At 45.4% G+C, this 138018-nt stretch overlaps 3 protein-coding genes, 5 non-coding genes and 1 pseudogene across 10 annotated transcripts; 6 read left to right on the forward strand and 3 right to left on the reverse strand.

Annotated features, from left to right (window-relative positions):
- Positions 1–22067: 22067 nt before the first annotated feature.
- BRI3BP (BRI3 binding protein) lies at positions 22068–41950 on the reverse strand. Its single transcript, XM_063083722.1, has 3 exons — positions 41747–41950; positions 28861–28963; positions 22068–22498 (listed from the first exon to the last, which is right to left on the reverse strand). The coding sequence occupies exons 1-3, from the start codon at positions 41948–41950 to the stop codon at positions 22068–22070; spliced, it is 738 nt and encodes a 245-aa protein (XP_062939792.1).
- A 2946-nt stretch (positions 41951–44896) lies between these two features.
- On the forward strand, positions 44897–82085 carry DHX37 (DEAH-box helicase 37). Of its 3 annotated transcripts, XM_063086002.1 has the most exons (27): positions 44897–45064; positions 48313–48482; positions 50567–50679; positions 51677–52025; positions 54430–54578; positions 55841–55933; positions 57768–57864; positions 59144–59257; positions 61537–61638; positions 61851–61965; positions 64763–64858; positions 65084–65166; positions 65890–66034; positions 66801–66877; positions 67241–67473; positions 69149–69260; positions 71063–71169; positions 71266–71454; positions 72835–72959; positions 73049–73165; positions 74604–74776; positions 75584–75698; positions 75830–75967; positions 76178–76272; positions 76368–76441; positions 77815–77912; positions 78108–82085. In XM_063086002.1, exons 1-27 carry the CDS (start codon positions 44959–44961, stop codon positions 78191–78193), a joined length of 3471 nt encoding a protein of 1156 aa, XP_062942072.1. In that variant the 5' UTR covers positions 44897–44958; the 3' UTR covers positions 78194–82085. The 3 variants fall into 3 exon arrangements, with proteins under 3 accessions (XP_062942072.1, XP_062942074.1, XP_062942073.1); XM_063086003.1 differs by lacking the exon at positions 48313–48482 and having other exon boundaries at positions 44998–45064; XM_063086004.1 differs by lacking the exons at positions 75830–75967; positions 76178–76272; positions 76368–76441; positions 77815–77912; positions 78108–82085 and having other exon boundaries at positions 74648–74776; positions 75584–75675.
- A 3570-nt stretch (positions 82086–85655) lies between these two features.
- Positions 85656–85727, reverse strand: TRNAA-UGC (transfer RNA alanine (anticodon UGC)). The gene has a single exon. It is a non-coding gene; the product is annotated as a tRNA-Ala (tRNA).
- Positions 85728–86003: 276 nt separating this feature from the next.
- On the forward strand, positions 86004–86075 carry TRNAD-GUC (transfer RNA aspartic acid (anticodon GUC)). Its single transcript has one exon. It is a non-coding gene; the product is annotated as a tRNA-Asp (tRNA).
- An 8703-nt stretch (positions 86076–94778) lies between these two features.
- On the forward strand, positions 94779–94851 carry TRNAF-GAA (transfer RNA phenylalanine (anticodon GAA)). Its single transcript has one exon. It is a non-coding gene; the product is annotated as a tRNA-Phe (tRNA).
- A 433-nt stretch (positions 94852–95284) lies between these two features.
- Positions 95285–95356, forward strand: TRNAD-GUC (transfer RNA aspartic acid (anticodon GUC)). Its single transcript has one exon. It is a non-coding gene; the product is annotated as a tRNA-Asp (tRNA).
- Positions 95357–98422: 3066 nt separating this feature from the next.
- TRNAA-UGC (transfer RNA alanine (anticodon UGC)) lies at positions 98423–98494 on the forward strand. The gene has a single exon. It is a non-coding gene; the product is annotated as a tRNA-Ala (tRNA).
- Positions 98495–103349: 4855 nt separating this feature from the next.
- UBC (ubiquitin C) lies at positions 103350–106453 on the forward strand. Its single transcript, XM_063085446.1, has 2 exons — positions 103350–103457; positions 104321–106453. The coding sequence occupies exon 2, from the start codon at positions 104324–104326 to the stop codon at positions 106379–106381; it is 2058 nt and encodes a 685-aa protein (XP_062941516.1). The 5' UTR covers positions 103350–103457; positions 104321–104323; the 3' UTR covers positions 106382–106453.
- A 7446-nt stretch (positions 106454–113899) lies between these two features.
- LOC134370720 (activated RNA polymerase II transcriptional coactivator p15-like) lies at positions 113900–114295 on the reverse strand (annotated as a pseudogene).
- Positions 114296–138018: the final 23723 nt, after the last annotated feature.

The following is a 138018-nucleotide window of genomic DNA, read 5'->3' on the forward strand; positions in this document are numbered from 1 at the left end:
CCTTTGCCAGTGATTGGCCTGGGAGTGGGCATGTGACTAAGTTCTGTCCAATGAGACCATTGGTATTAAAGGAAGGTATAAAAGGGGCCTCTGGAAAATAGTCTTCCCCCCCCATTCTAAGAGCCAGGTCATTTGGTATGGAGCTGCAACAAATATTTTGTGACCCTGAGAAACAAGGTTGAAGAAAGCCTATAAACACAGGATGGTGGAGCAGAAGGGGGAAAAGCCTATATATCCCCCCCAGCCCCACCCCAGCTGCCAGAGCAAACCCATGTCAGCCTAGCCCTGGACTTCTGGTTGAATAATAGGTAACTGTCACTGTGGCTTAAGCCCCTAGGAGCTGAGTGTCATAACTTGCTGCCAAACATTCTAACTGAAACGATCGCCAAAGTCATTTCACTTGTACTTTCTCTTGGAAGGGCCTTCTGCTCACTTGGAGACATTCATCACCCACAGGTGATGGCCTAGGACACCTCGTCTCAAGATATGGAGCCACCGGCAATAACTAGGGAAAGTCAGGTCCCAATTCCAGGACACCTCCAGCGCAGCTCCTGTGTCACATGCCAAGCTGGAAGAAAGGTAAGGGGGAAATTCCAACTGGAGACTCAGCCAGGTCCCCTGAGTTTATCAGGACAAAGGGTTATTTGAAGATTTATTTCTCTGACCTCTGTGGTGTGGTTGCGTCAACCCTCTCCATATGCCCAAGGGGTTACCAAGGGGTGGGTGTCGGTTACCAAGCACCAGATGTGCCTGAGGTCATGTGTCAAAATTCAACCTCTCCACCTCCCCTCTAGCCCCAAGGGGAGAGCAGAGGAGAAAATGTGCCCACCCAACCTGACCTCCTCAACAGGAACAGAGAGAAGTAAACGGTGGGATAGTCATCTAATGGAGTCCTCTGCAGCAGCGAAAATGAATGTTCTACAGAAGCAACAGCACAGAGGATCTCATCATATTGAACAACAAAAAAACGCAAGTCACACACTTGTATGTTTCCTTTAACAGAAAGGTCAAATTCAAGCAAACCCAAAAAACTTCTGGGAATACACACGTGTTAGAAAAACATAAAGAAAAGCAAAGAAATACTTAACATTCAAGACACGGGTTTCTTCTAAGGGAAATGAAGGCGGTGAATTTAGGGAGGAATGTCCAAGATTCTGGTCCTGCTCTATTAAGCTGGGTGGTGAGTATACGGTGTGCATTTATTAGTCTGAAAACTATACATATACACCATATTCAGTCTTTTGTATGTCTCATGCATCTCATAATTTTTAAAAATAAATAAAAGCAGGACCCCAAAACTCTGATTGTCTTAATTAATGCTTTAATTCACCAAGCCTGGGGTGAAAAATTGGAAACAAACTAAAAAGTCTATCAATAGGAGAATGGCTAGTAAAGTATAGTGTAATCCGTGCTGTGCAATATGATATATATCAGTTAAAAATAATAAGATTGACTTATAAACATCATAGGTCACAAAGAAATTGTTGAGGGAGATAAAGCAATTTGCAGAATGATAGGTTCAGTTGTAGAATAATACATACAAGACACGATTTGCATTTAAAAAATTCTTCATTGGCATATATAATATATGTTTTCTATACATAAACATATATGTGTAGAAAAAGAACTGGAAGGATATTGTAGTGGGTTGTTATGCCCCCCACCACCAAGTATATGTCCTCCCAGAATATGTGAATGTGACCTTATTTGGAAAAAGGGCTTTGCAGTTGTAATTCAGGTAAAACTCTTGAGATGAGGAGATTTAGGCAGGCCTAAATCTAATAACAAGTATCTTCATAAGAGACACATGGAGGAAAGACACAGAGCAGAAGGCCATGTGACACAGGGGCAGAGATTGGAGTGATGCGGCCACAAGCCAAGAAACCCAGGAGCCACCAGAGCTGGAAGAGACAAGGAAGGATCCTCCCCTAGAGCCTGTGTAGGGAGCAGGGCCCTGCTGACACCTTGATTTCAGATCTTGGGCCTCCAGAACCGTGAGAGAACACATTTTTGTTGTTGTAAGCTAACAAGTTTGTGGTACCTTGTTACAGCAGCCCTGGGAAACTAAAACAGATATCCATTAACCTGCTAACAGTGGTTATCTCTGGGAAGGGAGGCTGGGACCAGGATGGAGGGGTTGTCAAAAGACACTGTCACCTTGTCTGCCACATTCCCATTTCTATAGCGAGAATGTATTCAGTTATTTCTCGAAGTGTTAAAACTTACTATCTTGGGCTGGTTTGTTACTCAGTTGGTTAGAGTGCAGCCTTGTAATACCAAGACATGAGTTCAGATCCCTGTACTGGCCAGAGCCAAAAAAAACCTTACTGTCTTTGTTTACCCATGTATGATCTGGCTCCCCCTCAGAATGTTGGCTTCATGAGAGCAGGGGTCTTGGTCAGTTTTGTTATACATCATAGCTCATGCCCTGGCACAGAGCGTGGGGGGGTGGGGCCATAAAGATCTGTAGAATTAACACATAAAGGGGGCCGGCCCGTGGCTCACTCGGGAGAGTGCGGTGCTGATAACACCAAGGCCCCGGGTTCGGATCCCATATATGGATGGCCGGTTCACTCACTGGCTGAGCGTGGTGCTGACAACACCAAGTCAAGGGTTGAGATCCCCTTACCGGTCATCTTTTAAAAAAAAAAAAAAAAAAGAACACATAAAGAAGCATGGTTTATGTAAATACTTCCAATTGACCCTCCGTGCACAGATCTCCCCACCCTAAGCCTTCTTTCCTGAAACTAGGAAGGAAGGGTTCCCATGGCCACAGTCTGGACATGAGACTCAAATCACTCAGCAAATTGCTTTTGACTGATACAAAAGCCTGGAATGGGTCTGGGACTACAACAGTGCATCCCTTCTCCCAGAACACACACACACTAGAGCGTACAAGTCCAGAACCGAGAATAGTGAGATAAGGACGGTGTAACACTTAAGTTTGTCTGACTGAGTATTCCTGAATACACTGAATAAGAATATATTCATAAGGTCTATTTTCTTATATTCAAGAAAAAAGTCAGAAGACTATATTCTTATTCATTGAATCTAAATCAAGGAGATTAAGCCATAAAACACCGTTTTGGGTAAATTGGTAAGTGTGGATAATTCTGCAAAATCAGTGAATCGATTATTAGGCAAATTGGCTTTCAACAAGTTGATTTTTGATGAATGGGCCCACTTCTGCTGGGATCACCTAACACAGACATTTGTCATTAATTCAAAGAGACCTTCAGGGGCCAGCCAACAATTGTTAAACATGTTTTCCACCCCCTCCCCAGGCAGTGTACACATGATCCTGTTTTGCTTCCTTCAGGTGCAAGGCAAAATCATCCTGGTTATTAATTTGTCTACTTTTTAATCTTCTGTCTCCCCCCATTACAAAGAAATTCCAGCAGGGACACAAGGCAGGCACGCAATAAAGATTTGTTACATGAATGCATTGTGCCCTACAGCTCACAGATACCTGCACTATAGACTTTTGGCAAATACTCAGATGGCACGGGCTACATTTCTGCTATTCTCCGTATGACACCCTGCAATTCATCATCACCAGGGTTTGGGGCAGTACTAACCCTTATTAGCCTATTGCTAATAGTGACACAGAGGTATTCCCACAAGCAGAGAGACCTATTTAATCCTAAGGATACTGAAACCCACCAGACAAGCCATCTGAAGTTTGCCCTCTTGCTTGTTTGTAACTGGGCAAGAAGAGGTGAGCACATGAGGTGACTCTGCACCTTCTGGCTTGACTTGGCATCTTTCTCGTCTTTCGTAAGTTTAAAGTTCTTTCTTCAGAGGTCAGGCTTCCAGAGAAAAGGATCATGAAAAATACAAAGTCTCTAGTGTATTCGGCGGGCACACATGGTAGAGGAAGAGGATAGATGGTGTAATGAGACGCAAAAAAATCATGTTTACACACATTTTCCTTTTCTTTTCTACACTACCTCCTATGCAGATAGCAAAAGGCCTCCAGAAGGCAGCACCTCGTTTGGAAACCTTCCCTGCCGCATTGATTCTCCATCCTGTCACCCCGTTTTTACCCGTGGCACTTTTCATCTTCTGAAATTAGGTCCTTCCTGTGCCTCCAGCGCAAGCTCCACGACAGCAGGTTCCCGCCATGACATTTGCATGCTGAATTTGCGTGTCTCGTTTGTCTATATTGAGCATTTATTTTGGACATTTTGGGCAATTTAAGCTTTTCTTATGTTTTCATGATTCGTTTGGCGGTATTTTTGTTTTTAATTTTTTGTTTTGGGGGGTTTGTTTGGTTTTTGGTTTTTTGGCAGCTGAGCCCTTGTTTTTTTTTTTTTAATTTGTATTTATTGATTTATTTAAACGTATTCTTTAGGCTGTCACACGAGAGTTTGAATTTGCGGGAGGGATCATTGCAGTGGGGAAAGCCCGTTCTGGGCAAAGCTGTCCGGCTCTGTACGGTTCTCCTCCACCGCCACAAGCGACCTCTCGGCCTCCCCCAGGTCAGCTCTGCCACCCCGGCCCTCGGCCCTTCCGGGACCCCAAGGGTTCTGGCAGCGGGAGTAGGGGCGGTGACAGCAGCGGCGGAGGGATCCAGACCACACGCACGCGCCACACTCGGCTCACGCGCTGATTGGCTGGCAGAGGGCTGGCCCCACATCAGCCAGCCGCCGCGCTTCCGTAGACCTGCCTTAGCGCCAGCCAATCGCAAGGCGTTCCGGCTTACGGACCGCGCCTCTCAGCCAATCCTAAAAGGGATCCAGAAAAAGGCGTGCCCAATTGGAGCTGGGCAATGGGGCGGAGTCACCGCCTTCACCGCAGAGGCTGCGCGCTGGCACCTTGACGACCCGACTGTCCCGGAGGCCTGTCTCTGGGAACCCCGAAACGTTCCTCTTGACCCTACTGAGTCGCGACCTTGAGCTTGACTCCTGTGGTGCCGAAGGAGGGCTTTGCGTGTGACGTGTCTTCCATTTGTGTGTTCAAATGTGCTTATTGAGCTAGGCTCAGTGCGCTGGGGAATCGAGGGAACCTCTCAAAGTCCAGTGGGAAGAAAAGGAACAAATTCATAAGATAAGGTGGCGTTAAGTGCCCCGGAGACAATAAACAGGGCCACAGAATAGAATGTGGCTGGGGTGGAGGTCAGGAGGGGGCAGCTTTTGATAAGCTGGTCTCATTTGAGCTCTTTGGGATTGTACATCGGGACAGGTGCCAGGAGGCATTTTCCCACCGTCCCCTCTACTTGGCTATGGGATGAGCAGAGGCTCAGGACCGCCACAAACGCAGGTCCCTATAAGACAGATATTGTGGTAGGGCAGGGACTGAATGCCATGTCTTTCTCCCTCCTCCCATCCCAATTGGTCCAAACTTATCCCTCTAAACACAAAATGGATATGAGTGTTAAATAAAAAGTATAGGAGATCATTATTTTGGACTAAGATCCTGCATTAGGCCCCAACAGACCAGACTAAAAACCAGAGTCACCCCGCTGAGTTGCATGTCACTTAGGTTGTGGGCTGACCGTCCAAGACAGGAGAAAAAGGTAACAACTAATTTCTCAAATGTGCCAGTTTAAATCTTCAATAGACATGATAATGAAGTTCTCCCTGGTTTAATCCTTACACAAAAGAGGCAACCTGAAGTAACTAGCTTCTTGTCTGCACTTTACAAGGAAAGTAACTTTTTTTTTTTTGGCAGCTGGCTGGTAGGGGATCCTGTGGAATATACTGTAAAGTGTATGTACTTCACAGGGCCTGATTTTCCAAAGTCTTGCAGTTTCAAATATTGACCTTGCTGAGGACTGGAAATTTTCCTCAGGCGATAAGTCTCTGGTGTAAGATAAAGATTTGTGGCACAGCATTGAGATACCATCTAACCCCAGTTAGGATGGCTAAAATCCAAAAGACTATGAACGATAAATGCTGGCGAGGCTGCGGAGAAAAAGGAACTCTCATACATTGTTGGTGGGACTGCAAAATGGTGCAGCCTCTATGGAAAATGGTATGGAGGTTCCTTAAACAATTGCAAATAGATCTACCATACGACCCAGCCATCCCACTGTTGGGAATATACCCAGAGGAATGGAAATCATCAAGTCGAAGGTATACCTGTTCCCCAATGTTCATCGCAGCACTCTTTACAATAGCCAAGAGTTGGAACCAGCCCAAATGCCCATCATCAGATGAGTGGATACGGAAAATGTGGTACATCTACACAATGGAATACTACTCAGCTATAAAAACGAATGAAATACTGCCATTTGCAACAACATGGATGGACCTCGAGAGAATTATATTAAGTGAAACAAGTCAGGCACAGAAAGAGAAATACCACATGTTCTCACTTATTGGAGGGAGCTAAAAATTAATATATAAATTCACACACACATACACACATACACACACAAACCGGGGGGGGGGGAAGAAGATATAACAACCACAATTATTTGAAGTTGATACAACAAACAAACAGAAAGGACATGGTTGGGGGGAGGGGGGGAGGGAGAAGGGAGGGAGGTTTTGGTGATGGGGAGCATTAATCAGCTACAATGTATATCGACAAAATAAAATTTTTTTAAATAAATAAATAAATAAATAAAAATAAAAAATAAAAAATAAAAAATAAAAAAGATTTGTGGCACAGAAGGGTTGCTGGCTCAAGGACAGACTAGTTACTGATTGTTATGTATAGATACTGAGAAACTTCTGTAAGATCACTTAATTGTCTAATGGAATGTCATCTGGCTTGTTTCACTGAAAGTTACCGGCCTGTATTGTTTAACTATAACCGCACCTATGTTCTCTTCCTGTAACTTACTGGTCTGGAAAGTAAATGCAGGAAGAGAGCCCCAAATCGGTGTTAATTTCCCGAGAAAGAGATCCCTCCCGCTGGAGAGTCCCAGGGAAGTTAACCGCTTTGGGTCCTCTCACTGCTCAGAAGAGATGGGCTTTGAGTAATCCTTTGCGTCTCCGTCACCCAGGGAAAGTGGGGTGACAAATCTGTGGGGGGCAAAGCAACACAAAGCAACAGTATCCGAACCCCCTTGATCCTGGTGTTAAACCACCATACTTTAACTGACTGAATAATGGGCTAGCCAGGAAAATAATTGGTCAGAAATGACCAATCCGCTTTTTGTTCTCTGTTTCCGCTTTCTTCAGCTTTTTCTGTCTATAAAGCTTTTGTTATTTGTAGTAGACTTCGGAGCACTTCTCTTATTCTGTCAGATGGTGTTTCCATGCTCAATGCTCACATTTGGCTCTTAATAAACTTTACAAAATTATTTCTGCCTCTACAGCAGTAATTTCAGTTGACATGAGGAACTAACCACTTTGCCTCTTTGGGCAGGGCTGGCATATGTCCATTGTGGTTTGCCTATTGCTTAGGTTAGGTTGCCTTCAGGTGAGGTCCGATGAGCTGAGGGACCTTAGGAACCAACGTCGTAATTGTGGTCAGAATCCATGACACGAAAATGTCTGTTGGAGTGAGTAGGACTGAAGCCATGTTGGGACATTTTTTTTTTTGGCAACTGGCCAGTATTGACTTTGGTGTTAGAACACCACACTCTAACCAACTGAGCTAACTAGCCAGCCCCCTCATGTTGGTACCTAAAACCACAGGGGCTGTAGGCAAATTTTAAAAGGACGTAGTTTTTTCCTTGGCATGCATTTCTCTGAGTTCCCTCTTTTCCCATGGTTGTTTGATATTTTGAACCTTGACTATGGGGCAAGATGACGTTATTTACATAAATGTAAAGTTGTTTTCCAGCCAGCTTGAAGCTGCAGACTTGCCAGGAAGCGTGTACTATTCAGCAGGACCCTGAGATAACAGCAAAGATGGGAACAGAAATCAGACAGTGTCTTGGCAAGACCTTGCACTTGGTCCTGTGCAGAGTCCCCACAGCTCATGTCTCCCTCCCTCCTGCTTTTCATTTCCCATGTCCTGTTCCCTCAACCCCCTCTTTAAAACCCCCTCAGTAAATCTGAGTCTTTGAGATGTCTTTACTCTGGCCATTCTCCTTCAGGTTTACTGGCGAGATGGGTTACCCTCACATCTCTCCTCAAGTCGTCAGTATTCCTGAACAAAAGCTGACTTCCATCTTCACCAACATTTGACTTTTCAGTGGTTTGCTTTTTTTTTTTTTTTTATAAGATGACCGGTAAGGGGATCTTAACCCTTGACCTGGTGTGGTCAGCACCACGCTCACCCAGTGAGCGAACCGGCCATCCGTATATGGGATCCGAACCCGGGGCCTTGGTGTTATCAGCACTGCACTCTCCCGAGTGAGCCACGGGCCGGCCCGAGTGGTTTGCTTTTGAAAGGGGGCTGGCAGCCGTACCTGTGCCCTTTAACATGTCTACTTTTCCTTGTAGGAATTGTCTTTCAACATTTCCAGAGCATTTCTTCTCTAAATAGTAATATACTACCCATCCAAACTCATAGGTTGAAAGAGAGGGCCAGGCCACTTAAATTTTTTTGAGTATAAGAAAAAAGTTAAGACATGCTGAAATTGGGTTACATTTTAAATGCCTGTATTAAATGTTCACATTTAATAAAGTAATGCTTTTAATTAATGCTGTGTTTAAATACATGCAGTGTTAGAATATATAAACAGCACATTGATTTGTGCTATTCTGAGGAAAATTTCAGGATTTATTAAAGCTTATCCATGACTGATGATGTAAATGCACATCTTTATTCAATTTCTATAAAATTGGTTTGAAGTTTTCTGAATTATTAGAAAGATGGATAAGATGAAATTTGCCTAGTTCCTAGAAGACTAGAGGCAAAACTGAACATTTGATGTTTTACAGTTTGAACTAAGTCATGATACAAGGGGTCTTCAAAAAAGTTCATGGAAAATGGGTATCATTAAAAAACTATGCATGGAGTGCAAAATTTTTTGCACCAAAATAAACTCGTACTAATTTATTATAACATGTCTGAATAGAATCTAGTTTGTTTTTGGGGTTTTTTTGTGTTTTTTTAAGAGATGACTGGTAAGGGGATCTTAACCCTTGACTTGGTGTTGTCAGCACCATGCGCACCCAGTGAGCAAACCGGCCATCCCTATGTGGGATCCGAACCCGTGGCCTTGGCGTTATCAGCACCGCACTCTCCCGAGTGAGCCACAGGCCGGCCCCCAGAATCTAGTTTGAGGCATAAGGAAGATAAGACTGGTTTGAAAATAGCCCCTATTAGAGCAACATGAATTCTGTTAAAATTGAAGCAAGAACAAACATCAAATTTATGGTGAAGCTTGGGTGGAAAAATGGTGAGATCATTGATGCTTTTATGAAAAGTTTTTGGGGACAATGCCTCAAAGAAATCAGCAAGTTACAAATGGGTAACTTTTTTAAAGAAGGGACCAAGGCTGGCCAGTTAGCTCAGTTGGTTAGAGAGTGGTGCTGATAACACCAAGGTCAAGGGTTTGGATCTCTGTACTGGCCAGTTGCCAAAAAAAAAAGAAAAGAAGAAGAAGGGATCGGACAATGTTGGAGATGAAGCCCACAGCAGCAGACCATCTCCATCAGTCTGTGAGGGAAAAATTAATCTTGTTCCTGCCCTAATTGAACAGGACCAATGATTAACAGCAGAAACAATAGCCAGCACCACAGACATCTCACTTGGTTGAGCTCACACAATTCTGACTGAAAAGGCTGAGCAAAATTTCTGCTTGATGGGTGCCAAAATTGTTGCGCTCAGATCAGCTGCCGACAAGAGCAGAGCTTTGAAAGGAAATTAAATAAATGGGATCAAGATCCTGAAGGATTTCTTTGGAGAAGATGCAAGCTGGCTTTACTAGTAGGATCCTGAGGACAAAGTACAATTGAAGCTGTGGCTACCAAGAGGTGGAAGTGGCCCAGTCAAAGCAAAAATGGCAAGAGCAGAGGTCATGGCAATAGTTTTTTGGACTCTCGAGGCATTTTACTTGTTGACTTTCTGGAGGGCCAAAGAATGATAACATCTGCCTATTAGGAAAGTTTTTGGGGAAAGTTAGTTGAAGCTTTAGCAGAAAAACACCTGGGAAAACCTCACCAGAAAGTCTTTCTCCACCGTGTCAAGGCTCCTGCTCTTTCTTCTCATCAAACAAGGACAATTTTGTGAGAGTTTCAATAGGAAATCATTAGGCATCCACCTTACAGTCTTGATTTGGCTCCTGACTTCTTTTTTTCCCCCAATCTTAAAATATCTTTAAAAAGCATCCATTTTTCTTCATTTAATAATGTAAAAAGAATGTATTGACATGGCTAAGTTTCCAGGACCCCAAACAAAAAAAACTTGCTGAGGACCTCAAAAGCTTTTGTTCCTGTGGTTTATGTCTATTGATTAGAATTAACAATAAAGTTAGAAACAATTACCAAATTATAAATAAAAACTCAGAAACTCGAAGATATATATGTGTTAATTCACTTTAAAGTAACAATGATAAACTCATTGCATGTTACCATAAACAATATATTCTTTTTTATTAGCATATTCATTGTTATAAATCATAGTTATTCTTTAAGCCCCTTATCCAATCCCTCTCTCCCCTTTCCCCTCCCCCCTTTTCCTTTCCCTTTCCCCTCTCCCCTAACAACATATTCTTATGAAAAATAACTATACTTAGTAAAAAAAAAAAAAAAATTAGAAGAGTGGCGTTGTTTTACATTTTTTCAAAACTCCAATATCTAGCTTGATCAAAGACAGCCAGGTCTTCATCTCTGCTTCAGTATTCATTCCATTGCAATACCACATGTCTCATAGCCTCTGGAAAACTCCATTGTACATTCGTGAGAGAACAAGAGTAAAAAATGCAAATCACTTATTATTAATAGTATTTTATGTAACTAGGGAAACCCACACCACCCTTTGAAAATGTGCATGTCTATGCAAATAGGTGAATGAAAGGATAAATGAGCAAATGAACTTTTTAAGCCTCCAATTCTTTGCTTTTTCCCTACACTTAAAAAATAAAACCATGAGAATAACATTCAAATTATTTCATACAGTTCACACAGTATTCTAGGCAATATGAAGAAAGGATCTAAAAACTGAGGGGAGCAATTTTGCAGTCTTCCGAAATCTAAGTTGATGAGAGTATAATTTGCACCGTTGCTTTGTCTGATTCCTGAGGTGTCCAGCAAGTACAATTTCACCCTACCTGCTACAAGATCCTTAATCCTAATCAAACACAGCCTCTCTGAATAGGACCCCTGATGGCCAAAAAGTGTCCAGAAAATACCAATGCAAGCTAAGGTTCTCCTGAGTGTCTAATACATTATAAATGTACATGAAACTCCTATTTTCTCATCCCAGCTGGAGAAGGCTTAACTGAGAATGACTAAATTCATGCATTTGAAAATACCAAACCATTGGGCCGGCCTGTACCTCACTCGGGAGAGTGCGGTGCTGATAACACCAAGGCCCCAGGTTCGGATCCCATATAGGGATGGCCGGTTCGCTCACTGGCTGACCGTGGTGCTGACAGCACCAAGTCAAGGGTTAAGATCCCCTTACCGGTCATCTTTAAAAAAAAAAAAGAAAATGCCAAACCATTAAGAGAAGAGATAACTATAAGTAAATTTTGACAGTACAGAGGCAGCCTCCCGACTTTGCATTCTCCAAACCTCAGCAAGCAGTGGAAACTGGATTTGGAGTCAGAGCTGCTGGATTTCAGTCCTGACTCCCTACATTCCCTTATTAGCTGTGCCATTTTACACAGGTCATTTCACCTCTCTGAGCCCCTTACAAAACAGGAATTTGTTGTAAGGCTTCAATTAAAAAAAAATTAGTAAGCTCTAAAACATACCATTTATCGTTACTCCTAGCACCCACGCTGCAACATAGAAAAGAATGTGGTTATTTGAGCTTTTTGATTGTCATGATTTATAGTCATTGTTTCATCAGGGCCACCAATTAATATCCCCATATCTTTTTTTTTTTTATTATTATTAAAAAGATGACCGGTAAGGGGATCTCAACCCTTGGCTTGGTGTTGTCAGCACCACGCTCAGCCAGTGAGCAAACCGGCCATCCCTATATAGGATCCGAACCCGTGGCCTTGGTGTTATCAGCACCGCACTCTACCGAGTGAGCCACGGGCCGGCCCAGTATCCCCATTTCTATAAGTTCAAAAGAACCCTCTAAAGGAGGGAGCTACTGAAGGGTGTAGTTTTGTTCTGCCTTTAGGGAGGTGGCATGGAAGACTGGGCACAAACCCAGCTTCCCTGAGGACCAGCCAGTTGACCTTGGGCGTGTTTCTCAACCTCTCTGAGCCTGGGTTTCCTCTTTTGTATTCAGAGATTATCCCTTCTTAGCACAGCGATTGTGCAATTTCAGCAAGCTGGGGCAGGTAGACACACAGAGGCCCTTAGTCTATGAGAATTACCACTGTCACTTACAGGGGCATACAGTCACCATCCCTTTCCTGCTACCTTTAATGTCAACCTGTGGTCCTGAAAACTCATCACTCTATAGCGTCTTCCCCCTTCGCCAACCTGCACATCTCTAATTGCAGCTAGAAAACTGGAAATTCTCCTCCTTCACCCAACAACGGATTGCAGGGCAGTGCCAATGTCAAGCCTGAATTGATTAACCTGAGGGGTGAGTTCGACTCTTGTGATTAGTGGATTATCCCAGGATGAAGACATTTCTGGGCACAGACGCAAGTACAGTTTGTATTGTGCAAATGAATGACTGTTCTGAGTTTTCGGCCTCAGGCCACTGAAAGTCATTTGTTTCCCAAGGATCCATTGAAACAACTGTGTCCAACACAAGGATACTGAGCCCATGCTCCCCTCCCCAAGACCATTAAAGCAGCAGAGTAAGGAATTACTATCATCATACTTCAATTAATAAATAGTTGAGTGACTGAGGTTGAAGCTATGATGTGTGGCCTGGTCCTGGTACTGTGCAGTCCAGTGCAGCCTGATAGAAATTCAATGAGGATTATACAGTTAGCAGTCTCAATTTGGACTAGCCACATTTCACATGTTCTATAGCCACACGGGGCTAGTGGCTACCATATTGGACAGCAAAGGTCTAGACTGGGGAGTCATTAAAGTTTTCTTGTAAAGGGTCACATAGTAAGTATTTTCGGGTTTGGGGCCCTGTTGTAACTACCTGACTCTGTCTTGTAGTGTGATAGTAGTCGAATATGATCCATTAATGAATGAGTGTGGCTGTGTTCCAGTAAAACTTTATTTACAAAGACAGGCAGCTGACTGTCATTTGCTGGCCTCTGCAATAAACCATTATTCTATTCTATCCAAAAAATAGGAGAAACAAAGGTACACGTGTGCCTTAGGCCCTGGGAGAAAACTCGTACTGTGCCCATTTGTACAAGTTTTGATTTCTCCTTATCTTTTGCTGCCAGATCTTTTTTTTTTTTTTTTTTTTTTTGTCTTTTTGTGACCGGCCGCACCTCGCTCAGCCAGCGAGCGAACCAGCCATCCCTATATAGGATCCGAACCCGCGGCGGGAGCACTACCGCGCTCCCAGCGCCGCACTCTCCCGAGTGCGCCACGGGTCGGCCTTGCTGCCAGATCTTTATCACTGGTCAAAAGAGGCCAATTGGACATATTACTAACTTATCCCAGAAACGAAGGCCCAGACTTTCTAAAGCTCAAAAGAAGAAAAAGGAAGAACTCTCCTGATATTCTTGAATTCATATTTTTGTGTGTTTAGATGCCTTGGTCCTGCGGATAATTTTTTTTTTTTTTTTTTTTTTTTTTTTGCTAATACACTCAGTACTACCATAAGTTCCTTCATATACCATACTGAAGATGTTTGCTTCTTTGTCCTGGGATTGAGATTCAGAAGTAGGGTTATTTGTTGGGTCAAAGGGTACTCCCATTTTAATAGTTATTACCGTTGCCCCACTCCGAAAGTAGAAATATGGACCTGCACAAAGGAAGAATGGAAGATCACTGGAAATGGACAGGACCCTGAGGTACTAAATGCCATTGGAAGATGTGGTGTGACAATAGAGACCACAGACACTGGATGGTGTAAAGAAGTTACAGACCAAGGAGCTGCATGGATTGCACAGAGTGGCAGGTTGCTGAGATATTTGGGGCTGATGAGATATGACAAGGTCCAGGCAGTGACAGCTGGTATAGCCACACCCCACATGCCCCTCAGCATTGTCCAGCAGGATTGCAGTGGCAGAGCCCAGGAGAAGGCCAGCAGATGAGTGAACCCACCATGCCTGCTGCCTGCTCCTAATCCTCCTGCCCTTCTGTTAGGTTGACTTGGTACTTCAGCAGGTCCTAAAGAAAGTGTAGGTTTGGCATGGGCACTCTCTTAGAAATGGCTTAACTGTCATCTGTCTGTGTGTGTACGTGAGGATATATATTTGTCCATTTGATATTTTGGGGGGGTTTGTTCTTAATTTTTATTGAATCAAAATTGATTATACATATTTTGGGGGTTCAATATTGAGATATGTTGATCAAATCAATATTACTAGCATATATTGTTACAAATCGTATTTATTCTTTATGCCCCTTGTCCAATCCCTCCCATTCCCCTTTCCCTCCCCCCTCACCTCTCTAATCACCCTAGATTTCTTCTCTCCCTCTGAAAGAATAATGGTTACTCTGTTGATTTGATGCCCAAATGATCTCTCCAATGCTGAGAGACGTGACCAGGTCCCCCAATAATATCATAGAGCAGATGTCTCTTCCGTCACTATGTAATGGGCTCTGTGGAGACAGACATGCTCCTCCTTTCTGTATCTGCTGGTGACTCTCCTTGTGTCAACTCACTCCAGTGGCTGGCGGACCATCTGCGCAGTGGTTGTGGCATCTAGCTACCTTTGTGGCAGCCACAGTTATCATGGTGGCTGTGGTAGGCCACCCACATGGAGGAAATGTTTTTGGTCTGCTCCGTGGTGCTGGCAGTGTGCCTGGTTGTGGAGAGTTTCCCATCCCCGGTTCCATGCCCCGGATCCCTGAATAGGTCCCGAGGCGCTGGCACGATGTGCCTGGTTGTGAGAGGGGGGGTCCAGTCCCCCTCTCCCTGCCCCGGGTCCCAAGGCGGGCCCTAAGGTGCTGGCGCAGTGTGCCTGGTTGTGGTAGCGGGGTCCAGTCCCCTTCTCCATACCCCAGGTCCCCAGGTGGGCCCCAGGGTGCTGGCGCAGTATGCCTGGTTGTGGGAGAGGAGTCAGTTCCCTGGCTCCATACCTCAGATCCCGGGGCAGGCCCTGAGGCACTGGCTTATGTGCCTAGTTGTGAGAGGAGGGTCCAGTCCCCGGCTCCATACCCCAGGTCCTGGAGTGGGCCCCAAGGTGCTGGCATGGGGTGCCTGGTTGTGGGAGGGGGTTTCCGGTCCCCAGCTGCATACCCTGGGTCCCTAGGTGGGCCCCAAGGTGCTGGTGTGGGGTGCCTGGCTATGGGAGGGGGGTCCAATCTTCTCTATTCCCCAGGTCCCCGGGCAGGACCTGAGGTGCTGGCAAGGTGTACCTCAGGGAGGTACACCTTGTGGGAGGGAGGTTTGGTCCCCTTCTCCATGCCCCATGTCCCAGGGAAGGCCCCAAGGGGTGCCTGGTTGTGGGAGGGGGGTCTGGTCCCCAGCTCCATATCCCAGATCCCGAGGTGGGCCCCGGGGCACTAGCACAGGGTGCCTGGTTGTGGGAGGGGGGTCCGGGCCCCTTCTCCATGCCTCGGGCCCCTGGGCAGGGGCCTGATATGCTGTCCCAGCATGCCTGGTTGTGGGAGGGGGGTGTCCAGTCCCCAGCTCCTTACCACATGTTCCTAGGCAGGCTCCAAGGTGCTGGTGCAGTGTGCCTGGTTGTGGGTGGGGGTTCTGGTCCCCTTCTCCATGCTCCAGGTCCCTGGGCAGGCCTCAAGGTGCTGGTGAGGTGTGCTTAGACGTGGGAGGGAGGTCCTATCCCCTTCTCCGTGCCTCGAGCCCTTAGGCAGGGCCCTGATGCTCTGTCACAGTGTGCCTGGTTGTGGGAAGGGGGTCCAGTCCCTGGCAGCTAGCCCTGGGTCCCTGGGTGAGCCCCTAGGCATTGATGGTGTGCCTGTATGTGGAAGTGGGGTCCCATCCCCGGCTCCAATCCTTGGGTTTCTGGGTGGGGCCCTGAAGTGCTGGGGTGTGAGTGGTTTTTGGTGGGGGTACTGCCCCTGGCTCCATGCCTCATGTCCCCTGGTGGGCCCCAAGGCATTCATGGTGTGCCTGGGCTGGAACTAAGTTTTTGTCCTTTGCTTGCTTCTAACCTGGGGGAACTAACTGTGGGAACCAGTACTTGAGCTGTGTGGTTGAGCTAAATTTTTTTTTTTTTTTTTGTCTTTTTCGTGACTGGCACTCAGCCAGTGAGTGCACTGGCCAGTCCTATATAGGATCCGAACCCGCGGTGGGAGCATCGCCGTGCTCCCAGCGCTGCACTCTCCCAAGTGCGCCACGGGCTCGGCCCTAAATTGCTGCTTTGCTGCTGTTTCCCTAGGGAAGGCTTTTTGTGCAGCTCAGGGTTTAATGGTTGACCTTATAGGTACTTCTGGCTCTCCAGATACTCAGTGCACCTGGGTTGTGTAGAAACTGTGATCTGGGCCTGAGTTTTTTCACTGAACTGCACCCCTTGCGATTCTGCATTCCTGACCAGTTTCCTCTGAGTGGTCCTGTGCTGACTGGGGGGGGGGGGGGGGGTGCAGATTGGCTGTCTTTGCTGTGTCCCAGTGTTCCCCTGGTGGGCCTGTCCCCCCACCCCCATGCTCCAAACACTTCCCATGGGACAGGCCCTGTGCTGGTCCCTTGCAATGACTCACCAGCCTCTGAATGGCTCCCCTTTTTCAGCTGTTCTGGCTGCTCGCTCCTGCGTGGGTCCACGGGAACCCTATTAGTGGTCTTGCTGTCCTGGGGGCCACCAAAGTCCTCTCCTCCCCTTCCGACTCCAAGTAACTCCATCTAAAGGGCACAGCTGTGGCTTCTGCCAGCTCCTGCTCCATGTGCTCCAGGATTAAAGCAGCTGTGGCCCGGAACGCTGAGAGCAGTTTTTTCTTTCTCTCATCATGGTTTCTCCCGCCTTAATGAGTTCCATGGGTCTCTCCTCCTCTTCACCTGAGCTCTAGCGGCCCCAGCTTGGCTGATGTTACATTTTTATAGTTGTAAATAGGTTAATTTGTGAGAGAGAGTGATGCTGGGGACCATCTATTCCACCATCTTGACCAGAAGTCCCATTAGATATTTTTGGTTTTGTTTGTTTGGTGGCTGGTAAGGGGTATGCAAAGGCTTGACCTTGGTGTTACCAACACCACACTCTAACCAACTGAGCTAACCAGCCAGATGCCATGCAATATTTGGGACATACTTACACTGTACTTAGTTGTTTATATGAAATTCAAATTTAACTGGGCATCTTGTATTTGATCTGGCAACTCCACCTCCAAATGAACACTTAAATTCAAGGTTATATGACTCTTTTCAGATTGGGGTATAGAATCATAGACTCACCATTATATGTCAAAACTGGGGAAACTCCACAAAAGCTTGGCTGGAAGTGATGAAATATATTTAAGAAGTCCAAACAACAAAATTACAATAAACATTTATTAGGCTGTTAATTTCACAATATTTTAATTCTGTTCTGAAGTCAATCTACAAATACCTCTACATAACACCAAAGCCAGTGATTTAATAAATAAGAGGAATGTATATATCGCTCTGCAAAAAAAATAAGCCTGACACATTTAGGTCTATATATTTGTAGAATCAGTTTCCCAAGGCTCGTGGAACCAAAGTGTACACACACACACATCATAAACACACACACCACTATATTCAAATTAAATTCATATTCAAATCAAATATTAAGTGTCAAATAAATGCTATAGAAAATTTATAACTAGATATACAAAATATGAATTGAATCATGAATACACTGTTTATAATGGGTACCATACCTCACAAATGTGATTTCCAGTTAAGAGGGAAATAATTGCTTCACTGGATTTTAAGTGTGTGCTAATCACCATCACCATCACAAGAAATCAATTTAATTACACGGTTTTTCAGAGATTTAACACACATGCAGATATTAAGTTGACAGTACAATAAAACCTTTAAATCTGCAAAAAGACATTAGGACATATGGTCAATAATGCCATTAGCTGCCACAGGTTTTTAGTAGACAATGAAAATGACAATCAGCTTTTTTACACCACAAGAGAACAACTGGTACTGGTGTATCTCCTATATATCAAGGAAGAGCAAAATACAGAATTCCATATGCTGAATAAAGTTTGTTTATACCAGATACTATACATCACATTGATGGTTGTCCAAAACGAATTTTAAGAGTACTGTGTTGAATCCTGCAAAAAATATATAATTCTGTTATTCACTAGTGAGGAGAAAAAGTCCAACTTCTCAAATAGCTATAAACGAAAATTCTGGAGAATGACATATCATTAAAAAAAACAAGTTGGGAGGGGGGAAGTTCATACTTAGGAGCCTTAGGAATTCCTTTTAATGCTGGCTGGCTGGCAAGAGCTGGCTTCCGGTTAAGTCAGACAATTCAAGACCCATCGAGGAGAGGTCATCAGCTGTCAACCCGTAAGGCGGAGTTCATTCATCAAAAGAAGTAGCAGAGACTGCAGAAGTGAAGCAGTTCAGGATTCCCACCAGCAACAAGGCATGTTAACCATGTCTTTAGATTCTGTGTTATCTATTTGACATCTGCTGTTCTCAACCGCTCCGTAAATCTGAATCACAGGACCCAATAAGCGACTGAAATTGTTTACATCTTCCCTGCAGAAAGTCATAGCATAATCCTCCCCACCACCAACCCTGATCTGCATGTTCTCACTTAGTCACCAACAGGGGACATCTCCACCTGGTTACTTCCCACCACCACAGTCCCAGTCGTAGTCCCAGGTCCTGATCTCTCTGATCCTGTGGTTCTATGTGGCCTGCCTGCCTCTCATTTCCAGGGGAACTGTATTAAAAACCTTTCAGAGGCATTCACCTCTCCTTTATGAATTAAGACCCAGGCACAATTCACAAGGCCAGCTTTCAAGAAATTCTGTTGCTGCACTTTGTTAACAGAAATGATATGGGCGATGAAACATGAAGCAAAAAAAAAAATCCAAAAGGAAGATCATGCTAATGGGTATTGGAAAGTTTATTTATGAAAGGCTTATGCCCCACAAAAGCATTGTTGCTAGCATGTAAAGGAAGAGATCATTCTAAACACCCATCCCAACACATCCACACTAATCCAGAAATTAGAGATGGTTGGTCCTTTTTCCTTCTCTAGACTATTTTCTGTTCTTGGGAAAGCGAGTATTTATTATGATACTGAAGCTTTGGGAAGTTAACACTGATTAACTTTAAAATATTTTAAAAACTGAGTCTTAGTTATAACAGATCCACAGTAGATTTTATCAGAATGTTTTTATGTCACATTCCAGGGAAGTGTTGCACTGATATATTCTAAGCCCCGAAGATATAAAAAAGGTTTCTTCTTCAAGGTATGAGATATGGTACAAAAATACACTTTCCCACATAAAAAAGAGAGAGAAAAGAAAGAGATGGGGGGCGGTGTTGGTGCGGGGTGGTGTTGGCGGGGGAGGCCAAATTCTCTATAAGCTTCCATGGAATGGAGAATGAAGTCTACGGCCATAGCAACCTGAACACGCCTGATCCCGTCTGATCTTGAAAGCTAAGCAGGGTCGGAATGGAGAAAGAAATAAACAATCCTAAACTATTTGGGGTTAAGAACATGTCCAAACGAAAGTGAAATTTATGCATTAAAAACCAAGACTTTTTCAGACCTAGCATCTAGGATTTCTATCAGAATTTCAAATATTGTTCTACCCTGAAGTGACACTTTAATTAGCTGTTGGTTCTTTCATTAACAAAGAGGACATCTTTCACTTTAGTGTAGCAAACTGTAAAACTGGCTTCAAGGCCTAGATTTAGCCAAATTGAAAAAAAGGGTACATATATTTAACAGCAATTTTCAATGGATGCTTGTGGTCTCAATCCGCCAGCACCCAGATACACGTACCTCCCTCAATTTTCTAGAAGTTAAAATGATTAGCCCACCTAGATCTCAGTAGTGTGCAGTGCCCTTCCTGTTTCAGGTATGACAGTGGGGAGGAACGGAGTAGATATTATACCTAGTCCAGTGACAGTTTAACACTTAACACTGGGCATTCTGCAATGACCACAAACAAGGAAAGAGCCAAAACAAGGGCAGGAATCATTGGCTTTGTGTACAGAAGGCCAATTTTCTCCTGGCCAACTTAAACAAAGCAATGTTTTGGTACCTAAACATGGTATAGCCAAATGCACAAAAAGAAAGGACAAAGTATACCAGCCAGCTACAAAAAAACGAAAAGGATAACAATGACCTCCCCCAAGTTACTTATACCTGTGCTAAAATAGATTTGCCAATAAGTGTCTAAATGACGAAACTGGAATGGCTTCAATACAGACATCATGTGTTTCAAATGCTCATGGATAAAAGATTTGCTCAAGCAAATCCTAGAGAACAGGGATGCATTTTAGGAAGTGAACAAAATGCAGGAGAGTTTGGGTCCCATTATGTGCACCTTAAAAATAGAAGTTTCATAAACATCCTCTAAAACATCTGCTTGCAACCAAAAATAAAACTTCACCGAAACCCTGCACAAGAGTTGGTAGACAGCTAAGTTTTCTCTAAACTGATACCTGGCCCAAAGGTCTTGTTTCTACCACATCTGACAGTCTCCAAAAATCTGCACACAGGGCTGCCGGGGCATGCCGGTGGCAAGGAAGGACTATGGAGACCCTTGGGATCCCTGGCAGCCTACAAAGCTGCATTCTGGAGAAGATGGGCTTCCTTTCCTAACATCCTAGCAAAGGGGCATTGCCACCAGCCCCTGCCCAGGGCCCTAACAGCTGTCCCCGCTGCGTCACTCTCTGCCCCCACAGACACCTAAATTGAGGACACAACAGACTTCACAAAAAACACCTAACACAAGTATTGTAAAAATTTCAGGAAAAAAAAAATTTAGAGCTTTTCCAAGGCTTGTTTACTGCTGCTTATTATTCCTGAGAATGCTTTATAAGCAGTAATAGACTTGAAATCGTGATTAGCAGCTACTGTTTGTTTTCTTCTAAGGTCCTGAGTCAACCAAGAACAAAATGAAAATAAACAAAAAACCCTCAAGGGTACTGCTTTCCTATATAGGCCTAGTTGGCAAACAGTGAAATCAAGACATCAAATAGATTGAGTGATCTTCAATGCTTAACCAAATAGCTCTTGGTATCCAAGCCCAAAGACTTTTCTTTGCCCTCTCCTTGAATTTTTCTTTTTGAAATGTTGAGGTTAAAACATATCCAAGTATAGAGGGACAAAAATCTCAGGTCTTCTAGAAATAATAGAAATATACAAGGGTACTTCAACAAATTTGTAGAAAAATGGACTTAAATGATACGAATCTTTCCATGAACTGTTTGAAGATCCCTCCTCGCTGACAGGAACTTGGCAGGGGTTGCTAGGATCCAAAAGAGGTTGAGTTTCATGTTCAAGCCCAACTGTCCACATTTAGAAGTGACAACATTTACTAAGTCAACATCAACCAAAAAAAAAAAACAAAATAAAGCTCACAGTTTTGGAACATGAAAACAATGCACACAGACCTTACCCACCAATTCCTAAGCTGCAAAAACAAACACTTGCATTTAAACTTTTCTAAAATGTCAAATTAGCATACTCTTGCCCTCAATGCAAAGTTTTAATAAACTTGATACACTCTGCCTTTATTAAAAAACCTTACAAAAGATGTATTTAAATGTTTGAAAAAATTAACTTTATGCTCTATGCATAGATAAATTTCTCTTACTGTACAGCCAATACGGTTATATCCTTCGTTTAAAAAATATTTTTTCCACTCATGACACTTTGTGTGTAGTTCTACACAAGTGATCTTTTCATTCTTCTTGGAATACGTCCTGAGAGCTGACATACACGTGCAAATACCCCCACAAAGCGCCACTTTCTTGCTCAGTAATGTTTATTAAGATTGTTTGGAGTTTGATGGGTTTTTTCTTTTTTTTCTTCTTTTTTGTTGGCCGAGAGAGCGTGCTGGTAAAAGTGGACCCAGCCGGCCAGCTAACCTTCATTTGTCCTTGGAGCGATCGAGGGTTTCTAGCACCCTGTTGAGGCGGATGTTGAGCAGTCTGACCTGGTTTTCCAGGTGTTCCAGCTTCTCCTCCACGCTGGGGTTGCCAGGGCTGCTGGGGCTGCTGCGCCAGTGGAACCCCATGGGCCCGGTCATGAAGTAGATGGCCACCACGAAGCACAGCGGCAGGACGGCGTTCTCAGGCTCCCCCTCATACTTGTGCAGGATGTACACGCAGGACATGGAGAACAGGATGACCCGCACGATCCAGAAGAAGCGGCCAAACACCATGTGCAGGATGCTGAAGGTGAAGCCCAGAGTCAGGGACAGGAACCAGTAGGCCAGGAGGACAACCCCAACCAGCAGGAGGGCACGGGCAGGGCTGTTGGCCACTGAGGCTGGACTAAAGTACTGGGACAAGTTGGAGACTGCAGGACAGAAAAGAGGAAGAGGGCTGGTTACATGGGATCACCGGTTTCTCTGCAAGCTGGAGTTGGGTAGGCAGCTCACTTGCTGGGCTTACTAAAAGGCCTTTGCAACAACCTGAGGACCTACAGTAAGCTACTCCCTTAACCTTCGTACTAAGCTGTGTGGGAAGACATAGGACAATCTTTCAAGACTGCCTGCCATATCATGAGTTTGTTTGTTTGTTTGTTTGTTTGTTTGTTTGTTAATTAATTAATTAATTAATTAATTAATTATTGTCTTTTTTGTGACCGGCCGCACCACGCTCAGCCAGTGAGCGCACCGGCCATTCCTATATAGGATCCGAACCCGTGGCAGGAGTGCTGCTGCGCTCCCAGCGCCGCACTCTCCCGAGTGCGCCATGGGGTCGGCCCCATATCATGAGTTTAAAAAACCTTTCACAGTGGGGCAGAGCCTGCCAATTACCCTTCCATTTCCACAGTAATAAATGCTCAGTTTTAGGGTGGGCACACAGCTGCCTAAAATGAAGGCATTTCCCAGCCTCCCTTGCAGCTATATGACTAAGCTTTGACCAAGGAGAGGTAAGTAAGCATAAGTGTTTGGCAGCAGTTCCAAGGGGTTGTCCTTAAAAGTAGCAGAAATGTACCCTTTACCTCTTCTTCTTCTGTCTGCTAGAATGTGGCTACCATGGCTGGGGCTGAAGCAGCCACCTTGGGCCATGAGGACAGGGAGGTTATTCATGGGGGAGCAATAAAACGGAAGGTGCTTCGGTCCTGAAAACAACGTGCATCAGAGCTATCATACCTGCCTAACCACCTCCCTGTGAACTTTCACATAAGAGGAAAATAATAAGCTACCATCTTGTTTAAGGCACTGTTATTTTGGGTCTCTGTTACTCACAGCTAAACCTAACCTTAACTGGTACACACATGGAGTTCCATCTTAAGAATGCAGTGAAATGGAGGTGTACCATTTTCTGTGTGCCCAACTTAAAAAAATTTCAAACAGAAAAGGTGTGAGAGAGCAGTAAAGTAAAATATTCCTTTCAAAACCATCTAGGCTTAACAATTATTAGAATTTGCCATATTTTGCTTTATCTATTTACATTTATTGGGGGTTAAACTACTTGAAAGATGCACATATCATATTTCGTCATGCATCTTTTAAGAATAAAGACATCATTCTCCTCAAAACCATGCTGCTATAATCACACCCAAGAATATTAATTCTATAACATCATCTGATTTCCTAGTCATGCTGTTTCCTCCCCACCCCGACCAGGACCCGGTGAAGGTTCACACTCTTCATGTGCCATCGCTTCATCTCCTTAATCGAGAAGAGTCCCATGACACGGACATTCTGTTTTGTTTTTTGTTTTTTTTTGTCTTTTTCGTGACCGGAACTCAGCCAGTGAGTGCACCGGCCATTCCTATATAGGATCCGAACCCGCGGCAGGAGCGTCGCCGCGCTCCCAGAGCCGCAGTCTCCCAAGTGCGCCACGGGCTCGGCCCGACACGGACATTCTGAAGTCTAGTTTTTCCAGGCTAGATTTCTTGCAGAATGTCCCACATTGATTATTTCCTCATGGAGTTTAACAAGTCCAAGGGGAGCTACCTCTTAAATGCATTTAACTTATATACCAGTGGTTCTCAAATCTGAGTGAGTCAGAATCCCCTGGAAGGCTTGGGAAAACAGGTCGTGGGGCCCTGCCCCCAGGAAGTCTGGTTCAGTAGGTTCTGGGTGGGTAAAAGAATCTGCAACTTTTACAAGTTCTTGCGTGATGCTGCTGATGTGAGGGTTATGCTTCGAGATCCACTGGCTGATGCACAATCAACTTTTGCATTTGGGAAAAGAGGGGGTGGGACAAAGTGTGACTCAATGATGTGCAGTGCATTTATCCAGAGCAAGCATGAGACAGGAGCACTTGAATCTGGGGCTCCTCAAGGCTCTAAATACATCCACAGTGAGAACATTTCACAGTCCCACAAAATGATCAGATTGTCATGCACAGCTGGCCACTGTGTCTGGGGCTCCACCTCATAAACAGCAGCCTCCTCCAGGACTAAAGGCACGCGGTCACCAGGACTCCCCGAAAGCCAGGGTGCCAGTCTCCTTCATGGTGCCTTCCTGAGGCATTGTGAGCATTTTGACTCAATGTGGTCCTGACTTTGGAGCTGACTTTCACACCTAACCCTGCAGAAGAAGAGGCTAAACCAGCAGTTCCCAAACCTTTTGGTCTCAGGACCGTTTTATACTCTTAAATATTGTTGAAGACCCCCAATAGCTTTTGCTGGGTTTTTTTTAGAGTCATTTCAATGTAGGCCACATATGCAATTTAAAATTTTCAAGTACCACATGAAAAGGCAAAATGAAACAGGTAGAATTAATTTTAATAAGATTTTATACAACATATTCAAAATATCATCATTTCAACATGTCATCGATAAAAAAAAATCTTGAAGTATATGTGTTAAACCCCTGGTCTCAGAGATATGTTGCTGGAAAAGGGAGCAACTCACAGTCCTTCCCGCCCCCGGCCATGAAAGGTCGCAGAACTCCAGGGTTCTTCAGAGCATACTTTGAGAACAGCTGGACCAGACTATGTGTCCAAAGCCACATAACACATCCTATCATGTTATCAAGGGGCTAAGAAAGGTGACCAGTGGGTACAAAGATGCCTTTCTTTGCTTCTTTGGTTTGCCAGCAATCCTTGGCATTCCTTGACTTGCAGAGGCATCACCCGATCTCTGCCCTCACTGTCAAACAGTGTTCTGGCCAGGTGCATGATTGTGTCTACATCTCCCCTCCTTATGAGGGCACCAGTCATGCTGCATTAGGGCCCACTCTAGTCCAAGATAACCTCATCTTAACTAATTACATTGGCAACAACACTATTTCCAAATAAAGTCATATTCTGAGGTACTATTGGGGGTTAGGACCTTGACATGTGAATTTGGGGGGGACACCATTCAACCCATAAAAGACACTGCTCAAAGAGAAGTGAATGTTTTGGTAGCAGACATGTTTCTAAGCTTGGGCTGGGTATAAGCATATCAGTAAAGTTCTCACAGGTTCAATAGGGAAAGCTGGCTCTGGGTGTCACTAACCACAGATGGCCCTCAGCATGCATAATCACATTGGGTAGGTCCCAGAACTGCATGATGATGTATTTTTGGAGCAGAGCCCTTTTGTAAACTGTTGAGTGTTTCTCAAGTACTGATTGTGGGCCAGGTGTGGTTCTGGCCACACTACATGTCATTCAGTGCTCACGAAGTGCTAATGAGGTCAGTAGAATTTCCCACAAGAGGACTCCCTGCCCAGGGTCACCCAGCCAGGACAGGGCACAGCTGGGATTTGGATCCAGGGAGTCTGGTTTCCAGAGCCATACAGTCCCTGCTCTACCCTGGCGCATCATCGCAGCAGGACTAATATTTTCCTCATTTTGTTGGGTGGCCTCAGAGGAAGTACGCAACTCAGTGAAGACTCAGGACTTAAATTCATCCTTCTAACTCCTGGACAAGTGCTCTATTCCCCAAAAAAGTCTTTCAAGACAGCAGATTTGGAGTGGGTACTAAGGCTGTGCCGTCCACCGTGGTACTGAGCATGTGAAATGTGACAAGTCTGAATTGAGATGTGCTTTAAGAGTCAAATATAGACTGGATTTCAAACATCTAGTTCCCCCCAAAATGTAAGACACCTCATTAATAACCTTTTATATTGATGATAAATATGATAATATATATTATCATTAAGATGATAATGTTTTGAATATATCAGGCTAATTAAAATACCTTATTAAAATTCATTTTACTGGTTTCTTTTTACTTTTTAATGTGGTTACTAGAAAATTTAATATTAACTCTGTGGCTTGCACTCTATTTGTATTGGACTGCTCTGAGCTAAGGAGTCACCACTTTCTAACCAGTATTTTGAAAAATTCTGAAGAAAAAAATTAGAGGACTGTGCTTCCAGAAACATTTTGTACTAGAGTAGCCAATGTTGGTATACAGTTTCCTGTAAAGCATTTTTCACATTCAAATTTCTAAGCAAAAGACACAAATTCCAAAGGCCTTTGGATGCCTAGAAGCTTATGTATCAAATAAAAGGGGAAAAACTGCGACATGGAAGTGAGTCCTTTCTACCTCTGGAATGTGCCAGCTGCTCTCATCCTGAATGCGAGTGTTTACAGCTCACGGCTCTGCTGCAAACAATCCTATTCTGATCTTCTCCCATGTGATTAGGAGGCTGTTCCTACTTTGCAATTTTTCATTCCAAGCTGCATGCAATTTCCTGCAATCAGGTTTGCTTCTCCAATGTTCTTTGGTCACAGATGGAAATACCTAGTCTAACAATCTGGGCAGATGGTGGATATGGATGCGAAGTGGGATTGCACACAATTGCCATACTTGGGTGGTGTGTTGACTCAGCCAAGTCCCAGGAGGGGCCATTAGCAGCCCCAGGGGCCTGCGGGCTGCACAGCATCCTCTCAGATATCCATGTTGCATCCTGATTCTTTGCCTGAGTAGTGGAGTGCCCTAAGTTGGTTTAAAACGTCCCAAAGGTTGAACTCAATAAATCCAGGCTGGAGATGGTTCCAAGTAGCTGGGGGGTGATGGCAGTAAACATCAACCAGTGTGCCTTAGATGGTCAGCAGCTGAACCTCAAGCCCTGGTCTCCAACTGGTAGAGTGGGAGTGTCAAGGATCAAAGGGGGATTCTGAGATTGAGGACTATATTAGCTACCTGGGGCTGCCATAACCAACAATCACAAACTGGGTGGCTTACAACAGAAATTCATCCTCTCGCAGTTCTGGAGACCAGAAGTCTGAAATCAAGGTATGGCAGGGCTGTGCTTCCTCTGAAGGCTCTAGGGGAGGACCCTTTTCTGCCTTCTGGTGGCTCCAGGCATTCCTTGGCTTGTGGCTGCATCACTCCAGTCTCTGTCTCTGTCCTCACATGGTCATCTTCTCCCTGTGTGTTACTTTGTATCTCTGTGTTCAAATTTCCTACATCTTATAAGGCCATTGGTCATTAGATTAGGGTCCACCCTAATCCAGGATGACCTCCTCTAACTTGACGACATCTGCACAGATCCTATTCCCAATCAAGGGCTCATTCACAGGCCCCAGGGGTTAGGAGTTGAACACATCTTCTTGTGGGGCACAATTCAACCCAAATGATTGGCTGAGCTGTGGGATTACAGTCGACCCGCTCTTATCAACACAGGGCCTCTTGGTGCCAGCTGTAGAGCTGGGGCAAGGATGTAGCCTGGAGAAGACAGGCCTAGGCTGTCTACACAAATAGTGTAGTTTATGACCAACATCTGCTCTCCTTCTGGGAGTCTGGATTTTGGACATGTGTCAGGCAGAGGGTGCCTACATGATCAGACCCCAGTAAAAACCCTGGGTACTGTGTCACTAATGGCTGTCCCTAGTAGACAAAACTTCACATGGTTGCCACAACTCATTGCTGGAGGAATTAAGTGCATCCTGTGTGATTCCACCAGGAGAAGACTCCAGAACCTTGAGGTCCTCTTCATGTCACATTGCACTATCAAACTGCACTACGCTTCTCCTGGAGCCAACAACACCAGTTTGGTTTGCTCTCCTGGCGATTCTCCGCCCGTGTGGTAGACAGGGTGTACCCGGCAGACTGGCTCATGTGGTGTCTGCTGCCACCCCTTCCAGCCTGCCTTCCAGGACTGCAGACGTTAGAGAACAGTTAGGGACTGGAGAGAAATTAGGCTCTGCCCTGTGGATGTCCCCTCACCTGTGGGCTTTGAATTGTGAGTGAGGCAGAGGCTGTTTTTCTCCTGCTGCTGGCATGCATGCTTCCAGAAATGTCAGCTGCTGCCACAGCAATGTGTAAAGTCTAGTCGGGCAGCTGTGACTTCCCAGTCCTGAAGTCATAGCTACAGTTGTGTGACCTTGAACTCAACAGTTCCAGCAGCGGCCACCCTGGCAGCCAGTTTGACAGTGTCTGGGGGCTGTGCAGGGCTCCCTCAGCCCTTCTGTTGATTCTGTGAGCACCTCATTCTCCATGAAATCCCCTTCTGCCTAAACGACTAGAGAAGTTTCTTTTACAGATCTCAATAAACCAGAGTATATACTCTGGTCCATGTGGTTTGCCCAGGGGCAGACAGGTGAGCACTATCCACTTGCACCTTATCCTAAATAGTATCTGGGAAATTGCAGCTTTGATGGGCCATTTACATATGCAATTATTAAAATAAAGAATGTTCACTCGTATCCTCACTGCCCTGTCCCCACCACCTTCCCATGTACCACCCACCATAGGTACCAAGTCCACATGTTTGAGAACTGCCAGAATAAATGGTACCTTACATGAACACCCCCCACACCTACCGTCAAGTCCAAGAACATCCAAGACTTCTGTCCAAACTTTCCACAATGTCTCCACGAACATATCCACTCCCAACACAAACCTCTCGGTCAGCCTGGTCAAGAACTGCAGAAAGAAGAAAACAGTTACTACCAAGTCAGCCAAACTCCAGTGTCTTCCTAATGTAGTCCAGTCAAGAGTGAACCGTGAGCTCCTGAGTTTACACCACAAGGGGAAAAAATAGCTGATAACACCGTTGGCATGTTCTACCAGCCCAGGGGATGAACCCGAGCTTGCTAATGACTGATGGCTGGCCAACAACTGAATGAAATTTTATAACACAACCCCTCCCTCCTGCAGGCCAAGCAATGTATCTTGGACTTGGGACTCTGCAAAGTGGCTTCACTCCAGCTGCCATTTGTCTGCAGTCCTACTTGCTCTTTGCACAGGGTCTCTGCTTTTCTTATCTTTTTTTTTTTTTTGGTGGCTGGCCGGTGTGGGGACCCAAACCTTTGACCTTGGTGTTCTCACACAGTGCTCTAACCAAGTGAGCTAACCGGCCAACCCCCTTTTTGTTCATTTCTATTTATTTGAAAAAAAATTTTTAGCAGCTGGCCAGTACGTGGATCGAATCCTGCACCTTGGCGTTATCAGCACCGTGCTCTAACCAATTGAGCTAACCGGCCAGCTCTGCTTATTTTTAAAGAGTGGGAGTTTCTACCCTCAACCTATTTCACCTGGACGTTAGGCTCTACAAGGGAGCTACTCTGAAGTGTGAGAACATGGTTTGCAAACTGGAGCAGTGCCAGAGTCTCCTGGGAAATGGTAATGATACAGCCCCACGCCCTATCCAATCCTAGGCCTCTGAGGTTTTTATTAGCTCTCCAGGTGATTTTGGAGAACCAAGGGCTACAGAAATATGAATATGAAGTACAGTTTCATTTAACCTTTTCTTTTTAAAATAACACATTATATACACATCTCAAAACTACAAGCAGGTATTCAGTGAAGAGTAAACCTTCCATTTCATTCCCCAGCAACCTGAATCCCCTTCCGGAGGCACTGCCATTAGCACTCATGTATCCTCTCTTAGATGTGCCAGGTAAATAATGGTATAGACATACCTTTTCCACAGATGGCAGCGTATGTGTACAGTCCTGCAGCTTTTCTCATGTAATATTCTATCTGGAAGATCACTCAGCCTCAGACCACAAAGAGCTGCCTCACTCCTTTCAAAAGACAGTACACCCGCAGCTATCTAACCAATCCCCTATGGATGGACACCTAGGTTGTTTCCAATCCACGCTATTAGACAGGATGCTGCAACAGAACCTGCGTACATGTGCCACTGGGCTCATGTGTGGAGGCTGAAAGCCTCAAAGTGAACTGGCTACAGCACTTTAAATTTGGATATCCTGGCTTGGTCGTTCCTCCAGGACAGGGGAAGAAGGGTGCAGTGAATCAACTACCAGAAAAGAACAGGCCACTGATAACCTCTGAGCTAGCACCGTGGGTGGAAGGCATCGCCTGCCTGGGTTCAAATCCCAGCTCTGCCTCTTACTAGCTGGGTGGCTATGGGCATATTGTATATATTTGTAAGCTCTCTGGGGCTTCAGCTAACAAATAGAAATAACGGTACCCACCACCTCTTGTTACTGTGAGCATTAAATGGGATATTCATGTAAAATGCTTTAAGCACGTGATAAATGTTCAAAATTCCCATTGACACCCAATATTCTAACATTAACCCTGAGAGTCCTGCGAAGACATGAAACTTTAGCCTTAAGAAATTGCCTAGCTGCAAGCACTCAAGAGGATTTGTGTATCCAAAGGCCATGTGGACATCAGCTGATGAATGGATAAACAAAACGTGGTCTATCCACAATGGGATATTATTTGGCCACAAAATGGAATGAAGCACTGACACATGCTACATGGATGAACATTGAAAACATGATGCTAAGAAAAAGAAGCCAGACACAAAAGAACAACTATTGTATGATTCATTTATGTGAAGTATCCAGAATAGGCAAATGCATGGAGATAGAAAGTAGATTAGTGGTTGCCAGGGACTGGGGATGCAGGGAGTGATAGCTAAAGGGTCCAGGGGACGAAAATGTCCTGAAATTGTGGTGATGCCTGCACATATCTGTGAATATACTAAAAACCATTAAATTGCACATTTTAAATGGGTGAACTCTATGGTATATAATTGTATCTCAATAAAGCTGCCATTAAAAATAGAAGGGTTTACATAAAACAAAAACGAAACACCACCAAAAGATAAAACAGAAAAAGACCACGTGGAGAACGTCAGAAGAAAGCATATGCTGAGAGAAGAGAGGGGTGATTGCCCTTCTCTTTGGTGGGGGTAGGAGGGCGGGGGCATCTGGGAGAAGCAGGGCTATAGAACATCAGTGTGAATGAGAATTGTAACCAGAAATTCAACTTTGCAGTACATACCCCAGATTAGTGGTTCTCAGAGTGAAGTCCCCAGACCAGCAGCAATAGCATCAACTGGGAGCACGTTAGAAATGCAGATTCTCGGGCCCCGCCTCAGATGCACTGCATCAGACACTCAGGGGCTGGGGCCCAGCAATCTGTGTTTCCACAGCCCTCCCAGACTCTGATGCACACTTGAGGTGGAGGACCCAAGAGGAACACTTGTACACGTGCATTCAGAGCGCAATTGTATACAGCACACTAAAAGAACTAGAAACAACCCAAGCACACATTGGCAATGGAAGAGACACATGAGATAGTAGTCTACTCATAGAATGCAATGCTATTTCACAGCAAGGAAAGAAACCAACCATGTTAATGTCCAGCAACATAAAAAATAACATTGGGATCACAGAATGCATTCAGTGTTAAGCCTTTAATATAAAGTTCAAAAACTGACAAAACGAATCAGGGATGGACAACACTGAGGTGATAAATGGGAGAGCAGAACAGGCCACGGCCACCACACACATGGGGGTAGGTGGGGCCACAGTCTACAGGAAACATAGAGAGCGTATCTTCACCAGGGGAAGGCACCTTGGTGGTGGTTTAATTATAATTCTTTTTCTAAAAGAGCTTAATTGACATAATTTACATGCCATAAAGTTCACGTCTTTAAAGCGTACAATGCAGTGGTTTTAGATTATTGGTATGGTTGCGCCATCATCACCACAATCTAAGTTTAGAACATTTTTATTGCCCCAAAAGAAACCCTGCACACCCATTAGCAGTCGCTTCCCATTCCCTCCTCCACCCAACCTAGGCAACTGCTAATCTGATTTCAGTCTCCATGGATTTGACTGTTCTGAACATTTCATATAAATGGAATCCTACAACACATGACCTTTCAAGACTGGCATCTTTCACTCAAAATAACATTTTCAAGGTTCACCCATGTTGCAGCACAAATCAGTGCTTCTTTCCTTTTTATTGCCAAATAGCATTCCATTTTATGGATATACCGCATTTTGGTTATCCTGTTATCATTCTCTATTGTTATTTGTTTGTTTGTTTTGGCAGCTGGCTGGTACAGGGATCTGAACCCTTGGAACCCTTGACCTTGGTGCTCTAACCAACTGAGCTAACCAGCCAGCCCCTTTTATCATTTTTTAAAGTATGTGTGAGTTGTACATGTTTGTCAATCTATAGCAATTTTTATAATTTGTTCAAATGGAGGGAAAAAGCAAGGCTTTTGTAAGAAAAGAACAACAGACCTTTAAATGGGACCAATAGGCCTAGAAAGGCATGTGTGTGGAAGCAGTTATTTTGGGAGGAAGAGACATTACTGCTCATACTTGCTGAGCCTTTCTGTGCCTCAGTTTTCTCTGCTGTAAAATGGGACTAAGAGAGGATTCAACGTTAGAACCTGAAAAGACCTCAGCACAGGGCCCAGCACACAGCAAGTGGCCCACCACACACTGCAGCGGCTGAGGCTGTTTTTGTAAGATTCGTGAGTGGCAGGGCAGCAACCTGGAGCTCCCAGCAAAGACAGAGGCCTGGTCCTCATGACAATCCCGCAATCACCTCCCACATAGCACAAGTCTACACACGGGTGTTGAAACCTGCTGCACCTGAGAAACCAGCATGCCCCAAAAGCAGCAGGCAGTGCTGAGAGGAAAGGGCCAGGCCAGAGGCTCTTCCTCACAGTGGGAAGGACAGGCTCTCCCCACCCTCCACCCCAAAAACTAGCCGAGGGCAGCAGAGGATGAGTTCAGGTAAGGTCCCACTATCTGCCTTTCTAAACATCAAGTTGGAGAACTCCCTCTGTTCCCTGTGGGGCTGGCACTGCTGCTCTGGCAGCATGACACCTTGTCCACTTTGTCCGGATGAAGACACAGGAACCCTAAGGGGAATGATATTGGCCAAACTGAGTTCCCACAAATTCATACTTTGAAGCCCTAACCCCCAGTACCTCAGAATGGGACTGTCTTTGGAGTGGAGTCTTTACAGGGTGATTCAATTGAAATGAGGCTGTTATGGTGGCCCTAATCCAATAAGACTGGTGTCTTTAGAAGAACAGATCAGGACACAGACACACGCAGAGGGATGACCACGTGAGGACAGAGAAGATAGCCACTGGCAGCCAAGATGATGGGGCTCAGAAGAAATCAACCTTGCCAACACCTTGATCTCAGACTCCTAGCCTCCAGAATTGTGAGAAAATACACGTCTGTTGTTTAAACCGCCCAGTCTGTCGTCCTGTTACCGGCCAAGCAGGGGGTTACAGTGAGGCACAGAGTCTGGAAGCAGTTCCATCTCTGGAAGCAGTTCCATCTCTGGAAGCAGTTCCATCTCTGGAAGCAGTTCCATCTCTGGAAGCAGTTCCATCAGAAGTTGGGTGAAAGGGAGCCCAAACTGCATCAGGCCTCTAGAGCCAACTCCCAGTTCATGGAGACACAGGGGATGGAGGAGTGGGGACAGGCCATCATGAAGACACAGCCAGCCAAATGCGGGCTGCAGGAGACGCTGCAGGATGAGAGACCAGCAGCCTAGATTGTGCTGATTGCACATCCCCCCCACACGATGGGATGCAAATGGCGGCTCAACTCTGCTCTTCTTCCCAAACACTCATCACCCCAGTCTAATTGGGAGAAAAACATCGGACAAGTTCCAACAGAGGGGCATCCTACAAAAGCCCTGACCAGTGCTCCTCCAAACTGTCAAGGTCACCAAAACAAGGAGAGTCTGAGAAACTGTCACAGCTGACAGGCACCTAAGGAGACATGAGGACTAAATGTAACATAATGTCCTGGATGGGATCCTGGTGTAGAAAAAAGATTGTAGGGGAAGACTAAGGAAAACTAAATAAAGTATGGACTTTAGCTAACAATAAGAGAAAGTGGGTGCAGACTGTATGGGAACTCTGTACTATCTGTGCGATTTTTCTGTAAATCTAAAACTGTTTTAAAAAGATAAAGTTTACTCTTTAAAATAAAGACTTAAAAGACATATCAATTAAATGCCTTTAAATGCAATGTATAGACTTTGTATGAATCCCAATTCAAACAGAAATGGACTCAGGTTAGATATTAAGGAATTGAGCTGTGACAATGGTATTGTGGTTATGACTTTTACGAAATTTTTATTTCTTAAAGATGCAGACTTAAATATGCAAGGGTGAACTGATATATCTTAGATTAGTTTTAAAATATTATTCCAGGCCACAAAAAGAAAAAAAAAAAAAATTTAATGAGATAGAGGTAACCAGCATGGCAGAAAGTCGACACACGGAAGAGCTGGGTGATAGGCACAGGGTCGACTCTTCACCCTACTTTTGTGTGTGTTGGACAATTTTCAGAACAGAAAGTTAAAATCAGGGGGTCAGGTGAGCAAACGCTGGACGCCTGTGGCATTAGAGAAACTAGGCCCAGCCACCATCGTGGGAGGGGCAAGATCACACAAGAGATTTCATCAGCCCTCCTCTTGCAGCAGCAGGCCCGGTCATCCAATGCCTTAGGTGACAACAGTGTCCTAATTTCTCTTCACCCCCATCAGCTCCAAGCATATGCAAACTGGCTCTAAGGAAAAGCAGGCTAATAAAGGCAGAGGTGCCTTGATAAGCAAGCCAAAGAGGGGGTGAGAGATCAGGCAGCTCAGAGGTTTCCCAAGCATCTAAAGAATACATAGAAATGCAAAAGGCAGATGAACCAAAAATGCTGCAACATACATACAAATCAGGTATGAATTATTAAGGGCACCACTAGGGCGCAGGGTCTGCCCAGCCTCAATCAAGGGACCGAACTCAACATCAACTAAGCAACAAGCAATGGCACAAATGGACACCATGCGCCCCTGATGTGCTTGTGCAGCAAGGACAAAAGCCCCCTCTGCAGCATTCGGGCCATAAATGTCTACTCAGAGTCTACCCCCGAGGAAACAGACAATAGACACACACTGACATCTCAGAGACAAGTGGTCTGTCAAAGCCACAGCAATACCACTTCGCCCCAAACACTCATCGCCCCAATCTAATTCATTTTTGAGTCTTTTTTTTAGACTCAAAAAGGCGAACAATAACAAATGTTGGTGAGGATGTGGAGAAACCAGAACCCTCACACATTGCTGGTGGGAATGTGAAACAGAGTATCCACCCTGGAAAACAACCCAGCGGTACCTCCCAAGGTTAAACGAAAAGTTACCATATGACCCAGCAATTGCACTCCTAGGTACATACCCCCAAATATTGAAAACGTATGTCCACACAAAAATCTGTACATGGATGTTCATAGCAGCACTATTCATAAGAGACAAAAAGGGGAAACAACCCAAATGTCCGTCAACTGATGAGTGGATTAATAAAAGCTATAAAAAGGAATGCAGCACTAACACACTCTACAACATATATGAACCTGGGCCGGCCTGTGGCTCACTCGGGAGAGTGCGGTGCTGATACAACATATATGAACCTGAAAACATCATAATAAGTGAAAGAAGCCAGTCACAGAGGACCACATGTTGTATGATTCCATTTATATGAAATATGAAATATCCAGAAGAAGCAAATCCATAGACACAGAAAGTAGATTAGGGGCTGCCTGGGGCTGGGGTCTGAGGGGAAATCGGGAATCAATGCCAGGTGTATGGGGTTTCTTTTCTGGGTGATGAAAACATTCTAAAATTGATGGTGGTGACAGTTGTACAACGCTGTGAATATTCTAAAAACCACTGAATTTTCAAGGAATGAATTCTATGACATCTGAATCATAGCTCAATAAAGCTATTACATGCACACACACACACACAAAAAATAATTGGTCTGTTCTCTTCAAAAATGTCAGTCATAAAACTCCCCTCTTCCCCAAAACGTTAGAGAACTCTGACAGACTAAAGAGACATGAAAACAAATACAACGGGCAATTCTTGATTGGGTGTTGGATTTTTTAAAAAGTTATAAAAGAAATTCAAATATGGACTATATATTACAAAATAATATTGTTAAGTTTCTTGAGTGGGACAATGGTATTGTGGTTCTGCAGGAGAAAGTATTAAGAAGTCTGAAACTTACCTTCAAATGGTTTAGGCAAAAAAAGAGTGTCTGTGTATAATATGTTCATAGAGAAAAAGAAAAACAAGTTTGGGGGGAAATGTGAATAACTGGTGAATCTAGGTAAGAAGTTTACAGCTTTTCCTTTTTCTATTCTTTCAACGTTTCATAGTTTGAAAACTTTCAAAATGAAAAGTTAAAGAAGCAGGAAAAACAAACAAACAAAAAAAGGAACCTCTATCTTGACTGTGGTGATGTTTACAAAGGTATACACATGTCAGAATTTATCAACTTGTACACTTCTAATATGTGCAGTCTGTTGAGGTGTAATGTCAATTACACCTACTAAAGCTGTTAAAATGTTGGTGGGAAAAAAAGGACTGGAAAGTGTCAAAGTTATTTTGCTCAAAATACTTTCTTGCAAACAGCAAAACATGCAATCTTAAAAAACAAACAGAAAGACCAAGAGCTCAATAGAAGAACAGCAAAGAAAACAAAAGGTATTCCCAGAAAAGACAACACCAATGGATTCTGAATAAATGAAAGACTGCCTGTCTCATCATAATAATAATGGCACACTTCATTGGAAAGGGTTTCAGAACCAGTGGAGTGGAAACTGGTATCACTCCTTCGAGGATAATTTAGTAATATCTCTCAATATGGAGCTGTGTATAAAGGCTGCAAGCAGACAAAACTAATCTATGTTGCTAGACATAGCGACTGTGGTGACCTTGGGGGGTTAGTGACCACATGGGAGCACCAAGGGACTTCTGGGAGGCTGACAATCCATTTCTAGATCTGCATACTGGTCACATAAGTGTGCTCAGTGTGTGGCAATTCATTATACTACAGACTTACACATGCAGAAAAGTGCACCAATTACTTTTCAATTAAAAATGTAAAAAACGCACAACTCTGACTCAGCAATTCCACTTCTAACAATTTACAGATAAACTTGTCTATGTTCACACAAAATAATATGTACAGAAACATCCTCATTGCTGCCACATTTGGGGTGGCGAAAGACAGGATCAAACCATTTCATTAGCAGTGGGTTCAGTTATGACAAGTCCTTACAATTTGCTCTCTGCAGCCCTTCAAAAAGAAGGAAGTAAAGCTTTCTGTACCGATAAGGTCTAATCTCCACAATCTATTCATTCAAAAAGAAAAAAAAAAAAAAAAAAAGGAAAGCGCAAAACAGTATCCATAACGCAAAATAAACAAAAACCAACAATGAGGGGGGAAAGGTCTTTATGTCTATGTGTTTATATATGCTCAGAATATCTGGCTGCTTCTGGGAAGGAGGGTGGGAGATGAGATCAGAGATACGAAACAAACGTATTTTTTAACCTTCTGAATCATTTGAAATTGGATTCCATGCAACTATGACCAAGTAACAAGGGAAAAAAGCACCAGTTTCTCAGCTTGGCGCTCAGGACACGCCACCTCCTCGATCCAGCTATATTTCTTCCCTGAGTTCCATTGCAAATGTAGCCACCTGTGAACCTTGCCCCAATGCCCCAGGTCTGTCCTGCCAACTCATCTTCCTGGACCCAGCTGGTGCCCCTTGCTCCACGCCCCTACTGTGACTCTTCCAGTCAGGACACCTAGACCTCTGCCTCTTCTTCCTTCTTGGGTCCCAGTCTTTTTGGCTCCTTATAACGCCTTTCTAGCATCACCACCTAGTCTGTTTTGTCAAACCCTAGGTCCTTCATGATCTGGCTGTCTCTCCCTCCCTTGCTCACTCTGCTCTAACCATACACCATACACCTCACATACACCATACCCACTCCCACCACAGGGCCTGTGCTCTCGCTGTTCCCTCTGCCTGTGATACTCTTCCCCTGGTCCTCTCCTCACTCAGGACCATCTCGCTTCACTGGCCACTCTATTCTAGTTACTTTCATTTCTGCAGAGGTCATGAGTGTGGGCCCTGCCACCTCTCTATCAATAATCAGCAGAACTGTGGGCAAGAGATTCAACCTTTCCATGCCTCAGTTTCCTCATCTGTAAAATAAGAGATGATGATAACAGAACCTCTCTCTCAAAACAGTGCCAGGTGGGCTGGCCAGTTAGCTCACTTGGGAGAGCATGGAACTGGTAATGCCAAGGTCAAGGGTTCATGATCCCCATACCTGCCAGCTGCCAAGAAAAAAAAAAAAAAAAAACAGTGCAAGAGACATACTAAGCTTAAACTAAAATTATCCACCAATATTCTTACATCACCCTATTCTACTTCCTTAATGGCACTATCACTCTGAAATAATCTTGTTTCATCTATTTTCGATTTATTTATTGCCCGTTCCCCCTGCTGCCACCCCACCATGAAAGCTTGCTCAGAGAGATCATTTGGTCTGGCTTGCGATGCACATATAGTAGGTGCTTAACAATTTTTTTAAATTGTGGTAAAGTAAACATAATATGAAATTGACCATTTAAACCATTTTCAAGTGTACAACTAGGTGGCAATAAGTACAATTCACAATATTGTGCAACCATCACCTCTATGTACTTCTAGATTTTTTCATCACTCCCAAAGAAAACCCCATATCAATTAAGCAAAAACCAACCAATGTCCCCTACCTCCAGCCCCTGGCAACTACTAGTCTGCTTTGTCTCTATGGATTTCTCTATTCTGAATATTTTATATAAATGGAATCATACAATATGTGGCCTTTTGTGTCTGTCTTCTTTCATTTTTTTTTCCCGAGGTTCATCCACTTTGCCGCATGTATCAGTGCTTAATTCCTTTTGAAGGCTGAATGACATTCCATTACACAGGTAGACCACATTTTGTTTATCCCTTCATCAGCTGACAGACATTTGGGATATTTACTCTTTTTGGCTATTGTAAAAAGTGTTGCTAAAAATACTCATGTACAAGTTGCTTAATAATTTTTTAATGAATGAATGAGTATATCACGGTCCTACGAGACAAATCCCTTTCATATCTGAGTATCTCCTGCCATTTACTAAACACTTATTTAGTGCCTGCTATTGTATAACGCAACTAATCACATTCAATTCCCCAATTTATCTCCCTCTGTACCAGAGAGAGGCACAGAGAATTAAAGCAACTGGCCAAAGGTCACAGAACTAGTGAGAAGCAGAGCTGGGTTTCAAACCCATGTCTGCTAGACAGCAGGCTCATGCTCCAAACAGGAAGGTCATGGGTTTTATTTTAGACAAGTCCTAGATTAGAATACGGTTGGGGGTTTTTTTGTTTGTTTTGTTTTGTTTTTTTAATACCATCAAACTACACAACCCACAAAGCAGGTCTGGTTCTAATTAGTAATTGCAGGCACTCTGAAAATTACAATCGTTAGCAGACCCAGTTTTCCTTTACTTAAAATTAACAATACCCACAAACCTGGCCAGTCTGGGCCACACTAGGTGGCAGGAAATAAGTCAGTTTCATTCGAGATGCTGCATTGACTGGGGGAACAAGGAAGGGGGTCATGAGGCAGGCAACCCTGTGAGGGGGATGAATGTGGGCTCCACACCCACTCTTCCAAGGTTCAAGTCCCAGCGCTGCCACTCAGACCTGAAGCCAGGCACTTTAACATTCTGTGCATCAGTTTCCTCATCTGTAAAACGGAAGCAGTATCAACACCTAATTCATAGGGTTGTTCTAAGGATTAAATACTTTATAAAAGCACTTCGCACATTTTAAGCAAATAACAGAAGTTAGTATTATCATTTCAACTGAAGGCACAAGCCCTGGTTTTCCCCAGGAAGAGCTCTGACCCCCAGATTATCAGATTCTTTGCCTGAATACAGCTGTTTCATTGATACCTACCATTTAAGGAGGTAAATTTCCTTAAACACCCATTTTTTATTTCATGTTTGTTGACCTTAGATTCTCACATGGAACCATCAGTTGAGAAAAGAGGTTCCTCCTGCTTATCCTACAGGACTTTTTGCTCTAAAACAAATGATTTCTGCTTTGCAATGGCTCAGGTACAGTGACAAAAAAGTAAGTAATGAGGAAAGTAAGTTCACACTCACGTCGCTTTGACATCAGGTGTTCAGCCATGTCCCTTTCTCCCTCCTTGGCCACCTACAAAGATTTCTCTGCCCCAGACTGTATTTTCCTACAGTATGATGACACAGACCCACAACCTCTGCAAAAGGCATCCACACACCTATACGAGAGGGTGGTCAGAAGTTACAGTTTTCCTAACACAAGTTAAAGTTTTCCTAGTGTGTTAGGAAATCCTACCTGATTTGAGTTTTAATATTCTTTGTTTTCCCCTCCGTCTCAAGAACCAGAAAACTTTTTCTTTTTAAACCCTGAAAGTCCTCCAGTAAGACTAAGCAATGTTGATTTGACCCTGGCCATGAAGTAACAAGAACTGACACTAACTTAGTCATGATTCTGGGCCAAGAAGGTACCGACTATTCATAATCATAACCTCATAACGAAGGCGGTATTATCATTACTATTCCCACTTAACAGATAAAAAAAACGGAGGCTTAAAGAAATAAAGCCACTTGCCTAAAGCCAGCCAGCTTGTAAGCGGTAGAGCCCTACCTGGAACCCAAACTTCTTTGACTCCAAAATCCCAGGGCAAGCTGCCGGCAAAAGAATTAACAGGAGGAAAGGCAAGGGAACCGCATTACCACATGTAACTAACTATCCCCTTTAACTTCCCCTTTCTGGGGAGCTATTCTGGGCCCACCTATGGCACCCAGCTCCAGAGGACCGAAAGTGGAGTTGGGGAGAACTCCCTCCTACTCCCCGCCCCGTTCTTCCTGAGGCTCGACACCATTCTCAGGGGGCTGCCTGAGATTCTTAGACAGCCCCAAAGTAAAGAAAAGGCTCCAAGTGAAAAGCCTCGCACACAGTAGGTGCTTAGGTTGCCAAAGCAATAGAGAAGACCGCATTGCTCTTTTTCTTTTTCTGTAAAGTAAAAATAAGCCCAAATATCTTGCAAGCAGGAGAAGGAGGCGCTAAGGAGCTCAGAGGAAGTGGGTCCGGGTGCGAGGATAAGACAAATCCGGGGTTGCTGGGGAGAGCGCAGCAGCGTGGGGATGGGGGCGCGAGCGACGGCGGGCGGGGCGCCTGGGCGGCGGGGACGGCGCCTGGCTCACAGCAGGTGCCCATTCAAACGTCGTGAATGAATGAATGAGGGGCGCGGCGGGCGTCAGAGGAGCCCGGAGTGGCCGCGACCGCGCGGCCACGGGGCGACAAGGTCCAAGGAGAAGTGAGGCGCGGAGGAGAGGGGAGGCCCTGCGCCCGAACCGGCCGCCCAGAGCCGACATGCACCGGCCCCGGGGCGCAGGCCGGGTGCCCCCTCCCCCGTCCCGGACCCCAGACTTCCCGCGCAGTCCCGGAGGCCCCGCGCGGCCCAGACCGGCCCTGGGCGCCAGGTGCGCGGCGGCCCGGGCAAGGTGACCGCGGGCGCGGGTCCGGCGCCCACCTTCTGAGCGGCGCGCACGTTGTCCTCGCCGAACAGGCTGCTGACGCTCTGCGAGACGGTGTTGACCGTGCGGCGGTAACTGTTCTTCTCGGTGCCGCCGCGGCCCCGAGCCCCCTGCGCGCCGGGGGCCAGCAGCCCAAGCAGCAGCAGCAGAAGCAGGAGCCCGGCCTGGGCCCGGGGCCCGTCCGAGGCGCGCGCGTCCATGCTCGGCCGGCTGGATGCGGGATCGCGGTGCAGGGTGTAGGCTGCGCGCAGGGACGCTGCGGGCTCCAGCGAGGACAGCGTTGGCGCCTCTGCCAGCAGCTGCCGCCGCCACCGCCACCGCTGCGCCACCTGCCCCGCCCCGCGCGCAAAGGCGCGACGGCCCTGCCCACGTCGCGCCCCGCCCCCGCCTGGCCAGAGCCGCCCGCCCGCGAGGCCGCCGTGTCTCCCCACCTTCGGTCCCCCGGGAGCCCTCCCTGACCTGGTGGTGGGGCTTTTTCATCGCTTTCTTAAAAAATAATTTTTGATTTTAACTTTACCGTTACAACCAACTCGTGCCTGTAAAACTTGCAACAGGCCCCAAAGGATGATGACTGCAACTGATTGGAAAATGTGGAAAAAAATTATGTGTATATAATCTCCGTGAATTTGTTACAATGGTACCCAAAAACCGGCCACCGTGTGCATTAGCTCATTCATTCTGAAAATTCTAGAGGGAAACCATCAAGCATCCATCCTGTGTTTCAGAGTCACAAAATAGTTGAGGAGGGAGAGTTCTTTTAGAGTCCCGCTAATACATGAGAAGGGAATGGGAGAGTTAGAAAATTATTTTACACCCCTTAATGAAATCATGGATTCAGGCGATGATCATGAAAAGATACCAAACCCAAGAAATGAAAGGTTGGCAGGGAACTTGGAAATGGAGGGGCCAAGTTATGAAGACGCGACCCGCCAATCAATTTTTGTGTCCGGAAGTACGAGCGCCACCTCCGGTGGATCGTTGCCAAAACACAGGGAGCCCGGACCTCGTCTGGCCTCTAGATCTAACCAACAGTTTGCAGGAAATAAAGGGGGATGGAGGAAAAACTTAGAAGCAGCAGAGCAATCAGGCAAATCCAGAATGTGGGGCATTTTACAGGACAAACGACTCAGTTTCTTCAACAAATACGTGGCATAAAAGGTGAACACAGGAGGGGAGAATTATTGGTTTTAAAAACTTAACAGTCATAATAACCAAATTCCATACACGGACCTTGTTTGCATCCTAAATCAAACAAACTAGGTCTAACCAGAAAGTTTTTGAGACAACCAGGAAAATAAAACTTAATATTTGCCAATCCAAAGAGTGAAAAATTGTATCCTATTCTTGAACTTACATTTTCTGGATTCCTGGAGAGGTTTTCATGTTTTTATTGGCCATTTGACTTACTCCTGTGAATTGCCTGTTCAATTCCTTTTGACCATTTTTTATTTGTGGTGTTTATCTTTTTGTAAAGTAAACTTTTTCACTGAGATATAACATAACATACAGAAAAATACACAAATCTTTTTATGAATTTTCACGAACTGAACAAACAAGGTAAGCAGCACACAGATCAAGAAATAGAACATTACCGGTTCCCCAGAAAGCCTCCTTTGTTCCCTCCCATTCACTATGTTCCTTCCAGAATTTAGGGGATTAATTTTGCCTGTGTTTGAACTTTTCTTTTTTTGGCAGCTGGCAGGTACGATGTGTTTGAACTTTATGCAAGTGGACTCACAGTATGATTCGTGGTTGGCTTCTTTTCAACTTTATATTTATGAGATCCCTCCATTTTTATATATATCTTTTTATTCTTGATTTACAAGATGTTCTTTATTTCTTCTGGAAGCTAATCCTTTGGTATATAATATTTTGGAAGAAGATGTGGGAGAATGTACTCCTACTTGCTTAATTAATATTGTTTTTTGTTCACTTATTTTTGTTTGCTTTTCTTTTTTGGTGGCTGGCGGTTAAGAGGATCAGAATCATTGATCGAGGTGGCAACCTAACCCACTAAGCTAACCAGCCAGCCCTACTTAGTGTGTGTTAAATGAACACTTTTAATTTGCTGAAGTAAACCTATTTAAAGAAAAAACTTAAGATCACTATCATTCTGAGCAAAAAAATCCGTGAAAACATAGATTTGAAATTCTAATTACTTTTTAAAAATCCATTGAGATTAATATATAACTTTTAAAAAAATGTTCATATGTGTGCTACCTAAATTCTGTCCTGCACCACCTGTGAGTTCGTGTTTTATTTTTTTGTTTTGTTTTGGCGGCGGGCGGGTACAGGGATTAAATCCTGAACCTTGGTGTTAAAAGCACCTCAGTCTGACCAACTGAGCTAACTGGCCAGCCTCTTGTTTATTTGGGGGGGGGAGGGTTTTACATATTCATTCAACAACTATTGCTTACCAAGTCTGCACTTATTCTAGGTTCTGTATATGTTTTTCATTTGGCACTCTCTAAAAGTAACTTTATCCTTTCTAAAATACTAAAATAACTTCTAGTTCACCCTTTTGCGATATAATTTAACTTCACCTTTTTCTGTGTTATAATTTAAATGTTTGCTTTTAACGAGTTAATGCTTTTAACAGAAAAAATGTGGTACAATATAACTGTTCTATTCACAAGATAATTATAGCATTCAGAAAATGCATTATTTCCGAGTGCACTACAGTGTGATGCGGTAATGAGAGTTTAAAGTTGTGTAATAGATGCTTTCTCCTTTTAGATTTATCTATCCCTGTGATGGAAATGTTTCGTGCCTTTTTACTACACAAGTAATACATATATTCCTTGTGGGAATGTCAGAAAATGCAGATGAGCAAAATAGGGTAGGGGAAGAAGTTTGTATTGGGGATGGAGTTATTATTTACAAGGTGACAAAACACTCCCACTCCCAGTAGCCAAATTAGTATTAGTAGATAATTCAGACACTCAAAACTACATCCGGGGCAGGAAGGGGCTAAAAAAAACCCCATCAAATGAAAAGAGCCCTGGGCCCCGCACTCCGGCTCGGCTCTGCCTTTCCATGCCGTCCCGCCTCCAGCCCCACCCCTCAGATTCCCTGTCAGTCCCAGCTCTCGCGAGAGAGCAGCCCGGAAGTCTCATGGCCTGAGCTGGTAGTCTGGGAGCCCACGTGGTCTGGGCTTGGAGTTGCGCCGCTGGTCCAGCCCGTGGGAGCCGCGAGGGGCAGAGGCGCCATGGGGAAGCTGCGTCGGCGGTATAACATCAAGGGGCGCCAGCAGGCCGTCCCCGGCTCTTCGAAGTCCCCCCCCGAGCCGCCCCCCGTGCGGTTGGAACTAGAAGGTGAGACGTCCCGGGACGGGCGATGGGTTTCGGGGGAGGGGCCGCCCAGGGCTTCGCCGCCAGGGCTGGCCACCGGGAACCAGGGGTTCGCCGGCCTGTGCCCTGCCTTCGTGACTCTAGGGCGGGAGTCCCAGAGAAGAACGCCCATTACAGGTGATCCAAAAGAGGGGGGACAGTGACAGCCTAGTTTTAACAATGAATATGGGACGGTACCCAGGGTGTCTCTCACCCTAAAATAGTAGCATGGAAAATTGCACAAGAAAATGAAGTAGTTCGATCCTTTCCCATGACTTTTATTATAATCTCCTTGCCAGAGGCCCCTCAATTTGTATTTTTTAGCCCAGTCCTGTCTGCTGAGCTCCGGGCTGCATAACATTTCTGCCCAGACTCCTTTGTAGTAAAAGTGCCAGGCACTATTCGGGTCCTGGAGACATAGCACAAAAGGAGATTTTAAAAAGCCCTGCCACCGCGAGCTTACGTGCTTATGGGAGGAGACAGGCAAAGGAGACACGTTGTTGACACAATCAATATAGAGTGTTGTGTGGGTACAGGTACTAAGGAGAAAGAGCCTAAGAGGTGATTAGGTGGGTGGTGATGTTCTACGGGGTGGCCAGGGAAGGCCTCACTGAGAAAGTGTTATTGGTGTGTTATTGAAGTCCTGCAGGTAGGACCTCATGAGTCACCGCAAGGCTGACTCAAAGTGAGGGGGAGCCATGGGAGGGTTTGGAGCAGAGGAGGGACAGGACCTGGGCTTATGTTTTAACAGCATCACTTAGGCTTCTGTGTTGAGGAAAAACAAAGGTAAGCCAAGATGATCAGTTAGGAAGCTGGAGTTGATGTTTGGACCAGGGAGGCAGCAGTACAGGTGGTGAGAAGCTATCGGATTCAGGATGTGGATTTGAAGGTGGAGCTGGCAGGATTTGCTGGCGTGTGCACAAGAACAAAGGAGTTGACAAGAATGACTCTCAGGCATTGGGCCCGGCCACTGGAGAAGGCAGGAGTGAGCAGCTTGGGAGAACCAGGAGCTCAGCTTTGGATATGAGTGGTTTGCGGGCCCTGGTAGATATCCAAGGAGAGAGGGTGGACAGGCAGCTGTTGACTCGGATGCTCAGGAGAGGCAAGTGCAGTTGGAGATATCAATTTTGGAATCATCTGTGTGTAGATGATATTTATGTAAAGTCTGAAGGCTGGATTGGCTTACCAAGGGAATGAGTCCAGCCCTGGAGGAGAGGGAAATGAGCAGGAGCCTGCAAGGGAGATGGAGTGGTCTGTGAGGTGAAGGAGAGCTGGGAAGGAGGGCTTCCCATCTGCGTCAGATGCTGCTTTGGCGTCAGGGAGGGAGAGAAGGACCAATGGATTCAACACCAAGAGGGCATCAATCACCTTGATTGGGCCAGTTTCAGAGAAAAGGTGGGATGAAGTGATTGAGTGGGTTCAAGGATGTCTTGCAGGCCCCTGAAACTCAATGTGTTCCAAAATCGAGCTCATCCAACTTCTTGTGTAAGCCTCCCGAGGGCCGGGCTGATTTAGCGTTAGGAAAGATTCCAGAGTCCAGAAGTGGATGGATGGGGAGCTGGGGCCGCTGGAGAAGCCTGCTTCTCTCTACCCACCAGTCTGCATTCTCTTCCACACTCTTGTTGGACCTGGAAGACAGTGAGGTTCCAGGAAAGAATGTCAGGATGGGAATCTGGAAGGCTGAATTCCCTCTTCACATTGCATAGAGAGGCTGGGAGTTGAGGTAAATTGCTTAACATTTCTGTTCCTCGATTTTCTCATCTGTAAAATGGGACCAGTAGTAGTGGCCATCCTACCTGCTATCAGAGTTTTGGAGGTGGCATATTGTGAAAATGTGTTTGTGACCAAAACAAGAATGCTTTGAAAAGTAAAGAAAAGCTATGGAGGCATGAGGCATCTGGTGCCAACCAGAGTAATAGCAGTGACAGCACAGGACAGCACCTCCTAAAAGGCTAAAGACCCCTGGACTGACAGCTGACACCGGGCCATTAGAGCCAAGGGGCTGGAGTCTCTTGGACCCAGAGATTTGGGGGAAGTTGTTTCTCACATCAGCACAGGACATCTCCATTTATCCCCACCTGTCTCAGGAGCCAGAGAGATCTTACGAGAACTTAACTCAGATCATCTCCCTCGAAGAGCCTTCCCGACCATCTGTTTCATATTGCCACCCACTTCTTTATTTTTATTTTCATCACATCCCCTCCCCTTTTTTTTCCTACAGCACTGTGGTTCTCAGACTTTTTGATCTCAGAACCCTTTACATTCTTAAAAAATGAGGACCCCAAACAGTTTTTGTTAGTGTGGATTATATCAATCAATATTTACTATATTAGAAATTAAATTTTTGAAACACAAGAATATATATACAAGTACATGCTCAATTAGCCATCAGCGCAACAATGATTTGGAGCCTATGGAAAACACCACTGTCCACTCTATGCTCTTTTTTGGGGGAGGGGGGCTTTTAATTCTATTTATTTGAGAACTGCAGAACGAGGACAGGTAAAGGGTAGGTAGCATTGCTTAAAATTGTCTCATTCTTAATTAAGGTCACAGAACCTCTCCTGCTCTTTGTAACATAAATAAAGACATACAAACTGAACAGTGAATAAAGAATCAGATACTTGCCATACAAGAACACTAGAGAGGAAACCCCAGCTTCAGATGTAAGGCAGAAGTAGGTACTCTCCAAGGTTTCTCCTCCCTAAGATTCTGCAGTAGGTGGAGTTGAAGAGTAATATGATAACTGAATTTTTCTAAAGTGGTATAGATTGTATACTTTCAAAGTATTATGTTTAAAAGTAGATCTAGGCCGGCCCGTGGCTCACTTGGTAGAGTGCGGTGCTGATAACACCAAGGCCACGGGTTCGGATCCTATATAGGGATGGCCGGTTTGCTCACTGGCTGAGCGTGGTGCTGACAACACCAAGCCAAGGGTTGAGATCCCCTTACTGGTCATCTTTTAAAGAAAAAAAAAAAAAAAAAGTAGATCTGATACCAACTGAGCAGCATAGTCTACTGGGCACTCTTAGAGAATGTCATAGCATCATTATGAAAACAGTTTTGACCTCACAGATGCGCTTATTATATCTGCAAGCTCAGTGGGCTCATGGCGGGGCAGGAGCCTGCAAGAGGCAGGAACAGAGCTGCCCTGGAGGGGAAGAGGCCGCATTGGTGAGGGTCTGCACCCTTTGGCTTCCTGGGCTGTGGGTGAGGCAAGCATGTCTTTTCAGACCAGGGCACGTTGAAAGGAGTTGATGCAAGCAATGCGCTTGTCCTGCCGGGGAAGAAGAAGAAGAAGCCCAAAGCCCCACCCCTGTCGAAGAGGGAAAAGAAGCCTCTGACCAAGAAAGAGAGGAAAGTGCTGCAGAAAATCTTAGAGCAGAAGGAGAAAAAGAGCCAGGTATGCACCACTCTGGCGCACGGCTCTGCCAGCATGGTCTCTGAGCAGACTGTCCCTTGGAACTTTCTGAGATGACAGAAATGTTCTATGTCTGCATGGTCTGATGCAGTAGCCACTAGCCGCAGGTGGCTGTTGAGCCCTTGAAATATGGCTAGTGTGGCTGAAGAACTAAATTTGTAATGTGATTTACTTTTAATTAATTTAAATTCAAATAGCCTCGTATGGCTTGTGGCCTCCATACTGTACACACGACTCCAGAGCCTTCACACCCTCCCAGGAACCTGCTGCTTGGGACTCTGTCAGTCTGCATCACTTCCAAATTTGTTGGGGCCAAACATTTGCTACCTGGGCAGTCATTTGGTCAACATGCTCAATTTTTTTTAAAAGATCACTTTTGTGTTATTTTTTAACTGTATTCTAGAGAACTTCAAACTTTTTTCATTACTTTTTTTTTTTTAAGGGAAAAACTTTGTAATGGGAAATTTATTCATTTATTTATTTATTTTGGCAGCTGGTCTGTATGGGAATACAGACCCTTGACCTCGGTGTTACAAGGTGGCACTCTAACTGACTGAGCTAACCTGCCAACCCTTGTAATGGGAAATTTAAACATACACAAAAGAATATTATAATAAACTCTCATGTGCCTATCACCAGCTCCAACAGTTACCCAGCCCTGGTCAGTCATGGGTCATCTCAACTGTGGTCATTCTTCTATCTCCTGAGTCATTTTAAAACAAATCCCAGGCAGAATAAACCTGTATTAGTTTCCCATAGCTGTTTATAACAAATGACCACAAACTGGGTGGCTTAAAACAACAGAAATTTATTCTGTCATGGTTCTGGAGGCTGGAAGTCCAAAGTTAAGGTGTCATTAGGTCTGCGCTCCCTCACTAGGCTCTGGGGAGGATCCTTCCATGCCTGTTCCAGCCTCTTGGGCTCCAGGCTTCCTTGGCTTGTGGCTACATCACTCCAGTCTCTACCTCTGTCTTTTCATCCCCTTCTCTGTGTGTCTCTGATAAGGACACTTGTCTGCAGATTTGGGAGCCACTTGGATAAGCCAGGTTGCTCTCAAGATTCTTAACTTAATTACGTCTGCAAAGATCCTTTTACCAAATAAGATCATGCTCCCTGGCTCCCGGGTATGAACATATCTTTCTGTGGGCCACCATTCAACCCACTATACATAGTATTTTATCCATAAATATTTTAATTTGTGTCTCTAAACCACAATACCATTAACGCACCTATATTTTTTAAAATATCACATATCCAGTAAATGGTCAAATTTCCAATTGTCAAAGATGTTCCCCCACCCCATCTCTTTTTTTTTTCTCCTTCTCTCCAGTAATGTACTTGAAGAAATTGTGTTATCTCATAGAATTTCCTACAGAATGGATTTTTAAAATTTTATTCTCTTTGATGTAGTTAAACCTGCTCCTCTGCCTTCCAAATTTCCTGTAAACTAGTATTTGGATCTAGAACAATGGTTCTCAACCAGGATATTTTTGCACCCAGTTTTGTGGGTTGTAACAACTTGGGGGAATGCTGCTGGCATCTAGTGGACAGAGGCCTGGGCTGCTGCTAAATGGCTTGTGGTACGCAGAACAGCAAAAAATGATCCAGCCCAAAATGTCAATAGTGCTGAGATTGAGGAACCCTGCTGTGGAGGTTTCATGAGATTCAAGTTTGACTTCCTGGCGAGGCCACCGCACATGAGTGCAGTGTATTTCCATCAGAAGCACGTGGGTCTCTCGTTAGCGGCCGTGGACATACAGTCCCTGGAGCCACTAATAGAGATAAGACTCACACTTCTGTGAGTGTAGCCTTTCTCATCCTGTTTAGTATTTTTTTCCCTACCATCCTGTACCTTGCCTTTTTTTAAAATAGTGCAATATATATATGGAAGTGTGTATAAGACGTATATGTACAATTTGCAGCTTGACCTTTAAAAAGATTTAAAAAGAGCCTTGCTAGGCTCTGGGGAGGTGTTATCACTGCTGAAATTTTATTTAGAGTCCCACTTCCCTTCTGAGGAGAGGGCCATTGTGCCAAAGGCATGACGTATTTGTTTCCTTTCCCAGCGAGCAGAGATGCTGCAGAAATTGAGTGAAGTCCAGGTTTCAGAGGTCGAGATGAGACTTTTTTATACCACGTCGAAGCTGGGCACTGGGGAGCGCATGTACTACACCAAAGAGTGAGTCGGCCAGCCCCTCCCTCCTGCCAGGGCTCCCAGGGGTAGTTGACAGGTTATGGCATCTTCTGGGGGTGGAGCGTTATGAGAAAATACATTTGTGGTGGCCCGAGTGGCTGACGATCTTCTGTGCTAAATGCCCCTAATGGGTAAAGGCCATCAATGCTGCTAAACATCCTATAATGCACAGGACAGCAAAGTTTCTTGCTCTGCTAAAGGGGGTATGACCTCATCTAGACTTAATGATATCTGCAAAGAACCTATCTCCAAATAAGATCACATTCTGAGGTTCTGGGTGGACTTGGATTTGGGGGAGATAACTGTTCAATCTAGTGGAGCCAACATTTAAGAATTAGGAGATTTCACATTAAAATCCAGGTTCCCACTTGGTCTTGACCAGTTGGGCAATCTGGCCACACCAGATTGGCATTTCTGCCGGGCTGCTGACCTCACACAAGCCTGCATGCCCCTCCCACCCCGCCTCCCATGCTCTGCTGTCTCATATGCAGTCGCTGTGGTCATTTGCCTGTACTGGCCTGTCTCTGCAAGCTCATGTTCATTAGTGACTGTTCACTGAGTGCAGACCCTGTCCCGGGCTCTCCTCTAGGCCCTGGGGATAGAGCAGTGCACAAAAATTAAATCCTTTACCTTAGGGAGCTTACAATCTAATGGTGGGGAGATGGGCAGTCATCAAACAAATACGTATATATCAAGTACCAAGCAAAAAATAAAGCAGGGAAAAGTGCATGGAAGGAGAAGGGGAGGTGTTTTGGATTGTATGATCAGGCAAAATCTTAGGGGACATTCGAACAGAGACTTGAGTTTAGTGAGGGAGAAGTTATCTGCAGGAAGGGTGTTTCTGGGGGTGGGAACAGCAAGCGGGCCCTGTGGTGGAAAGGGGCATGGCCTTTGAGTCCTGACCTCTGGTGAGTGTTCAGCAACCCGTAGCTGCCTTGGGTGTCCTAGGCCTCTGTGCCTGAAGCCTCTGCTCCCCCTGCAGGAAACCCAGTGAGATTGCAGCCCAGGGTCAGGAGAAGATCAGCAGCCTGAGTGGGGCCCACCGGAAGCGGCACTGGCCGTCAGCAGAGGAGGAATCCGAGTCCTCGGAGGAGGAGTCTGAGCCTGACGAGGCCCCAGCCCCTGAGCAGGCTGGGGCTGGTGCAGGGACAGCAACAGCACATATGCCGCCAGCTCCACTGGGGACCAGGGATGAGAGCACAGTGCCCAGCAGTCAGCTCTCCCCAGCTGGGACTTCTGCCCCCACCCCTCCAGCAGTAGCCTCCACCCTGGACAGGCCCCCAGCCAAGCCCGCCATATTCATCCCTTTGAACCGCTCCCCAGAAATGCAGGTTTGCCGCTCCAACGTTTGTGACTAAGAATGTAGGTTAGCCTGGTGAGGGCTAGGGTGCAGGAAGAGGGCCTGTTGGTGAAGTGGGACAGGCTTCATCCCTCTCTGTGCTTCAGTGGCCTCATCTGGGAAAGGGGAGGATGACAGTGCCTGCCTTGTGGGTAGAGAGTGATGAGCATTGATGCTCCACAATGCAGGTGAGGGGCGATGCAGGTGAGGGGCGGGCAGCAGGCCTGGCTCACAGTCGGGGCAATCGAGGGCATGTCTGCAGGCTTTATCACCATATCCTCTGACTGCGTGTCCTATCCAGGTGGCCACTAATCCAGAGAAGAGTCTGGGCAGTAGAATCAGTTGACCTGAAATCGAGTGCTGGGTCCACCACATTCTAGCTCACATCCTGAGCCTCATTTTCTTCATCTGTAAAATGGGGGTATTCCATCTACTTAAGATGCTCTACTTCTCTGTGCCTCAGTTTCCTTAACTGGTACAACGAGGTTCCCACTGGGTTGTCATACAATGAAAGGATTTAGGGTATGTAAAGCCCACAGCCCACAGTAGAAACCCTGAACCCTTAGAGGTGTCATTTTTGACTGTCTTGTCTGAGGGGGTGTGAGGTTTTGGTGACATCATAGATGCCAGGTCACTTAGCCCAGGGCCTGACCCAATACAGATGGTGGTTATTCCGTTTGTCCATCAGTGGACACATTTCTGCTGAGTGTATGCAGACCAGACCCTGCACTGGGCACAGGAAATGGGATGATCTGGACCATGGTGTTATCAGCTGGACAGCTGATATGATTCAGTTCTCAACTGAATCGTTTGATCCCTGTACTGACTGGCCAGTACCAAAAAAAATTTTTTTTAAATGCTTTTCATTTCATGACCCAAAGATGGTTGTGACTTCCAGTTTGCAAAGACTGCCTGAGAGAAACATTTGCACGTGTGTGCATAAGAGAAGGACAAAAATGTTTAAAACAGCAGTTAAGATAATAGCAAAAAGCTAAAACAACCCAAATGGCCAGCAGCAGAATACTTATACTGTGGTATACTCACATGATGGAACACTCAATAGCAGTGGGGAAATATTGGAATAGACCTCAGCTACATGCATGGACATGGATAAAGCTCAAAATATGTTTAATTACAAAAAAAACCAAAATGTAGATAAATATAAATGACACAATGTCATTTATAAAGACAGGCAAACCTAAGCAATATCTTGCTTAGGAATACACATATGGAAAAATCACAAAGAAAAGCAAGGACTGATGTCCTAAGGGATGGCAGGGGGAGGACGTGGAGGAGCCTGGGTCTCTGAATGACTGGGTGGAGCAGAATCCCACACCAACACTCACCACCAGATGGCACTGGGCTATGACATCACTTGAAGGCAAACCTTTGTAATGTGAAGCCACATTTGTTAGAGCAGTCAGCAAACCCTAATTAATACTTTATATATAAGCAAACAAATCTACCTATAACTGAAATTATAGTCTCATTAAACAGTACTTATTCTCATTTAGAACAATGCACTAGAATTTTCTATCCTTTTTCACTTGAAAAAAAAGGACCTAGTCACATGCCACCTAACTTTCTATAACATGCTTTATGGTTTGAAATAGTTGCTGGAGGAACCCAGCCACCTTCCTGCCTCGGTGCCTTTGCTCACACAGTTCTCAGTGTGGGATGGTGCCCCTCTTCTTGGCTCCTGCTGGTCTTTTAGCTCTTGCTCTGGACAATTTCCCTGATGAAATGGAATAAAGTAAAAATAGAGCAGAACAAAAAATATTAGCTTATTAGCATGCTTGACACATTAGGGTAAGCGATGTTTTATGAAACTTTCTTTCAGTATATAATGTGTGTGTGTGCGCATGCGTGTATGTGTGTACTGAGTCATGATGTAAAATGTGTTTCTTTCTGTGGGTCATAGGAAAAAAGTATCTGAAAGCCACTGCTCTAGAGAGCGTACCTAGGAGAGAAATTGCCAGATCCAACATCCTCAGCTTTGATAAAATTAGTATCAGATTGTTTATTGAAGTGATCATACCATACATTGAGATTGCCACCAGCTGCAGCTGGGAGTTCCCATGTCTCAGAGAGGTTTCTCTGCACCAGCCAAGCTGCACCTGAGGACATTGGGCCTGTGGTTCCAAAGGACACAGTCCATGTCTCTGTCTCCAGGAGCCATGGCTCTTTGTCCCCTATATGCCTGTCTCATAGCTATCAAGGCTTTTATTCACCAACAGGCATATCTGTGCACTGCCTACATGCTGGCTGCCACCTTTGTAGAGGCCGTGTCACCTTATGTAGTCTTGTTGTGAGTGAGTGGGGTCACCTTGTCTCCTCTGTCATCCTGCGGCCCTCCACTCCCCCATTCCCTGAGCGCTGGCTTCCTCTCCCCCCAGGAAGAACGGCTAAAGCTCCCCATTCTCTCTGAAGAACAAGCAATCATGGAGGCTGTGGCCGAGCACCCCATTGTCATCGTGTGTGGCGAGACTGGCAGCGGGAAGACCACGCAGGTGCCTCAGTTTCTCTATGAAGCTGGTTACAGCAGGTAGGAGCTAGGCACAGGGTTCTCTGCAGGTTTCTCTGGTTACACTGGAGATGTCCCTGAGCCTGGGCTCCCAGGGATCCAGTCCTGACTCTGCCATTTATATGCTATGTGACTTCAGACAGGGTACGTTACCTCTCTGGGCCTCGGTTTCCTTGGCTGTGAGATGGGGGTAATAATAGCACCTATTTCACAGGGTTGTTATGTGGATTACGTGAGTAGATTTGCCTAAAATGCTTATATCAGCCCTTGGCATATAGAGTGATATATTTACTGTTATCACTGTGTAGCTCCTGTTGGCACCTTTGACCCATGTGTGTCGGGTTCCCCAAGACCACCCCCTGGTTCACTGATTCGCTAAGAGAACTCCTGGGACTTAGTATACAGTTGTACCCATGGCTGTGATTTGTTACAGCAAATGGATGCAAAGCACAACCAGCAGAGCGAAAAGTCATATGGGGTAAAGTCTGGGGGACTCCAGGCCCAAGCTTCTGCAGCCCTCCCCTGTGGAATCCCATAGGACACACTTAATTCCCCCAGTAATCAGTTGTGAAACACGTGTGAAATGTCTTCTACGAGGAAAGCTTGATAGAGACTTAAGGCCTGTGGTTTTTACTGGGGTCACCAAAGCCCACTCTGACAGGAACCCAAATCCCAGATGCCCAAAAGGAAAGTAGGTGTTATCCATAAACCACATCACTTGTACAAACAGGTTAGGGGCAGTGAGCCTTTCTTATCAGGAAGTGGAGGGAATCCTCCCAAAGTCCTCCAGATGCCAGCCGAGGGCCAGCCTCGCCAGCAGCCTTTCTAGGGAGAGCAGCCTTGGCCCATGTTGCTTACTCGTCCCTACAGAGTCTGGAAACAGTCACCTGTCCCCTTGCAGGTTTTTCTTTCTTTCTTTTTTTTTTTTTTTTTCTGGGCAGCTGGCTGGTACAGGGATCGAATCCTGGACCTTGGTGTTTTCAGCACCACGCTCTAACCAAGTGAGCTCACCAGCCAGCCCAGCAGGCTCTTGTATCTGGAGGAGTGTGCACTCAACGGGCTGCCAAGCTGCTGGCCAGCTGGAGCCAGGCCCTGTTCCTTCTAGCAGCTGCCTGGCATCTGCTGTGCCATGACTGTCTGACCATCTCCTGCGTGTTGACACGTGGGCTGCTCCTCTCTGCCACCTAGACAAGGACTGAGTCTATACAGTGCATTTTGATGTAGAGCTGTGTGTAGCTTTTGGGGCCGAGCACTGTTCATGTGTTGTGTTTTCCCTCCCCTAGAGACGACAGCATCATCGGTATCACAGAGCCCCGCCGTGTGGCCGCTATGGCCATGTCCCAGCGAGTGGCCAAGGAGATGAATCTTTCCCAGCGGTGAGGGCTCTGCTTCCTGGGAGAGGGATCATGGGGTGGTCCTGTGGTCCTGCCTGGCTTTCAGCTGCCCAAGAGTTGATGAGCAGTGTCATGGGCACCCATGCCAAGGGTGCTGGGTGGGAGTGTCACTGGGAATCCTCATATGAGAGGGCTTCCTACAGGACCTGCCTGGGCAGGGGGGCCACAGAGCAAGGACAAAGCCAGCCAGGCCTTTAGATGTACATGACACAGTGCATGGGGGGACAATATGGCCCGTATGGGAGCGTGAGGACAGAGCAGGTGGCCACACACAGGCAGTTACATAATTAGTGCTTAGCATTGCCAAGTTAATTTAAAAGTCTAGGTTCCCAGGACAGCCCGTGGCTCACTCGGTAGAGTGTGGTGCTGATAACACCAAGGCCACGGGTTCGGATCCTATATAGGGATGGCCAGTTTGCTCACTGGCTGAGCGTGGTGCTGACAACACCAAGCCAAGGGTTGAGATCCCCTTACCGGTCATCTTTAAAAAAAAAAAAAAAAAAAAGTCTAGGTTCCCAAATGCAGAATCCTCCTGGCAGTAAGTCTGTAGGACTTGGTTTGGAAAGCAGTTTGAACATGGCAAGCATCTCATTTGCTGTAGAATGGCTCAGGAGCAGGTGTTTGCAGTGCAGATACCTGGGCCTCAGCCCACACTCTTGAATGTGGGTTTGAAGAGGTAATACATCCATTGTGGTCTAAAACCCAACAAGCACAAAAGAGGACAGAGCAAGAGTCTCCTGCGTCCATCCACTCATCAGATAGTTACTTACTGAGTGGCTCCTACTGTTCGCAGGCCCAGCCAGGGCTCTTGGAACATGGTGATGAACCAGACAGAGACACCTGCCTCCCTGGGGCTGGCATGAAAGTCACGGGGGTTTGTTGTGTTTGTGCATTAGGTGGCCAACGTGCTGGGAAGCACACTAAAGCAGGGATGGGGTAGTGGGGGAGTCCCTTTCCCACCCAGTCCCAGCTTCCCTTCCCAGAGACAGCCACTGCCCACTTCCAGTGTTTCCTTCTACACAGTTCTGTGCACAGACAAGCAACTGAGTCTCTGTGTCTCTCATCTGTTTTTGACACAATGTTGCGTGGTACACACTATCCTGTATCTCATCTCTTTTGTTTAATAGTATATCTTGAAAATAACAATACATAAAAAACTACCTCATCTTCTCTTTAACTTTTTAACTCTTTTTAACTTTTTATGTAAACTTTTAGCTTTTTTATTGTAAAACTCAAGCATATACAAAAGTAGAAAGAAGAGTATCACGAGTCCCCAAGTACCCGAGACCCAGTTTCAGTAGTTATCACCTCATAACCGGCCCTGTCCCCCCACCCACACACCATCCCTGATTTTTTAAAATCAAGTCTCAGATGTCTTATTTTATCCCCAATATTTCACTGCGTAAGTCTGAAAGATAAGGAGTTTTTATAGCGTAGCTACAGTAGCCCTGTCATAACTAAAAAGTACATATATAATAACTTCTGAGTATCCTCCAGCCCGTGTTCAGATTTCCCTGGTGTCTCCTGACAAGCTCCTGAGCACTTGGGCTCCAGCCCTGGTCGCACGTGCGTTTGGTTGATGGGGCTCCCCGGCTGGTGGTAATTACTCCCTCCCCCTTCTCTCTGAAGACCAGGCATTGGAAGGGGCCAACAGGTTGGGGAGGTGTCTAGGTCTTGTTCTGGTGGCTGGTGGGCCCTGCCCTTGGCTCGCCTGCTCAGTTGGACTAGGCCTCCTCCACTTCCCCCTTGCAATGGCCACAGGCCACATGGCTACAGCCCCAGCAAGCTTCTCCTGAGCTGAAGCCTGTTCCCACAGGGCCGTCTCCTACCAGATCCGGTATGAAGGAAACGTGACCGAAGAGACCAGAATCAAGTTCATGACAGATGGCGTGTTACTCAAGGAAATCCAGAAGGTGAGTTGCTCGTCTTGGCTGACAAAGCAAGGCCAGGGAGCCTGGGAGCGGGGAGTTAGATGTCACGCATGATATGAGCAGCCAGCATGCCTACTATTGGCAGATCATTACATACCTCTGTGCTGCTCTGTGACTTGGGTGAGTTACTTAACCTCTCTGAGCTTCAGTTTCTCCATCTGTTCACTGGAGCCTTCCTTACAGAATTGTTGTGAAATAGAAATTGTACAAAGCATGAGAGTGGCTAAGCACAATGCCTGGTACCTAGTAGGTGTTCATTAAATATGAGCTCATATTTTTATTATGATTTGGTTCACAGAGTTTGTGCATTCCCTGAATGTGTACTGAACAACCGTGATGTGCTGGGCACTGCCTGGTATGTTGAAGACCCAGTCATGGACCAAGGCATAATCTCGTATTGGAGACTTCCTGGTCCAATTCATGATAAGGAATAGAGGAGGGGGCTGCTGATTCTTGCCCATGAGCAGTGGTGTGTTTTCACATCCCCAGCCATGGAGGCCTGTGTTACAAGGACATTCAGTATGTAAATCAGGGCACATAGCCGCTGCCTCTCCAGCCAACTCACTCAGGAAGCTTCCTAGGGAGTTGGAATGTTCTGGGAACTTGGCCAGACAGTCAGTCATGCAGGGTGGCATGCATGTCACCAGGGAGTGTGCAGGGCCCAGACTGAGGTTTGCAGTCTGATGAGGGCTGATCTGTTCCTGGCAGGCTGTGTGATGTCCCCCAGACAGGCGGAATCTTAGAGGATGATCAAGGTGACTTCAACCTTCTCGGCCCCAAGGCCACCTAGGGGTCTCTGTTTTGGGTCTAGGTGGCCCCTTTCTGTGTGGTGCATGCTGTCCGATTGCCCACAGTACCCTCCACATATCTCATCATTTCCATTTCCTGCCACATTCCATCCTGTGGGCATCTGTACTTGGTAGCTCAGCTCTGATAAATAGTAGCTGCCCCTTGTCTAGCACTTTCTGTCCCAGGCCCCAGCCCCATGCTATGTCCTTTATAGGTATTAGCTGTCATCCAAACCTCCCCACGACCCAGGAGCTAGATCCTGTTGTTCCCATTTACTGATGAGGAAACTGAGGCACAGGCAGGTAAAGTAACTTGCCCTAGGTCACAGAGCTGGGATTCCCCCCTGAGACCAAGTGCTCAGGGTCCTTTTGGCTATCAGGGGGCTCTTTGAATGGGAGTTCTGGGATATGAAGTGACTGGTGGCTCCGGCCTGGGGGGGAGGCCAGCCTCACTCTCCCGACCTCCTCCCCAGGACTTCCTGCTGCTGAAGTACAAGGTGGTGATCATTGACGAAGCTCATGAGAGGAGTGTATACACGGACATCCTCATCGGCCTTCTGTCCCGCATCGTGTCTCTCCGGGCAAAGGTAGCATAGGAGGTGGGATGACAGGGAGTCCCCATGGCCAAGCCCCCTACCACACCCACACACACGCACACATACACACACCCACACCCCCACACACACCCCACCTCTGTCAGGAACTCAAGATCCCTTGGCCCATGCCCATCTGTACCCGAGGCTGCTGCTGTGAGAAGGCCCCATGGGCCTGAGTCCAGGCCTAGCACCAGAGCTGTGAGTCTCAGTGTGACCCCACCCCTCTGCTCTTCCTACCACAGGGGTCCTGGGTGCAGCCTCATTAGCCCATGAGAGGCTGCCAGGCCTCACTGGAATCAGCTTTAAGGTGCCACCAAGTCTTTAGAATATGCAGAGTGGGCAGGGCTGCCTGGCCAAGCCCTTGTGCCCCCACACCCTGAGATGGGTTCCCCAGCACTGGCCTCTTTTGCCAGTGTGCTGACAACAGGGAGGGCCATGACCTCCCCTCCGTCTCCCTGCCCCACCTAGAGATCAGGCAGAAGTGATGCCCAAGGCCTGCTGGGTGGAAGGATGCTGCCCTAGTGTGGGTGTGGGGGAGTGTCCATGGAGCAGTTTGATCCCAGCCTTCTCGGGCACCAGCTTGATGCAGAGAGAGGCCGGCGCCCTGGGCGTGCCATGTACCTGGCCACGTTTAAGGCACTGGAATCGAGTGAACAGGACACTGTCTTGTTCTTTTAAAAGTTTCTGCCCTCGTGGGGCTTCCCCTATAGTGAGGGTGACAGGCAGTAAACAAGCTCCAAAAGTCTGAGCTGGTGACTGACGAGCAAGGAAGCTGAGGGGCGGGGAGTAGCAGGGAGAGAGTGGAGGGTTGGGGAAGACCTCCCCGAAAAGAAGACTCAGGTGGAGGGCTGAGGGAGGTGCGGGAGCAGGCAGTGTGGATGGAGGGGCGAGGAGAGTTCCAAGCAGCAGGAGGAGCAGGTGCAAAGGCTCTGAGGCAGGAGTCTGCCTGGGATCTTTTTCTGTTTTTCTAACAAACTTTTTTGACCTGTTATTCACATACCATGTAACTGACCCAGGAAAGCATACACTGGTCTTCAGTACATTCAGAGTTGCGCAGCCATCACCACAACCAATTTTATAGAGCATTTTCATCACTCAGCACTCTAGAAAGCATGTACCCATTAGCTGTCATACCCTTCCCCCAAACCCCCTCCCCATCCCTAGATAACCATTAGTCTACTTTCCGTCCCTATGGATTTGTCCATTCTAGGTATTTCATGTAAATGGAGTCATACACTATATGGCCTTTCGTGCCTGGCTTCTTTCACTCAGCAGCATGTTTTTGAGCTTCATCAATGTTGTAGCCCGTATCAGTAATTCACTCCTTTTCATGGTTGGACAATATTCCATTTTGAGGGTAGGCCACATTTTCTTTATCCATTCATCAGTTGGTTGTCATCGGGTTATTTCCACTTTTTGGCTGCTTACAAACATTTGTGTACAAGTTGCTGTATACACATGTTGTATTTCTCAGGTATAAACATAGCAGTGGAATTGCTGGGTCATCAGTGTTTAGCCATCTGAGCCATTTGCCAGACTTTTCCACAGTGGTTGTAAAATTCCATTTTACATTCCCATCAGCAGTGAAGGAAGGTTCCAGTTTCTCCACATCCTGGCCAATACTTGTTATTTTCCATTTTTTAAAAATCCAAGCCATCCTTGTAGGTGTGCAGTGGTGTCTTATTGTGGTCTTGGTTTGTCTTTTGTGGAATATCAGGGAGCCTTGAGCAGCCTAGCAGAGTGAGTGAGGTGGGAGAACGAGGTGGGGGCGGACAGGTACACGGAGTAGGTCCACATTGGGAATGTCACTGCGGGGTGTGAGAAGGTCGATCTGTGCTGTTCCTCTAACCTTGGCCTGCAGTCACCAAAGACACTCTGGTGGTTACTAGCAGAAAAAGATGGCATCCAAGGGCTCGAGAGTGGAGCCCACCATGAGGTTTGTCACTTGCTACAGGGTGGGCTGGGAACCAGGGAGCATCAGGCAGCTCCTCCCTGAACCTCGGGAACAGGCAGACAGACAGTTTGGGTTGAGGGGAGCCCGATCCCAGCCCTCCTGCCTCACATTCCACCATCAGGGACTAACTTATGGGGACTGGAGAGACCCCCTTTAACAAACCACTGCCCTGGGAGAGGCAGATGCTGCTGTCAGCCCACAATTTCCAGGAGGTCTTTGGCAACCAGAAGGGGCTTAGGGTGGGGGCTGGGGGAAGCTGGGAGGACAGAAGTCTCTCCCCGCCCGTACCCTGGGTCACTGAGCTGATCTCCCACAGAGGCACCTGCCACTGAAGCTGCTTATCATGTCGGCCACACTGCGGGTAGAGGACTTCACCCAGAACCAGCGGCTCTTTGCCAAGCCACCCCCAGTCATCAAGGTAACACTAGGGCCACAGTCCTAGGCCCTCTCTGTGAGCTTTGCTGGAGCCAGGATGCCCTGGTGTCAAGGAGCTCCCGGGAGACCTCTCCTGGTGACATGGGGACTGACAATTGTTGGGGGGCTTTAAAGACCTGGACTCCGAAAGATCAAGAGGACAGAAGGAGGGCCCTAGGCAAGGGTCACTCCCCGTGCCTTCTTGGCATCTTGTAGGTGGAATCCAGGCAGTTCCCAGTGACGGTGCATTTTAACAAGCGGACACCAATGGAAGACTACAGTGGCGAGTGCTTCCGGAAGGTCTGCAAGATCCACCGGATGCTGCCTGCAGGTGAACCTGGCGAGGGGAATGGCTGCTTCTCCCTTTCTGAACCCAGAGTGAAGGCAGTGTGGGTAGAGGGAGGTCCCAGGCTCTTTGTCTTTCCCCAAGTGGCTTGGAATAGACTCTTGTCCTTGCTGTGCCTTAGTTTCCTCATGGGTTCCAGAGTGTCCACAGCACCTGCCCTGCCTTATTCTGCCCAAAATATTGTGAGTCTTCAGTGATTAAGTGAAGAGTGGGAGTTGAGGGCTGGAGTTTGCCTTATGTCCGTGTGTGTGATCAGCAGAGGAATCCACAAGGCACAGGCAGGTGCCAGTTGGCACAGGTGCCCACCCACATACACGGAGCAGGTGTATCCCACCTGAGATTCACCCCTCCTGAAGCCCCTCCACAGTCTTAACATGTCCCATAGCACTTGCTTAATTAGTTGCCTAATGTTATTATTTAAACTGACTTGACCTCTTCTGGATGAGTAGGTTTATGTAAAAAGAAAACAATGTTAACAGGAATCAGCTTCACTTACCAGGAATAGGTAATAACTGCACAAAATAATCCAGTAGCTCAGACAGTTGTAATAACTTCTAGCCGGAGACTTGTATGCTGAAGTGGTCCCCAGGCTGGCTTTCTCCATGTTAAAAATCTAGAGAGCAGTTGAGATGCTCCCTGTGAGCTTAATTCTGTCCTGCAAGGAAGCCAAGATTCGCTGTCCCATGATGCACTGTCTTTGTTCTGCTTAAGGCATCTCAGTGTTCAGGGGCTCACGGGGCTTCATGTCCACTGTCTTGGAGACTGAGTGGTGGGTGAGGGATGTCAGGAGGCTGCAGTGGGCGCTTGGGCAGTGGGTGTTTTTGCGGCCTTGTGTCTCAAGTCAGGGAGCACCTGGGGTGGCTGGCCACCCCTTTCAGCAGGAACTCCTGCCCATACAACGACATTGCCACTCCCTGCCACGACATCCTAATTTCCCAACCCCTGTGCTATGGCCTCATCTCATCCTTGGCTGCCATCCACCCCATCTTGTGAATTTTGCCAGTGTTCCTGCCTGCCTTGTTCCCAGGTCCCCTACCATACCTGCCCGTGTGGCCTGGTGTCTGCAGACTGAAGGTTGCATGCTTGCCTTTGTGGCATGGTGTTTGCAGACTCAAGGTTGCATGCCTGCCTTTGTGGCCTGGTGTCTGCAGACTCAAGGTCGCACACCTGTCCGTGTTGCCTGGTGTCTGCAGACTCAAGGTCACCTCCCTTGGGCCAGAGCTCATTCTGCTTCCTTGCTTGCTCTCCCATTCTCTTGGTTGCTCTTTTTTTTTGTCCCTGCAGACCTCTTCCTTCACAGACAACATACAAGACATCGGATGGGAGTGCCTTCCTCTTACCACCATCAAACCTGCCAGTGACATGCCCCTGTGCCCAACCTGTCCTCCTTCCCTCTTAGCGAGGGAGGCATATCTCATCCCTTGCCTTGCCTCCCAGTTCCCTCTGGCCTCTTTAGGGATCTTGTTCTCTCAGTTTCTCTTCTGCGTTCTGGTTCCTCAACCACTTTCCCTCCACCTACTGCTCACAGTCCCATAAGTGTGCTCAGGTGTGACCTCTAGAGAAACCCTCCATTGATCTCCCAGCTCCCGCCCTGGGCCTGGCCCTGGCGCCCAGCCTCCTCAACAGCTTGTCTGTGTCCCAGCCGCTGCGTCTCAGTCGCCCTTGCAGCTCCTAGTGTGGCTGCCGCCCCTTTGTACCCCTGAGGTTGCCCTCCTGAGGTCACCATCACCTCTCTTTACACTTGTACAAATGTCTTGCTTGGTATTTTGGCAGCATTTGACAGTGAAGACCATGCCTACCCCTCTCTGCTGGCTGTCACCCCACCTCTCTGACCTTCTGTCTCCTCATCTGTCACTGCTGCTGCCTTGTTTTCTGCACACGTCACTGTTCCTTGTGGGTCTGCCCTGGACCCTTCTCTCTTCCTAAAAGATGACCTCTTCTCAGGAAGCCTCAGCCACCCTAGGGCTCGAGCTTCTCATTGCTAGCTTTGGGGATGGTAGTAATATATATATAATCATATTTTATGTTATTAGTATGCAAGTACTTTAAAAAGTTCATGGAGAAATAGAATTTGAAGATAATACAAAGTTTTCCACAAAGTTTTTGAAGTCCCCTTGTATATTTAAGTGCACCATTGAGTGGCATTTAGTACATTCACAATGTTGTGTGAGCACCACTTCTATTTTCAAAACTTTTCCATCACCCCAAACAGACACTGTCCCCAGTGAACACTAACTCCTCATTCCCTGCTCCCTACCCTGGCAGCCACTAATCTACTTTCTGTTTCTGTGGTAGATGCTTCACAGAGATAGAGTCACAATGTGTGGCCTCTTGTGTCTGGCTTCTGTCACTCAGCACTATGTCTTCCAGGCTAATCATGTTGTAGCATGTGTCAGTACCTCATTCCTTTTTATGGCTGGATCATATTCCATTGCGTGGATAGGCCACATTTTGTTGATCCATTTACCCGCTGATGGACCTTGGGTCACCTCCACCCTTTGGCTGCTGTGAATAGAGCTGTTATGGGGACGTGTGTACAGTTTTCGGGTCTGTGCCCAGGAGTGGCACTGCTGGGTCACTTAGTCACTCTGTGCTGAGTACCCCTGGCAGCACTGTCAGTCTGGGGCTAGCTGCTTCTTGCTCATCTGTCTGCAGTCCTGATGTTACTTGTTGCTCATCCCTCCAGCCCTGCCCCTCAGAGCAGCACTTGGCAGGTGCTTGATGCTGAGGAAGTGTTTGTTGAGTGGCTGACAGACAATGAGGGGCCCTGTTCTTTCTGCAGGCGGCATCCTGGTGTTCCTGACAGGGCAGGCAGAGGTACACGCACTGTGCCGCAGGCTCAAGAAGGCCTTCCCAGCCCGCAGGCCCTGGCTTCAAGGTAACCAGACCGCAGGCTCCCCTGGCAGAGCACTGGGGCTTGGCCTCTCGTACCCCAGCCAGGGCATCAGCCTATGTCCGTGTCTTCGCCGCGCCTTCCCCTGCCCTCCTCAACCCAAATAAATAGTCACCAGCATAGTGGCCTTGCTCTGGACGATGAAGAGCAAAGTGCTGGTGATCTGCACTGGCCACAGCCATCTTCTCCCAACCCACTCACCCTTTCCAGGAACGGAAGATCAGAGAGACTCAGTGGAAGAAATGCGGAAGTTTAAGAAGTCACGGGCGAGGGCCAAGAAGGCTCGGGCTGCGGTACGTAGAGGGCAGGGGGACAGCCGGGCCCTGGAACTGTGTGCCCAGGACAGTGTCCATGAGCCCTGTGTGGCTGTTTAGATTTAAACTCAAGTGGAATGAAATGAGAGTCCAGTTCCTCAGTCATAGCAGACCCATATCAGGTGCTCAGGATCCACTCGGGGCTGCTGGTGGCCACATTGGACAGCACAGGTCTACACCACTCTGCGTGGAAGAGAGTTCTGTTGGATGGCACAGCTCTGTGGATTATGATTTGAAACACATTCAGAAAGGTGCTCCGGAAGGCCAGGTCCTGAGAACCTGAGCAGGGCCTTTGAGGATCCCTGGGAGGGCAGACAGACCTCTTGGTGCTTGCTGAAGAAGTGGGGGGTGAAGGAAGGGGATGAGGGGCAGGTGGGCTTGGTGGGGCTCACCCCTAGGGCTTCTGCCTGATGTCATCATGGATCTGATAACAGTAGTGACTGACTGACCACTAACTGTCCTGCTGCACTTCCAGTGTGCCAGGCAGTGTTCTAAGTCCGTTATGTGTGTTAACTCAGTCTTTGCGATGGCCCTATGAGAGAAGTTCTGTGATTGGATGAGGAAACTGAGGCAGGAACCCAAGGCCATGTGGCCGGGGGTGGCAGAGCTGAGCTTCCACACAAGTGTATATGTATTCCCCATACGTGACACATGTTCACAGGGCCACCTGCAGCCCACAGTGTTGGTATTTGTTGACTGTAGACGCTGCCTCAGATCAACTTGGATAACTACTCGGTGTTGCCAGCGGGCGAAGGCGATGAAGACAGGGAGGCAGAAATGGATGATGAAGAGGAAGCCCCTGGCTCTGATCTTGACCTGGACTTAGGGGATGATGGAGCAGACACAGGTGTGGCCCTGGCAGAAGTTTATTCATTCAGCATGTGTTGTTTGAGTCCCTACCACATGCCAGGCCCTGCTGTAGATACTGGGGAGACAGTCATGAGGACCCGAAAGTCTGCCCTCACAGGGCGACCAGTGTAGCCTTGCTCCTCACTAGTGTGTGAGCCCAAGAGAGGGTGGGGACTTCTGGCTGCTTTGTCCCCTGTTTCCTGAGCTCCCAGAGCTTCCTGGCACCAAGTGGACCCTCAAATACTTGTTGTATTGGATATAATGGGGGGTGCCATCCCTAGCGCTTACCTTTGCTGGATGGACACAGGCTTTGGGGGTGGCTGGGGAGTGCCCAGCTCTGGGGTATGCTTGCCGAGGCCTGATGTATGTAGACAGGCCCAGCGCCCTGCTCTGTCCAGCCCGGGGCTGTGGGACAGCTGAGGGTACCCCCTTCCACAAGCTCAGCCTCCCCAACCCATGATGCTGCCAAGACATACGGGGCGGGATTGATCCCAGGGGCTATGGCCAGGCTATTGGGAGGAGGAGATTCTGCAGCATGGCTGGGGTTCCAGACCTGGGCCAGGGCAGCAGTGATGGGAAGAGACTTTGGGAGCCTCTTCACGGTCCCCCTAGGCTGCCTGGCTGCAGAGCTGGTCTTGGTGCTGAGCCCCTGGCAGCAAGGCTAGCTGAGCAGGGTGGGGGGTACTGGGTAGCCTAAGGCTGGCTCCTGCTCGCAGGCGTTTGTCCTATCTGGGGTTGCCCGCAGACCTCTGCTTTCCCTGCAGGTGAGGAGCTGGATGCCTCCCTCCCACTCCACGTGCTCCCCCTCTACTCCCTGCTGGCCCCGGAGAAGCAGGCACAGGTAATGGTGCTGGGCCTGCACAGACACCTGGCTGGGGTACCCACCTCGCCTCTCTTACAGGCACCCAGATAGGAAGGAGCTGGTCAAGCCCTGGGTGTCCTCTCTATCCTCTGTCTGACCAGCACCCCTGAATCTTTGAGAGAGTATTGGGGTCTCCTTGGAGAATAGAAAACCCTCCCTGTGTGTGTGCCTAGGAGCGTGGGACTCAGGCAGAAGATGGCTGGACCTCGCCACCTCCTGGCCCACCAGCCTGGCTGACTCCTCTCTGATTAAGAGAAATCTCCTAGCTGTGCCCCACGCCTCCATCCCACTAATTCCTTCCTGATTCTGGTCTGGTCTTGCCACCCCACCCTCCAACCCTAGGTCTTTAAACCTCCCCCAGAGGGGACGCGGCTGTGTGTAGTGGCCACCAACGTGGCTGAGACATCCCTGACCATCCCTGGCATCAAGTACGTGGTGGACTGTGGGAAGGTAAAGAAGCGCTACTACGACCGTGTCACTGGCGTGTCCTCCTTTCGCGTCACCTGGATCTCCCAGGCGTCGGCTGACCAGCGGGCTGGCCGAGCGGGCCGGACAGAGCCAGGCCACTGCTACAGGTGGGTCACCCGGCTCCTCTCCAGTGATGTTGGGGCTGCTCTGCTGTCCCCCTCCCTCTGCAGTGGGTCTCATGTCCCGCTGGACGTTGTGTCTTCAGGGTGCTACACAAGCCCTCTTCTGGCTTGCTTTCAGGATTCTCATTATTTCTTTATTCTGCTTCTGAAGTCAGGCTGATCTTGGCTGCTGTTTTTTTGTTTTGTTAACCATTTGATCAAGACATAAATCATATAGCATAAAATTCATCATTTTAAAGTAAGGTTCTTCAGTTGGTTAAATTGCAGCCTTGTAACACCAGGGTCGAGGGTTCAGTTCTCCATACCGCCAGCCACTAAAAATATTTTTAAAAAATGAAGTCTACAGTTCTTTGGTTTTTAGTGTATTTACAGAGTTATGTAGCCATCATCACAGTCAATGTTAGAACTTCTTGTCACCCCAAAAGAAAGCCCATAAACCTCATCAGTCACTCCCCACTCTCCCTTCCCCAGCCCCAGGCAACCTCAGCTCTGCTTTCTGACTGTTGTGGACATTTCATGTGAATGGAGGCATACACTGCATGTCCGTTGGCATGTGGCTTCGATCACTCAGCATAACACGTTTCCGATGTTCACCTGTATTGTAGCTTGTGTCAGCGCTCCATTGCTTGTCATGTCTGAGTAACGCTCCGCTGTGTGGATGTGCCATTCACCTGTTGATGGACACGTGGGCTGTTTCCATCTTCTTGCTATTGTGAATAGCGCTTCTGTGAACATTCTTATACAAGTATTTGTTTAAATATCTGTTTTCATTTCTCTTGAGTATATGTTTAGGAGCAGAATTGCTGGGTCATGTGGATGGTAACTGTAGATTTAACTTACTGAGGAACTCACTGACAGACTGTTTCCAAAGCAGCTATATCTTTTTACATTTCCATGAGAGTTTCAGTTTCTCCACATCTTCGTCAACACTTGTTATTGTCAGTATTTTTGAATCTAGCCATCCTGGTGAGTACAATGTGGTATTTCATTGTGGATTTGGTTTACATTTCCCTAATAGCTAATGATGTGAGCATATTCTTTGAGGAACTGTCTATTCAGATCTGTTTGCTCATTTTTTAATTCAATTGTTTGTCTTTTTATTGTTGATGTGTAAGAGTTTTTCATGTAATCTGGATATTAGATCCTTATTAGGCATATCATTGGCAAGTATTTTCTCCCAGTCTGTGTGCTGTTATTTTTAACAGCTTTATTGCTATTCTTTTCAACATTGGGTTTTTTGGGTTTTTTTTTTTTTTTGCCCCCCCAACCCCCTCAGCTGGCCTGTACAGAGATACAAATCCTTAACTTTGGTGTTACAAGGCTGTGCTCTAACCACCTGAGCTAATTGGCCTCAATATTATTTTAAGGTAGAAGAATAGAAAATTCAGGAAATAAACAAAGAAAACTAATAAGAAGTAACTACAGTTAAAATTTACTGAATGCTATGTGCCAGGCAATGTTTTAAGCATTCTACATGTAATATCCGATTAATCTTCATCAGTTTCCTACAAAGCAGTTGCTATGTTAGCCCCATTTCACAGAACAGAAAAATGAGTCAGGAGGAGTTAAGTACCTTGCCCAGCAGGTGGCTGGGTCAGGATTCAATCCCAGGTGGTGTGGCTGAGTTTTGTTGTTGCTGTCCATGCTTCTGTCTGCTCAGGCTATATTCATCTGCGGTTTTTGGTGACTTTGAGCAGTTTCCTCCTCCTGAGATCACCCGGAGGCCCGTTGAAGACTTGATCCTGCAGATGAAAGCTCTCAGCATTGAAAAGGTTGGTCGCAGCCCCCAGCCTTTATCACCCCCTGTGTTCCCAGTGGGCTGTCTCCCCTTCCCCACAGCTCAGGAAGCCCAGGAGCCGAGCCTGCTGATGCTTGCCCAGCCGTGGCGGCCACTTACAGGACATAGCATCAGCAGGTGCCCCAGGGGTCTCCTGTCTCCCGTGACCATGGCTTCCCCAGTGCTGCAGAATGCACAGGGGATGGAGGCAGTGAGGTCTTGCTTGCTGCTCTAGGCCGTCAGTCCTTGGGCTCACAGAATGTTCTGCTGACTCTTCCTGGCTATACCCTGGCCTAGCCTCCCTGGTGGAGGCAGAGGAATCCCACCCAGGGTGGCCCACCTCTCCCCTGCTCCAGGCCAGGTGGTCCTGGCAGAGAGTGCCCCACACTGTGCCGCATGCCATGCAGGTTGGCTCGCTCATCCCCTCCCACCCTGCCATGGGGGCATCCAAATCCCCACTTAACAGATGAGGAAACCGAGTCAGAGAAGCAAAGGTCTTTGTCCAGGGACACATACTCGATGGTTGACAGAACCCAGGTGGTCTTCTGTTGCTGTTAAAAAATACATCTTTGGGCTGGCCGGTTAGCTCACTTGGTTAGAATGTGGTGTTAGAACACCAAGGTCAAGGGTTTGGATCCCCATACCAACTGATTTTTTTGGTTGCAAACATATTGTATTCAAATTTATAAAAATTCACAGTGTCGTAACACCAAGGTCAAGGATTCAGATCCCTGTACCAGCCACCAGCCATCAAAAGAACAAAAAAAGTTATAAAAATTCAGATAGTTCAGATCATTATAGAGAAAGTCCATCATATCACCCATGATTTGTGGCCTGTTTCCCATTTGTGTCTTCCAAACATATAATATCTTACATTGTTATTACTGTGGTTTCCTACATAGTGGGTGGTATTTTGTAATACCGTATTATGTTTAATTCTTTTCATTGAATAAAATAGTGATAGCTATGGTGTATTGGGTGCCAAGTATGCGCCAGGAACTCTGCATATGAGATCTCAGTTTATCCTCACAACAGCTCTAGGAAGGAGTTCCTACTATTATCACCCCCATGTGTGAGGAGAAAACCAAGGCACTGGGTCAGACCTGACCATGGGGCACATGGCTGGAAAGCATTGGGGTAGGGATTGGAGCTCAGTCTGGCTCAAGAGCTCCATTTGAAATGCCTTTCCATAGTGAGATCAAGTCACATCTCTTTAAAGTCTTCAGTGGCTTCTCAGTCCTCAGCTGATAGACACTTAGGCTGCCTCTACCTTTTGGCTGTTGTGAATAGTGCTGCTGTGTATAAGGATTCATTTGAACTCCTGTTTTCAGTCGGGCCCTCTTTGTGAGGTGCCACCATCCTGAGCCCGGTCACACTCTCTCCCCTCACCACTTTATTGTCTGGGCACCTTACTCCCCTGATGCTATCTATTGGCAGGGAGACTCATTAACTGCCCACAGTCCTTCCTGTTCTCATATGCTTATGTCAGGCAGAGCCTTGCCTGTTGTGCTATGGACCTGCATCACCAAGATGGCCCCTGGCGGGCAGTCAGTGCTCAAGACATGCTTTTGTGTGAACGGATGGTGTGATTTATGAAGGGGGCTTTGGGATTAGCCTGGCACCTGGACTCTGAGAGGACACCATGTCCCAGCTGGCATGGGTGGTGCTCTGAGGACCGGCAGGAAGGAGCTGCTGAGCCTGGGGTAGTAGCAGGACCTGCCACAGCCGGGACTACGTTGTCCCCATCCTCGTGTCTCTGCGTTCATTCTGTCTCTGCTATTTCTCACTGTGACCCAGGTCATCAACTTCCCCTTCCCAACACCTCCCTCCATGGAGGCCCTCATCGCTGCCGAGGAGCTGTTGATTGCACTGGGGGCCCTGCAGGCACCCCAGAAAGCAGAAAGGTAGGGCAGGGGCTGGGCAGGGAGGGTGGGGGGCCCAGTCTGCAGCCCTCTCTCCTTTCCCAGGCCTGAGCTGACCAGAGCACCCCCATCCTCCAGGATGCAGCAGCTGCAGAGGTCCCGTCTGAGCTGCCCCATCACCATGCTGGGCAGGACCATGGCCGCGTTCCCTGTGGCACCCCGCTACGCCAAGATGCTGGTGCTGAGCCAGCAGTATGGCTGCCTGCCCTACGCCATCACCATCGTGGCCGCCATGACAGTGCGTGAGCTGTTTGAGGAGCTAGACAGGTGCGAGGTGGGGCTGGGTTCTGGGAGCTGTTCTCAGGCCCGATGCCAGCCTGGGCTGAGAGCTGACCTGGACAACCCTCCTGGGGAGGCACTAGCACATGGGGTGGCCTTACACAGGACCCTCATCCTCTCTGAGCCCTGCAGTGCTCTGGTTTGTTTTGCAGAAATGGGCAGACTGTCCTGCAGCTTGTTGTTTATGCACCATGCATCCAGACTGTCTTTTCAGGTGGTCAGTGCATCTGAACCAATTACACTCACTTTAAACACTGCTTCAGACTTGAAGGAGGAGATCTGTCATAATCTGGTGCTTCCCCAAGTTGCCATGCTTCAGAATCCCACAAGGACTGTATTTCTGTGTCTCTCCAGAGAAACAAATGTGATGTAGATTCCAGTTCAGGTCGGAAGGCCTAAAACCAGGAGCAGTGAGGGCAGAAGACCGACATCCCAGCTCCAGCAGTCAGGCAAAGACCTTCCTCTGCCTTTTTGTTCTATTCAGGTCCTCCAGGGACTGGATGAGGCCCACCCACACTGGGGAGGGCAGTTGCTGTACTTAGTTCACCAGTTCAAGTGCTAATCTCTTCCAGTAGCACCCTCACGGACACACCCAGAATTAGTGCTTAACCAGCTATATGGGCATCCCTTAGTCCAGTCAAGTTGACACATAAAATTAACCATCATAAGTAAGGTCTTGAAAACTTAGGTGTCTTAGCCTCTCCCCAGTTCCTCTGATCATTATCTTCTGGTCCCAGTATCTTTAATAAAACTCCTCAAGTGATGCTGAAGTGGAGGCTCTGTAGCATAACGGCTGAGAGCTCAGATGCTGGGCATGACCTCCTGGATTCTAATCTCCCTCTGCTACTTCCTAGCTGTGTAGCCTTGGGCAAGTGACTTCACCTCTCTGAGCCTCATTTTCTCCATCTGGAAAAGGGGGATGATAATAAATGATTGGATTATTGTTAGAATTAAATGAGTTGATACCAGCAAAGCACTTTGAACCGTGCCTGACACATATGAGTTAGCTATTGTTTTCAGGTTTAGGAACCACTGGCATTTATCCAGTCCATACTTGGTGGCTATTTCAGCAATTTTCATGGTTTTCTTATTATTATTTATAAGCAGTAGCCATGTACAGTGTTATTTGTTTGTTGGGTTATTTCTTTATGTCGGTCACTAGACATGGAATTGCTGGGTCAGGTGTGCACATTCATAATCTCGATGGCTGCTGGAAGTGAATTTGAGCTAAGTTTAGAACTAGAGTTTAATACCTTTACATTCATCAGTGACCCCACAAGCTTCTCAACCTGTGCTGGGTAATAAATGTGTTCCCAGCCTGAGGGTGGCCAGGGAAACAGCCCAGGTGGCGTGTTTGTGTGTTTGCAGACCAGCTGCCAGCGATGAGGAGCTCACCAAGCTGAAGGGCAGGCGGGTCCGGGTGGCCCAGATGAAGAGGACCTGGGCAGGACAGGGAGCTTCTTTGAAACTTGGCGATGTCATGGTGCTGCTGGGTCTGTGCCCCATTCGTAGAGGGTGGCGGGAGAGTCACCTGGGCCTTGGGTGGGCCCTGTGAGTGAGCATGCCCGGGTTGGTCCCACAGGTGCCGTGGGAGCCTGTGAGTATGCTGGCTGCACACCCCAGTTCTGTGAGGCCAATGGGCTGCGGTACAAGGCCATGCTGGAGATCCGGCGCCTGCGGGGCCAGCTGACCACCGCAGGTAGGGCTCCTGCCCATCGCCACGTGATCCACAGGGCAGCACCAGGAGGACAACTTGACCTGGGCCCTTTTTAATATTTGAACTTGTTTTGAGCAAAGTTGTCCATAGATTCCATGTTTACGAACTTGCCTACTTGCTAAAATTTAGCTATAACCCAAAACCAACACTTTTTTTTTTTTTTTTTTTTTTTTTTTAAAAGATGACCGGTAAGGGGATCTTAACCCTTGGCTTGGTGTTGTCAGCACCACGCTCAGCCAGTGAGCGAACCGGCCATCCCTATATGGGATCCGAACCTGTAGCCTTGGTGTTAGCAGCACCGCACTCTCCCGAGCGAGCCACAGGCCGGCCCCAAAACCAACACTTTGGGTGCTTTTGCAGGCATGAGTGGACATGCATGTGAGCAGAGTGGCAAAAAATTTGTCACCCCAACGCATGCTCACCCATCAGGATGTCTCTTGGTCTCGTCTTTTCCTTGACAACACCCCTTCCATCCTGCTCTCTTCCCTCCCAGTTGTCCCCCAAAACCTCAGACCTCTCTCATACGGAAGGTTGAGGCCTCACCCCAGACTTTACACCTGGGCTCAGCACCCAGGGGAACTCAGGAGAAGAGAGACGTCCCCCCCCTAAGGACACATGCTTAGAGGGGGTGCGTGTGCACTGGGTCTCTTCTGGGCAGGTCGTGTTCTTCTCATTGAGGTTAAGGGGGAATTCACATTCAGTTTGAGCAGTTTCCAGGGTTTTGTGCCAGACTCAATGGCTCTTTTCCATCTGATACTTTCCCCAGCACCAGGTGCATCAGTGTGGCCCTGTCATCTTGCTTTGTGTCACTTTGGCTGTGGCTTTCCTGAGCAGCCTCATCCCCAGGAACATCTGTTGGAAATTCGGTTCAGTTGCCAGACAGCACTGATTACAGCGGTTTAGTGATGTGAGGCATGTATTTTCCCAAGTAGGAAAAGGTGTAGAGTCAGCCACCCTGGGGCTTACATCCTGAGGTCACCTCATGGACCAAGAGGACATTTGGAGCTTTAATCACCCCCTGCCTTCCAGGCAGGAGAGGAAAGATCAGGCAAGGCCAGAGGGTGCCAACTGGCCATCCTGCTCCCTATGAGGAGCATTTCAAGAATTCCAACCACAGCTTCCATCCTCACATCACAAGCCAGAACTGAGCTGGTGGCCACCCTGGAAGTCAGAGAGTGACCATCTCTTAGGAGTAGGCTGTGCCACCCACACGGGCACTGGGGCTTTGTCCTAAGGAAGAAGGAGGGTTGGACATGGAGGGGCAGCTGCACTTCTGTCCGCCGAGGGCTTTGCCTCCTGCCAGCAACTTTGGTGGCAAGGGACCCTTGCATGCATGTGGCTGAGGCCAGAGTGCCGGTGTGGGGACTACCAGAAGATCAGGGCAAAGCCGTCGCTGCCCTCACACTCCCCTCTCCCCCAGTCAACACTGTGTGCCCTGAGGCCAGGCTCTTTGTGGATCCCAAGATGCAGCCGCCCTCCGAGAGCCAGGTGACCTACCTGCGGCAGATGGTGACGGCCGGACTGGGCGACCACCTGGCCCGCAGGGTGCAGAGTGAGGAGCTGCTGGATGACAAGTGGAGGAACGCCTACAAGGTTGGACACTGTCCCATGTATGCCTGGAGCTCCCCTCCACGCCCTTTTCCTTCTGCCTGTCCGTCTGTCCCTTGCACCCTGCCAGCCTGGCATGCATGATGCCAGCTCTGGGAATAGACAGGGCACCTGGCCAGTGGCGGTTGGATGGGACCCTTGGGGGTCTGGGTGGGCCTGTACCCCTTGGTCATGAGTTTCTGCAGCCTCTGGGAAAGTTCCCAGCAAGGAGCAAGGGGGGTGTATAGCAGAGTCATGCCCATCTTTGGGGGGTTAGGTTCTCATCCCTTACTTTTTAAAATAACAACTTAATGAAGGTGTAATTCATGTACCATAACCTTAATCCATGTAAAGTGTGCATTTTGGTGATTTCTAGTATATGCTGAACTATACAACTATCACTACAGTTAACTTTAGAACATTTTCATCAACCCCAAAAGAAACCCCACTCCCAAGAATAATCACTCCCTGTTGCCCCCTAATTCCTCCTCTCCATGAATCTACTTTGTTTCTGTGGATTTGCCTACACCAAACGGTTCGTATAAGTAGAATCATACAGTACATGGCCCTTTGTATCTGGCTTCTTTCAAGCATAGCATTTTCAAGATTCATCCATGTTGTGGCCTATGTGAGTACCATTTTATGGCTGAATAATAGTCCTTTGTGTGGACAGACCACATGTGTGAGCTGACGGAATGCCCTCCTGCTGTTCTGGCCTGGAGTGGATAATTGGATTCTTGCAGGTTAAAAGCTCGGTCGGCGCCAGGTGCTTGTGTTCTTCCCTGACTCACAAGACTCCCTGTCTCTCTGCAGACCCCTCTCCTTGATGACCCCGTCTTCATCCACCCCAGTTCCGTCCTTTTCAAAGAGCTCCCTGAGTTTGTGGTCTACCAGGAAATTGTGGAGACCACCAAGATGTACATGAAAGGTACCAAGGCCTGTGGCCAGCCTTCACCTGAGCCACGTGGCTCTGATGCGCTGTGTGGCTGGGACCCTTGTAGGGGAGACCACACAAGCCCTTCCTGGGTGGCGACCACTGGCTTTCTCCCCCACCCCCAGGCGTCTCCACCGTGGAGATTCAGTGGATCCCAGTCCTACTGCCTTCTTACTGCCAGTTCGACAAGCCCCTGGAGGAGCCGGCCCCTGCCTACTGCTCCAAGAGCGGCCGGGTTCTGTGTCACCGGACCAGCGTGTTCTGTGAGTTGGGGCAGCTTCACAGGCAGCCTCGCCCTCCTACAGCCTTGGGCTCTGTTGACACTGTCCAGTACCCTGCCCTTGGACGTGTGTGTCTCAGATAGGGTCACCCCAGGCCTCCTGCCCATCTGATGGGTGGGCCCAGGGGTCAGGGATGGAGCTTGGGAGGGTGGCTGCAGGAGGGTCCCTCGCTCACCAACTCCTGATTTCCAGATCGCGTTGGCTGGCCACTCCCTGCCGTCCAGGTGGATTTTCCGGAGGGCATTGACTGCTACAAGCACTTTGCCCGGTTTCTGCTGGAAGGGCAGGTAGGTGGCTGGTGGCACCCTGGACCCCTTTTCTCAGGTGCGGTGGTGGGGGGCAAGCCCAGGGCCTCTCATGACTTCCTGTGGTCTCTCTTTAGGTCTTTCGCAAGCTGGCCTCATACCAGGGCTGTTTATTGTCCAACCCCAGCACAATGCTGAAGACGTGGGCAAGGTACAGCCTTCCCCAGGAGTGTCAAGGCGGGTGGGTGGTGGTAAGGGGAGCTTGTGTGACTTCCCTAGGGCTGCCACAACAAGTGACCACATGCTAGGGGGCTTAGAACATCAGAGATTTATAGTTCTAGAGGCCAGAAGTCTGGCATCAGGGAGTGGGCAGGGCCATGTTCCATCCACAGGCTGCAGCGGAGGATCCTTCCCTGCCTCTGCCAGTTCCTGGTGGGGGCTGGCTTCTGTGGCTTATGGCCACATCCAGTCTCTCTCTGCTTCCTTCTTCATGTGGCTCTCTCCTCTGTGTCTCTCTCTGTGTGTTGTCACTTATACAGATACCAGTCATTGGATTTATGGTCCAACCTAATCTACAATACCCTCACCTTAACTACATCTGCAGTGACCTTGCATCTCTTTGCAAATAAGGTCACATTCTGAGATTCTAGATGGTTATGAATTTGGGAGGGGGATCAGCAGGGGGCATCCTGCCAGCTGGGCACAGACACCCCCACAATCCCGGCTTACCACCACTCCCCCCTGCCCTTGGATCAGCCTCCCCCTTAACCTAACCCTCCCCTTTTGCTTTCTTTCTGCCCATTGCCCAGTACCGAGGGGACATCTCCCCTTCCTGAAGCTGGCAGAAAAGCCTATAGCTAACATCCTAGATAGCACAGGGGCTGGGGGCAGAGGAGGTGGGCCTGAGGGTGTAAACGGCCGCCAACACATGCTCCCTCCCAGGGACTTGAGATGGGGTTGTGGGACAGAGCATCCTGGCCAAGCTGCTACAAGCCAAGTCGTTCACGCAGCAAACATTGCCGAGCATCACTCCGTGTGGACATGTTCTTGGTACCAGGATATAGACATGATGATCTCCGTCCCTGTGGTGGTGACAATTCCAGCGCAGGGAAGTTGTCACCAAATAACACAACTAGCACAAATGGCAAGTGGCAACACAGCTCCAAAGGGACCAAGGAGGACAGGAGACATGAGGCCTCGGGTAGGGTGGGATAGGATGAGGCTGCAATTCAGTGGGCTTTGGGAGAGCCTGGCTGAGCAGATTCAGAGGAGGCAGGGCTGGAGCCAGGCAGAAACCTGGAGGAAGATTCTAGAGGGGATAAGTCACATGAACACTGCAGCCTTGGTGGGAAGGAATGTAAAGAAGTTCAGGGCAGCAGGATTAGAAGCAGCGAAAATGGGAAGTGGTAGAAGATGGGTTCTAGATCCTTCTGTCTTGGGATGATCGGGGTGAGGGGACCCTTCATCCTCCTGGGCAGGGCTGGCCTGGTGGTGGTGCCCCTCCTGCAGCTCCTGACCAGGCCTCCAGTGGCAGCCAGCGTGTACCCTGGCCAGCTGCTCACAACCTGCGTCCCCGCCCCGCAGGCTGCAGCCCAGGACAGAGAGTCTCCTGAGAGCCCTTGTTGCAGAGAGGGCAGACTGCCACGATGCCTTGCTAGCTGCCTGGAAGAAAAACCCCAAATGTGAGTGACCAGGGCTGAGGGTGGGAGAGAGTGAAGGGATGGGGCCTGCCAAGGCAGGTGCCTTGTGCTTCGTGCAAGGTCCATCCTGCCTTGGTAGGAGGATCTGGCCCTACAGCAGCCAGCAGGCCTCCTCCCACCCTTAGCGTGTCCCCAGGCAGAGCCACCCTGATGCCATCCCCTCTTCCACCCCTTCAGACCTGCTGGCTGAATACTGTGAGTGGCTCCCGCAGGCCATGCATGCCGACGTTGAGAAGGCCTGGCCCCCCACCTCTTCTTGCTGACCCAATGCCTGGCTGCAGGGCTGAAGACTGGTTTGGACTGAGGGAGCTACCAGCGTCCACTTTCCAGTGTGGTCACCCTGGCCTCCTGGCCTGCTCCCAGGAGGCATCTCAAACCCCTGCAAACCATCATTCACCTCAACCCAAATCTGGACAAAGCTTGCTGCTGTCTGGGCTGTGCATCTCAGGGGTGACTTTTTGTTATTTAAAGGTGCTCTTTGGACTACATTAGTTCCTTGTGGAGCAGCAGGGCTGGGGTGTCTGCAGGCCCTTCCCGAAGGCTGAGGAGGTGCCTGGAGGGAGTATCCTTCCCACATTTCTTTCTCCCTACAACAAGGGAGGCCCCTGGCCCTGGCCCTGGCAATGGCCTTGGCCTTGGAGCTCCGCTCCAACCTCGGGGGTTGGCCTGGGGCTCCGGTGGAAGGCTGGCCCCAGTCCCTTTCCTGTGTTGATCACAGGAATGGGCATCTTGTCCCCCTGGTGGTCAGCTCTCAGAGGCAGGGAGCTGACCTTATCCATCCTTGGTCACCTCTACCATGCTGCAGAGGGCAGGCCTAGCACTGGGCAGAGGCCACATATCCCCCCCTCCATGGACTCCTCCATATCCCTCCCTCTTTCCTCTATGGCAGAGTGAAAGGGAGAAAGGCAGAGGTGGGTCCCAGGGTGAGAAGGAGGGACAGGAGGGTCCTAGGCAGGACCAAGGAGTAAGGAGGTCCCTCCCCTTCCGTCCTCCATGCTGAGGGCCTGGATGGCTCCCCAGTGCCAAGCCCGTGCCAGGATGGACTCTGGTCCTGGTGAGCTGCTTCGGCAGCTTTGGTGGAGATGCAGTTATAAAATACAGATTCCTGGGCTGGCCCGTGGCTCACTCGGGAGCTCACTCCTCTAAACTACACCAAGGCCACGGGTTCAGATCCTATATAGGGATGGCCGGTTAGCTCACTTGGGAGAGTGTGGTGCTGACAACACCAAGTCAAGGGTTAAGATCCCCTTACAGTCATCTTTTTAAAAAAAAATAAAGATAAAAATAAAAAAATAAAGATTACTTCCACCCAGACATTTTGTGGGATGGACTCAGGGAAAGACATCCAGGTAGACACAGTGCCATCCCCTGGGGATTGCCCTGGTGACCTGACTTGGCTGCCTCAGTACCACTCCCTCGTGCTGGCTGGGCTTCCTTACCTCCCAGGCAGCTCTCAATCCCTGAGCAGGTTCCCTCTTCCTGCCTGTCCTGGAGAAGTGGGACCCAGCCCTTCTCCCTCCGCATCCCTCCCCGGGGAGCTCAGTCCCTCCAGCAGCTGCTGAGGTGGTGCCTGAGGCCCAGGGCAGCCTGCAGACCCGCCCAGTGATTGAGGAAAACTTTAACTTGCTAAGATGTAGAATTGGGATGTTTCCCACTCAAAACCCCTGATGTCCAGCTCTTCCAGAAAACTCCACCTGCACAGTGCTGGCAGTTCTGAGATCAAAGTGGGAGCCACTCCCCAGCTACTGTCTCTCAGTTACTGCAGGCACCCCATCAGCCACCTCACTCCACAGCCGCAGCAGAGGAGCCTCAGTTACTGAGTAGGCAATTCTTTTTTAAAAGAAAGTTTTATAAAATTTTGTAATGAACCTACCATAAAACTCACAGTTTTAAGGTGTACAGTTCAGGGGCTTTTAGTATATTCACATTTGTGCAACTGTTATCATTATCTAATTCCAGAGCATTTTCATAAACCTAAAAAGGCACCTTGCACCCATCAGCAGTCAACCTGTTTCTCCCACTCCTTCAGCTCCAGGCCCCACAAATCTGCTCTGTCTCTGTGGATCTGCCCGTTCTGGACATCTCATCTAAAGAACATACCATCTGCGGCCTCTGTGTCTGGCTTCTTCTGTTTAGCACAGTGTTTGCAAGGTCCACCTGTGTTGCAGCGTGTGTCAGTGCTTCATTCCTTTTTATGGCTGGATCATATTCCAGTGTGTGCATGTGCCACATTGTGTTTGTTCTTCTGTTGATGTCACCTCTCGCAGAGTAACAGAGACACGAAAGATTACTCAGAGCCAATGTATTCAAAGCAATGAGAAGCCCAAAAGGACTGCACAGAGGAAAACTCCTTCAAGAGAGGAGAGCCCAGGCACAGCCCCGAGCCAGTTTTTGCTTCGGTTTTTATTGTAAAGACAAGAAAGTTACAGAAGAAAAACAGGTGGTAAATCAGTCAGTGAAAACAAACTGGCTATGTGAGTGACAATCTTCATTAAAGCAGGTGTAACTTAAAACCGTTTGAGCAATTTACCATCAAAAAGAGTCATAAACCTAAGCTGTGTGACATACAAAAAGGAACAATGAGATAATCACCGAAGTATCTAACTCCCCAAGAAACTCAAAGAAACAGCTTAGGGCAAGATATGGGATGTCCCCCAAGCACTAACTAGCAGAATATCCTTGAAGATTTTAGCTCACATACTTTCCCATTATTTAGGTTTACCTGCACCAAGGGCAACTGCCCCCAGAGCAATCACTTTTCACTGTGCTTCAATTCTCTTATCTACATCAAAGGCTTTAGTCCTGTGAAAGTTTTCTAGTCTTTTTCAATCTTAGCACTTCTACGTGTTTTCCTAAAGGGTTGGGCTTTGGCCCCTTAACTAGAGGCTTTGGCCTCCTAAACTATAGGACTTTGGTCCTCTAAACTACAGGCTTTGTCCTTCTAAGCTATAGGCTTTGGCCTAGACTAAGGACTTTGGTCCTCTAAACTACAAGCTTTGGCCTTCTACACTAAGGACTTTGGTCCTGCGAAATATGTGTGTTTTATTTCTGTCCCATTAATAACTTCTTAGTCAATACCGTCCGCATGTTGAGAGGCATTTGGGCTATTTCCACCTTTTGGCTCTTGTGAATAGCACTGCTGTGAACATTCATGTATAAGTTTTTGTGTGGATATGTTCTCTATTCTCATTCTCTAGGTATACACCTAGGAGTAAAATTGCTGGGTCATGTCGTAACGGTTTAACTTTTAGGGAACTGCCAGATTTTCCCACAGTGGCCGCGCCAGTTTACATTCCCACCTGCAATGTATGAATTCTTTCACATCCTCACCAACACTGATTTTCCTTTTCTTTCTTTCTTTTTTTTTTTTTATTCTAGCCATCCTAGTGTGTGTGAAGTGGTATCTTATTGTACTTGTGTTTGTTTTTTGTGGTGGCTGGCCTGTACAGAGATTTGGGGGTTCAGACCCTTGACCTTGGTGTTATCAGCACCACACTAACCCACTGAGCTAACCTGCCAGCCCTCATTGTGGTTTTAATTTGCATTTCCCTAATGACTAATGATGAGCATCTTTTAATGTGCTTATTGGCTATTTGTATATATCCTTTGGTGAAATGCATATTCAAATCTTTTGCCCATTTAAAAAAACTTTTATTGCAATAAATACATACAACAGACTTTACCATCTTAACTTGTTCAGCTCAGTGGCATTAATTACATTCACAATGGTGTGCAACTATCACTACTATCTATTTCCAGAACTTTTTTTTATCACCCCAAATGGAAACTCTACCAATTAAACTGTAATTTATTCCTTCTTCCTTCCCTACCTCCTCTCAGCCCCTGGCAACCACTAGTCTACTTTTTGTCTCTATGAATTTACCTGTTTTGGGTATTTCATGTAAATGGAATCATGCAATATGTGGCCTTTTATGTCTGGCTCCTTTCACTTAGCGTAAGGTCTTCAATCCATGTTACAGCATGTGTTAGTACTTCATTCCTTTTTATGGCTGAATAATATTCCACGGTATGAATATATCACATTTTGCTTATTCATCTGTTGATGGACAGGAGTTTCTATCTTTTGGCTATTGTGAATAATGCTACTGCCCATGTTTTAATCGGGTTGCTTATCTTCTTATCAACCTGTAAGAATTCTGGAAATAAATCCTTATTCAGATAAAGGATTTGCAAATATTTTCTCCCAATGGACTGTCTTTTCACTTTCTCGATAGTATCTTTGAAGGACAAAAGTTTTTTATTTATTTTTATTTTTATTTTTATTTTTTGGTAGTTGGCTGGTATTGGGATCTGAACCTGTGACCTTCATAAAATTAATTTTGATGGAAATCAACTTACCTGTTTTTTCTTTTGATTTCTTGTGCTTTTGGTGTCAGAAACCATCACCCAGTGTAATGTCATGAAGTTTTCCCTCCTGTTTAACTCTAAGAACTTTATAGTCATAGCTCACTGTAAATAAATAAATCATTTCATCTTTTATCTATTTTCATCCAATTTTTTTTTAATATGGTAAAAAGCAGGTGACCTACATCATTTTTTGTGGATATCCAGTTGTCCCAGCACCATTTGCTGAAGACTATTTTTCTCCCATTCAGTGGTCTTGGGACCCTTGTCAAAAATTGACTGATCGTACATCAAGGTCAAGGGTTCAGATCCCCATACTGGCCAGCCACCAAAAACAAACAAAAAAAACAATTGACCATAGATGCATGGGTTAATATCTGGCATAATAGACAATTGTTGCACATGTTATGAAATTCAAAAGGAACAGGTTATAGAGGGACAAGTGAGTCCCCTACCCAGAGGGCTCCCCTGTTGTCAGTTTCTCATGTAGCCTTTCAGGGACTATCTACAAATCAACACAGGAGCACCCTCAGCCTTTTTCTCACTGTGTCTCACAGAGTCTCTGTCTCAACATTGAGCTGTCCCACCCTTTTTAACAGCTGTAAAATATTTCACGGTACGGAGCTCTACCATAATTTTTTAGACCAGTCCCAATGAGGAGTACTTTCTAATCTTGCTATTTTGAGTGAAGCTGTGTTGAATGTCCTCATGTATGTGTCATTTCACTCTTGTGTATATCCATGAGGCAAATACCGAGAAGTGGAATTGCTAGGTCAAGAGTCTCGGGGACTCATCACTTTGAAACATGGTCCTCCATGGAGATTGTGTCCCAGATTGGGTCACGTCACTGACCTGCCTAAAGCCCTGTGAAGACTGCCGGTTACCCAACGGATCAAGGCCAACTCTAACATGGCACCTGAGACTGGACATGCACAGACACTCTACTCCTGGGTCATTTCATACCACTCCCCTGCAGACCACCCTGCCCTCCTTCCATCTGCCCTGAAACAGACCACAGGTGCTGCTTTCTCTCCTGGGGCACTCTGTGCCATCCCTCTGGCTGGCTTCTCAACTTCAGAGTCAAGCCCCTCTAGACCCCTTCCCAGGGAGGCTGGTCTGTCTGCCATCCACCCTGGACAGCAAGCCCTGTGCAAGCAGGTCCTCTGTCTTCTTCACCATCTTGTGTCCCAAATATGTGGGAGTGCAAGTGTTAAGAAAATTGCAAGGAATACTTGTCAGAAGGCTTTTGAAGCAAAATAAAAGCTTCAAGCAAAATAGACATCCCAGAAACTATAAAGGAAAAGGAAGACATTTGATCTCATGGAAATTTTAGATCAGTATGGAAAATGCCATAAACAAAGTTGGAAGATGAAAAAATAGATGAGGAAAAATATAGCAAAATACAATAAAGAAACAGCACCATACTTAATGAGCAATTTGATGAGAAAAAGACAATGGGCAGAGACTATGAAGACGTAAGTTGCAAAACACATCTAAAAGGCTAGAAGATATCTGGAAAGATGTGCACCCTATCAAGTGGGTAGGAAATGAAAATTAAATTAACAATGCAATAACACTTTGTACCCAACAGATTTGGGAAAAATTAAGAATTATAGCAACATTCATTGCTGGTGAGAATATGGGGAAAGGAGCAGCTTCATACCGTGTTAGTAATATGTGAATTGCTACAAACTTTAGCAGAAGAAATCTAGCAATATTTAAAGTGCAAGCATTTTAAAAATAGAAGCATCTATTCCCTTTGAGCCTGCAATGCTCCATATGGGAATCTGTCCCATAGAGATAAAGGCACCAGAAGGCAAGGATAATATATATACTAAACATTGACTACAGCATTTCAGTGAGACAAAGTAACTTGACTAAGAGGAATGGCTGAATAAAGTGTGGTACCCTGAATTAGGAAATGTTATTCAGGTACCTCCAGAATTTGTCCAAAACCAGCCTCCCCCCCCGCACACCCCATGTTCCCCACTTCCACCGCTGCCCTGCCCCGGTGGAGCAAGCCTCCCACTGCTCCTGCCTGGGCCATGGTTGTATCCAGGCTCCTCTCCCAATATCCATCCTGCCTGCACAGGCGTATCTCCACATGGCAGCCAGAGGGAGCCTTTTAAAACCTAAGTCTGATTATGTCATTCCCCTGTAGCAGGCCTTCCAGTGTCTTTTTTTGTTTGTGTTGTTTTTGAGATTTCTTTTTTTAAATTTTAACTTCTCAATATGCATTGTAGTTGATTTTTGTGACCCCTTTACCGGTTCTTCTTTCCTCCCCCTTCCCCTCTCCCCATCATATCTGTTCACTTGTCTTAACAAGTTCAAGGAATTGTTGTGATTGTGTCTTCTTCCCCCACACACCCTTTATTTGTTTGTGTTTATTTATTTTTAGCTCCCACAAATAAGTGAGAACATGTGGTATTTCTTTCTGTGCCTGACTTGTTTCACTTAATATAATTTTCTTTAAGTCCATCCACATTGTTGCAAATGGTAGTATTTCATTCCTTTGTATAGCAGAGCAGAATTTCATTATGTAGATATACCACAGTTTCCTTATCCACTCATCTGATGATGAACATTTGGGCTGGTTCCAACTCTTGGCTATTGTAAATAGTGCTGCAATGAACATTGGAGAACAGGTCTTCCAGTGTCTTTGAAGATAAATTTCAACCTTCTTCTACCCTCATTCACTACACAGGCACAGGACTTTCTTCCTGCCCCTTCAACAAAGAGCGCCCCACCTATAACCTCAGGGCCTTTGCACCTGCCACTTTCTCTGCCTGATATGCTGTTTCTTCAGACAGGCTTATCTAAAGCAGTTCACACACACACATGTCCCTAAAGTTTCCATGTCATCACTATTATCATCTTCATAGAACATATAACTACGTTGTTTATTGTTAGCCTCCTGGATTGTAATATAAAGTCTAAAGACTGAGACACCTTGCCTGTTTTATCCAGGGATACCAGGGTACTTGACACTGTACCTGGGCACAATGTATGTGCTCAATGTGTCTTCATTAGCTGACATTAGGCCCTCAGGGGTTACCAAATGAATGGCTAGTTGCAGGACTTTCCTTAGAAATCCAGGGTTTTTCTATCTGCTTGATGACACGTGTAACTAGGAGTGTTTGTTTAAAAACGCAGATTCCCTGGCACCAGCTGCCTACTTACTGAATCCGAATCTCCAGGAGAGTGGGCAACTGTGATTAAGAGAAGGGACTTCTGAGAACTAGCGGTGCCCCTATCAGCGGCGCTCACTTCACGAGAGTGTTGGGAAAGGGGATGCCTGGTCTTGGGTCCCCTAACCTGTTTTGCTTTCTGTGATTTAGAGGTAAGAAAGAATAAAAGAGGTGGAGATGCCGGGGATTGAACCCGGGGCCTCATACATGCAAAGCATGCGCTCTACCACTGAGCTACATCCCCTTCCCTCATGTATTTGTCCTGAGGGTGGTAATTCAGAAGGTGATGCCCTCCCTCTGTTCGCAGGGCTCTCCGCTGTTTTTGCTTTTTATTTTTTTTTCCCCATTTTCGCTTCTGAATGCTCAGCGCCTCCGTTGACCCCAGGGGGCATCTTCCCGCCCCAGGAAAACCCAAAGACCAGTGTCGCACCTGTGGCGACCTTGGCCCGGAGCGGGTGGGAACGGTAGGCAGACAACGCCGCTCTAGAGGTACCAACCTGAAAAATACACGGGTGGCGTGTCCTCGTTAGTATAGTGGTGAGTATCCCCGCCTGTCACGCGGGAGACCGGGGTTCGATTCCCCGACGGGGAGACCAGTGAGAATTTTACAACATTTTGAGATGCGAAAAACATCTTCCTGGCCTGCCCTCCAAAGCGCTCTGTGATATATGAACCCTCTTACACGAGGGTGTATGCGTCACGTCGTGCCTGTGACCCTGTCAACGAGGGCCCTCCGGAGAGTGTCCAGCTCCCCGACTATATCGTCAGTGGAAAAAGACAGCTGTGCAGCAGTGTGCAGAATAGGTTCCCTTTTATGGCAAAAATGACACGTATATACGCACGAACACACGTGTGAGTATATACATATTCATATTTCTGATCGGCATCACAGGAACAATAAAAACAGGTAACAGTTATACAGCGCTTATCTTGTCACATAAGTCACAATTAACTCTTGACATAGGTTACCTTTGGGGAGAAGGACTGGGATGGTGGGTAGGAGTGACTCTTTGATTTTCCATTTCTGTACCTTTCTGGACTGTTTAAATTTTCTTTTTCTCCCTCTCACCTCCCTTCCTTCTTTTCTTCCTCCTTCCTTCCCTCCCTTCTCTCCTTTCTCTCTCCCTTCTTTCTTTCTTACTTTAATCAACTTTTATCAAAAGATACACCTAAAAAAACAAATAAATAAAAATAAAGAATCACCTAAATTTTAAAAGTCAAATAAAAGTAAAATGCTTTAATAAAAAACAGCAGTAGGAGTCCCATGCCGTAGTTTTTTTTTTTTTTTTTTTTTTAAGACCAATAGGATTTATATAACCAAGGGCTTTATTGGCCATTTTTCTCTGTTTATTATACTCCGCTGTATTTAATTGAAATCCTGAAACTGTGGAAACGTCTAATGGTTCCAATATCTCAGGTCAAGGAACATCTTTTTCCTTCTAAATTAAAAATATCGATTTAGACTTGCATCTCACTTTTGCAAAAATAACTTCCAGATGGATCAAAAAGGTATATGTATTTTAAAAAGCAAAAGATTAAATTTGAAGAAAAATATAGCAGCATATTCAACAGTCAGTTCTTACAAGTGTTACGGAACCCAAGTCTGGCTGCCCACCCCTTTAAGGAGGAAAGAAAGCAAACTACTCAGAAGTCAAATGGTTGGTGTTATAGGAAGGCGGTGTATTCAGCTAAAGGAGATGGTCGGCAATTCCATCTCAAAGCCCCAGATTTGCTGAGGGTTTTTTTAAAGCGGAGTTGAGGGAATGGAATGTGGGAAGTGAAGAGCAGGAGAGAAGCGGCCATGAGCTACCAGGGCTCCGTAAAAGGAGTCAAGTGCAAGGTCTCGCCAAGGCCTCGTCTGGTTTCTGTTCTCTTCTTCGCTGTCATCTCAGAGCCCTGCAGGACTTTGATTTGCTCCAGAGTGGAATCAACTTCTTTGCAAAGTCTTCGTGCAGCCTTGCAGGGCTCTGGCTGACTTGGCTGGTGCCCAGGGTCAGCTTCCTGACATTTGGCCTTGATCACTTCTCAAACCCTGCAGTCTCAAAGAACTGTTAGGTTTACAAGGTACTGATTAGCTTCTCGACCTTGTTTTTCTATTTTGCAAGCAAGATAAAGTCAGGGTATGGGAAGAAATACAGAAGAAAAAAACCCAAAACTACCCCTTTTAATTTCAACTCCCCCTGCCCCCCTCCCCAGCCAGTTTTAGGTCCTAACATGGCTTCAGTCCTCCCCACTCCAACACAAGTGCAAAAGGAATCCAAAGACGTTGCCTGACTTCCCTGGACAGAAATGAAAATATTCTTTTCTTGATTACAAGCCTTTAAGTATTTTGTTAACTATGACCATGTACTACTTTGGTAACTGTAGAAAATAAAGAACTCTGGCAAAGGATTAATATCTTCATTACAGAAATAATTTATTCAAATCACTAAGAAAAATTCTAAAATACCAACAGATCACAGTCAACTAACCATGAACTTACAGAAGAAAAATGATTTGTTCATAAAGCTTATGGAAAAAGTTTATTTTTACAAGCATTTGAATAAGTGGGAGTAAAACATAAGTTACCATTTTTAGTCTATGATATGAATAAACTTTGTTTTTTGGTTTTTAAATTTTTTTAATTGACCAAATTCACAAAATCCTAGACAGGAAGCAGATTGGTGGTTGCCATGGCCTGGGGAAAGGAGAAAATGGGGAATGATTGCTAATGGATACAGGTTTCCTTTGGGATGATGAAAATGTTTGAAACTAGATAGAGGTTGTGGTGGCACAACACTGTAAATATGCTAAGTGCCACCGAATTGTTCACTTTAAAATGGCTAATTTTCCCCACCAGCCAGCTGCCAAAAAAAAAATCCAGATCAGGAAAATAGTTAATTTTATGTTATGTAAATTTCACCTCAATACAAAAAAAAAACGTTTATTTTATTTATTTATTTATTTATTGGCAGCAGGCCAGTACGGGGATACAAACAAACAAACAAACAAAAATACATGTACTTTAAAAAAATGACCAAGACTTGTTTGGGAAAGAAAGGAATGGAATTGGGAGGATGGAACTATAAATGACTTCTGCCCTTTTTTTTTTTTGAATTATGTAGAATCCTTTACTGCTCTGTTTAAGTTTCTGATCAAGAGGCTAATAGGAGCATTGGTCACATTTTCTATGAATACTTTGCAACATATCTTTTAAACTGACCCAAACCAGAAGAACTAACAAACATACCTATTACTGAATACTAGAAATATTGAATCAAATGTCAAACAATTTGATTTGCTTTAACAAGTAATACCGTATATTCTCTCACAAATTTTAGGAAAACATGAGCTCATTTTATCCTGACCATTTACCAGGAAGTAGTCTATACCCGCGAGATTTGTACAGATTTTCTGTTTGGAAGCAGGCAGAACCAATTTAGGAATTGCCAAATTGTGTTTGTAACAAACTGAAAAGTATCTGTAGCACATAGTACACAACTAAAAAATATAATAGAAATATAAAGTTATCTGGGAGGGGGGATTAAAGCTTTTCACTCTTTCTCTATCAGAACCAAGGTTCTTCATGGGAGAAAGACTATAGAAAAGGCGAAATCACAGGTTATTGACAGCCCTCAGTTATTGAGACACTTATATGACAACATGAATCATTATAGAAATCAGCAGCAATGAATTCTATGGTTATACAAAGCAAAAAGTCAAAAAATTCTAGTCATATATTTGACTGTAGGCCTGAAAAAAGAACCCCATCCAGATATCTGGTGCACAGAAAGCACACGCCCCATGTGCGTTCAACTTTTGTGCTTTTCTTTTCTGCACAAAACCTGATACAACCGAGGATCTTAGGCCGGACCATAGTAAATTAAAAATTCTGAAAAAGTTTCCAAAAATTAAAGCATCAATTCCTAGTTGTGTTTCAAAGTTGATTTTTTTTTCTCTTCTAGGAGCAAGCAAATAAAAATATAGCAATATGCATGTAATTTTACATGTACTTATAGTTATATGCTGAGCGAGAAGATCTAGCAGGAGACAGCTAGTGTTGGAGGTTTAGCTTTACTATTGCAATATTTCTTCATCTTTGCACACAAGACCAAGGTCTTGGGCCAGAGACAAGGCTATAGATCCTATGTTCCAACTTAGAGCATTTAATTTTTTTTCCTCCAACATGGAATGTCCCAACAGCCTTGCTTTGGTCACTGTGAATACTAGAACAGAATAGGTTTTCCTGTAGTTTTTTCTTGGACGTAAGAAGTAAAACATTTTAGAAATCTAGGATACTCTCGCTTTGCCACTGCCCTTAATACTGAGGCTGGTGCCCATCCTCCAGGGTTCACATTAGCTACATATGTAATCTTGCACAGAATGTTATCCCTGCTAATCTCCTGGTTTCCTTCTGGTGGGCTTACCAAGGTTTGACAGATCATAGCAATATTTATTTTGGCATGGACACATCGATTGTTTAGAGGAGCACTGTCATGATCTACAGAAAAATTACAAACTATCCAAGTTTCAGGGTCATTTTCAGTCAAGGCTGCTATCTTTCTAATGGCAGAAAGATACAATACATCTTGCTGAGAAGCAGGTCACACTCGCTTGTGTGTTTGATAAATGATGATTGCATTATCAGCTAATGTTTCCACCACATGAAAGTTTTCTATAGTTGTTGCCCAGTCATTGCGAACATCAACGTTCCAAAAGTAATTGCAGACCTCGTGTCCTGTAACACCCTTAACTGCATGGGTAGCTTTCTGCCCTTTCAGAGACAGCTTTGGAAATCTTATATCCCTGGCTCTGACTTTATAATCTCATATATGGAATTTTGCCTTTCGTGAAACGAATCTTAAATACAAAAGGAAAAACCTATGCACAAATAATCTAAATAGGTACAGGTTAGAAGACAGTTGAATTAATTACTATATGTCAGGTGATGAAATAGCCATTTAAATTGATATGAATTCTTTAAAAATGCCTCTAAAATGCTTAATTTATATTTTTTATATTTTTTATTTTTATTTTTTAAAATGACCGGTAGGGGGATCTCAACCCTTGGCTTGGTGTAGTCAGCACCAACGCTCAGCCAGTGAGCCAACCGGCCATCCCTATATAGGATCCAAACCCGTGGCCTTGGTGCTATCAGCACCGTACTCTCCCAAGTGAGCAACGGGCCAGCCCTAAAATGCTTAATTTTTTTAAGAATATTTTTTCTTAGAGGAATTGGTTAGAAACTAATTTCTCTCATACGATAAAGTTATCTGAAATTACTTGAAATTCAGTAATTCCTTCAATTTCATTTATGATTTCTTTCTTCTGTTAAATTTAAATTATGTTGCTACTTTTGTTAAAAACAGAATATAGAGCATGATTCCATTTTTTTCTTTTGGTGGCTGGCCAGTATGGGATCCAAACCCTTGACCTTGGTGTTATAACACCATGCTCTGACCAACTGAGCTAGCCAGCCAGTCCTGACCCCATTTTGATAAGAACCATATGTCCATCTCTCATCTAATATTCTCTCCATATATATCCATAGGAAAGGGACTCAGAATGATGTTCAACTACTATCCTCCATGAGGGCTATTTTTCAGCAGAGAAATATGGGTGTTTACCAGCTCATATCTTCATACGTTTCTATGATTCTTGATACTGAGCATATTTTGATAAAAAAATCAACTCACAAAAATAAAATAACGTGATGGTAATTGTAATGGGTCTAATACTGGCCCTCACAAGATACGTCTGTTGGGAACCTCAGAATGTAAACTAATTTGGAATAAGGTTCTTTGCATATGTAATTAAAGTAAGGGTCTCCAGATGAGGTCATCCTGTATTGTGGTGGAGCCTAAATCCAATGACACATGTTCTTCTAAGAGACAGAAAAGGGAAAAACACACAGAGGCATAGAGGGGAAGGCCATGGAAAGAAGAAGGCAGTGGAGTGATGCGTCTGCAAGCTGAGGAACACCAAGGTGCCGGCCAGCACCAAAAGCTAGGAGATAGGCGTCAGACTGTTTTTCCCTCAGAGCCTCCAGAAGGAACCAATCCTGATGACATCTTGATTTTGAACTTCTGGCCTCCAGAACTCTGACAGAATAAGTTCCGGTTGTTTTAAGCCACCCAGTTTGTGGTAATTTGTTAGTGCAACCCTAGAAGACTAACACAGTAATTAAGACCTTATAACTTGGGGCCTACTGCTGGTTACCTCAGTTGGTTAGAGCATGGTGTTGTAACACAAAGGCCAAGGTTGATCCCTGTACCAGCCAACCACCAAAAGAAAAAAAACAAAAACAAAAACCTAATCCTGCCACTCACAGGCTGTGTGAACTCAGACAAATTATTAAAAAAAAAAAAAAAAAAAAAGACCTGGTAACTAATTTATTCAACAAATATTTATTGAAAGCTTTTATATTGAAAGCTTAACTCAAAGCTAAGCATTGAGCTGATATATTTTCAAGTGAGAAAAACAGGAGATGTGTCATATGAACTGAATGATTTGGAAAAGATGGGGGAACGAAACAAAGTGAATAAGTAATTTTAAAACATATTAACAACGGTCACAAGTGCTGGTGGGTCAGCTCAGTTGGCTAGAGTGTAGCCCTGTGTCACTGAGGACAAGGGTTCAGTTCCCAGTACTGGCCGGCTGCCAAAAAAAAGAGACTGGGGTCTGTTTTCCCTTACTGATTTTTTTAAATGACGTAAATTACGTTTCCAAAACACACACTTTGATTTGGGATCACTGTAGATTGAAGGTCCAGGTGGACATCGAAGCCTACTCCTTCTTGCACAGGCTCAAAGCCAGGTGTGCTGCATTGCTGAACTGGCTGTTTGAGCTGGATCTAGCCAGACCTGATACCCATATCAGAAATGAATACACTGTTGCTGATCCCTGCCCCCACCCCAATACCATTTGCAAGGCCTTTTCTGAAAGCTTTTTAGACAGGGCTCTGTTCTGGAGCCAAGGATTCCAGAAAGGAGACAATCACTCCTATTTCTCCCAAATCATACCCAATATGATACACCAGAAATCAGAAATCTTCCCTCTCTCCAGGAAAATCCAGCCACAGTGAGTGTTAGGATGGGCAAGTATATTCCAACCAGGTGTATTAGTCTGCTTGGACTGCGATAACAAAATACCATGGACTGTGGGACTTAAACAACAGAAATGTATTTTCTCACACTTCTGGAAGCTGGACGTCCAAGATCTAGGTGCTGGCAGGTTTGGTTTTTTTCTGAGGCCTCTCTCCTTGGCTTGCAGACAGCCACTTTCTCGTTGTATCCTCACATGGACATTCCTCCCACCCCCACCCCCCATGTGTGTTGTCTGTGTCCTCATCTCCTCTTCTTTTAAGGACACCAGTCATATTGGATTAGGACCCACGCTGACGGCCTCATTTTAATGTAATCACCTCTTTAAAGGCCCTATCTCCGGTCACATTCTGAGGTATTGGGCATTAGGGTTTCAACATATAAATTTTGGAGGGATGCGATTCAGCCCATAACACTGGTCAAGGGTTCGGATCAGCCGCCAAAAAAACCATGCAGCACGTTCATGACAGAGTCCTGATTGCCTTGCGCACCCTGCGGGCTCCCGCCCTCAGTCAAGAGCATCCTCCACCCGCTCTGTAGCCTAGGCCAACCCTTGCGCGTCATCCTTCACCCCTTCATTTCTCCTACTCTTATCAAACCCATCAGCAAGTCCTCCCATCTTCCTTCTGAACCCTATCTCAAGCCTGTCCCCTTATTTATTCTTTCCTGGCCAAAGACACCATCAGCTCTGGCCTGGGCCACTGCAGCAGCCTCTCCAGTTGGTCTCCCCACTGCCACTCTAGCCCTCCTGTCCATTTTCCCTACAGCAGCCAGGGGAGACTTTTAAGATGTAAATCACATTACTCCCCAACAACTTTCCAACACTCATCAAGGAAAATACAAGCCCTTCTTTGAGGACTTCAAGGCTGGCAAGATCTGGCCTTTGCCCACCTCTCAGACTTTGCCTATTACCCCTGGACCTCTGGACCTCTACACCTCTTCCCCGAAGACTTTCTTTCTGTTTTTCCAGCAAGCCAACCTTGTTTCAGCCTCAGGGCCTTTGCACTACCTGTTCCCTCCGTCTGGGATGCTCTTCTTCCCGGTCTTAATATGGCTGGCTCTTGGGCCAGACCGTGGCTCACTTGGGAGAGTGTAGTGCTGATAACACCAAGGCCACGGGTTCGGATCCCTGTATAGGGAGGGCTGGTTAGCTCACTTGGGAAAGCGTGGTGCTGACAACACCAAGTCAGGGGTTGAGATCCCCTTACTGGTCATCTTAAAAAAAAAAAAGAAAAGAAAAAAAAAATATGGCTGGTTCTTCATTCCTCAGGTCTTCTCAGAGCTCCCTTCTCTTACTGCCCTGCACCCCAGGTATGCCAGGCATCACAACGATTTATTCTTCTTCTTAGCATTTACTACTATACCGAATTATCTTGTTACTGTTACTGGTGGGCCAGATGGGCATCAGTGCTCAGCGAAGGCTTATTGGATGGACTTCACGTGGTGAAGGACCTCCCCACTTCCTCTTCCTCCCCCAGACAGCACCCCCCACTCACTTCCCAAAGGGAAGGGAAGCCGGCAGAACCCAGCCTAAATGCAGACCTGTGGATTTCTTCATACCTTGCCATTGAGCAGGTGTGCACAGGTATGTAGGCTACGCTTAGAGGCCGGATCTGAATCACCATTGCCCAAGGATAGCCACATTCTGGCCGATGTGTCCTCCCACAGGCCTTGGCTCGGTCAGCATCCCTGCCACACCTCGCGCTGCTTGGGGAGATGCACCCAAGGGGTGACCTTATTCCTTTGGGCAGAGAAGGGAGCTTGAGAAAGCTGAGCTCTGAGTCAGATATCATTCATTCATTCGTTCGTTCTTTCATTCAGTCAACGAATATTTCTTAAGCACCTACTATGTGCTAGGCACTATTCTAGGCAACCAAGAAATACAGCAGTAACTGAAGCAGACGACTTCCCCGCTCCTTTTGGGTCTGTCATTCTAGCTGGGGAGACAGATAATAGACAGGAAAAAATGTTAAATAAGCTAACAATAAACAATAAGGGACAGGGGCCCTGTTGGGAGGTGGAATCAGGAAGGCTTCCCAGAGGCGGTGGTCTTGAAAGACGAGAAGGGGCCACCGCGCGCAGGTTCCGGGCAATCCAGGCAGGCGGTGGATTCCCGCCGACGCTTGATTTTCGGCATCGAACTCAGCCTGGCTGCAAGCCCGGGGCCTTTGGAACGACGAGGAGGACAGAAGTAGAGGGCAGCGACAGCAACTGCCGAAATAGCTCAGTTGGGAGAGCGTTAGACTGAAGATCTAAAGGTCCCTGGTTCGATCCCGGGTTTCGGCAGTTCTCCCTTTTCCTTCCGGGCTAAAGGGCGGCAAGCGGTAATGAATGGAAGCTAAACTGAATCCTTCCAGTTAGTAAGGCGGGAAGCCAAACGGACCGGAGACTTCCCTGTAAATCCCCATTTGGGTAAATCCACACAAGGTCAGGTTCTTCCTAGCTCCGTGTCTTTTATTTCGTAAGTGCTTATTGATCTCTGTTATGTTTGTCGATGTCTGTTCATTAATTTTTGCTTTTTATTTCTGTTCTCTAGTCCCTCGCGGCGAAATAAAAAGCAGAGCAGGAAACGGCCACCTTAAAATAGTATTAAGTCAAGTCGGATTTGAGGTTGGTTTGTAGAAAAAGTAGAAAATATTTAATTCCTAGAACATGACAATATTTAGGGGAAGTAAATTTACCTTAAAGGAGCTCCTTGAGAAGGGGTTCACAAGGCTAGTCCTCGTTAGTATAGTGGTGAGTATCCCCGCCTGTCACGCGGGAGACCGGGGTTCGATTCCCCGACGGGGAGGCTTCTTCATCATTTTATCGTTTCTCTGCAAGCAAGATTCGGTTCTGCGGTTGTCTGTTGACCTGCTGCTTAGTCCTGGTCACCTCTAGTTCCTGAATGGTTAGTTACAAGGTTATGAAAGAGAAAGGAAAAGACAAGGCTCTCACGCTGAATTGTTATTCTATTTCCTGATGTAAATGGTTTATTCAGTATAACAGTTTTCCAGACAAGGTTGTCAACTTCTAAGTACAGGAACTGCTTATTCTGCTGCCAGTATTCCATCTTCTTATGTCTTGCTCCCGCCCCAAGGTTGGCCCTCAGAAAATATTTATGGACTTGAGACATTTTCTTGTCTTAATTCAGTTACAGACTCAACTTCCTGAATATAGCTATCATCCTTCCCATGATCCTATTCTTCCATTGATTTATTCATTTTTTCACTTATTTTTTTCACATTCATTTGACAAATATTTAGAGTACCTAATATATGCCAGGAACTGTTCTCGGCACTTGGGAGTACAGCAGGAAACAAGATAGACAAGGCCTTGCCCTGCTGAAATTACAACCTAGTGAGGGACACAGACAATAAACAAATAGTAAGATAATGGGTAAATGTTATGAAGAAAAACACAACCAACCAGAGGGGTGTGATAGGGAATGAGTGGGATTTGTAGGTCCCTTTAGAGAGGTGGTTAGGAAAGCCTTTCTGAGGAGGTGACATTTGAGCCAGGACCTGGACAATGAGAAGGAGCTAATCATGAGAAGAGCTGGGCAACAAAAAGAAAAAAAGGTGGTGGGGAGGAGGGGGGCTGGTTATCTAAGTGGTTAGACTGTGGTGCTGATAACACCAAAGTCCAGGGTTCAATCCTTGTATCCGCCAACAGCCAAAAAAACTAAACACCTGGGGAACAGCATTCCAGGCAGAGGGAGCAGCAAACAGCAAGTGCAAAGGCCCTGAGATGGAGGTGGTGTGACTGGTAGTCCAACAAGGGAGAGGGAGAGGCACAGGAGATGAAGTCAGAGCCCAGATCACAAAGGCCTTAAAGGGGTATGGAGAGTAAGGAGTATGGATTTGATGCTAACAGTTTTGAGCAGAGCACTCTGGCTGCCATGCAGGTGGGCAAGAGAGGAAGCAGGGGCACCCACTGAACTGAATACAATCTCTTGGCTTGTTCCTGAACCATATCCCATATCCAAAATAATGCCACCTATGGCGCCATCATTCTGTTCTACCACCAGGGTCTGTCTCTCTTGGCCTCCCACTTGAGCTAGAGAAATAAGGACAGAGGATGTGTTGGAGTGAGCAAGACTGAAGCCATGTTGGGACTTTAACCACATGGGCTCTAGAAGATTTTAAAAGAACACAATTTTTTTTCCTTGACATGCATTTCTCTGATTCCCTCTTTTCCCATGTTATTTGATATTTTGAGCCTTGGTTATGGGGCAAGATGACATTATTTACGTAAATGTAAAGTTGTTTTCCAGTCGGCCTGAAGCTGCAAACTTGCAACAAGGCACGTACTATCCAGCAGGACCCTGAGATAAGGATGGGAGCAGAAACCAGATGGAGCCTTGGCAAGAATTTGCATCTGGCCCCTTGCACATCCCCCTTGCTCCTGCTTTTCATTTCCCACATTCCATTCCTTCAGTCCCCTCCTTAAAAACCCCTCAGTAAATGTGAGTCTTTGATATAGCTTTAGTCTGGCCACTCTCCTTCAGGTTTACCAGAGAGATGGGTTAGCCTCACATCTCTCCTCAGGTTGCCACTATTCCTGAATAAAAGCCGACTTCCGTCTTTACCAAAATTTGACTTTTGAGATGTTTGTTTTTGAAAGGGGGCAGGCAGCAGGACCTGGGTTCAGTAACAAGATTTTGGGGAGCCAAGCCAGGAGCTGAGTGCCCCCCCCCGTGCCCTGTAACAGATGGTTACACAGTGGTCCCATTCCACACCTCACCCCATCGCCCTCCTGCTTTCCCCCCTCAGTCTCACCAAAACAGGATCAGCAAAACATCAGTTTATGCCTTGTGTGGAAGCGAGAAGCAGCAGCCCTCTGCTGGAGATCACATAATGATATCAACATCTATCATAGCCGTAATTCACATTTCAGAGCATGCACCTTCTACCAGACACTGCCCTAAATGTTTTATGTGTAATGCGCTGAATTGTCACAACAATCTGACAAGGCGGGTACTATTAAAATCTCCATTTCGCAGATGAGGCCCAGAGAGATTAGGTAACACAATCACAGCTGCTGTGTCCAGGCATTCCTGTGGATGAGTTTCAGGCACCAGCAGGGAGTTGATAGGGAACAAGGTGGCAGGACATTTTTGAGGTGAAGTCTCCCTTTCACAGTGACTATTTCCCAGGAAATCTCAAGGCTGGTAGAAAGAGACACCTTCAGTTTTCTGCCCTCTCCTTGCCTCTTACCTGCTCCTTCATCGCTGATAATCTGAAGGACACTAAACATTGTGGCTTCTCTCTCCTGGTGTGCTTGATAAGCCCTCTGGAAAAGAGAGAGGCTAATCCACAGTTAAAGAACGTTTTTTGGTTTTTTTTCCCTGGTAGGATATTGTAAAGAGACTCCTTCCTCCAAGTTTAACCCTTGATTCTGGGGACTGGCTCTGTCTGTTTGTTTGAGTTTTCTTGTTTTTCTATTCAAAACAGTTCTTTTGGGAGAAAAACAAAGTCTTCAAGTAGCTGAGCAAAACTCAAAGTCACTGAAGGTTAGAATGGCTTCAAAGGATGAGAAATCAGAGATTTCTGGGTGGAGGTACAATCGGGTCAACACCCTTATTTATTGGGAAGAAACTATTTTCCTTTCCTTTTCTGTCTTTGAGGAGTGCCATTCAAGAATGGGTATTGTTTTTTTGTTTTTTGGTTCTGGTAGCAGCTAGAATTTTAGTTGCAAGGCTGTGAAGAACGGGTCTATCTGCTATCTGGGAAACAAGAAACTATTTTGGTTAGCTTTTGCCTATCTCTAACATCCATTTAAACATACAAAGTTTTGATTTAGGGAAAAAAACAAAAGCAAGCCCTTTAAGTATAGACCATAGCAGAGATTTTCAGGAGGGAGAGCAAAGAGGGAGGGGGATGTAGCTCAGTGGTAGAGCGCATGCTTTGCATGTATGAGGCCCCGGGTTCGATCCCCGGCATCTCCACTCGGTCTTTTACTTTTATTTCTCCTGGTGGCTCTACTTGAGCTGGGATTTTCATATTAGGTGTGATCTTCCCTTTCTGAAATCCCTAACATTCCAAATGTGCATTTCTTTGAAGAAGCAGAGAGGAAGAATTAGCAGAAAAATGTAAAGGCAAAACCTAACTTGTTTTGAGACCACAGAAAAAGTGAGCAGAATGGTTATTTTGGGAGTTTACTGTAGGTTTAGCAGCATTATGACTGCAGTAAGCTGGCATTGGGGACGGTTGACTCATTCCTGGCCATCAGAGTGCAAGTATTTAAGTCATTTGAAGGTCGGAGCCACTTCCTCTTCATGCTGTAGTAATACACCATTTTCGGAGGGAGCAACCACAAAGCAAACTAGCTTCCCAACATGGGCTTTGCTTCATCAACATGTCACGAATGGATATAATGAATTAATGGCTTTGATGCACATACTGCTTACGTTTATATTTATATACTGTATCTGTATTTTATCATTAAAAATAAAAATGTACTTTTATAGAGAGAAGGGATCCTGTTGCATTCTGTGGGTACAGTTCTTTGTCTGCAGTAATAATGAATTCCTCACCTCTCACCTCTATTCTCTCAGTTGACTTCATGTTCTAAATGGTAAAAGCATCTAATCTTAGAGGTGGAGGGATGTGCGTCTTTGCAAAGCTTTCATTTTTGAGATAAGGCAATTGAAATTCATGAAATGACTCACCAGTTAGGTGGTGACGCATTGGTGACAATTCCTGTTCCTCCTAATGAGTTTCGGTGAAGGTTATTCCTCCCTAAATGTCAACATGGTTTAGGGAACAAAAAGTTGAGGGTTATTTTTAAAGTGATCAGGCCTAACACAAAAGTAATTATATGCTTCTGTTTTACTTTGTATCCTATAATTAAATATTTCTTTTTTTTATAATTAAATATTTCTAATAATGCATGACAAGAACAGATATCATAAGGAGTTTTTAATATTAAAGGCTTGTGTTGGGAATTGGTGCTTCCTAAGAAAGTTGTAAATCTTTGAAAAAAAAATGTTTTTCCAACTATTAAATTTTATTTTACACTTAAAAAAAACAAAAACAAAGCTGAGGTAGCTGGAGTAGGCAAATTCATAGAGACAGAAAGTAGAATGGTGGGTGCCAGGGGCTGGTGGCATGGGGAGTGGGGAGTTATTTAATGGGTACAGAGAGAGTTTCAGTATTTCAAGATGAAAATAGTTCTGTGGATGGATAGGGTGACGGTTGCATAACAACATGAATGTACTTAATGCCAATGAACTGTACACTTAAAAATAGTAAATTTTGTTATGTGTATTATACCACAATTTAAAAACAAAAACAATCAACAACAAAAACCAAATAGGTTATTAAATAACTTCCTAACATTCCCAAACTAGGCAAATTTGGAGACTAGAACTTAACCCTGATTTTGACTGGCGAGGGATGAATTGGTTATTTTTTGGCTGGAGCAGTTTGCCATACAATTCAAAAGCGCACATGTAAACGGGGAAAAGAACAAAATCCCTTGGGTTTTTTTTTTCTTTTGGTTTGTAAGGCCTCTAACCTGCGGATACCCTTGACAACCTTTTATAGTTATATAACCGATGACAAAGCAAGGCAAACCTTTCCCATCCAGCTCTGATTTCACTCTTTCTGTTGGGGGAAAAATGTATGCTGACCCTTGTGCTCTCTGAGGGTTTCGTGATCTGAATTAGTCACCTACAGGGCTGTGACCTTCAGGGGAACTGAATTCTTCTGGGGAAAAAAGACAGGTAAACAGACAAGCTGGCACCAGTCCACCCCCACCCCCTCCAGCTGCAGCCCAACACCCTAGCCCTTTGTGAGCTCAGCCCATCACGTGCTCACATCTACCTGCCAATCCTGCCCTGTTGCTGGGCCTCTGTCATTTTATCGTTGGTGCCAGCTCCTAAGCAGTCTTTCCCTGGGGTGCCTCCAAAGGATGGATCTGTGGGTGAAACGAACTAAGAATGGATCCAATGACTCATCCAGCTTCTCGCACATTCTAGCACATCACATTCTAGGTCAAGGGAGTTTAGGTTTTAGGAGCATGACTTGATAGCCAACTCCTGAGTCCAAGTGGGATATTAAGACTTTAGCAGCCTTTTTCAGAAAATAGAAAAGAAGTTCTAACAACAACAAAAGTCCTCTGTAAAACAGGGTTTTCAACCTTGGCACTACTGACATCTTGGGCAGAATAATTCTGTTGTGGGGGACTGTCCATTGTAGAATGTTTAGCAGCATCCTCAGACTCCACCACTAGATGCTAGAAGTAGCATTCCCCCATCTCCACCCCCACAGTTGTGACAAAAACGTCTTCAAACATTGCCAAATGTCCCCTGAAGGGCAAATCACTCCTGGTTGTGAACCACTGCTCCAGAGAAACATCAGCAGTCTCTCTCTTTGGGGAGATCATTTTCTCTGCCTCTCCCTCTCACCTCAGAAACCTTGGAGAAATGTTTATTTCTTTGTTTCAATAACAACCCACTGTTACACTGAAGTTAGGGAATGTTGGGGTGTTTGGGGAATGTTTTCTTTTCTTTCTTTTTTTTTTAAAGATGACCGGGAAGGGGATCTTAACCCTTGGCCTTGGTGGTGTCAGCACCACACTCTCCCGAGTGAGCCACGGGTCAGCCCCTGGGGAATTTTTTCTGCTGGAGACAACACTGGTTTCTCTTTGGAGCTAACCCTTGGCCCATTCCCACAGCCCAAGCCCCTCTCCTCCCTTCTCTTCTCCTCTCCTCCTCTCCTTTGAAATCAGGGCTGTTTTTACTCTGTATCTTTTGGACTGTGAAAAAATGCTATGTCACAAAGCTCGTGACTCAGCCTTTAAACAACATGAATCACAAGGCTTGCAGCAAAGCAACAGCCAAAAGCAAACAGGGTGTGGTTTGAAGCCAGGCCTGGTCACCTTAGAAGGAACCTCAGCTTATATTGTTCCTTTAGAAACTTCCTGATACCAGCCAGCTGCCAAAAAATTTTAAAAATAAAATAAAATAAATAAAAAGCTTCCTGAAATCTAGAAATAAATAACTTTCACAGAAATCTGTGTTGGAAATCACTGGGGTCTCCTGCTAAACCTGGAAAATGACTTTTTAAAAATTATTATGTATTTTAATTTCCCAGTATCACATGAATTGTCTTTGAAAAATGTTAAAAATTAGAGGTTGTCTATTTTGAACAATGCTCAGAGCTTGTATTTTTATAAATACATACAAACATAGGTTACCACAGAAGATACATAGTTCTGTTTTGTCTCACATTTTAAGTATAATGTTTAAATAACTCTGACCTGGTCAGAGTAGATTTTTTATATAATAACCTAAAATAGGAATGCAGCCTTTTCCTAAGGGCAGAACATTTTTCAGTTAGTAGCTTCTTTTCCTGTCTTTTTTTCTCGAAGGCTTTAGGGTAGATGTTAAAAAACATCCCCCCCTCCCATTGTAGAAACTGGGAATATTTCTAGAACAGTCCAGAAGGAAGAGTGGCTGGGGAATTGAGGGTGTGAGGGAGACTTTTCAATGTTAATTTTTAAAAACCTGTTTTAAAATCTCACCAAGCTCATATATTTGAAAACACGTTCCTTTTTTTTTTTTTTTTTTGGTTTTTTGTTTTTGGAGGCTGGCTGGTACGGTAAAACACTTTTAAAACGTTGAAGAAATGACACGTAGGGCTCACAAAATAGGCTGTGGAAAAAAATTAAAAATTTGGCTGGTGATCCTTTGTACCCCCTCTTTTATCAAAACGGAATTTTCTCGTAGAATTACATTTCATATGCGACATATTTAAATACCACACCCCCGCCCCTCGCCGGCCAGGACTGAAATTCGTGTCTTCTAAAATCTCAGGCTTAAGTGGATTCAATATCTGGGCTAAACTGAATATCGAAAGAACTGAAATTTCGATGCTCCTTGTTGACAGCTAAGTACAACCTTCTCAAACCCGAGGCCACCGAGAATAGACGGGAAGGCTCAAGAACAACCTAGAAAGACCTAGTTCTGTCAGCTTTCAGTTCCAACTCCAATACGAGTAGTTTTAAAAAGCTGTATGGATTTTCCCTTTTTATTTTCCAAATTCAATCTAGACACGCCAGATTCGTTTCTCCGTTGGCAAGACATTTTTCGTTTTTTTGAGGACTGCTTGTCCTTAGATCAGAGGCCTTGGCCTGTGAATCTGAGATTTGCCGAGTCATTCGCCTTGTCCCAGTGCCCGCTCGGAGGGGGATGGGCCCGGTCACCACAAGTTGGGGGCTGGGGTCCCGGGGAGCACCCACGACGGTCCTGCGGGTGAGGAGAGTTTAGCAAAACACACACTATGATTATCTGTAATGTGACACAAAATAAAGACCCCTCTCTCGCAGAGGACCGGAAGGTGGGGTGGCAGGGCGGGGTGCGCACGAGCGGAGGGGCGCCCTAACTCCCCACAGGCACCCGGCTGGCGCCCCTCGTGCGCCAAGTGCGGGTCTCGAGAACCGGCGGGGACCGTTGGGGCTGAGGGGAGTGGGCTCAGGCCGCCCTCCCACTCCCAGCGCCGCGGGATTCCGCACCGGGTTTTCGCGTTACCCGCTGGCCGCCTCCCCTCCCCCAAGTCAAGTGCCGGCGACGTCCGTGGACGCAGCGCGCAACGGCCGCGCTGACCCTTCCGCCAGGCCGGACAGGACGGCGGTCTATCCCCCACCAGATTCAGCCCGAAAGCCCTAGTCCCAACAGGAGGACATTTTAGGAGGGGGACTGGGTAACTCCGGGACTCGAATTTTCTTTCCAGAGAGCGGAACAGGATGAAAAAGTAGTCCCTTCTCGGCGTTTCTGCGGAGGGATCTCTCCGGGGCAGCGTCACAGATGACTATATAAGCAAGCGCCGGGTGTGGCGCAGCTAGTTTCGTGAAGGTCGGCAGTTCGGCTTCTGTCTTTCTGTGTGTGCAGTTACCATCACCACTTGGTGAGTAGAGCGGCCGCAGCACTGGCCCTGACTGTAGTGGCCGTTTGGCCACAAGGGAGGATGGAGAGGTTCCCTCTGCGGGCGGAGAGGCAGCCGAGGCTGTTAGTCGCCCGGGGCCCGCGAGCAGAGTGGCTTTGAGGGGGAGAAACGTAGTAAGATGGCGGCCGTTTCGGAGCCGTAATTGGAAGAGGCCTTGCTATAAAGCGGCCTACGAGGTTGGGGACCCAAGCCTGGGGGTATGGTGGGTGGGGGGGAAAAAAGAAGGGCTCTTTAAGGCCTTAAGTAGGGCGGGAGAGCACATACTTGTTTGGACGGGACTGGGCACTGTACGGGGATTCTGACGCCAAGTCTGTCTCATGGAGTGACTGAGAAGTCGTTTTTCGTCCGTTGACGGGTGCTGAGTATGGCGGTGCTGCTCAGCAGTGGTGCTGTGGAGGGAGAGGGCGCAAGCTCGTCATCGCGGTCAGGTGACGTCACCCGTTTCGTTGGGTGGTAATGTAGGGTGGGGCCACCTGCCGGTATGTGTGGCGTACGTTTTTCTCAGTCGCGGGACAACAGGGTTTGGGCCTGCGGTCGACCTTGCTGAGTTGTCAGGGGGCCAGACATCCGTTGAAGGGGGAAGATAAATGAAGTGAGGCCCCTGAATTTACATTGGTTACGTGTTTATGCTTTTCCCTAGTAAGTGGCTAAAACCTGGGTTTTGTAGTTTGTCACATCTGTCGCGTGTATTTCGGGAGTTTTTTAGGCAAGCTTATTATAGTTGTTTAAACTAGTATAAAATGATACTTAGTTTCTGGCAGTAGGAATTCAACTGGATAGTCTGCTAAACTCTTGGGTTGTCATTTGCCTTTCCCTTGTAACAGACAATGCAGATCTTCGTGAAGACCCTGACCGGCAAGACCATCACCCTCGAGGTCGAGCCCAGTGACACCATCGAGAACGTGAAGGCCAAGATCCAAGACAAGGAGGGCATCCCCCCTGACCAGCAGAGGTTGATCTTCGCTGGGAAACAGCTGGAAGATGGACGCACCCTCTCTGACTACAACATCCAGAAAGAGTCCACCCTGCACCTGGTGCTCCGTCTCAGAGGTGGGATGCAGATCTTCGTGAAGACCCTGACCGGCAAGACCATCACCCTCGAGGTCGAGCCCAGTGACACCATCGAGAACGTGAAGGCCAAGATCCAAGACAAGGAGGGCATCCCCCCTGACCAGCAGAGGTTGATCTTCGCTGGGAAACAGCTGGAAGATGGTCGCACCCTCTCTGACTACAACATCCAGAAAGAGTCCACCCTGCACCTGGTGCTCCGTCTCAGAGGTGGGATGCAGATCTTCGTGAAGACCCTGACCGGCAAGACCATCACCCTCGAGGTCGAGCCCAGTGACACCATCGAGAACGTGAAGGCCAAGATCCAAGACAAGGAGGGCATCCCCCCTGACCAGCAGAGGTTGATCTTCGCTGGGAAACAGCTGGAAGATGGTCGCACCCTCTCTGACTACAACATCCAGAAAGAGTCCACCCTGCACCTGGTGCTCCGTCTCAGAGGTGGGATGCAGATCTTCGTGAAGACCCTGACCGGCAAGACCATCACCCTCGAGGTCGAGCCCAGTGACACCATCGAGAACGTCAAGGCCAAGATCCAAGACAAGGAGGGGATCCCCCCTGACCAGCAGAGGTTGATCTTCGCTGGGAAACAGCTGGAAGATGGTCGCACCCTCTCTGACTACAACATCCAGAAAGAGTCCACCCTGCACCTGGTGCTCCGTCTCAGAGGTGGGATGCAGATCTTCGTGAAGACCCTGACCGGCAAGACCATCACCCTCGAGGTCGAGCCCAGTGACACCATCGAGAACGTGAAGGCCAAGATCCAAGACAAGGAGGGCATCCCCCCTGACCAGCAGAGGTTGATCTTCGCTGGGAAACAGCTGGAAGATGGTCGCACCCTCTCTGACTACAACATCCAGAAAGAGTCCACCCTGCACCTGGTGCTCCGTCTCAGAGGTGGGATGCAGATCTTCGTGAAGACCCTGACCGGCAAGACCATCACCCTCGAGGTCGAGCCCAGTGACACCATCGAGAACGTCAAGGCCAAGATCCAAGACAAGGAGGGGATCCCCCCTGACCAGCAGAGGTTGATCTTCGCTGGGAAACAGCTGGAAGATGGTCGCACCCTCTCTGACTACAACATCCAGAAAGAGTCCACCCTGCACCTGGTGCTCCGTCTCAGAGGTGGGATGCAGATCTTCGTGAAGACCCTGACCGGCAAGACCATCACCCTCGAGGTCGAGCCCAGTGACACCATCGAGAACGTGAAGGCCAAGATCCAAGACAAGGAGGGCATCCCCCCTGACCAGCAGAGGTTGATCTTCGCTGGGAAACAGCTGGAAGATGGTCGCACCCTCTCTGACTACAACATCCAGAAAGAGTCCACCCTGCACCTGGTGCTCCGTCTCAGAGGTGGGATGCAGATCTTCGTGAAGACCCTGACCGGCAAGACCATCACCCTCGAGGTCGAGCCCAGTGACACCATCGAGAACGTGAAGGCCAAGATCCAAGACAAGGAGGGCATCCCCCCTGACCAGCAGAGGTTGATCTTCGCTGGGAAACAGCTGGAAGATGGTCGCACCCTCTCTGACTACAACATCCAGAAAGAGTCCACCCTGCACCTGGTGCTCCGTCTCAGAGGTGGGATGCAGATCTTCGTGAAGACCCTGACTGGCAAGACCATCACCCTCGAGGTCGAGCCCAGTGACACCATTGAGAACGTCAAGGCCAAGATCCAAGACAAGGAGGGGATCCCCCCTGACCAGCAGAGGTTGATCTTCGCTGGGAAACAGCTGGAAGATGGACGCACCCTCTCTGACTACAACATTCAGAAAGAGTCCACTCTGCACTTGGTCCTGCGCTTGAGGGGTGGTGTCTAAGTTTTTCCTTCCTTTTAAGCTTTCAACAAATTTCATTGCACTGTTCTTTCAATAAAGTTGTTGCATTCCAAAGTTGTCTTTTGTTGTTTGTTGTAGTGGGGTGTGCGGGAATCAGTTTTTACCAGTGTTTCTGTCTTAACCATGAGGTAAGAAATGTCAAAGGTGGCTTTAATATAGAACTGTAGCAGGTGGATACTAATAAAACTAGGCTATTGGGAGGTAAAGGTATTTTCCATATGTTAGATATACTTGTGAGCTGCTGACTTTAAAAGTGTGGTTTGAGGGTGAGATACCTGAGAGTGGGACAGTTTCTGGAACACTGGGAAGGAGGTGTTAAAAAGGTGGGAGTTGTGCAGGCCAGCTCTGTGCACCCCCCCCCCCAAAAGGAATGATAGGAGGGGATACATCTCTAAAATTGATCTGCAGAAGTCACTTGACCAGAATTTTTTGGCAGCTGGCTGGGGGGGGGGGGGGGATCTGAAGTTTTGGCCTTTGACCGGATTTTTTTGAAAAGGTGTGGCAGGTAACAAGTAGAAAGTACACTTACACACTGTGTGGGAAGTTCAGATAGCAGTTAATGGTTATTTAGAGAATAAAAACTATTGGTAGAAATACCATGATTACTGAGGTTAACTTGACAAGATGAACTCAAATTTTGTATTTACTACAGAGGAAGGGTTCGTGTATAACCTAATCAGGTGAAGCAATTGACCTCTGGTCTTAATTTGCACAAGTGTATAGAAGTGGCATTTGTCCAGTTAGGTGGCACTGGTAAGGAATTACGCATTGTGACTGGAACCTAAGGTGGAAATGGCAGGGAAGCTGGTTTAATATAAGGAATTGGCAGCAGATGGTAGGCATCCCAGAAATCATCCAGAGGTATGTTAAAAAGCTTAAGATTTCTCCCAAGAGCAACACCCCTTCAGTTTGAGGGGATCCATACATAACCTTTGCTGTAGAAATTTGCGTTGTTTCTACCAATTGTAACTAGGAGCGAACAGGTTTAAACCAATCCTAGCTTTAGAGATCAGTAACTGAAATTAATGCAGATTGAGAAATCAGCTAACCCTGTGTGAATTTATTGTGGGTTTTCACTTGATGTCATTAATGCATCTAATGTGTGTTATAATTTCCATGACTTAACAATGCACATAGGTAAAGAAACAACCTTGGAAGAACCCAAGGAACAAACCACCAGGCCCTGTAATTGCTTCCCATTTAGAATGCTAGTTTCTGTAACTAGTGCTCATTAAAATCTGAGTGGCCTTGGTGTAAAGTCCTTAAATAGTGTCTTGAAGATGTTCACTCTGGATGACAGGTATTGAAAGGTTCCTTAAAAAGTGTTGAGTGCTTTTTGAAAACTGGCTTCAAAACTAAAACCAGAAATCAAGAATAGTGGGTAACAATACTGTTCTTAATAACATGAGGTTGGGTCATCCCTTACAGCTCAGTATCCCTTAAGACCTGTGTGCTTTGCACAGAGCCAGAAGGATTTTGGCATTGGAGTCTTGACAGCTGTGTGAGTTCTAGGGGTGGGGATACTTAATTCAAAAGTCAACAAAGAACACTCCTTGAAGTGCTTAAAGTTCACTGAGAGGAATTGCTAGTTACAGGTGTAGGTACTAGAAAGGTTTTGAAAAGTAGTTAGAGCAATACAAGCACAATGAAATGAGTGACATAGAAACTAAAATTTTCATATAAACTCACTCCCAGGAAAAACTTTAATTAGGAATATATTTGCCTCTTACTATTTCTTTTTTTTTTTTTTTTAAAAGATGACCGGTAAGGGGATCTTAACCCCTGACTTGGTGTTGTCAGCACCACACCCAGCCAGTGAGCGAACCGGCCATCCGTATATGGGATCCGAACCCGGGGCCTTGGTGTTATCAGCACCGCACTCTCCCGAGTGAGCCACGGGCCGGCCCTGCCTCTTACTATTTCTGATTACAGTGTATGGCTTATATGTTGTGTGTATGCAGGCTTATAAAGTCAAAGGTGATAGTAATTCACCTGTTTTAATCACCCAATTTTATTTCCCAGGGATGACTACTTTTAAATTTGGTACTCTTTTGGACTTTTCTCTTGTGTAACAAATACTCCATATTTACTATGTACATGTGTACTTTTTTTTTTTGGCTGGCACGGGGTGAAACCCCAGACCTTGGTGTTATGAGCACTATGCTCTAACCAATTGAACCAACCAGTCAGTCTTTATTATGCATGTGTGTATGTGTACACATACAAATCGGCCCATTCTCAGCATAACATTTTTCAGCTTTTTTTTTTTTTTTTTTGACAAAATAATGATGGGCATCTTTCAATGCCAGCATATCCAGGTTTACCTCATTCTTTTCAATAATCTTGTATGGATGGCGTATGATTTATTTAACCTGTTCACCAACATTTGTTTCCAGCTTTTTGTTATTACAGTGCTGCTGCAAAGTGCATCTTCATGTTTATCTTTTGTATATTAATATTTCTGTAGGATAGGTTACTTAAATTGAGGGCTGGCTGTTAGCTCATTTGGGAGAGCAGAGTGCTGATAACACCAAGGTCAAGGGGTTGGATCCCCATACAGGCCAGCTGCCAAAAGGAAAAAAAAAAGGTTGCTTCGTCTGGAACTGGCAAGTTAAAGGCATCACAGTATCATACTCTTCATTTTGTTTTTTAATTCTGATTTTTTAAAAAAATGTAGAATGTGGACTGGCCAGTTAGCTCTGTTGGTTAGAGGGTGGTACTAATAACGCCGAGGTCCAGCGTTGGGTCCCTGTACCAGCCAGCTACAAAACAAACAAACTTTCAAGAGAACTTGAAAACAATGAGAAAAATCTGCTTTTATAACGTCATATTAAAAGCATGCTTTACATAAAGATTTTGAAGGGATAACATACAAGATTTCTATTTTAATAGTTCTTGGGGGTAAAGATCCATCTCAGCACTTATTTTTATAATTAATTCATGATTATTTGTTATTGTCCCATGGTAATTTTTCTTTTAAATGTAACTTTTTGAATAGCTGGTAATCTCATATGTTCCAAACACTTTAACCATTTTATTATTATTATTATTTTTTGGTGGCTGGTTGGTACAGGGACCCGAATCCGTTACCTTGGTATTATAAGGCTGTGCTCTAACCAACTGAACGAAGCAGTCAGAACTGATTATTGAAGCACACCAAAATTGTTTTCACACTCGAATTACTACGTAAGATTCACTTACATAGGTATGATTGTGTAAGTTTTGAATAAACCAGAAGAAAAGTACATGGGCTGTATTTAAGTAGTTTTTCTTTTATGTTTTACCTGAAAGCACAACGAAATCCTAAGTTATTGTAAATATGACCCCCATTCAGGTATATTGTTCAGAGACTGGCAAATGCCTTTTAATTAAAGGGGTCAACCCTCTTAGCATGCAGTACTTATTTCTGCCAGAAGAGGGAGCTGCTGGGACAGATTTTGGTTTCGTCATGAAGCTTGCAGCGCTCCCAAGCGGTTGTGGTTGACCAAGCAATTTATACTTTTATCTCCTTCCAGAGGCTTGTTTCCTCATGAGTAGAAGTTAATTCACTGACACCCCCCCCCAATGACTTTTACTTTCTTTTTCTACCTAAAATGAGCTGCTCTTTCAGTCCTGCAGCCATATCCGGTTCCACTCAAGCTGGAATTACTCTATAACACCTATTGTAGCTATTGTTCAAAGGAGACCCTCTATTTCCTGTTTTATCTTATCAAGTCTAACCCGTCAAAAGTTCCTCCCCGTCCCCCCTCACCTGCCGCTTCCCTTATCTGCCGGCCACTTTCTTCTTCTCCATATACTCTCTGCCATTTTCTACCTCCCTCCTACACTCAAGCTATCACCTCTTTCTAAAATGCCACCACTCCCATCTCAACAAATCAAATGCTAGCCAATGTCAAGACCTAATTCAAAGATTCCACAAAGCCTTAAGTGTTCCAAGTAGAAATGATCTGTCTTCCCTGAAATCTCATCAATTTTTCTGTTTTGTTCTGAAGCTGTTTATTCAAATAGCTTAGCTCTATTCCTTTATTTGGTAATAATAATGACACATGACACAGGAGCTATGAGATCATCAGGTTGAATGGGGGGGTTTGCAATCCTACTTGTCAGATGATCAGAAGACGCTTTCTGGGAAGAGACTATTTGAGACCTGAGAGATGAGCATAGGCAGCTTTGCAAAGGGTGTGGCAGTGGAAAGTAGCGCTGGAGCCCCAGTGCTGGGAAAGTTTGGTATATTTGAGGAACAGAGAGGAGACCTGTATGGCTGAAATGCAGTCAGCAAGCAGGGAGACTGGGCTGGAGGGATTTCCACAAATACCAAATGCCTGGTCTGGAGTGGGGCCTAGGCATCAGTATATTTAAAGACTCTCCTAGTGAATCTAATGTGCAGCCAGGGTTGGGAACCATCAGTTTAAAGAATTGTCATCAAACTGGCCGGTTATTTCAGTCAGTCAGAGTGTGGTGCTGATAACTCCAAGTGCCGGGGTCCATCCCTGTACCAGCCAGACACCGAAATAATAAAGAATTGCTGTCATTAAATGGGTGAGATAGTTTTCAATCGAATTAGTACCACATAATTGTACTGAGGAAGATCAAGCTTCAAATACATTAAAAAATAAAGTTTCATCACTACCATTACTTATTTTTGGCAAATGCAGTTATCCATTTAATCAAAGCTTTATTGACCCCCTACTATATTGGAATGCTTCCATTAATACAGCACTCAACCCAATTGAACTAAACAATAGGGAAATATTTTATCTTTCTATAAAGACATTCAGAGCTAGGGCTCTGGCCTCTTCTGTATGTCACTTTTTTTCTCGTCTCACCAAGAAGGCTGAGCAGTTCCAGACATCACAAGCAGACCTGACAAGGCCAAGTGAGAGAAAAGTTGACATCTCTTTCCTGTGACTCATTAGAAGCAAGACAATCTTTCCCAGAAGTCCTCTCAGCAGACTTGCCCTCACTGGCCAGAATTGGGTTACATGCTTGTTCTTTCTATTGTTGTTGAAGTTATAGAATTTATTTTTTTGTTTTTTAGTTCTTATTGCTCTTTTTCCTCTGTGGTTAGAACCCAAGTTATCACAGGAAACAAAGATTAGGATGCATTTATCTCTTCCTCAGAGAAAAACAGGATGTATTTATAACCTGTCAAGTGAAACTCAAAATGTACAGAAACCCCCCCAAACTCCAGAAAGTGAAGGGTGAAGCCCATTAGGATAGAATATGGAAGGGGGGTGACTGAGTTTAATGGAGGTGGGAGAGGGCAGGTTGGTGTAATTGAAGGCCAATATTTATGGTCAGCATTTCCTTTAAAGTCCATGTGACAACAGTGTGTTCTGCACTGTCCATACCTGCCTTTAGGAAGTCCAATTACCAGTTTCTCCTCTCTGGTATTTTTGGGGGTTTCTGAAGAATGCTACACTTTCCACAAATCTAATAAGTGCTAATAGACACTTTTCACTCAGCCCGCTGACTGCCTCAGGAGATTCTGTTCAAGACCTCTTGCCATCCTGCACGTGGTTCCTCTGTGCTGCGTCAGGGACCCAGCTCTTCCCTTGGTATAGCCAGACGTAGGGGTAATAGAAGGGATTGCAGTGTGGAAGAGAGATCACAATTGTGTGCTGCAGATATCACGCTCCTCCCCTGGAGGGCCTGGCAAGCCATCTCTTTCCTTGGTCTAGACCTGACATCCTTCTTTGGCCCTGCAGTAATACTTTTAGCTATACCCTCCAAACCCAGAGCCAAACCCCATCCTGTTCTGTGGGGGACCAGTGTACAGGGAAAAAAGGATTTACCTCACACCTAGGGAACATCATTGTCACCTCTAGAGATGCAGTCCTGCCCACAATGAAGACAGCGTTTACATTAGTTTGCAGTTTTACCTTCTCATTCTTCAAACTTCATTCCAGAGTAGAATTTTGGCTTTTTCACTGGGCCAAAACACTCACTGAAGTTTTTTCTAAGAACGAGTCATCTTTCTCAAAATGAGGAATTAAAACAATATTAAAAGCTTGAAAATAACAGTATTTTCATACTTCCAGGCATTGAGCAAATGCTTGTTGTTAACCCATTTGCCAGCAAAGGGAATGGTGGAAAATGACTGACCAAGACTAACCGGGATCTTCTTGTGGGGGTGGGATCACCATGCCTGAACCAAGTGGACATGAGGAGAATTCTTAAACAAAATGGAGCTTCCATAAGGAAGGAGGACAGGTGGTATGGTCTCTGAGTAGGTAACCATCCATACCTCCTACGTACCCTGTGTTCACTGATCACTTACTCTCTCTGCTGTATTAGATGTCTAATGCTGCAGAACAAATTATCCCTGAACTTAGCAGCTTAATCACGCAGAATCTGTGGGTCAGCAATTGGAGCGTGGCTTAGTTAGGTGGTTCTGGCTGCATATCTGACTGGGGCTGTAGAATCTGCTGCCAAGGTGGCTTATACCCACGTTTGACAAGATGATGCTACCATCAGTACCTCTTGATAGGACTGTTTGAGTGACCTTACAACATGGTGGCCAACATCCCTCAGAGTGATTCATTCAAGCAAGCACAAGGTGGAAGGTGCAATGTCTTTCATGACCTAGCATTGGAGGTCAGATGCCTACATTTCCAGAGTATCCTATTGGTTGCACAGGCCAGCCCTGTTCATAGTGGGAGGAGAGTACACTATGAACAGGAATAGCAGGAGGTGGGGATCACTGGAGTTATCTTGGAGGTGGATACCATACTTGCATTGAGTTCTTGATTGATTATTATTATTTGGCCTTGTTCAAAATCAGTGAAGTCCATTTCATATTATCTTGGTCTTTTAGCATTTTCTTTTGAAGAGACATTATAAACTCCCAGCAGCCATTGCTTCTACTTTAAAAAATCTTTTTTTCTTTTTTTGGCGGTTGACTGGTATAGGGATCTGAACTCTTGACCTGGGTGTTACCAAGGCTGTGCTCTAACCAACTGAGCTAACCAGCCAGCTAAAAAATCTTGTTTGGTACTTAATGCATTTTTTTTTTTTTAATTGCTTGATTTTCATTTACACTAGGTGGGCACAAAGTAATCCTCCTTAATAAAGTTGGCAATTAGCTTCACTCAAAACGTTTTAAATAATGCACATTAGGAAAACAGGGGGACTGGTTAGTTAGCTCACTTGGTAGAGTGTGGCGATCACAACACCAAGGTCAAGGGTTTGAAACTGCTGATGAGCCAGCCTCAAGGGGAAAAAAAATTGAAAAAAAAAAAAAGTATTCATCTTACAAATTGTTCTGCAATTGAAATATACAATGGGTTGGAAAACAAAATTTAGAAAACAAAAGTTAAGGGGCCGGCCCGTGGCTCACTCGGGAGAGTGTGGTGCTGATAACACCAAGGCCACGGGTTCAGATCCCATATAGGGATGGCCGGTTAGCTCACTGGGTGAGCGTGGTGCTGACAACACCAAGTCAAGGGTTAAGAAAACAAAAGTTAATGTAAAAAGACAGATTAAAACAAATAGAACAGTTCAGGTTTTATATGGCTTGAATTTTAGTTTTCTTACTACATCATCAATGTCAGAAATCTGTTCCTTCACCTGGCTCCATTGCTCCAGATTTAAGGAAACACATTTTCTTCCTGTTTCATTTCACCCTTTGGATCCATCTGGACTCTCTAATATCAATTATAACTTTCCCTTTAAAGTCTCTGATGTACTCATTTTCACGATCTGAAACATATTATCATCTCTGCTGCTACTGTTCTGTTTGGAAGATAGCAGAGCTCTCGTAGTTTCACCAGTCTTTTGCTTCTTAACAGGTTTTTCTGGAGCAACTTGCTTTTTCCTTTTTAATTTTTTGTCAACTTCACTCTCAGAATTGCTGCCAGAAGAGCTCGAAGAAAAAAATTCCTTTGATTTAGACATTGCTCAGCTTTGCAGTCCAACAAACTCCTGCTTCCTTGACTGACAGAGGGTAATGCATTTTTTTTGCTTTATATATTTTATGTAGTTTTTAAAAAATGAAGTAAAAATGAATGCAGTTTCTGATGCATACCACCCTTTGAACGAGGTATCATCAGAAGTCATTTTTCTTTTTTTCCGGGGTCATACTGTCAATGAGATTCTGTAGGTCCAGTTGTTAGGATTTATGAACTTTTCAAAGACTTACCACAATGCTTGAGATTGTAAAAAAAAAAAAAAAAAAAAAAAAAAAGAATGAAAGAAAGAAAGAAAAAAAGAAAGAAAATTGTATCCAATACATGAAAATTACCAAATTTAATTTAAGTTTTTTGAACTTAATATATTTTATTTAACCCTAAATATCCAAAAGTTATCATTTAAACATGTAATCAACATAAGAAATATTATTGAGATTAAAAACTTTAAAACTGTTTTTGTATTAAGATTTCTTTTCTTCTTTTTTTAATAATAGGTACATTATTAGATGTTGTTGGGGGTGGGGCTGGCCCATAGCTGGCTCTGTTGCTGGCCTGGTTGCAGTGGGAGTGGGGGGACGGGGTGGGGCTAGGGCCCCTAAATATTTTAATATCTATGAAAGACAATACATAAACTGGTACCCACCTCAACTATGATATAGGGAATTGCACTTAATGTGGGTACCTTTCGAAGTATAATATAATATGAAATGTTTACTTTTTGGCTGCGGTATCTAAAGTAAAAATGCCTAGGGCTTACGAAGGTATTAAAATGGCCCGGTTTTTGCTTTTTTTTAATTGAAAAAAATATATATTTGATTGTAACAGCCAGCTGCCAAAAAAAATCAAAAACAGATTAGACTTTTTTTTCTTCAAATGTTTGATTGCCAAAGGAGAAGTCTGAAAGTTTTTGGAGTAAATTGTCTGTGGCATTTGTGTGTTAATTCTGGGCTAAAAGGTTGAAAAATAATTACTGGACAGAACACTTTAGCTCTTGCTGTTTCCCCTGTTTACTAAGTATGAGAAATAATCTTTCATGGGCTCTTTGTTAGGACTTCCCCAAACAATAGGGCTCTAGAAATCCTTAGATGATTTGTACTGGGCCTCTAATTTGCTTGAAAAGAAAGCTAGATTAAGAGCCATGTTCTGAGGCTGGCTGGTTAGCTCAGTTGGGTTAGAGTGTGGTGCTTGTAACACCAACGTCCAAGGTTCCAAGAAAAAAAAAATTATGTTCCCTTCCCTCATAGGATGACACTGAAATAAAACCACGTTCCTGTGTTAGGCATAGAATTAGAAGACAGAAGCCAAATATTGTTTTCTGCCCTGAGACAGATACATTGCCTACATCTGAACAATGAGTAAAATGGCAGGTTTTTATGATCAAAGGCTTTCAATGAGTAATTAAGAATGCTTTTAAGTGAGTAGTAAATGAACACTAGTAAATAATAGTAATAAGAGATTTGTGTGAAACTCCACCCACAGCACCAGGAAAAGTTGGTTTCTGTCTTGCAGAGTGGTCAGTAATACAGGCATTTTTGTTTCCTTATTTAAGCCATCTGACTCTTTGACTGGCTTCTGTGACAGCATCTAACCTTTTTACAATGCAGAAGAGAAGCCTATAAACCAGGGCTGAGATAGTTAAAACCTTCTTATTAGTCCACCAGCTAGAATTAAACTGAGTAGTAGTATGAGGATTAGGAGTGCTTTTGGCTACTGGAAACAGAAAAATCAAATCATAGAGGTTTAAACAAAGGACTGTTGGGCCGAGCCCGTGGCGCACTTGGTAGAGTGCTGCGCTGGGAGCGCGGCGTCGCTCCCGCCGCGGGTTCGGATCCTATATAGGACTGACCGGTGCACTCACTGGCTGAGTGCCGGTCACGAAAAAACGACAAAAATAAAAAAATAAACAAAGGACTGTTAATACTTTCATATAATAAGAAGTCTGGATGCAAGTGGCAAGGGAGTCTGATGTCAGGGCCTGCTTTCTTGTTTTTTTTTTTTTTTTTTTTTTTTTTTTTCTAAAAAGATGACTGGTAAGGGGATCTTAACCCTTGACTTGGTGTGGTCAGCACCATGCTCAGCCAGTGAGCTAACCGGCCATCCCTATATGGGATCCGAACCCATGGCCTTGGTGTTATCAGCACCACACTCTCCCGAGTGAGCCACAGGCCAGCCCCCATGCTTTCTTGTGATTCTCTTATTCTTTCCCTCATAGTTGCATGATTGTTGCCACAGCTCCAGAGATCACATCAGTATTCAAAGCAGGAAGAAGCGGGAAGAGGTGGGACAGCCTCATCTGTGACTTTTACGAAGAAAATAAAAGTTTTCCCTGACTTACCCTCAGGTCTCATGGTCAGAACTAGGTCAGGTGACCTTCCCTCACTGCAAAGGAACCTGCAAAGTGGGGATTAAGGTTTTCATGATTAGTTTAGGCCAAGGTTTCTCAAACTCAGCACTATTGACATTTTGGCCTACCTAATTCTTTGTGGTGTGGGTTGTCCTGTGCATTGTAGGGTGTTTAACAGCGTCCCTTGCCTCTACCCTCTAGATGCTGTAGCCCTTAGTTCTGACAACCCAAAATGTTTCCAGACATTTCCAAAGTCAGTTTGGAGGCAAAATTTTCCCTCCTGAAAAACCATGGATTTAGACCAACCATGATCCAATTTGAAGCTGGATATGTTAAAAAAAAAAAAATCAGAATTCTATTAGCAAAGGATGAAGAGGATTGTAGATAGGAGGTTAGGTAGCTAAAAGCAGTAGTAATGAAATTAAGGACACTCTTATTTTTGATCTGTCATCTGGGTAAAGCTCAATGTACATGTCTTTAGACCAGTGGTTCTTAAAGTGTTCAGGGTAGGGCCAGGATCTGCATTTTTAATAATGCCCAAGGGGATTCTGGATATAGCTGATGTTCAAGCATACCAGAGGTTGAAAGAATAATACCACAACATAATGACTCCTCCTCTTAGATTTGATAATTAACATTTTGCTGTAATTGCTTTATCTATCCATCCATCCATCCATCTGTCTGAGTCACTGGAAAGTAAATTACAAACATCATATTTTTTACCCCTAAATACTCTACTTCAGCTTGCCCCTCTTGAGAAGAGCAACCACTACTCTACTATCATATCTAATAAAATAAGTTCCATAATTTTGTCTATTATGTAGTCTACATTCAAATTTTCCTAATCATTCCAAGAATGTCTGTTATAGCTGCTTTGTTTTTTGAACTGGGATCCAATGTAGATTTCTGTTTGCATTTGTTATTCCATCTCTTTTTTTTTTTTTTTTTTTCGTGGCTGGCTGGATCAGGGATCTGAGCACTTGACCTTTGTGTTATAAGACAACACTCTAACCAACTGAGCTAACCAGCCAGGCTCTTCTTTTCTTAATCTAGAACAATCCTCTGCCATTTTCATTTCCTAGGACATAGAGATTCTTAAAAAAGTTTTTTATAATTCCTATTACAGTTAGTCATTGACTTTTTGAAGAATCCAGGCCAGCTGACTTAAGAAATGTCCCAGAGTCTTGATTTGTCTCGTTGTTTCCTCACGGGTGGGTGGCTGTCTCTCGATTTGGAGTCCTCCTCTACCCAGCCCTTCCTCTGTCTCCCCATCTCAGTTCATGTCTGCACCTGTCTTCACGTTCAAGCGAAAACCTTTCTCTCTCCCTCTCATTCCTTCAGTCCTAACCATCAGCGAAGCCCCAAACGCACCGAGGGTCTTTCAGCCCTGTCCCCACTGCCAACACCCTTGTCCAAGCTGCCATGTTCTTGTATCTTAACCTCCTAACTGGCCTCGGCTTCCACTTGGGCCTGGGACAACCCATTCTCTCAGCAGTCTGGGAGTGGGCAGATTTCTAGAAAGATGATAGCTTCAGCCTCGTCACTCGTTCCTCACCTCCAGCTCTCTCTTTGGGCAGATACAACGATGGGGAGAAGAAAGCACATGGGGTCTGAAAGCATAAGTAAGGAGGTGAGCCCAGGGACCCCAACAAGTGGCACTGTGCTGCTACATTCACCCCCAGCCTGCATGTCTTCCCACTGGCTGGTTTGCCTGTTCCAGTTATCTACTAAAAACAAAGAGCCCTTCTTGCTTTTAAAACTGTCCAAAGGCTACCAGTTCCACTTTGAGCACAGTCTCAGCTCTTGGCCTTGGTTGACCAGGCTCACCTCCAGCCATTCTGTCCCCACTCATTGTCCCTTACTCACACTGTTTTTCCTTCTGGCCCATGACAAGCTTTTCCCTGCCTCAGAGGCTTTTCCTACTCACTTCCCTGTGCCTGGAATGACCTTCCCCTAGATCTGCCCACAGTAGGATCCCTCTCCTTTTTCAGGTCTCATCTCAAACCTCCTGTCCCTGGCCACCATTCTAAACTTATCACCTTGCCCCCAACCAGTAGCTTTCTCACCCCATGATTCATTTTTATTTCCTTCACAGCACCCATCACTCTCCTGAATTTTCTCACTAGGTGTGGATGTGTATACGTGTACTGTTAGTTCCCCATGTCCATTAAAATAATAATAACATCCTTGCAGAAAGTACTATTGGACAGTGCTGGTATAGAGGGACAAGGGCATGGTTATCTTTCAGGTTTTATCGATGTGGAAACTTAGGCACAGAGAGGTAAAATGACTTGCCCAAGTTCACACGGGCTGATCACTCAGGCAGCCTAGGTCTGGCTCCGTCCTCTTAACCACTACGCACTCAGACCTCTATTTAAGCACCAGGAAGGCTGAGGCTTTCTGTTTGTTTTATTACTTCAGCTGCAGCTTTTAGCCCCTAGGGCCTCTGAGTGTCTGAATCGGGCTCTGGTAGTAGCCTTCTGTCTTCTTGCTGGGCTGGGAGGTTGAGCCATCGTATCAAGCCAAGGGACCTAGGAATACTTTGCCAAATGCCACAGTCAGGAGCAGCAGAATGATCTGCCCCAGGGAATTCTCAGGAATAATTTGTTGATGTGAAAAATGAAAGACAAGGCCAAGTTGCCACAAGATAGCTTCATTGCTCAACTTTAAGAAGCTAATCACATGTGGCTATTTACATCTAAATTAATTAAAATTAAATACAATTTGTTCCCCAGTGACACTAGCCACATTTATAAGTGCTCATTAGAAACCTGGAGCTGGGGCTACCATAGTGGACTGTGTAGATACAGAATATTCCCATCACCACAGAAAGTTCTGTTGACAGAGTTGGTGTAGATGGGCCATAAGTTTGCTTTTCTGGAGTTCAATCACTGAGATCACAGCAGGGAATTTATTTAAATTATTCATAGGACACTGCTCAGAAGTGGGCTTCTTCCTATGATGGAAAGGGCACATTTGGTCTTTTTCTGGAAAACTGTGTCCTCAGTGACCTGGTGTTTCCATCTTGATTTCCGTGTTTCCAAGCTCTTGCTTGTTATAGGGTACCTGAGTTAATATTTGTACCAAAAATGTTAGGTGCCTTCCAGAACCTGGCCAGGATTGTCAGGCAGATGTTGAATTTGCAACAGTAATCTGCTATTCTCTTCTGTAGCATGTTGCTGCAGCTGAATGAGGCCTGAAAGAAGCAGAGACTGGAAAGAACATGTCACCTCAGCTTTATGGTCCCCTGAGAGGCTTTAGGGGCTACAGCTGGCCCCAGCAAGCTGAAGCCCTGTCTTTATAACACGGCTGTCTAATTTGCCTCCTGGTCATGGGTCATTACCATGTAAGATGCAGGCCTCCGAGTAGCATTTCACGTTGCTTTTTCATTGTTTGTTCATTGTCAAGCTGCATAGGGGAGTTCTGGGTAGACCCAAACGTCTAGAGACAAGCAAGAGAAAGTAATTTTGGCTGGGGGTGAGGGTAGGAAACAAGTTCAAAATGTTCATTAAGCACGTGGTATTTCTAAAGCCTGTCACTGCCTTCCTGAACTGAATTAAAAGCATCTTCTGTTAGAATGAAAACAACTATTTTTAGAAAGTAATGTATGTGCATATGAAAAAATTAAGAATGGAATAGGGTAAAAAGAAAGTTTTTCTCTTATCTCTATTGGTCCTCAGTTTCCTTCCTTACTGTCTTAGTTCATTTTATGCCACTATAACAGAATATCACACTGTGTAATTTATAAAGAAAAGAAGTTTATTTGGCTCACAGTTCTAGATGCTGGAAAGTCAAAGAGCGTGACGCCGGCATCTGGTGAGGGCCTTTGTGCTGTGTCATCCCGTGGCGGAAGGTGGAAGGGCAAGTGAGCGTGAGAGCAAGAGGGGTCCAAACTCATTTTTATAACAAACACCCTCTCCAGATAGCTAACCCACTCCTGAGATAACAACATTAACCCTAATCACCTCTCAACCTAATCACTTCTTATTAGGCCCCACCTGTCAGCACTGTTGCATTGGAGATTAAGTTTCTAGCCCATGAACTTTGGGGAACACATTCAAACCACAGTACCCACTGTTACTAGTTTACTTATCTCCTGCGTAAATGGATGTATATGATACACACTCTCCCTACCTTGCTTTTTCACTTAAGAATATAGTTTGAGAATAATTTTTTTTCAGTCCATATAGATCTGTTCTATTTTGTTCCCAGCTGCAAAATATGCTATTACGTACATCTGCACTAACATGGGAGCCACTAATCACACATGGCTATTTAAATTTATTTAAAATTTTTTTTTAGGAGGAAAAGGCTTTATTATTTGCACGTAAGGAGAACATGGGGGATCTTTCCCAAAGCAGTGTCTCTTAAATTAAATTAATTAAAGTTAAATAGTTCCGCAGTTGTACTAGCCACATTTCACGTGCTCAATAGAAACATGTGACTGGGTCTACCATCTTGGATAGTGTAGATATAGATCATTTCCATCCTTGCAGAAAGTGCTATTGGACAGTGCTGGTATAGAGGGATCATATTTTACTTAAGCAATCCCTTGCTGCTGGATATTTAGGTTCTTTCCAATATTTTGCTACTATAATTGGTGCAGCAAAGACTATTCTTATACACAGATCTTTGCCCATGTATGTATGTGTATCAAAAAGATAAACTTTTCAAAATATACTTGTGCTGGGTCAAATATGTATTTTATTTTATTTATTTTGGGGGGCTGGCTAGTACAGGAATTGAACCCCACACCTTGGTGTTGTCAGCACCATGCTCTAACCAACTGAGCTAATTGGCCAGCCTCGAAACTACATTTTAAATTTAGGCGGATTTTGGGCTGGCCGGTTAACTCTGTTGGTAGAGTGTGGTGCTGACAACACCAGGGTCAAGGGTTCCAATCCTCATATTGGCCAGCTGCCAAAAAACAGATAAATAAATTTAGATAAGCTTTGTCAAATTCCCCTCCAAAGAGGTTATACAAATTTATACTTCTGCCAGCAGCAGTCAACAATGCCTATGGTTTCCCCACACCATAGCCAACACAGGAGCTATTCAAACTTTGATTTTTGCTCATCTGCTCGATGAATAATGGTATCTCATGATAGTTTTACTTTAAAAATTATTTTAAGTGTCTCCTAACACGATAAGGACTGCATTAATAATTCCACTTGACAAAGTCACTTCCAATGTGAAAAACATTTCTTAAAGCTCTTCCTATTTCAGCTGGGGACTTTGCCCCACAGGAAGGCGTCTAATGTTTATATTGCTTGCCTCATCTGTCATTTGTGTTGAACTGTGCATTGCTAATTATTAGCTATGGTGGCTTCAGAGAGAAAGACAGAATTGGATCAGGAATGCCAAAAGCTATGACAAATTGTCAGAGTAACTGGCTGTCACTTTTTAAAAAATTTATGATATTTTTCATAGGTAACTTAGGTATAAAGTAATTGTACAGCCAGCTGGTTCATTTAACTGAGCAAATAACGGGTTGTTCTTCCTGCCCCTTATCCTCAGATGGACTGATTTGCTCTTGGATTCCAAGATTTATGCAGCAGCAGAGATGCAACATTGTTGACTTAGCTGAACTGCATAACATTTAAAAGTAATTACGGCACACTCATGTTCACAGCAGCACTTTTCCAGTAACCAAAGGTAGAAACACCCAGATGTCCAACACTGGATGAACCGCTAAGCAAAATATGGTATATCCACATAAGGGAATAGTATTTGGCTTTAAAAAGGGAGGAAAGTCTGACAGAGGCTATAACACGGATGGGCCTTGAAGTCGTTTTGCTATGCGAAAGAAGCCAGTCACGAAAGGACAGATTCTGTATGATTCCGCTTATATGAGGTCCCTAGAATAGCTAAATCTATAGAGACAGAAGGTAGGATGGTGGGTTCTGGGGTTGGGGGGAGGGGGAATGGGGAATTAGTGTTTAATGGGGACAGTTTCAGTTTGGGAAGATGAAAGAGTTCTGTGGAGGGACAGTGGTGATGGTTTTACAACAAAGTGAATGTACTTAATGCCACAAATTGTGCACTTGAAAATGGGTAAAATGGTTAAAAAAGATTACATGCATGGTGGCAAGACATGGAAAAGTGTTTTTCTAAACAGAAAACTGTTGTAGCGTGTCCCATGTGAGAAGATTTTAAAACGTTGCCTAGAAGAGGAATCATGCACTGACCACGCTTGTGTACAGAAGGTTTCTGTGCCCAGGCTCAAGGGTGCCACAGTGGGTTATGGGGCTGAAAAGAGCCCTGGTGAAATGTTATAAAACCCAGGCTGAGAGTCCAGGACTCAAAAGCCGTATTATCTGTTGGCTCTACACAGCGTGCCTCGGCACCCCATGCTCTCCAAGGCTGCTGCAGAAACCTCAGCAGCCACAAGGAGGCATGAAGAGACGATTCGCTCCTAGCAAGTCACCGAGCACGGTGAAAGGAAGGGAGCCAGGATACGTCTCAGGGGAGGCGCCACGCTCCTTCCCTTCCTCTTGTGTCCCCCCTCCCCTCCCTTCATTCCTTTATTTCCCTCTTCCTTTTTAAAAAATTGTGGTACAATACACATAACATACAACTCACCATTTAAAAGTGAACAATTCGGCGGCATTTAGTGCGTTCACAGTGTTGTGCAACCACCACCTCTATCTAGTTCCAGAACATTCTCACCACCCCCAAAGCAAACCTTGTACTCATGAGCAGTCACTCCCATTCTTCCCTCTCCCCCGCCCCCGGCAACCACCAGTTGGCTTTCTGTCTCTTTTCTAGATTTGTCTCTTGTAGACTTTTCACATGAATGGAATCATGCAATGTCTGTCCTTTTGTGTCTGGCTTCTGTCAATCAGCATGATATTTTCAAGCTTCACCCATGTGGTAGCGTGTGTCAGAATGTCATTTCTTTTTATGGCTGAATCATATTCCACTGTATAGATAGGTCACATTTTGTTTATCCATTCATTCGCTGGTGGACATTTGTTTCCCAAATAGTTTTCTAAATGGTTAAAATGGTGGATTTTCTGTGATGTGTGTTTTTGCTTTTTGCTGTTGTGAATAGTGCTGCTATGAACATGCTCACACAGGTATTTCAAAGCCTGTTTTCAATTCTCTTGGATATATACCTAGGAGTGGGATTGCTGGACCATATGGTAACTCTATGTTTAACTGGTTGAGGAACTGCCAAACTGTTTTCTTTTTACTTTTTGATTTTGATGAGCAAAACTTCTCAACTGAAATGCTTTCAGCTCACATTTGAAGTCTCTCCACTCTCTGCAAAGCAGACAGGGATTCCTTCAAAATGACCACCTGATTCTTGCCCCTTCTCTCCAATGGCTTTTTTCCAATGCACACAAAGAAGATATAAATTCCTGCCAAAACCTACAAGTCCCTAAAATCAGGTCCTCCCAACCATCCCCCTCACCCCCACTACTTAGGTCTTACATCAAAGTCATTTCCTAAGAGAGACTCTGAGGCCGTCCGATCTGTTGTTTCTTCCACACAGTCACTTTCCTCTTCTCCATGACACCAATTTTGCTTGCTCATCACACTTATAGCAGTCTAAGCAGACAGAAGAATAATAGCTCAGCACAGCCTACCAGGCTTAGCTGCCCTGGGCCCGCCCACCTCTCTGCTTGCCTCTGGCACCACCCTCCATCTTGCAGTCCACATTCCAAGTTGCCAGACCAGCTCCTGCCACAGGCCCTTTGCATGTGCTGCTCCCTCTACCCAGCATGCTCCACTTTCATGAATGACTTCTCAATCATTCGGGTTTGACTCAGATTTTACCCCATCAAAGAAGCCCTCTGTGGTGGACTCCCCCAAAGATGTCCACACCCTAATTCCCTGGAACCTGTGAATGTGTTACTTTATGTGGCAAAGGGGCTGTTACAGCAGCAACAAGAAAACCCCCTGTTCCCTCCCCTGCACCGTCACAGTCTAATCGTTCCCCTGTTCTCGAAGTACTGTCTTCATTTCATCATTGCTTGAGGATTCTACAGGTGGAATCGCTGGTTCAAAGGGTATACACATTTTAAAGGTTCCGATCCTATTACCAAACTGCACTCCAGAAATGTGTTGCCAATTCCCAGTGTCATCCATAGCAAGGGAGGGGGTCACTTCTCTCTGCTCTTGGCGTGGTGGCCACAGGAAATACTGCCGCCCTCCCTGAGGGCACCATCCCTTCCGCCCCCTCCTCTGGCCCCCCTGCTCCAAGCTCTGGGCCTTTGTGCTGTTCCTTTAACACATCAAGTTAGTTCAAACCTCTCACAACATTGGCACGTGCTGTTCCCTCTGCCTGCGGTGCTTTTCCTGTGTTTGAATGGCAGGCTCCTTTTGTCATTCCTGGGTTGGTGTAACTGTCAGAGAGGCCTTCCCTGGGCTCCCAACCTAAAGTGGCCATCTGGTCACGCCTGACCCTACCACCTGTTTATTTCTTCACTCAGCACCTGGTTTCTGTCCTCCCGTGTTCTTCATGAGCAGGTGGCCCGTCTGTCTTCACTGCTACTTCCTTGGTACCTAGAGTAGGACTTGACAAGAGTAGCTGCTCAATAAATATCTGTGGAATAAATAATAGTAATTTTTTTTCTATTGTGGATATATATATATATATATATTTTTTTTTTTTTAGTGGGTGCTTTCCATTGTTTAGAATGCATGGGCCGTGTGTAACAGAAAGCCCAACAACTGTGGCTCAAGCAGTGAAGACTGAGATGTTCTCACTTACGAGACGTTTTACTTTTTCTTTCTTTTTTCTTTTTCTTTTTTATTTATTGAAGCAATTGATTGTACATATCTGTGTGGAGATGTTTCCATTGCAATTTTGAGTCTTGTTATCTTTCCAAAGCAAACTTCCTCATTTCAAAATTTTAAAAATTTTTTCTGGAGATACAGCAATAGGGATGGTATTGGGTACGGGCATATATGAGTCTTCAAGTGTGTCAATAATACTTTATTTCTTGAAAAGAAGCAGAAATACAAAAGACCACATAATGTATAATTCCATTTACATGAAATGTCAGAATAGGTAAGTCCATAGAGACAGAAAGTAGTTTGGTATTTGCCAGGAGCTGGGGGAGAGAGGAATGGAGAGTGACTGTTTAACTGGTATGGGATTTTATTTTGGGGTGATAAAAATGTTTGGAACTAGACAGAGGTGGTGGTTGCACAACACTGTGAACATGCTAAATGCCAATGAATTATTCCATTTAAAATGTCTAGTTTTAAAAAATCAAAAGAAAAAAATGGTTAGTTTTATGTTATTTTACATCAATCTAAAAAACAAGCCGAGGCAAATATGACCTATATTAAGGTTTATTAAAGTTGGTGGTAGGTATATGACATTCATTATACTATTCTTTGCCTTCTTGTGAATGTTTGCTATATTCCACAATCAGAAAAAAATTCTGAAAGTAGTTTGTTAGGATACACAAACAAATAATTATCTCTAGAAGTTTTGAAATATTTTGTGCAAATCTTTAGACTTTAAAAGCATCAGTAAATCTTTACTTATCTTTCTGAAATTAAGAGCATACTAAATACATATACATGATTTTAAAATTCAGCAGTAGGGGCCAACCCGTGGCTCACTTGGGAGAGTGTAGTGCTGACAACACCAAGTCAAGGGTTAAGATCCCCTTACTGGTCATATTTAAAAAAATAAATAAATAAATAAATAAAATAAAATTCAGCAGTATTATTTTGGCTATGTATTGCTACTTGGTAAAGCATTCCAAACTTAGTCATGTAAAACAACAATCTTCTATGATTATCTCGCATGGGTCTGAGGGTGACTGGGCTCAGCAAGTTGGTTTTTGCTTGGGTCTCTCATGCACTTGGGGTCAGCCAGGGCTGGGGCCTCCAGAAAGCTTCCTCACTCACACATCTGGAAGTAAGAGGTGGTTTGGGCTAGGCCTCAGTGGGGCTGTCAGTCAGAGCACTCCACACAGCATCTTCATGTGGTCTGGGCTTCCTCCCAGAATGGCGGCCAGGTTCCAAGGCAAGCATCCCATGAGAACCAGGCAGAAGTTGTGTCACCTTTTAGGACCTCACCTCAGAGGCCCCGGGGTGCAACTTCCACCACATTCTATACATTACAAAGGGTACAACTATAAGGTACAACTGCAAGGTCACCTTATTAAAAAGAAACCTGGTTGTCCTCCATGCTCTTTTCCACTTCCGTTGGGCTGGAATGTGGATGGGGTGTTGGTGAGCCAGCTCTGACAGGCCCCATGGAAGGGGAAGAGAATTAGGCTCCACCTTTTTTAAAACTGTGGTAAAAAACACGTAACATAAAATTTAACATCTTAACCATTTTTAAATGTCTCAGTAGTATTGAGTATATTCACATTGTCATACAGATCTTCAAAACCTTTTCATTTTATAAAACTGAAACTCTGTACCCATTACACAACTCCCCATTTCTACACCCTCCCCCAAGCCCCTGTAACCTCCATTCTACTTTCCATTTATATAAATTTGACTAGTCTAGATACCTTATATAAATTCTACATTATCTGTCTTTTCAAATTTATTTGTTACTTTGCTTGGCTTAATGTCCTCAAGGTTCATCCATATCACTGTTGAAAACATCCATATGCACTGTTAAAGGAGAGAGTAACAGCCTGCAACAAGATTTCCCTCCTTCTTAAAGCTCAATAATATTCTATTGTATGGATATACCACATTTTGTTTATCCACTCATCAGTGGATGGATGTTTGGATTGTTGCCCCTTTTGGCTATTACGAATAGTGCTGCTACGAACATGGGTGTGCAAATAACTCTTTGAGACCTCGCTTTAAATTCTTTTGGATATATACTCAGAAAGTAGGATTGCTGGATCATAAGGTAGTTCTCTTTTTAATTTTTTGAAGGCCCTCCATACTGTTTTCCACAGTGGCTTCCGCATTTTACATTCCCACCAGCAAAACACAAGGGTCCAATTTCGCCACATCCTCGTCAACACTTGTTATTTTCTGGTTTTTTTTTTTTTTTTTTTATGATAGTAGCCATCCATACGGGTTTGAGGTGATATCTCACTGTGGTTTCAATTTGCATTCTTCTGATGATGAATGATGTTGAGCATCTTTTTATTTTCTCATTGGCCACTTGTATATCTTCTCTGGAGAAATGCCTCTTTGTGTCTTTAGAAAAAAATTTTTTTTTTTTTTTTTTTTTAAAGATGACCGGTAAGGGGATCCTAACCCTTGACTTGGTGTCAGCACCACGCTCAGCCAGTGAGCGAACCGGCCATCTCTATATGGGATCCGAACCCAGGGCCTTGGTGTTATCAGCACCGCACTCTCCCGAGTGAGCCACGGGCCGGCCCAGAAAAAAATTTTTTTTAAAGATGACCGGTAAGGGGATCTTAACCCTTGACTTGGTGTTGTCAGCACCACGCTCACCCATTGAACGAACCAGCCATCTCTATATGGGATCCAAACCCATGGCCTTGGTGTTATCAGCACCACACTCTCCCAAGTGAGCCATGGGCCAGCCCAATATACATTTTTTAATTGCACCATTTGATTGTTTTTTTGTTGAGTTGTAGGGGTCCTTTATATATTCTGAATACTAACCCCTTACCAGGTATATGATTGTGAATATTTTCTCCCATTCTGTAGGTTGCCTTTTTATTGTTGATTGTGTCTTTTGATGCACAATAGACTTCATTTTTTTATGGAGAAGTGTCAAGGAATTCATGGATGTTTTATAGCCATCACTGTATAAAAGAGGTTTTAGCAAAAAGTAAGTCTTGCTCTGCTCTGCTCTGAGGCAATCTCTATTACCAGTTTCTTGTGTAGCCTTACAGAGATTTTCTTTGAGGCTTTCTAATGTAAAGTTTCCATAGAAATTGTGCAGAGTTTGTTTTTATGCAAAATGAACTGAGAAACAAACCTTGGCTGTGACTGGTCTCTCAGGGCCTCAGTATCCCATTGGTAACATGAGGGAGTATGACTGGATAATCTCTAAAGACCCTTCTTTCCAGCTTTATCATGGATGAACACAGGCCACACATTCTTTGGACCTCCTTTCATCCCAGTTTGTGAAGGTTCTGTCTTGACGTGAAAGGTTGTTTCTTGAAGGAGAAAACCATTTGCTCTGTACAGTATCTGAGAGGCTGTTCTGTGGGAACAGTGTTTTGTTCCACTTAACATAAGAACTCAGTTCCTCTTGTCAGTTCTATGTTGAGCAAAACTCTAACTTCAGTTCTTTATGTTTTAGAATTTTAAAGAATGTAAAAAGAGGCAACAGGAAGAACCCACAACTGCTGCCCATTGTAAGAATCTTCAGTTTGAAATTCATGTCCACAGGGTCCCAGTTGTTGATGAAGGTGAAGCTTAAAGTGGGATATTGTGGGGGAGATTTTTCATTGTTCCCCAATTACCATATTTCCCATTTCCTTTTAGTTTTAGAGTCCCTAAACAGAAAGGCACATGGGCCCCCAGCTAGAGAGAATGTTTCCATGCTTCCACTGAAATTAGGTATGACCTTGCAGTTATGTTCTGACCTGTTAGATACAGGTGGAAGTCATGGGGACACTTCTAGTCCAGGTGGTTGAAAAGGAAGCTGGTTGTCCACCTCTCTTTCCCACTCCCTTTGAGCTGGAGCATGGACATGGTGTGGGTGAGCCATCTGTGGCCCTGGGGGACGGCGAAGCAGCAAGACAGCAGGAGCCTGGATCCCTGAGTGGCCCTGTGGAGCCAAGTCTCCTACCTTCCTGGACCACTCACCACCTCTGCACTGTTAAAGTACAGAGTAATAGATTTCTAACTTATCAGAACCACTGTATTTTGGGGTCTCTTAGCAGCTTAACTTGTATCCTAACATAGGTGGCTTTCCCTTTATCATATAACTTTAATTTTTACCTTTTTAAACAGTGTTTTTTACTGAAGTAGGAATTGCATGAGAACAGGAACTTTGCCTTCTCGTTCACCATTATATTGCAGCCCCTGACAGATAGTAGTCATTTGATTAAAATGGTCCTCAGACTATGATTAGCTGGATCATAGATTAACAATGCATATTTCTCAGGGTCTCAACCGAAACCTCCTGAATCAATCTTTGGAGCTGGCTATATATACATAACTTTACTTATAACAGAAGCAAAGATCCCACTTACAGTCACACCCATATGATAAAATATTCAGCAGCAAACTTCCCAAGAAATGTGGAGGACATAAACGTAAAAAGCTTTAAAATTCTACTGTTATAATATAAAAGGAAACTTGAATTAGTGTCAAGACAATCTCTGTTCTTAAGAAGAATCAGCTTTGGAAAGATGCCAGAGTTCCCTAAAACTCAACCAGAAATCCATGCAATCCCAATTAAAATACCAACAGGAAATTTTGGGGAATTTGAGAAAATGGCGATTAAGTTTATCAAGCATAAGAATTGCCAGGAAACTTCTGGAAATGAAGAATATTAAGGGGAGACTAGCTTTCTTGAATATTATAGTGAACTATAAAGCTGGAGTGTCAGGTATAGTTGGTCCTACAGAAAAAAATGGGCAGATTGAGCAATTTCACAAGAGAGGAAAATCTAGAAGGAGCTGAGTATATGGAGGAGCTGGTATGTGAAGGACAGTTGCTCCAGTCAATGGGGAAAGAATTGAAAGTACATTGGGTTGGGATAACCGGATCCCTTTCTTATTCCATAGCTGAAAACAAGTTAATTCCAAATAAACCAGAAGTTTAAAAATAAAAACACCTACAAAGCACTGGAAGAGAGAATACATTAAAAAAATTTTTTTTGGTCCAGGAGCCTTTTCTGAAAATGACCTGAATGTCATTTAATTTTTATGTGAGTGTCTTTAAACTTTGCATTATACTGATAACATATTTTAAGGTATTATAATATCATAAAGGTGCCAGGTCCTAGGCCTGGCTTTCCCCTATGCGCAGACACCTGCTGGCCAGACAAAACTGTGTTCTATGAGGCAGAGGGGTAGGGGGGTGTGTAGCGAGGAATGGCTACTGGACAGACTCCTGCTATTTCCCCTCCCAAAGATGTCATCCAAAACAACCCCACCACGGAGCAGTAAAGGGGGTAAAAGCAAGTCCAGTAGCGTTCTGATGACCTCATGCTGACCATTTGGATTCTTTCTCAAAACATTAACTACCAAATCCTTCCAGAGTGCGTAGAGTAGGACAGGTGGCAAGTGGTCAGAGAGGGAGGGGACTTTCATCAAGTATACCTTTCTGTTTCTCTTGAATTTTGTAGAACTCAGGTTCAAGTCTGGGCTCGGTTACTCCCTGGCTGCGTGACCTTTGGCAAGTCACTTCACTTCTCCATGCCTCAGTTTCTTCATCTGAAATATTGGTTCTGACTTCAGAGGGTGAGTGTGGAGGTTCCATGAGCTAAGATGTAAAGAGTTTAGAGCAGTGCCAGCACAGAGTTAGGAATTAAATATTAGTTATTATTATGATTAATATTTGTTATGGGTTGAATTGTGTTCTCCAAAAAGACATGTTAAAGCCCTAAGCCTTATATCTCAGAATGTGACTTCATTTGGAAAAAGAGTCATTGCAGATTAGTTAAGGTGTGGTCATATTGGAGTAGGGTGGGCCCCTAATCCAATGTGTTCTTAGAAGAGAGAGGACACCTTGTGAAGACGGATATACACAGAGAGAAGAGGATGTGAAGACACACGGAGGAGATGACCATGTGACTGCAGATGCACCTACAAGCCGAGAACTCCAAGAACCGCCACATCCACCAGGAGCTGGAAGAGGCAGGAAGGAGCCTTCCTAGAGACTTCAAAGGCAGCACAGTCCTGCTGACACCTTAACTTCAGACTTCTGGACTCTAGAACTGTGACAGAATACAATTTCTGCTGTTTTTTGTTTGTTTGTTTGTTTTGTTTTGGTGACTGGCTGGTGTGGGGATCTGAACCCTGGACAGAATTTCTGTTGTTTTAAGCCACTTAGTTTGTGGCACTTTTCATGGCAGTCCTAGCAAACCAATACAATATCTCTTCAAAGTTACCTGATAAATTGAAACAAAAACTTTTTTTAAAGTATAATAATTGTTATAGTTTTTATTTTAACATTTATTTGTATATATTTGTGTGGTATGGGTGTCATTTCAATACGTGCATATACCGCACAATCATTCACTTGGGGTAGACAGCATAGTTTTGTACCCATTAGTCCACCACTTCTGCCTTCCACCTCCCTTCCCTCCAGCCTCTGGTAACCACTATTCTACTCTCTACTTCTATGAGAACCCCCCCATTTTTTTTCTTCTTAGATTTCACATATGAGTGATATCATGCAGTATTTTGTCTTTCTGTGCCTGACTTACTTCACTTAACATGATGGTTTCTGGTTCCATCCATTTTGCTGCAACTGATAGGCTATCATTTCTTTTTATAACTGAATAGTATTCCATTGTGTATATATACCATGGTTTTTTATCTGTTCATCCATTGCTGGGCATTTAGGTTGACTCCATCTCTTGGCTATTGTGAATAGTGTTGCAATGAACATGGGAGTGCAGGTGTCTTTTTGATAGATTGATTTCATTTCCTTTGGGTATGTACCCAGTAGTGGTATATAAGGAAGATCTATTTTTAGTTCTCTGAGGAGCCTCCACACTGTTGTCCACAGTGGCTGTACCAATTTACATTCCCACCAACAATGTAGGAGAGGTCCCTTTTCTCCGCATACTCGCCAGCATTTGTTATTTTTTTCTCTTGTTGATAATAGCCATTCTAACTGGGGTAAAATGATATCTCACTGTGGTTTTAATTTGCATTTCCCTGATGATTAGTGTTTTTGAGCATTTTTCCATGTGTTCGTTGGCCATTTGTATGTCTTCTTTTGAGAAATGTCTGTTTAGATTCTTTGCCCATTTTCTATTGGGTAATTTGTTTTTTTTTTTTTTTTTTGCTATTGAGTTATTTGAGTTCCTTACATTTTCTGGATATCAGCCCCTTGTCTGATGTGTAGTTTGCAAACACTTTCTCCCATTCTGTAGATTGTCTCTTCACTTTGTCAATAGTGTCCCTTGCTGTGCAGAAGCTTTTCAGTTTGATGTAGTTCCATGTATCTATTTTTGCTTTAGTTTCCTGTGCCTTTGTAGTCTGGCTCAAAAAAGTGCTGCCCACTCCCCTATGTTTTCTTCTGGTAGTTTTGTAGTTTCAGGTCGTAAATTTTGGTCTTTAATCCACTTTGTGTTGATTTATGTGTATGGTGAGAGATAGGGGTCTAGTTTCAATCTTCTGCATGTGGAGATCCAGTCTTCCCAGCACCATTTACTGAAGAGGCTTTCCTTTCCCCAGTGTGTGTTCTTGGCACCTTTGCCTAAACTCAGTTGGCTGTAAGTACATGGGTTTATTCCTGGGTTTTCTATTCTGTTCCATTGGTCTAAACATCTGTTTTCATGCCAGTACCATGCTGTTTTGGTTACTATAGCTTTGTAGCATATATTTTGAAGTCAGGAAGTTGATGCCTCCAACTTTGTTCTTTTTGTTCAAGATTGTTTTAAGTCTACAGGGTCTTTTGTGGTTCCACACAAATGTTAAGATTGGGCTGCCCAGTTAGCTTACTTGGGAGAGCATGGTGCTGGTAACATCAAGGTCAAGGGTTTGGATTCCATTCCAGCGAGCTGCTAAAAAAGAAAAAGTTGTTTTTAAGATTTTCTTCCTATTTCTGTGGGGAATATCATTGGGGTTTTGATAGGAATTGCATTGAACTCTGGGTAATATGGCCATTCTGATTATGTTAATTCTTCCAACCCATGAACATAGGCTATCTTTCCATTTATTGGCATCCACTTCAATTTTTTTCACCAGTGTTTTGTAGTTTTCATTATACAGGTCTTTTACCTCCTTGGTTAAATTTACTCCTAGGTGTTTCATTTTTTTGATAGCTATTGTGAATGGGATTACTTTCTTGATTTCTTCTTCAGCTATTTCATTATTGGCGTATAAGAAGACTATTGATTTTTGTGTGTTGATTTTGCATCCTGCCAGTATACTGAATTTATTTATTCATTCTACTAATTTTTTGGTGAAGTCTTTAGGGTTTTCTATGTATACAATCATGTCATCTGCAAATAGGGATAGTTTGACTTTCTCCTTTCCGATATGAATGCCCTTGATTGCTTTCTCTTGCCTTATTGCACTAGCTAGAACTTCCAGTACTATGCTGAATAAGAGTGAGGCAAGTGGGTATCCTTGTATTGTTTCAGATGTTAGAGGAAACACCTCCAATTACTGTCCATTCAGTATATTAGCTGTGGGTTTGTTGTAGATGGCCTTTATTGTGTTGAAGTACATTCCTTCTATACATAATTTGTTGAGTGTTTTTATCATGAAGGGGTGTTGGATTTTATCAAATCCTTTTACTGTATCTATCAAAATGATCATATGGGTTTTCCTTCATTCTGTTGATGTGATGTATCACATTTATTGATTTGCATATGATGAACCATCCTTGCATCCCTGGGATGAATCCCATTTGATCATAATGAATGATCTTTTTTTTTTTTTTTTTTTAAATGAAGGTTTATTTATTTTTTATTTATTTATTTATTTTTGTCCTTTTCCTGACCGGCACTCAGCCAGTGAGTGCACCGGCCAGTTTTATATAGGATCCGAACCCGCGGCGGGAGCGTCGCAGGGCTCCCAGCGCCGCACTCTACCAAGTGCGCCACGGGCTCGGCCCAAATGATCTTTTTTTTTTGACCGTTAAGGGGTTCACAACCCTTGGCACCATGTGGTCTGCACCACGCTCAGCCAGTGAGCGCACCGGCCATCCCTATATAGGATCCAAACCCGTGGGCTCGGTGCTACCAGCGCCGCACTCTCCTGAGTGAGCCATGGGGCCGGCCCTGAATGATCTTTTTAATGCGTTGTTGGATTCTACTTGCTAGTTTTTTGTTGATGATTTTTGCACCTGTGTTCATTAGGAATACTGGTCTGTATTTTTCATTTTTTCGTTGTATCTTTTTCTGGTTTTGGTATGAGGTTAATGTTGGTCTTTGGTATGAGGTTAAGTCTGAAAGTATTCCCTCCTCTTCAATTTTTTTGGAAGAGTTTGAGAAGAATTGGTATTAGTTCTTTAAATGTTTGGTAGAATCAGGCAGTAAAGCCATTTGGTACTGGCGTTTTCTTTGGAGACTTTTTATTTCTGCTTCAATCTCATCACTTGTTGTTGGTCTGTTTAGGTTTGCTAGTTCTTCATGATTCAACCTTGGAAGGTTGGATGTATTCAGGAACTTATCCATTTCTTCTAGGTTTTCCAGTTTGTTTGCATATCGTTGTTCATTGTACTCTCAGGATCCTTTGTATTTATGTGGTATCAGTTGTAATGCCTCTTTTTTCATTTCTGATTTTATTTATTTGAGTGTTCTCTCTTTTTTACTACATTAGTCTAGCTAAAGTTTTATTGATTTTGTTTCTTTTTGAAAAACCAGCTCTTTGTTTCATTGATCTTTTGTATTTTTTTTATCTCTAATTCATCTATTTCTGCTCTATCTTTGTTATTTCTCTCCTTCTACTGATTTTGGGTTTGTTTTGTTCTTGTTTTTCTAGTTCCTTGAGGTGTAACATTAGGTTGTTTATTTGAAGTCTTTCTTCTTTTTGATGTAGGCATTTATTGCTGTAAACTTCCCTCTTAGAACTGCTTTTGCTGTGTCCCATAGGTTCTCGTATGTTGTGTTTTCATTTTCATTTGTCTCCAGGAATTTTTAAATTTCCTTCTTGATTTCTTCTTTGTCTCACTTGTTGTTCAGGAAAATGCTTTTAATTTCTATGTATTTGTACAGTTTCTAGTGTCCCTTTTGTTGTTGGTTTCTAGTTTTATTCCATTGTAATCAGAATTCTTGAAAACATTTCTCTCTCCCGTTCTTTCTGTGCCCTAGGGCAGGTGAATGTATGCGTCCAGTACCCTCAGCTGAGACCAGGCAGTAAGGGATGGCTAATGAAGATGTTTGGACTTCGTCTGGCAGACCATGAGAAGCCACTTGAGGTTTTAAATTAGGGAATGACAGTTTCTGAGGTGAGTTTTAGGAAGCTCAGCCTGTCTGTAGGTGGAGGGTAGAGGAGAGGATTTAGGTCACTGGGGGGGTTGGGCTGTCACCCAAGCACATGATGGTGGTGGCCTGGATCAGTCATTCTCAAAGTGTGGTTCCCAGACCAGCAGCATCAGTGTCCCCTAGGAACATGCCAGAAATGCAAAATTATCAGGCCCATCTAGACCTACTGAATCAGATGCTCAGGGGGTGAGGCCCAGTGATCTGAGTTTCACAAACCCTCCAGCTGATTCTGATGTGTGCTCAAGTGAAAAGCACCTGGCTAAACTAAGGTGGTGGAGAGGGTGCATTAGTCCCCTGGGGCTGCTGTAACAAAGTACCACAAGCTGGGTGGCTTAAAACAACAGAAAGTTATTTCTCACAGTTCTGGAGGCCAGAAGTCAGACAGCAAGGTGCTGGTGGGGGCCACCCTTCCTCTGGAGGCTTTAGGGGAGGATCTTTCCTGGGTCATCAGCTTCTGATGGCTTCCTGCAGTCCTTGGTGTGCCTTGGTTTGTAGATATATCACTCCGGTCTCTACTTCCATGGGCACACGGTGCTCTCTTCTTGGACACCAGCTGTTGGACTTAGGTCCCCCTCAATTCAGTATGACCACTTCTTAATTGTATCTGCAAAGAACCTATTTCCAAATAAGGCCACATTCACAGGTACCAGAAGTTAGAACTTGGACATATCTTTTGGGGGGGACACAATATATTTTGCCGACCACAGATGGGGAGAAGTGAAAGGATTCAAGAAATATCAAAACAAGAGAAAACTTAGTGATGAGATGGGTAAGTGGAAGTAGAGTGAAGAGAAAAAGAGCCGCTATTGTTACGTAAATAACAAAGCTTTGAGTAAGGTGTCTTTTTTCTCTCTGAATGAATTCTTTAGGATAGTATTTCAGGAACTTTATTCTGAGATCTTGGGACTGGTAAACACATTGCTGAAATGAACTCCTTCCCACTTAACAACCTTTCTGGCTTTCTGTGGGGCAGGGTTGGGGAGTGAGGGGCATGAGAAGGTCCCCTCTTCCCCATGTGCACAGAGAGCCCTACCATTGACTGCACTAACTCCAGCTCAGGATGACATTTCAGAGCCAAGTTCAAGTTCAAGTTCAAGGTCCCAGGATCTGGGGGCATCTGAGGCTGCTCCAGATTTCAGCTGCCTCAAGGGAAAGGATGATCTCAGAGACAGCCTAGGGTCTTTCTTGGTGAGGAGGAGGCAGTCAGCGGTCAGCACGGGAGTCCTTTCTTCCAACACGAGGCAGGGCTCAAAGCATTTGTCCTTCTGGAAGATTCTTCTCTTCCCATCACTTGAGAGTCATCAGAATCCCTGGGAGCGCTTGTAGAAATGCAGATTGCTGGGCCTCACTCCTGACTGTCTAATTCACAGGTCTGGGGTCAGGACTGAGATTCTGTATTTCTGTCACGTTCCCAGATGGCCTGGTGCCACTGCTCTGGAGAATGCTTAGAAGGAGAAGCCTAACCTGAGATGAATGGCTACCACCGCTGTGTGCATGGGAGAATCACATGTTGAGTTTCAGAACTACACCAACCCCTGTGCCAGACCCCAGATCCTGGGAGGTCTTGGAGGGTGCGGCATACTGTGTGGCTTGCAGTGGATTCTAATCGTTGGCCAAAGTTGAGGTCCATAGCCCAATTGCTTCTTGTCCATCTGATGTCAGTTGAGATACTGCTTCTTCAGAAAGCTTCCCTGACTCCCCCAGGCAGGGTCACATCCCACATTCATTAATTCATTCATTCATTACGCAAACCATCGTGCCCCTCACCTGTGTCAGGCCTGTGAGGACAGGCAGGGTCTTTGCCCTCATGAAGCTTCTGTACAGAGCATGGAGGAAACAGACAGTGAACAACCAGGCTGGACAAAGTCAGGGTGTGATGAAAATAAAACAGGATGACGTGATAAAGAGCCTTCCTTTAGAAGCGTTGGTCAGGGGAGGCCTCTCTGAGGAGGTGACCTTGGAGCCACACTTCAAAGGACCCGCCATGGAAACCTTTTAAACATGAAGAGTGTTTAAAGCAGAGAGCACAGCACATGCCAACGTCCTGCAGTGAGCCCAAACGGAATGTGTTAGAAGATCCACAAGACACCAGGGTGGCTGCATCTCAGGGAGTAAGGGATAGGGGGATAAGCGAGGTAGGGGAGGCGAGACCTGGGAGGGGTCTGCAATTTATGCCTGCACAAGGGGAAGCCAGTGGAGAGTTTAAGCAGGAAGTAACACCATCTGTTTGCTTTGAAAAAGGTCCACTCTGTGATCTCTGTAATATACGTTCACCAAAGCAGATTCCTTTCCCTGAGATCATTTTTCTCAGGTGTCATTATGGATTCAT

The sequence above is a fragment of the Cynocephalus volans genome, chromosome 2 (assembly GCF_027409185.1).
Source record: "Cynocephalus volans isolate mCynVol1 chromosome 2, mCynVol1.pri, whole genome shotgun sequence".
Classification (NCBI taxonomy): Eukaryota; Metazoa; Chordata; class Mammalia; order Dermoptera; family Cynocephalidae; genus Cynocephalus; species Cynocephalus volans.

Coding starts and splice junctions, on each gene's coding strand:
- BRI3BP (XM_063083722.1), bottom strand. CDS start 41,950: ATGGACGCGCGCGCCTCGGACGGGCCCCGGGCCCAGGCCGGGCTCCTG. Junction 28,964..41,746: donor ACGTGCGCGCCGCTCAGAAG/GTGGGCGCCGGA, acceptor TTCTTTCTGCAG/TTCTTGACCAGGCTGACCGA. Junction 22,499..28,860: donor GGATGTTCTTGGACTTGACG/GTAGGTGTGGGG, acceptor TCTGTCCTGCAG/TCTCCAACTTGTCCCAGTAC.
- DHX37 (XM_063086002.1), top strand. CDS start 44,959: ATGGGGAAGCTGCGTCGGCGGTATAACATCAAGGGGCGCCAGCAGGCC. Junction 61,966..64,762: donor CCACCGGATGCTGCCTGCAG/GTGAACCTGGCG, acceptor TTCTTTCTGCAG/GCGGCATCCTGGTGTTCCTG. Junction 72,960..73,048: donor CGATGTCATGGTGCTGCTGG/GTCTGTGCCCCA, acceptor TTGGTCCCACAG/GTGCCGTGGGAGCCTGTGAG.
- UBC (XM_063085446.1), top strand. CDS start 104,324: ATGCAGATCTTCGTGAAGACCCTGACCGGCAAGACCATCACCCTCGAG.